Source organism: Strix aluco, chromosome 4 (assembly GCF_031877795.1).
Source record: "Strix aluco isolate bStrAlu1 chromosome 4, bStrAlu1.hap1, whole genome shotgun sequence".
Taxonomy (NCBI): domain Eukaryota; kingdom Metazoa; phylum Chordata; class Aves; order Strigiformes; family Strigidae; genus Strix; species Strix aluco.
This window is the reverse complement of record NC_133934.1, coordinates 50193463-50323913: the sequence shown is the minus strand read 5'-3', so window position 1 is coordinate 50323913 and position 130451 is coordinate 50193463. Positions and strand designations below refer to the sequence as shown.

At 39.4% G+C, this 130451-nt stretch overlaps 1 protein-coding gene across 1 annotated transcript; it reads left to right on the top strand.

Annotated features, from left to right (window-relative positions):
• Window positions 1-25320: 25320 nt before the first annotated feature.
• On the top strand, window positions 25321-122001 carry FHIP1A (FHF complex subunit HOOK interacting protein 1A). Its single transcript, XM_074823031.1, has 14 exons — window positions 25321-25483; window positions 25808-25896; window positions 40723-40846; window positions 78328-78560; window positions 79942-80568; window positions 85363-85521; window positions 87603-87689; window positions 104932-105099; window positions 108792-108871; window positions 110376-110563; window positions 111069-112109; window positions 115766-115944; window positions 116213-116351; window positions 120776-122001. The coding sequence occupies exons 4-14, from the start codon at window positions 78459-78461 to the stop codon at window positions 121024-121026; spliced, it is 3021 nt and encodes a 1006-aa protein (XP_074679132.1). The 5' UTR covers window positions 25321-25483; window positions 25808-25896; window positions 40723-40846; window positions 78328-78458; the 3' UTR covers window positions 121027-122001.
• The last annotated feature ends 8450 nt before the right edge of the window (window positions 122002-130451 follow it).

Below are 130451 nucleotides of genomic sequence, written 5' to 3'. Positions count from 1 at the left end.
GAAGCACCTGTGTTCAGCTCCTGAACTCCACTAACCACAGAGAGTGACAAGGACCATCCATTTTCCACTTCCTGATTATCTCCTTTTTACACCATGTGTTTCACTGCTGCTGGGGGGATGGAAGGAAAGGAAGCTTGCTATCATGTTAAATTACCAAGGAAGGAAAAAGCAGAAATATACCATAGAACATAACACAAATTCAAAAAAATCCAGAAAATTGAATTAATCCTTTTGTGCTGTTGATGAAATTAACAAAGAGGCTTCCAAGCACAGAATACTGAAAAATATATTTGGAGAGATTTTAAGCTTAACAAAAACATGATGAACAGAGTAGTTCTAGCTATGACTAAGAAAACATTCCCCAAAATGTCAAATAAGAGTATGGAAAGATCATGCATATTTAATGTTGACAATTGTCAAGAGTTGCTTAGAGTTCACAGGGAAAGTCCTACTTAAAAATCAAATTGCAATACCTAAACTATATAAAGTGATGAACTCTCTGAAGCAACCACTTGACCATATACCAAGCTCTGCCAGTGGGAAATGCACTCGAGACAGGGACTGAGTTTTAGAGCTAGAGGAGCTGTTCAAGAAATGCCTGGAACTGGTAGAGAACAGATTTCACCAGAAGGAAAGAGATCAAACTATGACAAGACTCAGGTAGCAATAATTAACATACTACTGGAAACAGTTTCCAATCACTACTACTGGAAACAAGTAAAAGTTCCCAGCATTTAAACAAACTTAAAATGCAAGGCAGCATTGCATGAAATACTTGAATCATATTTCTGAAACATTTATTGCAAAAAACATTCAATAACGCACATTGCCTCCAAAAGAAGGTTGCTTACCAGCAGCAGCTAGAGTTCTTCAGAGTATGTCGTCTGTAGGTGTACTCACACTGCCAGGGTACAAACGCCACAAGCTTTCAAGCTTGGAGGTTGTTTTTAGGATTTAAATGCCCGTAGAACAAGTGTATGTAGGGTAATATACAGGAATGTGTAAGACAGTATGTTCATATACACTGTACTTCTCTCAGCTGCAAAATCTGCTAATATACAAGGACTCTGAGGGAGTAGAGATGGAGGGTGGATGTCTAGAGCTCCATTTCTTGCAAGTAATTCTTTTCTAGTGAGTACTTGCCACTTATCCATACTCTGACTGTGAGCTGTGCCGCACTTCTAGTTTATATTGGTATTTTCAAGTGATCAACAGCTTTAGGGTTGCTCTGTCAAATGCAGCATCACATCACTGGCTTGATACCTGATAAAAGTGTGTAATGGATGGAGGTACCTAGGAAGGAGATAGGCTTTAACAAGTCTGCAGGAGATAGATAGGCTCTGACGAAGTGCTCCTGAGCAGCAACGGCAGATCCACCTTAGCAGTCTTGGAACAAATCCTGACACAGCCCTTTGTCTGGGTAAGCAGTTTCTTGGGGGAGGAGAGAGCTGTGCTTCTGGGTCTCTAGACAGGCAACAAAACCAGCTGTTGAAATAATCAAAAGAGCCACAGTTGCTGGCTGGTCTAATAATAGCCTAGGCCAGACAGAGTAATTTGCAATAATTTGGCTCAGATTGGAACACAAAAGAAGACTTCTGCTGGGTTGCTGGGTCCAGGGGAGGAAGGAAACAAAGAGGAGGGGTGGGTGAATTGGACCCAACCATTTCAAGTGCAGCTGGAATTAAAGCCACATGGGAAATTCTCTCCAGAAAGTCAAGGAGCGAAGATCCTCTTTCACTTTGCAGCAAATAAACTGATAGAAATTATCAAAAAGAAATAAAAGGGGAAGAAAAAGTACATGTAGAAACAAATCGCAAAAATTGTATTAAAAAAAAAAAGAAGAAAGAAGCAGAGCGCTTGCTGTAGTCTCAGGTAGTTGAGAGGAACACATCAGCATGTGGTATATGCTGCTCTAAAGCCCTTCATGAAGTACAATGTATTTGTGTCTTGCAAACAGGGTGAGGGAAAAATAATTGCATTCTTGTACTTCAGTGAGAATCTCTGCTGTGTATATGTGCGTAGGAATAAGAAGACTTTTGTATATGTTCATAGCTGCACTTCTTCAAGAAAACAAACCTTACTGTCTCAAAAAGTCTGCAATTTGGATGTTAAAGTCCAGAAATTTCTCACTGAAATTCTACTTTATCATATGCATCTTTGCTGTAATGTACATACTTGGAATTTCACAATGGTAGAGTAAAAGAAGGAAACAACTGGGTAAATGGGTCTTTGTACTCTCTGCTGAATGCTTACACTTAGTTGCCTTGGCAGTTACTATTTTTTAAGTATGTTGTTCTGATTTGCATCCCTGGAATTGCCACTTTGTTTGGCCCTGCAAAAAGACACTGTTTTTCAACAAAAAATATCAGCTCTATAGAACTGCTTAATTGAAGTCGCCCGTGTAGCCTCAATGTCTATTCAGGTTCTGCAAAGCAGCTGAAGCCTGCGATGAATGTATCAGTGTTTGGCTGAGATACAGGAGCCTCAGACCACAAAAGAATGCAGACAAAGGATTTTTAAAAAATGCAAAGGATGAAAAAGAGTGTTTTCAAAAGGGAAAATGTAGCCTTTGGACATAACAACATTATTTTTGTTCTGAGTAAAAATAACACAGATCTCATTCAATAGACAACTGACATTGGCAATATAGCTGATATAAAAAGCTGACATTGCTGAGGGCCAAGATCTGATAATTTGATCTCCATTTGTGTTCAGCTGGTCCAATGGGTTTTAGTGTAGTTGGAGGATGACATATCAGGGAGCCTGCAGGCTTCCTGAAATGTCTCCAGCTAGGTGTGGGTTCTCCTTGCATTGTTACAACTGCTTGTGGCTCCCAGCATATTGGCGTGATAACAGCCTAAAGGTAAATGGTTTTATGATGAGTGAAGATGATTAAAATAGAAGATTATTGATTTCCTTGAATAAGGACCTTTCCTATTGAAAGACTGGGAAATTACCTTTACACAAAACTAGGGATTTTGAGACTCCTCTCAAAAAATGAGAAGGATCTCTGCATGAAAGCAAATCCAATCATTTCAAAAGACCAAAAATTGGCAGCCAAGTAGGAAAAACCTATTCAGACAGAGATTCTTACAGTTGTTAGTTTTTTAAATTAGTTTTATAAATAATTTTGGTTACTTTTGCTGTTTGACAACTTTTATGGACTAAAAGCACCCTTTCCTCTCCTGTCCTGTTAACAAATATCTCTTTAACAATACTTTTCTCCTTTATTAGTATTATCACTCACGGGGTAATAAATATATCTATTTCTACTGACTTCATGATTAAAGAGGATGAGGAAAAGAAATAGAAAAAATGTGAGGAAATACAGAAGGGGAAAGAGCTGGTTCAAAGGTAAATGCTTCTTAGAAAGAGAAGCTGTCAAGGCCAAATTGATTTGAGTCCTGAAGTATTAATGTTTACTCTATAACCACAGAGTTATCAGTGGACAGTGTTGATTTTGTGCTAAGTGAGCTGGCAGAAGCATGGTTTAAGAAGTATTATCACATTGGACACACGTGAGTCTAATACCTAAGAATATACAATGCTAGCCCCAGGATGAGAGTCCAGCTTTTCTGCTGTAGTTTGCACTTCAGTGCAAAGAGCTGACAAGGGAAAAACTTACAGAAGACAGCAAAGAGAGTCCTAAAGAATTTTCAAAAGGCGAAGTGAGGTCATAAATTTGTCCATTGCAGTAAATTTAGAAGTTTCTCACAGTACTGAAATTTGTTACAGATATGAGTAGCCCCGATTTTGTTTTCTTCTGTTCTTCTGCCATGAAATGCATATTAACTGCCTTTCATGGGAAATATATATGACATACAGGTGGATAATCTTCACAGTTCAATACCAAAATTTTCAGTCTCCTGGTTTTGGGTTTTTTTTGTTGTTGTTGTTGTTGTTTTTTTCCTCACAGTACCACCTGTGAGCAGTCAGGCATTCTGTCATGTTTTTCTTGTGCTGACCATCAACATAGTTCACACTTACTAGAAGTGTTCACAAATGTACATTAATATTCAGCAATAGAATAATTCTGCAATTAAATAATTGTATGATAATTACTGATTTGTGAGTTTGGTGCTGAAAAGTTTAATATTAATGAGGTTGTAACAGTCTAGTTACATTAATGCGTGTGGAAAAATGCTTTTCTAATGTGGCAGTTTTTCAAAAATTCAAAATAGACTATTACAAATAGAATATTACGAGTTTCAAACTTTTTAAAAAAATTATTTTGATCTGTTACAGACATTATCTTTCAGTCATACATTCAACAACACACAGCTTCTTAAAACAATTTGGTTTTTATAAAAGCTGAAGAATGGAAAAACAGTTTGATAGTTTTGATTGAGAACTTGGCTAGGACCCTTGACAAATTTGGGATGACACCTGCTTATTTTAAGCCATCAGCCAAACGTGATGCAAGATGTAGCAGTGTTTCTCAGACATTTATTTTTCAATTTATTGGATAAGAAGGAAGGACCTGCATACCTCAGTAGCAATTAAGGGAAAAATAAAAATAAACCTAGTATCAGTCCTGTCTTTTTCAATTTTATACCACAACCCTTACTCTAATCACCAAATATCAATAGAGGAATAGATGATGACAAACATCGTCATCATCAGGGTCTCCACACTGGCTTTAAAGAGGCTTAAGGCTTGACATCAACTAGGGGATTTATGTGTTTCACACTCATGCTTGCAAGAATCTATTTTGCCAGGCGTTTAGGAGTCCTGCACTCCAGTTATACATACTTATTTAAACAACTGTCATTTTGAGCTGACAGCTCGTGGGTAATCAAGGAGATACATACACTATTTAGAGAGATGAAAAATTGAGCTCCAGAACTATTCTTTTTTCTGACTTCCAGAAATAGTTTCATGTCATTCATACATTGCTACTACAAAGCAATCTGCTGTTTTTAGTGTCAATGACCTCTTGCTGAACACTTTGATGTTGAGTTTTGTTAGCATTATAGTCCAACAATGGAGGCCTTATCCTATTTATTTACGTCCTTATTGCTTTGCATATACATATGCACAGTCACTGGGTTCAGAATTTTTTTCCATATTCACCAAGTATAATCATTATTGCATCATTCAAAAGAAAAAGATTCATGTGATTAAAAAAATACAAAGTTAAAGTTTATAATGCGATGGCACGACAGTAACCAAATTTCCTCTGTTTTAGCTACATAAGTGAAAACCAAATGTCTGCCAAATGTCTGGAGCTCCCAGTGAGGTCTGGACTGATGAAGGTTAGCAGCATTTCTGCAAGATACTGTTGGCAAAATCCTGAGCTGGATGGACAGTTCTCACAGAAAACTTGCACCTTGCATCAGAGCTTTGCACTAGCCAGTTTCTGAGTGAGATCTGTACACAACGGTTCTCAGTTGAACACTGAAGCAACTTGGATTTTCCCTAAGGCATGATTTTCAAACCTTTTTTAGACTTCCCTCACATCTTGTTTTCTGTCACATTTTATGTCACCGTAGTCTCTCCTACTCTTCCCCAATGCGTATATATTGTAACTCCTCTAGCCAGCCCCAAACCTCTGCCTTCCTAAGCCTGCAGTTACTCATACTGTTTATTCTTCATAATGCTTATTCCTTTACCCAGAAAGAAATTGCACTCTTTCCTCACAGAGAAACAGCTCATTCAGTCCAAATCTTAGGCTGCTTTTTGCAACTTCATTAGCACAAAGGAAATGTCGTATTCTTCAAGGGGCTGCTGAGCAGAGAGCTTTAGGAGGTGGAAAGCATGAAAAGCAGAGAAAAGGCTGGATATAATTTCCTGGGGTTTTATACCATGGGAGGAGGGATGGGCTATTCCTCCTCTCTCCAAAAAGGGCCTTGCTTCAATTTACATGGGTTTTTGTTGTTTCCAAGGACAGGCAGTGGCATCCAGGAATTAGTAGGGCAAAAAGGATCCCAGACACACTCACCTGTGCTTTCTGGTTGTTCCCATTGACTAGTTAAATTGTCTTTATGGACAAAATCTCCTAAATGTTTATCTCTGGTTAACTTTATCAGTTTGGGAACTGCTTTGCAGAAAGACATTTTTTATATCTACTGTGAACTCCCTTCCTCCTGATGCTGTCTAAATGCCAGAAGTTGTTTAAAGGACCTCTACAGTGTTCAATTCCTGATCAGTAAGAGTTCAATGGTCTGGAAAATAAGGAAGAGAGTATCAGAATCAGTTTCTGGGATGCTTTCACAAAAGCCATGTGTTCAGCACTGTGTTGGAGCCAGGAACAACCTATCAGTCCTGAAGCAGCTCTCTCAGAGACAACTTTATTCCACAAAACCTTCAGGGTTGTAACACAGCCTTTATATTCTGAAAATCTATGGATGTGGTCATGCCCTGAATTTGTATCTGGACAACAATTTCAGACTTACTTCAAGTTGAGAGAAAACAAGTGAGATGTTCTGATTTAATTGAAAATATAAGTAAAACACTTTTAATTCAGCTACATTTTAATACAGTACACCCCCCTTTTGTCCAGATTGGAGGGGTGCATATAAAGGAGGTGGGTTTGAGTTACTTTCTTCTCTGCATTTCATCTGTGCAGAAACATACGAAATTTTCTAGTGTTGATAGCTCTGGAGTACACAATTATTATTGGCAAAGGAAGGATTTAAGACTGAGAAAGGAATGCAAAAATTTGCAAAAGGAGAATGTAAAATATGCAGATAAAACCTTGGTCCCATCTCACACAATTACAGGAAATACAGCATTCCAGGAGGATTAATATGGGTTTATCATCCAGTCCCAGGGCAAGACATTAGAAATATTTATAGCAAAAGGAAAACACATACTGAGAATTTCTGAAGTAAATTGTCTCTTGTTTTACTCTGGTGCTTACACTGACTGAATGTTGATATACTGCTGCAGCAGTAGGACTCATCCTTCTTTGGATTAGCACTAAAGAAAATGTAGTAGTTTGACTGTTGTAGTAAATGAGCCTCGAGCTTTTTCTTTTTTTATTCACGGCTGGTTAGGTGTGCAGGTCACGTTCCAGCCTCATTAGTGAATGGTGGCAACTTAAGTCTGGTTATTAATTCTCCAGCTTGCAAGATGTTAGCAACTGAAGCCCAATAATACTGACATAATGTTGGCTGAACCAGAGATTTCTTAGTCTAGCAGGACTTTTATTTTTGTTTCTTGATGAAAAATGTCTTGTTGAAAAAAAATTAACTGCTCAGTGCAGTTCACATGCGCTAAGATTACACCTGGTGTGTTAACAACTGGGAAAGTGGCATGCTTGAATGTTTCTATTCTGATTCTTATTTTGGTATTTGTTGAAGCCTTCCAAAAATTTACAGGCCTGATTTTTCTCTAGTTTAAAAACAGATTTAGTGAATGAAAACACTTAAATTACACTTCCCGTTGTCCCCAGGAAGTGATTTTTTGCGTGAGTGCAATGGTTCCTGCTACCTTAAAATACAAAAAATATCTTGTATTTGCAAGATGTAATGTTCATCTTATTTAGTCTGAAATACTTCCACATACTTAGTCTTCTGCTAGCAGAAGAATCATATTCATTCTGCATCATTACCAGGTCAAAACTTTAAGTTTTCATGATTTCCTAATGTATAATAAAAATTATATTCAAAGGGGGCATGAGAGATGGAAAATCATCACTGTTGAGATATTTCTAAAGTGCTCATGATCACAATACCCTGGCACATTATTTAAATTAACTGAAGCCTAATTCAATTCATAGACTTTTTTCATCCTTCTAATTACAATAGCACAACTTTTATTTGCCACGCATTTGCATGCATTTGTGTATACATGATCATTCCCATTTCTGTCAGTAGTGAAGACACAATTCATAGAAATAAGCTAAAACTGACTTTTGACCCTAGTAATACAATTCAAGCTCAGAACTAGATGAAGTAAAACATTATGTTGCATGACAGGACAGCATTTATTGTCTCCTGTAATTACTACTAAAATGTAAAGGGAATTTTGTATGCTATTTTCCAGTCTCTTTATTATCTTACAAATGCTATTCATACATTTTTTTTTTAATCCTAAAATTTGACCTCTCCTTTTCAAAACTCCTGTAAAATTAGCATTGTGGCTTACCTTTCAATTTAAAATTTAATTCTTGGAAAATCCAGTGAAATTAATCTCAGGCTATTCATGGTTACACATGTTGCTTTTCTTGCTGTGACTGTACTCTGAACTGTTGAGCTGAAGGAATATTGAAATGTCAGCATGCTTGTTGCCTATAAATAAAGAACAGGCACGTAGAGTGAGTGGTGTCAAGAGGGGAATGACAAATCATGTCCACATATAACCCTATATTTCTTGTGTATATCCCCCATACAGCTCTATCCAATATTGACATGTAATTTCTGCAGTGTAATCCAAATCACGTACAAAGGATGGACAATTTTTATTACCATTCATCCTTGTCAGGATCACTTGAACAGCATGTGTAACTAAACTCTCCAAGAGGCAATCTTTTTCTGTGCGAAGTGATATCAGAATACAAACAGTGAGCCAAGAAGAAATAGGAAAAACAGAAGTTCACGGCACTCCAGAGAAAGAAAACCAAACAGATTCTATTGAACCAAGTAAAAACGTTTAAAAATTATGCCCGTTGGACTTAATTTTTGATTTGTCTAACATCTTGTTTCCAGAGTCCTGTCACATGAATCTTTTTATATTGAAAATACTCATTAAAAGGCCTCCCAGTTCTCATACTATGCTGCCTTCAGTCAACCTGGCTAATACACACACGCTACTTGGAAGCTTACTTCAAGCAGGAAATTCTGAGGCTGCCAGAAGTATCACTTTTATTAAAGGCTAGTGAGAAATCAGGAGAAATGGTAGAATCAGAAACCATCTAGAGGGACTATGTTTTAAGACTTTTAATTGGTGAAGGACTGTGACATGATCACTAATGAAGACAAGCAGTTTTAAGGAACAGCGAGGTGGAAGCAAAAATGCCAGGAAGCAAGGGGTAGCAGTAGAAAAGGGAGGGTCAGGACAAACTTGCTATATATTCTAGTTTATTTCTGGCTTCTAAATGCCCCAAACACCCCCCAGTCATTAATGTCTTAATCCAGGAAATACAAAGAATGAAAAGACACACTGAGATGTTTGTTATTTCACTGAAATTCTGGCCTTACAGTTCTTATGTTTGTGCCGTCAACTACACAATTGATTAATTCCTCACTTTTCTCCCAGTTACATTACTCTTTTCATGGCTACAGTAAAAAGTTGTGTTTATATATTTATTCTTTGTATACTAATATTCTAGCACATTTATGATGAGCCCATATAGTCCACACTGATCCAGACTGATCACAAGGAAGTTTTGCATAGGTTTCACCACAGCCTCAGGTGTCATGTCTTCTGCATTTCTCCTGTTATTTTTGGGAGCAAGTTCAGTGATGAACTGGAACAGTGATGACAGAGCTGTATCAGCACGGTGCTTCCTGGTAAGTGAGCCTCATAAAAATTGCTTAGGACATCTCAATAAAAGTGAAACAGTTCTTGTGCACTTTAAATGTCTTCAAATGTGCTCTATCCCCTTCATGCCCACTAAGATAGTTAGAGTGTTCTGCAGTTGGTGGAGTCCTTGTTGGTGGCGGTATAAAGGTTTAAAGAGTATAAAGGATGCTTATTCAAAAGCCTCTTGCAAAACATGGCAAATGGGAGCTGTCAGAGCCAGAACTTCAGCACTAGTTGGAAGCCAGTTCAAACCACTGAGCAACCCAGAACTGGAGGAGTACACAGACACTTTAAAGCTAGTCTTGCTTACGCTCCTCTAAGGCTGTGAATTCAGTCCTCCTGCTTCTAGACATGCAGTGTAAAAATTCTCCTGTAGTCCTGCTGCATTGTTTACTTAATTTGGCAGGCTCCCTTCTACATCAGGATTGGGTTTCTTCATTTAAAAAACCATCAGAAATATGAGTGCTTTCTGTGTGTTGTAAGCAGGAACAGGCACAGGAGCTTGGCACAGGTATTTCTGTATGCCTGTTTTAATCTGTGTCAGTAGATGAAGCCACATACTCAAAAAAATTACAATCAAAACAATGGAGTCTTTCTGCCAACTTCAGCTGGTTTTGGATCAGGCATGTAAGTCCTCACATTATCCACAAAACAGTGTTGAAGCAATCCAATGGAAGAACTATGAATTTTCCAGACCTGCAGATTGATTCGATGAGATCACATTCATGGGGCAATAATGCCATTCCATTTCAGTCCTTTGCCTCTCTTCTAACAAACAACAGTGTTGCCAGTTTCTGCCAGCTGTGGGAAATTCTGAGATGTGAATATTTATCCATTAGGATGTGAACAGAAAATATTAAAGAATGAAGTTTCAAAAAGCTGTGTTTTGAAGAGAAAGAAAAGAACATAATTTCACAGCAATTTGTTAAATATAAGACCAAAGGGAAATCAAGCCAGCTTCCTGGAGCTGATACTGTGAAAGTGGCTAGCTTTTTGAGCCTTAGATTTAATATACTGCTCACAGAATTTATCACATTCAATTCTTTTATGACAGACAGTATAACTTCATGTTTGTGTGTGATTGAGAGCTATACCAAAATGTGTTCCTGAAGTGTTGCATTGTATTGAGCAATTTTTCTCTTCACACTTCAATAAATTTACTACTGTGTGTATAGTGTCCACAAAATATCTTTTATAAATAGCAGTATTGGAGATTCACCACTGCCTGAAGGTTTTTTAGATTCCATGAATATTCAGGATAAGACTTTTGCAGTCAAGCCAACAGGAAAAGAAATGGTAGCTTAATAGACATAACATGAAAAGAAATAGTACAAACAGTACAGATAATTAAACAAAGCAGGCAAATCAAGACAGGAGATTATTTCAATGCAAAACTTGATCTGAGGTGAGAGGGGACAGAGCACTGGGTAGTTGAAGGGGATACTAACTTCAGTATCTCTGAAGTTCTTGTCCTTAATTGGATCTGACCATGACCTCCACTGTTTTGCAAGGGTGGTAGCAGGTGTCCTGCTCCTTCTAATCTGCTTGTCCCTGCTAAAACAGAGTATTAATTGAGGAAGAAATGCCGTGAGGAACAACATCTAGTGAAATAAAGTGATAAAGTGAGCTAGAGAATCTGGGCTAAAGAATTTATTAGCATGATTATACTGACACAAGGAGCTTCCAACTTGGGTTGGGTCCTTTAGATGCACTGTTCCTACACTGAAGAGCTTACTGTCAGAACAAATATGGAAAAAACTCAACATAAACCAAAGCAACACCACCAAAAAAAAAAAAAAAAAAGACAAGAGGAAGGAAATACAATGCTTATAGAAACTGAAATACGGAAAAGTGAAATGGTATTTCACCAGGGATGGCAGAAGCAGGTAATTAACTCTGCCTCTCTAGGGCTCTAACCTTGCTAGTTCAACAATGCTACCCAACGTCTTTAGTGGCAAGGGGCAGGAAAACTGGGAAAACTACATTTGGGTCCTCTAGGCACTTTCTGTTTTGGCACAGCAGGATTCTGGATATAATTAAATCACCTGGGCACTATGATAAACTAAATACACAGACTCTGTTTGACTGACTAATTTCTAGTAAACAGAACAAGAGGAAAGGAAGATAAGATAAGATAAAAGCAGTTATTTATATTTCCATGTCTTGACACTAAGGTTGATTTGGTTTTATAGGCCATTTCCCCTTGTGAATAATTGAGATGCACAAGGAAGAAAAGGTCTCTTTCTCAGGATCGGGATCACTTGGTAGTATTAAGATGTTTTTACATTTCAAAATCATTGAGGGCATGTTATTTTGTTTTAAAAAACATATCAGTTTTGGACACTTACTGTCTCATAAACAGAGCCAGACCAGACAGGTGATAAATACAGGCCTGTTATATAATGCCACTGTGAAAACAAAGAAACAGAGGCATTTTGAGAATAGCCACGGATCATATTTGGAATTCAGTAGCATAAATAATCTTCTATACAGCCCTGTTGCAGCCATATCTGGAATAGAGTGCACTGGTATTTCCAATTATTTAGGAAGAATGCAGGAGAAAAATATGGGTAAACGGCAAAGAAGTCATGCAAAAGTTTCAGGGGAAAAAATACAACAGTGTAAAAAATGGACATTTTTAGTATCACCATGTGAAGGAAATAATTCAGTTTATTACAGCAACTCAAAACCCGTATTGACTGTTACAGAATCTGGTTTGGTTTGCAGTTCAATTCACCATCTTGAAACAACAGTTAAATTAATTATTGCAAACTACAGCTAACCTAGCTTTTGCTAGCTATATGCCTCTGCATAGTTTGCTTGTGTGTATACCTGACACACTGCCACCCAACAGAAAATTTGTTGATGTTTTCTCATCATCTACTGCTCTAAATCTCACTCTTTAGCCTTGTTGGTAGACTTGAGTGTTTCAGCTGCATGTGTTAGGTGTCAAAGACTGCTGCACTGCAGCACTTGCTAGGTTTGTACACGGCACCAGTTGGTACTCAGGGGACCTTGGTGCTTCTGCTACAACAAAAAAGCTACAGAGGAGGATCTAGCGCTGCCTGCATCATGCTTCAGGCAGCCTCGCTTTCTTTTGCATTCCAGCCTTTAGCTATTTGGACATCATCCCTGTTTTTAAAAATACTTTTATTATATTTCAATATTGTCACTTGCAACTTCAGCATATGGTTTTAAGCCACACCTCTTATGTTACTCTTGCTTGCACTGACTGCCTGTAGAAATACTTCAGAAAATGAGGTAATTTTTAATCTCATTTTATACTGGTTTAGTTCCCATACCCAAGCTGTTTCTCATCCAGCTTCTTTCTGAGATCCTGCTTTATATTGTTTTATGATCTCCCTTTCTTTCTCAATCTCCTGTTCATAGTAAATTTTACTTGTAATATTCCTAAATGGGGGCATATAACTGCAGCATTCAGAGCCTCCTAATATATATTACAGTTTGGTTTATAGGTCACAGGGACTGTTACCTTCTCGGCAGAACTAATTAGCACTTTTAACAGTGGGTTCTGTTTAGAAACCAAAGGTGCCTTATAGACAAACATCCTGGAAAACACTATTCTTGTTATAATATTAATCTACATTAACACAAAATATTAAAATGCTGTAGAGATTCTCTGGAACAATGTTACTAACATGGCAAAAGATCAGCACCTGTTTTAGTTTAAATCAATGATGACTGTACAATGGATTTTTATTTTAGTAAGAGCAAGCTGTTTAATTTTTAACAATCCTCCTTCCCCTCTGCCCTCCAGCAAACCCAGGAGTGCATACAGGAGAATATTCAAAGGAAAACACATAGTAAAAATTTTGAGCTTGTTTGCAAGCTACTGGGCTTCTTTGGCCAATAAGACATCTTTTATTCACCTGAATGAATGAATTTCCTTTGCTTTGGACTTTTAATTTTTCAGACTGCTTTCAAACAGTAGGTATTGTTTATACAGAAAATAGTATAATTTTGAAGCCCTTACAATATTTTATGTAGGAACCGATGGCCACTGACAGTACATCAACCGAGGGCTGTGTTCTTTAAAAGTTAACATCTACGTCAACCTCAGAGTTTTCCTCTTAGCTTGGGTGTGCTAAAAATGAAGGCAGGAACCCATCTCAAGCTTGCTCTTATTCCACTTTCTGAATGGAAACATGCAAAATTGCCCAAGGATGAGGAATAATTTTTATATATATATAGTGCCATTCCCACCCTCTTCAATGTGAGTTTTGGCTGTGAAAGGTCTTGACACTGTAGAACTCAAGCAGAGGTGCTTACAGGCAGACAAATCTACAGCTTGCTCACAGTACTCCAGAAGGCAGATCTGCTAAATTTCAATCCTCCCCATTTTCAGAAGCAGATGTGAAAGTAGAGCTTTATATAATAACTTACTAGGCAGCATATTCTAATCTTGCATAAGTGAAAATATTATCAATAAAAGTTTAGATGCCCCTTTAACCTATTTGTAAACCACTGTGTATGGCTACATATAAGCCTCTACATTTAAAACACAGTTTGATTCACTTCCATGATTAGTTATTGCATAGATTCAAAAGCATCAAAACTTCATACTTATGAAGGACATGAGGCATCTATCAGTCTAAGCATCTACCCGATTTCCTAACCAGGCTATTTTGAAAGCATATCCTTTTTTCTTTCTGGCATAAATGACTGAATATTCTCTCATTTGAAAATCAAAATCAAAATAGCATTATTTTGGACAACCAGGGCAAGCAGCATAGTGGTAATTTACATGTTAGGGTACTACAGTATGAACAGTATTAATGATCACAAACATAGTCTGTAATGTATTTAAGGTATCAGGCTGTGCCTACAGGTGAAATGGTCGTCTTTTTCTTCGTTCTCTTTAAGGTAATCATACTGTCGTTGTAGACCATGAAGCCCAGCTGTTCTATCCCCCATTCCCACAAACTCCTCCAATAGAGTTTACTTCAGTGGAACTAAAACTGTAGTTTATGCGTACGGCCATAGAGTGGCAGCCTAGTAATAAAAAAAATAAAGGTTTACTTGGTGTTCCACAAAGTGGGTATTTCCTAATGGTTTAACATTGCAACGGGGTTTTTAAACACCAGAGAGAAAAAATGAATGAGGCATGACTAGTCCCTGGAGGAAAAAAAAAAATTTTGGCCTTGATAAAAGCTCAATACTAAGGGTGGGAGAGGTAAAATGTTGAAAATTAGATGGTGAAGGGGGTCAGATTATGTGCCCGCCTAAGCAAAGCTGATCAAAGAGTAAGAAAAGAAGGACTTGATTTATGTCTTAAAAATCAAATGCTTTTTCTTCCCTTTGATACAGGCAGTTAGTACTTCCAACATCTATGGAAGCTAGTGGACAGGATTACATTAATACAAGCTAATTTTTAGTTATGTGGTTTCACAGACTTTCATTGATAAAAATACAGCTTGAAAAGCCTCTGAATGTTCAACCAGTATTGCAAATCTAAAATGTCAAAGAACAGTATATAATTGTTCTGTTGTTTCCATAGAGGTTCATGTGTGAAATAAGAACAATTAGTTCTCTCTGTATTAAGCTTTATTTTTATGTGGAATTAAGTGGGTTTAGCAGTTCCAAGCACACTTGAAACAGTATGTAAAAAGTCACTGAGGCTGAGCTTTCTTTGCATTTATGTAAATGAAAATCAGGATTAACTCCATTAACGCTGGTGGAGTTTTAATAGCATGAAATTAGTATGAAAAAAGCATTAGCCACAGCAACTTTTAAAAAAGTTAGTTCCCAGTGCTACTAAATTATATAGCTCATTATCCTTAAAAACAGAATAATTTTATATGAACCATTTATCGTTTTTCTTCAAATAGCTGCAGTTATGAAATTTAGTTATTACACAATAAATAGCTTTATGCTGCAATCCTGATTTCTGTATCTGTGATGTCCACATATTACTGATATTCCTTACAGACAAGGAGTAATACAAAATTGAGGAGTGGAGAGATAAATGCTAACCAATTAGTAATCAAATATAGGCTGCACTATACTTTCATGTGAACAACTTTCCCTGCAGCAAGCCTGAAAATTACCTATCAGACTGAGATATAATTTGAAAACTGAAAAGCACCCTCACACAAAGTCGAAGAAGCCTTTGCTGGCATACTCATGTTCCTTCAAATTACCACATATCCCTTTTACACACACATATCCATCTGACTGACTTGGCTGACATTCAGCGCTTAAAGTAGAGGGAACTGGTAAATATAATTCTTCCCAGAGCTGTAACAATTACTCTAAATAGTCCATATTCTGCTCCTTTCTTTTCTGCACCTGCTGCTTGCAATAAATTGATGTTTTTAAAGGATGAAAAAGAAAATGGGAACCTCCAACCTTCTCAGCTTCTCCTGAATATCAGAACAAAGTCAACATCTTATTTCCTTCAACTTCTACCTCACTACTACTTAGCCTGTTGATACTTTCATGTTTTTAATGTGAAAAGAGATGGAAGTCAAGTACTCTATAACGGCTCACACAGATGGTCTGTCCAGCCTGATACCCCATCTTCTGCAATACCTAATAGTACATACGTACAGGAAGAGGATGAAAATACCTTAATTAACCTCTCTCTCCAGCAATAAGCAGTTCAGAAACCTCCTGAGCCAAAGGAAGCACCAGAAGTACTTTTCCCAATATAAATTATAATCAGTGGGACTTGTCCTCCATTTTATTTACTCCCATTTGAACCCATTTTAACTGTTACCTGACAAACCACTGTGTTGCAATGATCAGTGACCTAGCAAGGCATTCTGACACTTCCTAGGCGTCAGTTACTATCCCTCACACTACCACCACCTCCTTGCTTACTCACCACTTTAAACCCACAACCAGATCACTTCACTGACGGCCCTCTAGTGCCTATGTTAGGAGAATAATGATGCCACAATCATCTTCAGAAGAAGCCTGTAAACTTCAATTTTGTTTTCCTTACAATTTTAATATGTATTTATTAGTATGTATTTCTGGTTATGGTTGCAACCCCTATAAGCAACTTCCATTTGAGTTTCTGGATTCCATTAAAGGAAGTGAAACATTCTGGTTCATTTTGTCCCTTTTTTTCCTACAGTTATATACCACTTACCCCGATTATTTTCATGGAATTGGCAAGTTACATGCATCTGGTTAAGAATTTATTTTGCATCTTCTTAAAAATTGTAACAGAGCATTCATTAACTTATCAGGTAGGAATACCAGCATAGGAATACTTGCATAGGAATACCTACTTTGTGACTGCTCTCCCAGGTTTATGGAGACATTCATGGAGCTTGAATCCTGAGCCATTATTAGATCACCTTGTCTTACTTTCTATGCATCACAGCTATCCAATAAGTTTCTTGCTTAGTTTATCAAAACAAGACAGGGAGGTGGCTTGACTACAGCATATAAGGTCATATGTGTGTTACCCAGTCCCACTCACACACACTAAGAATTATGTGTATATTCATAAATGTATATATATACACACATTTATACTATTCATATACATATATAGAGTAAGGTATCCTGAAACCATGAAAAATGAACTAAAAAAAAACCCCTACAGGCTTAGGTTCTCAACTACACCACAGATTTTCTGTTTAATAAGATAGATACTGATACCATATTAGCTCTTTGAATATCATGGGATTCCTACTTATATCAATAATACAGAATAGATGCTAGAGGACTTCTTTGGCAGGTGAGATTCTTCCCACAGGTCATACAATTCTACATATTTATTCCTAGTGATTCCACTAATCTCTGCTCTGGAAAGCCGAGCTCCAGTACTACAGCCTCTCCTCCCACCCGATGCAGATAACTCCAGCAATAAGCCTCTAGTGACTGGAACAGATGTTGCTGTTTATTTAATTTATTTATTTTACTAATGCACAGCTGCCAGGGCCAACAAATGAAAAACACTGAATTCCATCAGGATTGCAATTTCCCACATGTTAAAGGACAGAGTCCCTAAAAATGATATTTTTTTCAAACGAGGGTGTCAAGCTTGAACTTGAACAAAAAATTTCTTATGATAAAGAATCTCAAGACACTAGTATGTAGCAGTTTACATTCTGTAAATATACAAGTTCTTGGGTATGCAAACTATAACTGATTTCTCAGAGACAAGTGTGTACAACTCATGCTGTACAGTTAGGTCATATTTCTTGAAATGTAACCGTCTAAATGAGTAAGATTTCATTATATAATCCAGTCTATTTAGGATACTAACTACGCATTGTTTTCTCTTCCTTTATACAGGTAGATGGCAACCGTATGCAAGTTTCCCTTAATGCAAGTAAAATACTACAGAATCTCATTTTGGGGAGAGAAATACAAGGAAAAATAGGAAAAGCAAAACACCCTAAAAAAGGCAGCTGAAAGACAAATTCCCTTAAATTATAATTCTGATTATTTCTGATTCTCTGTTTTGCCTTCAGCAAGACAGTTAATGGCCAGATTTCCAACAGTAGTGGCACTGCCTAACTTTCAGATGCTAGCATGAAATTCATACCTGCTTTACAGGTCCTTCATGGAGTGCAAGGGGAGAACTAAGCCCCTTACAGAGGCCATCCAAGAAGTCTCCACTGAGCAGGGAGCTGCTTACAGCTAGTTAAAGGGCTGTGCAATACAGAAGAGTGTAACTGCAATCCTCTCCTCTCTGGAGATTTGGTGTATGAATTAGGGCTACAAACAAAGATTTTTATAGTTAGCAACCAGAGTCTAGAAACTGCTCTTAGAAAGAACTGAAGGGAGCTGTCTTCAAAACACATCTGCTGAGGAGCTGCTGTTGGCCCTAGAAATAATTCACTAATAGATCATTTGCCTACAAAGTAAGAAAGCATGGATTAATTTTAACTCAGCCAAAGAAACTCAAACTCACCTTGCCTTCCTTGCCTCAATGTTTCTTACCATTGATTTATATAAAGTGAGAAACCGGAGAGTCTTTTGAAGCTGGGGTACTATGCTGCAAAGAGCACAAGCCTGGGAAGAGCAAGCGGAGAATAATTGTGCCAGCTGGCAGCTAGGAACTAGTTCTCAAAGGGAGAGAAAGTGACTTGGAGCCTGGTCTTTGATCCTAATGCTGTCTATGCATCTTACCCAATGATTTTTAAATGCAAAAGGTTCTGAGCACTTCTCACCTGCCAGATGCTTTTGAAAAAATCCCAACAGGATTTTTATTTCAAAGTATTTAGGCACCTACTAATGCTGTTATTTGACCCCAAATCTCCTAAAAAGCCACTGACTTCCAATTCAGCAAATTGCTGAGGATTTCAGTAAAACTTCCTATTGAATACCTTGCAGAACAAGGAGGGACCTTAAAATATGGGGCCTTATGTCTGTCATACTGGAGGTTTTGTCTTGACTATTCTCAGTCTCTTTCTGAGAGCCTCTCTCCAGCTACTCACTCTGAGAGTTTTAAGTAATTAATCTCACACAAAGATAGATCCCCAGCTTTTCTCTTGCACCAAGTATTTATTTGGCATGAGTAAAGTCATTATTGGCAAAAAATGAAAAACAGTTTTTCAAAAGATTAAGCAAAGACTTCTTTCAATTAACTACTTAATGCTTATGACTCTTAACAGCTAGCCATAAACTCTTAAGTTAGGCTACAATGTAAACCATTAAAACCAACTGAATTTCCAGGAAAAAAAACCCTTTTTCTGTAGTCATGTGCAAGAAATGCAAAGCGAAGCTCTTCTCCTTTGCAAGTGTTATTCCTCTCTCTTATTTTCTCTGTAGAAAGTAACACCTCCTGACTTCACAAAGTATCTGACAATGGTGAAGAATCACTTTATTCCAGACCTAAGTGAGGAACAAAAAAGCACATGCAGAAGAACAAAACACTACTAAGAATTGCTCTCTGATTCACTATAGATTTTTTGCCTAGCCGCTGAATGGTTCATCTCCTGTCTAGTACTGGTCCATTCATAGAGGCAATCAGTATCTATATACTCACACAAGAGTGCTGCTTAATAATATTTCGTTGTATTTTAAGTGGTGTAAGAGAGACATGCAGGCTGACATGATCTTTCATTGCCTGTCTTGTCTCTGTATCTTCCCAGGCATGCAACTGGACAGTAGTACTATTCAGAGATCAGTGGGCTCATACATATGAAATTTTCTTTTTCCCTCTCAGTAACAATTTCCAGCAGGTGCAAATTCATGTTAGTTCAGGAAAAAAAAAATAAAATTCCAGTATGTCTGATTTCACATCTGGAAGATAGGCTTTGTCCAATACAGACTGCAGGATTTTCCTGTATCACAGGTAACCTATTTCCCATTGACAGTATCTCGGTGATTAGAGAGTCTGCCAAAACCACGGTCTAGCAAGAGGACAAAGTGGAAGGTTTTATGAAAGCAGACAGAACTGTGACTTTGAGAGGGCAATATAATGGTGAAAACAGAGATGTTATGAAAACAGGGAGAATACTGTGTAGCTATTAATAAGCAAGTGCTTCTCTAAGGAATTTACATAGGTCACATTGTAATTAGCTGGGAGGAGACCTTGTATCTGAGCCACTGTTCAATAGTGTTATGTTGGTCTACTAGAATTTTCCCTACTGATGAACTGGTAATGGTCTGGTTTTTTAAAAAATCTGAGATAATGAAATTATTACATCCAGATTGTCAGAAGTGACTTTTGAGGAGGGAAGGATAGAAAATGTGGATGTTTTTCCACCATTGACTGTGATGTGACATGTGCGCAGGTTATAGGTTATGGGAGAGTAGCTTTGGTTCTGTTTGTTTAAATACCATGTTCACTATAATCACAGTCTGTATAACCAGAAAAGCAGAACAATGCCGATAACCTAATTTTCATTAAGAACTGTGTTATGTGGTTCTTGGCCAAAGCTCCCACTGGACCTTGGAGTATAACTCGTAATTAGAAAAGGAGGATGAGCCTTTAAAGAGTCTACTGCTACTCATCCTCTAGGGATATATTTTTGTTAAATATCCTTCAGCTGTATTCTTAAGGTAAGCAATTTGCTAGGGTTCAGACATAAATCTTCGCTGGCAGGGATGGTTTAGCAAATCCAAAAAAAATCTAGAAGACTGAAAAAATTTTCTGTCCTGCAACTACACTGCAACAATAGCAGCCGACAGAGAAGGAAGGAGGTTTTGTCTTGTTTCTGTGAGAGAAAGGAGGCTTTTTTTTCAAATTTCTTTTTTTTTAAAAAGTTATCAGTTGCCCTCCTCCTCCCCAAGTACACAGTTTGAAGGATTTACAGCACAAGTCTGGGGTTCAGCTTTGCATTTTCAAAGCATAAAGAGAAAAAGAGTATCTGAAGAGGACAAAGGCACGTTCTCAGATAATGTGGAGGATGTATTATAGCATGTGCTTTAGACACATACTCTCAAGCAAAAACCTCACAAAAAATAGGATAGAGGGCAATTGTTTCTAGATACCTATCAGTTAAAAGACATTTTTGGAATCATACTTTCAGCTTCACATATTCTTTACGCCAATTTATGGTGCCCCAGCTCATTCCTGCCCTCATGCTGCTCCCTCTCTTGTGCCAGGGTAAGGATTTATGTGGTGGCAGGTGAACCAGATCAAAGAACGTATCCATGTTAAAGTTAACCTTAAAAAAAGCATGTGTTAATTTTAATCTGGATCAGGGAACTGATCTCATTTATTAAACAGCTGCATAGATTTTCTTTGACTCCATCAGGGAATATGGAACTGTAGGGAGAGACAGAATGGGCGGAGGAAGGCAAGATTACTTCTTCTGATAGCAGTGCTGACCTGGACCATTTCACAGCATATGAGAAATTACAGACTATAAGTGAACTGACTTTTGGAGCAGAGTGAATGAACTTATTCTCAAAATTAGTGTCAGGCCCTTACAATGTATCATAGATAACCAAATCTGGTTTTAAAGAGGAAAAATAATTTTGTTAAAGGGGCAGTGAACTTATTTTGGTTTGTCTCATAAATCACTACTTTATAATGACCAAAGGTGAGTCTTTTTAACTAAATCATATTATATAACTTCCTTAACAAACTTTCTTTTGTTTAAAGAGTTGTCTTGAAACAAGTAAATCAACAAATACCTGTTAAGATAGATTACAAAATCTTTTAAGTTGTTTCTGTTTGTCAAAGTACAGACATTTCAGAATTCATGATCTCTTTTTCTTAGCAGTCTTAGGTTTCTTGTATTCATTGTATTGCTTAAGCTCTTGAAGGTAACATACTCATTTCCAATCTGTATAAGTATTTTTATTAGTTACCAGTCCAGCCAAGTGTTTGGATCCATGTAAATATAACATTTATCTTTCACATCCTAATGATTTTAAAATGGTACATTGTAAATTGTGCATTGAAGCAAAATATCTGCAAAATGATATCTCAAAAAAGCTTGGGGACATCTTTGTACATTAAAGGATAAGTGTGGTTTATATGTTCAGATGAAATACAATAGAGGTAGAAATAATGATATTTCATAAACATTTAAAGTACAGTTCTTTCTTACTATGAAGGTTTTGGGGTATGTACAGAGAAAATTCTTAGAGGACCTTTCTGAAGATTTAAAGCAGTTTTTCTTTTTTCCTATTGCTTACAGAAGGTGTGGAAGAAAGGCTGTGACATAGCATGTAACATGACTCAGAACACCTTCCTGTATTCCTCTTCATTCTTGAACAGGACATGTTTATCCTCTAATACCTTTCCTGGAAATCAGACCTCTTGTTAAGAAGCAAATGTAGTATAGGTTTGTTTTACTGAGATGATATCTAAATCACATCTAAGAAAAATCTGTCTTAAATGAAGTATCTCAAAAGTCACTTAATCTATAGTGAGCATTCTGGTTTGTTGACAGTGACTTGTTTTTTTTTTTTAAATGAAACTGTATCTTATGGATTTCCTCTTAGTAGTACACCTGCAACTTGTAATTGGAGAGTGTAGTTAAATTCTTAGCATAAAGCACACTTCTTAATCGACAAATGCTTATACAACATTAAAATATGTAAGATGAAAAAAACAGTATAGAAATTTATAGTAAAAGAGCTCTTTTTTACATATGTAGATACACTTGGTCATTTTTATCTGCAACGGTAGATTTTTTTTTTTTTTCTGATGCTGCAGGCATGCCCCTGGGTCACAAAGAGCAGAAATTTTCTGGAATTTCTTTAGAAAGCCTGAGCTTTCCATGGAGTAAAACTGGTGACCAAAAGTATGAGGATACCTGTTGTTACATTTCCTAACTCCTATAAATACAAACTTAGTTGTAATTATTGCTTAAACTTCACTAGAGGCGCTGCACAATTGTACTGATGACAGAACATTCAAGACTGGCAAATGCTGTTTGTTAAATCTTGTGTTAACTTCACTGCTTGCAACTATCCTGTCAGTCAATTGTGTCTGGGTTCAAGCATTATGCCTCTTATACCTGGGTGAAGTATTTCTTAGTAGCTAAGAACGCCTTCAGAACAAAGAGGGGCAGTAGGAGGATTAGTGGGAGCTTGTGGTAAGTCATCTTTGCACTTCCATCTCTTCTAATTCTGTGTGATAGAACAGCTTATCTAATGATTAAGAGATAGGGATGTAAAGGGACAGCTATCTCGGATTCAACCTAATTATCACAGGAAAAATAATTATGGAGTGTTTTTAAAATGCTTAGAGCAGCAATAGAAGGAAGTGAAACAGATTATATCAGCATCCATAACAGGCACTGTTTCAGAGGCTCCCTCCTTAATGATCCTTATGATGAGATGTTTCATACAAAGGGCATCTTTCATCTGTGTGCTGGCTGACAGTTCCCATGCTTCTGAGACAAAATAATTTAAACAGAAGTATCCTCTCTGTTTCTGCTAAAGTCCTCTAGACAATTTTATGAATTCCCAAGCTGGCTTCTATTCTGCCATCCTAGGCAGCCACCAAATGCCACCCACCTCCATACCCACGCTCTACAGCAGCACACAGAAGCTGCTTCCTGAACAAATGGTAAGAAATACCAGATCTAATGTAGGAATTCACATCTCCAACAAGAGACATGCACACCCAGACATCTAGGCAACAGAATCTGGATTCAGATTATGAGGGAAATGACATTAGTAGCTCTGCTGGGCCCTTCTACCATAGTATTTGCAATAAAGAATTATGTAGAACTAGTATTTCATCTTGCAGTTCTGAGAACAATAAACAACAGCATAAGAGGGAAGAATTATAGTCTCTCAAAATGGCAGCTCACCCCTCTCCTTAAAGCTTAGATTTACATTCAGTGTGTGTCAAGATACTTTATAAGAACCAATGATTCTTCTAGTCTTTCTAAGTGGAGGAACCTGACTCAAGTTAGATCAGTTTTATTTCTGACTAGATTTTTCAATGATTGGGAAATCTTAACTCTGGCATACCTAGGTGTGAGTTAGTTTGTGTGGATCTAGTTAGTTAGTAATCTTAATAAATTATTCTGTAATTACATAGAGCATCCGGAGAGAACACTTCCTGAGCTCATAGAGAACACCATTACACTTGGTAAATTATATTATACATTTATTTAAATGAGCTGTTACCCAAATAGGCCAACATCTATTCCTATTTTGAGTCATTAGCGAAATCAAAATCAGTACCCTGACAGTCTAATTAATTTATCTGAAGCCATTAAAAAAAGAAGACACAATAGCATAGCAAACCATGCTTAACTATTCACCACAGCAGTCTATCAAAGTTATAGTGAGGTATTTAAAACTACGAACTATATAGCTTGTATCATTAGGGAATTATCTCTAATTCTAACTTGTAATTATTTGAGAATGGTCAGTGTTAGGTTAATGGTTGGACTGGATGATCTTCAAGGTCTTTTCCAACCTAGACGATTCTGTGATTCTGTAAGTAATATCACAGAATGGTTTGGGTTGGAAGGGACCTTAAAGATCATCTAGTTCCAACGCACCTGCCATGAGCTCTTGGCCTTGAACACTTCCAGGGAGGGGGCATCCACAGCTTCTCTGGGCGACGTGTTCCAGTGCTGTGGGCTAGATTTAAAACGGTACTTTTTGGGTTTTCCACATAGGAGGAATCAATGGCAAGAAGCTTTTGTAGTTATTCACAGGGGCTACATGAGTAACCCTCCAAGAGAGTCTAGGCAAATGGCGGGCAGGTGGTTCCCTCCACCTCTACACCTTCAACAAAGCAAGCAGGCCCCAAAAGCCAGTGTGCAGCTCACCGAGGAAAGAGGACTTGAAATGCTCCTGCTTGCAGAGAAACATGCCCCAAGGAGCACCTGCATTTTCCACTGAGAGGGAACAACACTCATGCACTGCAGTATTGTCTAAAGAAAAAAAAAATTAGAATTAAAAATTAAAAAGGGTCGTGTATAATAGTGCCACCTAGTGACTCGCATAACTGGGGCCACCTTCCTACTGTGGCATCGCTTCTAAAATACAGTGCCTATCCACCACACTTTTTTTTTTAAGCATAGATTTTAATTTTTATATTTTTTATTTCTCGAGGAGTGTGTTTCTTTCCGGGCCAAGACCCCCTCACCTGCTAACCACAACTATTCCCTCAAAAGGCGGCACCGACCGACGCCCTCCTCTTCCGCGGCCGCTCTTGCCTAGGCGGGCGGAGACCGGGCCCTCTCCCCCGGCCGAGGCAGGAGCGGCCGCCGTCGGCCGGGCCTCACCCTGCCGGGTCGCGGCTCCTCCCCGCCCCTCTGACTCAGCGGCCCGGCCTCCCGCTTATACAAACTCCGCGGCTGGTGCTGAGTTGGGGCTGCCCGCTCTGTGTGTGAGGGGAGGGGAGGGTGGGGGAAGATGCCCGCCCTGAGGGGACGGAGCCTCCGGGGCGCTCGATGAGGGCGGGCTTGAGGGGGATCCCTCCCTCCTGAGGGAGTAGCGCCAGCCCCGGCTGCCCCGTTGCTGACGGCGACTTACCTGGGCGGCCGCCTCCCTCCCCTCTTCTCCCTCCCTTCCTCCCGGAGCCGGTCGCTTCGGCAGAGAGGGAGCGCAGCCCGCCTCGCCCCTTCCAGGGGAAACTTTCCGCCACCGCCCGCGCCAGGTAGGGGCTGAGCCCCCCGGGGCGGGAGCTGTGAGGGGGCGGCGGCGGTTGGGGACGGGCCTCGGCCCTGGCGGCGGGGCCTCCGCGCTGGGCGCAGTCGCTCCCGCCCGCCTTTGGGCAGCAGTGCCCGGGCGCCGAGTTCAGGAGGCGTCTCACCGCCGTTTCGCCTCGTCGGCGGTGTGGGGCGGCGGGCTGGTTTCCCCCGCAGCCGAGCAGCTGCTGTCCGCTTTAGGGCGGCTGAGGGGAGTATATAGGTCACTGGAAGTAATGCCTGCCTAATCCCCTTTATCTTTCTGGCTCGGCTTTTCCGCCGCTGGTTTGTAGGGCGACCTGGGCAGCGTTGGTTGCAATCTTCTGGGAGAGGACCCGGGCTTCGCGCAGGGCTGTGAGCCGGGGAACGGGCAAGTGGCGAGGTGAGAGCGTGGGATGCGCGCTTTTATGTCAAAGAAGGCTTTTTCTTCACAAGTGTGACGCTTTACGTCATGCCAGGTATTTGTAGGTATGTCTGTTAGCCGTGTGACCCTGTCCGTGGGTTGTCAATTTGGGTTCTGGCTTCTGGTTTAACAGGCCAGTAACGTTGATTTGGTTTTTTTCTTCAGTACACTTATTGCATCACTCACCAAATCACTGAAGGCGATTTTGATGTTTTCTTGGGATGCCAAAGGAAAGTAGAGGTCTCGGCAACTTCAGTCCTGGTAACTGGAGAAGGTGGTGTGGTCTGATAAAGTGATTGCTGTGTTACTCTCTCTGATCTTTGAGGCAGTGAGGAGCTATTAGCAAGGTCATGTGAACGTGTTCTGTCACCCAAGGTTATTGCATGATTTTGAATTACTCCGTGTGGACAAATCTGTAGGTGCAGGCAGATACACAGTGTCTGTTAGGAGGTTGTGCGTAGGGCCAACCTGCCAGTATAGGACAGTTTGCCGGGTTGGGGCATGTGGTTTCTTTTAACTGAGAAACGCTAAGGCATGCTTGGTACTATTTGGTGATTTTTGTTTCAGTCTGATTTCCTCCTCCTCCCTGGGGTGTGTGATTGGTTTTACAATTAGCATTAACACATATCATGTGATGATAAGAAGAAAAATGCCTAAAAATGAGTGTGCTATTTTATATGCTGCCGTACTACTTCTGGTTGAACTGAAAAGACTTCAGAATCTGCAAGTGCCCTCTCTCTCTGCCTAGATGTTTTCTGTTGAACAGTGTGAGACTCTGATGCTGTGCGAGAGTTTATAGTTGTACTTTTCATCTGTACAACAGTGTTTTTATTCCTCTTCATAGCTGTAAGAAGGATTCAGGGCCTCATCTCGTTAGTGTGAAGCATGATGCTTTTATCTTGTTTCATTTTCAGAGAGAAGAGGGAGTGGTGATAAACTGTCCATTCAAAGAGATCTCTCTCACACCAACATGGTAATAGTGTTATGCCATACAGTACAGACCTATATTTCTGGCCTGTGCTGTTTTTATATTGTAATTTCTAGAAGTAAACCTTTTAGAAAAAATGGTGATGGGAAGGGTTTATAATACCCGAAGGACTAAAGTTGGATTAGGGTTTTCACGTTATTCGTGTTCCCTTACTTCTGCTGGGCTGTGTATAAAGAGTCCACCTGATCTGAAACTAATCTAAGAATTAGGACCTAATGCTGTAATTCGTTTCTTCCCCTCTGGCTCTGCTTTAATGAACATGGAAGGTCAGAGAGACAGAAAAGACGGAAGAACTTACAATCTACTTTGTAAAGTATAAATAATTGCAAAGGGCAAGATTGTACTAGTGAGATATTGGTGTGAGGATGGCAATTGTGAAGCTCATGGAACATCCAGATGCCTTTTTCTGTTACCCATCTCAATCAAGACAAATGTGTTCCGTTGATTTCTGCTAACAGCTATTTTAATCTATTTGTTGAGCCATGGTGATTGATGATATGTACTTTGAAAAATAAGTGAATTCTATTAAAATGATGAAAAATGTGTTGCCAAAGCCCAGGGAAGAAACATAACTTCGGTTACATCTTTTTCTGTGGTGTTTTTTTTTGTTTTTCTTTTTAAACTTTACTGTATCCATGTTGTGTCTAAACTATATGGTGGTGATGGTAAAAACTGGATTATCATCTGTGAGGGTTATTTTGGTTTGGTTTTTTCCCCTAAATGAGATACAAAACTTTATAGAATCCAAAACTAAGAGAACCAAAATTGGAGAAACTGCTGCTGGTTTGGTTTTATTTGATCCTGGCATGAAACTGAATTTTAGAAATCTATAGATGTATTTTCTTTTCAAAAGATTATACTAATGCATTGATGCCTGTTAAGCTTCAGTGTTCAGATTTACATACTCAGTACCATCTGAAGCATTAGTTTCTGCTAAACTCTTCATTGAAGGGTTATCAAAATTATTTTGATGTATATCAAGCTTTAAGGTTTTTTTGAAACTTATTCACAAATGCTGCTGTTCCACCCTTGCATATATTTATTTATTAGTATACAAATGCTGCTTTTTGATGCTTGCAGGTTTCATTGCAAGGGCTTTTCAAATTTTAGTTTGGCTTATGGAAATGTTGTTTAGTTCCTTAATGTTTGAGATGTATACTTGAGTTTTAAAAAATGCAGGTCTCCACCTTCTGATATAATGTTATTGTGACTAGTAGTTTCTCTCAAATATTTGAGGGAGATGTTCTCTCTCTCTGTGCTCTACAGCACGTCCAGAGTAGTTGGTATGTTAGTGGTGTTCATCATGTGCTGCTGAGAACAGGGCTTTTGTGACCTCTTGTTCCGGTCATCCTTTTCTGTAACAGTTTTATAACTGTATTTTGGTTTACAGACACTTAAACTCTAAGACTCTTGTACTCAAACATGCTGACTTGACATTGCTAGCTTGCTTGTGGTCTCTTCTCAGCCTAAGGAGGTAGTTATTTAGTGTAAGACTGACCTACAACCCAGGAAAAATTGTATATGCTATCCCCATTGGAGGAAGTCCCCAGGAAAGGGGCATCGAGGAAGGCTGTTGGCAAAATAGTGATTTTTTTGTCCTGCTTTTGGGTGTTTCAGGTAATGTATTACACAACAGCGGATGCCTATAGTTTAGATATGTTATGGATGCACTTTTCATGCTCTGATAGTGTTGAGTCAAGACAAGCAACCTCAGGGTGCTTCCAGAAGAGACTACAAAGGCCTGCACTGCTCAAAAGCTGAGGCACTAGTGATCTGGAAGCTCTGAATTTTTTTCAGTCCTTTTTTCAGTACAGCACAGTGGCCAAATAAAGGCTTGTAAGTAGCTGCTGGTATGGCTGTTCTGTAAGAATTTCATGCAGACAGCCTCCAAGAAACAGTGCCTTTTCCTGATGGGATTAATCCATTTGAAAAGTAGACCTAGGAATTCGCTGTGTCATGGGGAGCAGGGCAGTTAGATGTGGATCAGGTCTGAAGACTGACTGGGCTGAATTGAAAGAACAGTTTTGAATGCACTTGTGAATGCATATAGCTATAAGTGGTTCTGGCATAATTACTCCTGTGTAATATATATACACACACCACTACATTTTAAAGTGTTAAGTTTGGAGATGCTGTGATGGTAGCAAAGCATTCACAGCTAAAGTTAGTGTTACAAAGAATGAGGAGCTTTTGGGAATGCATCTTGTCTTACTTTCTGTCTTAGGCATTGATCATAAGACTTCCTATTATAGTATATAGGTATCTTTCAGTAAATGACTCGATGGCATGATAAGAATGCTTTCCATTTTAAACCATGTGGCTAAAAAATTCTTGTCAAAGGTGATCCTGAAGGGCATGTCCAGGTGAGGCAATTCTGTGTGGCACAGCAAGTAAAGTAAGAGCAGTTGACAGTGGTGGTAGAGGCTCAAGGTACTTGAAGACACGATCTAGGAATGTGTTACTTCTGATATCTAGTGGGATTACCTTCAATTAAGAGAGAAAAATTTGGAAACATGACACAAATATAGCTATCTGCATGCAGGAGTCCTGAAACCTTAGCTCCATATATACATGTAATAATATTTTTCCTCCAAAATCAACTGCCACCTGAAAAGGAGGAATGAGATCCTGAGTTAGTTTGTGTAAGATGTACTTGGGGCTTCAACTCATGCTCTCTCTGAACTAAATGAAGCACATTTTCATAGCAGTTGCAGAATTTGTCCTGAAATTTATTCTGTTTCAAACTGTGGTGGTTTCCCATGGGTAATAAGTTATTGGGAAATCAATGACTTTTTTTCTTTTTGTTTTCTTTTTAAGATGAAAAAGGTTGAATTGTGAGGTAATACTGAATTGCCTATCTTCACAGTGACAATAGAGCACGACAGTTAATTGTGGTCTAACCATAATTAGCACTGCAGAAGGCATGTTATCTGCTTCTTTGTGGCGAAATACATAGCTGGATTAGTGCTAAAAGTATTGGGCAAATTCTTATTACGTAACTTCTGCCGTTTAACTGTAGAAGTGTAGTCAAATGTGATCTTCTCCCCTTGTACCTCTATTGTAGTCTCCAAACAGTATGACAGACACAGTTTTGTCTATTTAAACAGTTGTATGCCTTAGAAGAATTTGTCTGGTTTGGTTAAAAAAAAAAAAAAAAAAAAGGCAAAAAAGTTGTGTGGTAATAAAAACGTTCTAGGTTCTTTGCATAAATAACTATTGCTGAAAGACACTTGTGCTCTTTGTCCTAGTTCATTTTTTACAAGTTGTTTGTATGGTATATTGGTGGAGGGTAGGATTTATTTCTGTGAAAACTTTTTATATAAATAGGCCTAAGGTGGTGACTATTCCAGTAGCAGTTTAGTTTGCCTGGGGAACTGATAAAGTGATGCTAGTGAAAGAGCTCACATCTAGAAGGATTTCCTAATGTATGTAAAAAAACCCCCAAAACCCTTTCAGCTATTGACAAGACCTATATGCCAGTACACTTTTGAATTGTAACTTGAGTTTAATTGTTGGCTGTTTCTATTGCACTGTGCTGATGGTTGAAGAGTTGAACTGCTGAAGAATCAATCCCACTTGCATTCACAAAATGTTTTGTAAAACCTCAGGTACCCCTGAGCAGTAGGGAAGAGAATTTTGTATTTTGGAGTTAGTCTTATTAACATTTAACAGTTAGTATATTTGTATTAACTAAACATTTTTCAGATGTTTTTCTGACACACCAGCCAGAGCAACTGAAAAATTGCTGTTGTGCAGCCAGCTCCAAAAAGTAGTGTGGGTTTTTACTAATTTATGTTAACTCTTTTTGATGTGGCAGGCTCCTGCCCTGATGCAACAAACCTGCGAGGGAGACGTAATTTGGCTTGCTGCTTCACTGGCATTACATTAAGAGTAGTGTTTCTGTAAGCATGGATCTTGAACATATAAGGGAAGAAGGGAGCCTGTATAGGGAGGTGTTACTTTTGTAATTACAAGTTGAAGTTGAAACATCTGTGACTTGTTACACTAGACCCATGTGCTTTATTAATCATAGCTACGCTGTTTCCTCCTTGCACATTTCTGACACTTTTTAAAACTTTGTCAGTACAATAAATGTGTTTTAGAACAGTGTCATACATTCAGTATTCCTGTAAGAAGACCTATGGAGGACAAAAGCTTATCTTGCTTTTTGAGGAACTCCCTCGATTTTCAGTGCTGGACTTTGCAGGAAGTGTATCCTCCCAAACACAGCGAGATGTGGATTGTTTCAGATGTGAGGGCTGTGTTCCTCTCTGAATGTGACTTAGAATTATGCTGGGTTATCTCTCCTGTGAGCCTGACATGTACAGCGATGATAGGTGCTAAGCAGCCAAAGATTTTTCTGCAAACCATTAATGTCTTCAAAAAAGGGTGTGTTGCTCCTTGTTTTGCTCTGATATTATCAAACCACCCATCTGTCTTTGGAATGCCTGTGGCGTGGACTGGGAATATCAGTCATACTGGGACTTGCGATTCTGAGTTTCAAAGATTCAGCTAGTCTGTTACTTTGAGATGGTCTTGCCTTTTTTCTTTTTTCCCCTTTTTTTTTTTTTTCTTTTCTAATTGGTCATTTTGCCATTCAGTACAGGGAATCACAGAACACATAGTCAGCAATAGGTGTAACAGGATAATTTCCTTTCTGAATTACTGACTTGCATTAAGATTAATTATGATTGCCTGCTTGGAGTGGTTTCAGGTAAACAATTAGAAAGTTCTTTATCAGCTCCTTGAAACATTTTCATAGGATAAGGAGCATGTGAAATGGAAGTACATTTTCTTAAAAGTGGATTAAAAAAAAAAAAAGGAATAAACATGGAGGGCAGAAACTGATTTGCCCTCACAACGATTTCTGTTCTTAATGTTTTGGTTTCAGCAATGTGAACAACACTGTGAGACTTCAGTGTGAACTGGCTGCAACATAACACAGAGGTTTTATGGATGTCAGTGGTTACATCTGCCTTCAGCAGTATTTTGCTGGCATGATTTTTACAGTGGTGATCTTTGCCATCAACAGCCCAGTGCTTAGGGTTCCTGACTTGCTAGTGTTGATACAGCAGAATACACGGTAGTATTGAGATGGTTTTGCAGAGTTTCCTTGGGCTAAATAGAGCTGGGTTTGTTTTGCTTGGATGCCAGTGGAGTCCTTGTACTTGGAAAACTTTTCTTTTCACAAGAACCTTTATTGCTGAAAAAAAAGTAATATTCAGAGGGAAACAACTAAGGCAGTTTAGCAAACACTGCGTTTATGATACATGCTACTTGCAAGTTATATCTTTTGTTAGTAGTGCTGTTTTTAGCAAGTTGTTAGTAAAATGGGTAAATCGGAAATAGTAAATTGCATCCACCACCCAACGTTAAAGATGTAGGGACAGAGGTCAATGGAAGTGATAATGCTTTTTGTTAGCTCAACTTCTGTAGCTGAGGGAAGAGAGGAAGTTCTGGGCACACAAGACCTTGGTTCTGCTGACATTCAAGTCAGCTCGGTTACAATGACTGAATTATTTGACTTTTGGTGTATATAGAAGCTATCTGAACACTTTTCCAGGTATTTAATGTTCCTTTCAGTCTTTCCTTTTACAAGGAAAAAAATTGTTAGCAGAGTTTGTGGCTTGTATTTGCATGAACTTTTCACATCAGCCTTCAGTGAAATTCAACAGCATTTGAATTACTTGTCTGCAGATACATTTTAAAAAGTTAAATGAATTAAAGATGAATGAAATGTTATCTGATTCTTCCTCTTGACAATTTAAAATTCTAAATTGATAGTAATGCCTCCTATTTCCTGGATGTTGTATTAGTTTAGGAAATTATAAACTATGCACAGCTTAAATTCAGTACTTGCTGTGCATTGTATTGTTACCATAGCAGGTACATGTGCAATGATTCAGTAGGTGAAAAGTTACTGTTTGATTTTAAAGTAGCAACAAGTGTGGGGGATAAAATTTTGTTGTATTTGCAGCAAGGCCTATTCCATTACTAGTGGTAACATTCATACAGAGTTTTGGCAAACATTAAAAGTAACAACAGTTAAGGTTTAAAAGAGGTATCAACTCAACAGCAACATTTCAGGAGCACTCAGCATTGGGCTCAGTGACAGGAGATAATATGATCTAAGCAGTTATCATTCCAAAGTACATTCAAATATTCCAAGATAAAAATATTATTTATTCAAGTACAGGAATATTGGGGTCTGCGGCATAAGGGAGTTGAAAAAGCAGTTGATGGCAGAATAAATACACTTCTCTATTCTAAACAATTCTACTAAAAGTTTGTGTGAATAAAAAGGAAAAGAATATTGTCTTGGTAGAGGTGACTGAAGGCTGCCAAATTGGGGAGATTTTCTGGATGAGGATGTTTGTGGACACCAAGAAGAAATCATCCAGATCGCAGGATTTTAATTACCTAGGAGCGTTGGTTAGAGAGTATGGTGGAATGCAGGTTCCTAGTAAATTCTTGGAGGACCTTGGTAAAGCTTTCTGGGTGCTAAATATGAAGAAAGCAACCACAGGATATGCTTTTCCAAGCTTTATTACAACCAGAATATAAGTAATGTGTGTGAGAGTGAGCAAATGAGAGTCTGTGAAGGAGGACTTGTTGCAAAATAAAACAATGGATTTTTAGAAAGGTAAACTTCAGGTAAGTCTGGTTAACATGAATCTTATCCACTAGTGCTGTCTGTTAAGAGAAAAAAAAAAAAATTAAGAGAGAGATTGTTCCTTCCAGAAATTTTGTTAATGACAGAAATTGAAACTATTCTTCCACAGAGGAAAATATGAAAAGTAGTGAGAGGCTGGCTTGTGTATTAGTGAGCTCTTTAACAACAACACAACAAGGAGGGAAAGGCAACCCAGGCTGGATTGCCAAGGACAAGTGTAAAAATAAAGCACAAGCACATGTAATTAAAATGTAACATTCAGAATGGCCAACTCAAAAAGAGTAACAAGAAATCATTATAGAAATATAATGTTAGTAAAAAGAAAGACAGGGAAGGTTTGCTGCTGTTTGAAGAGTGGAGCTGTGGACAGATAATGGAAAGCAGACTGAGGTTTTTTGTGGTGTTTTTTTTTTTTTTTTTTTTTTTTCCACCTCATCTTTAGTTAGAGTGACTGGGACTTGGAGGTGAGCAGGGTGTTCAAGGCAAGTGCTAAAACACTAAACTGGTGTGAGGAAGGAACAAGTTATAGAGCATTTAGATAAGTTTAAATTTGAAGTATTTAAAAAATGCTATTGAAAGGGTAAGAGCTGGCTGATGTAATCCCTGAGCTGCTGCAGTTACTTAACTCATGGAGGATGCGTGTAATACTGTGACATTGAGAAGAGCGTTTATAGTGTCTGCTTTTATGGGTGTTGGGGGGAAGTGGAAGTGAGCAGTTGTAGAGTAGTTGTTTAACTTTGATTGTTTGTTCCAGTATTTTTCCTGGGAATTAAACCCTCCTAAAGCAGTAAAAGATGACAAAGAAATGAGCAGTAGCCCATAGGATTTTATTTTTAAGATTAAACCATGTTAGACTAATGCAATTTCTTCCTCCAAAATACTAACAGGAGAGGAGTGGTTGATCTCTGAAAGCTTGACTCTTCATCATAGAAAATGTCACAATTGTTGTTAAAGAATATCTGGATGAACTGACTGTGGGTAAGTGCGAAACCTCTTGAAAATGATTGTTTTCTCTAGGAATGGACTCATGAGATAGTGTTTTGGCTTTTGGGTGGGTTTTTTTGTTTTGTTTTTCATATACATATATATATATGAAGGATTTAGGTATTATCGTGGATGACAAGAATAATGAGTCAACATTGTTATGTAAGTGTAAAATTAGAGAATATCATACCAAGATATTGTCACAGAATTATTGAATTCTGCCCTTAGAAAAGGGTTTTTTTCAATAGGGTTTGTTCTCAGGTTGGGGCTGAGATTTGCATAGCAAAAGTATGAGCCCCACAGCCCAGTTCCTTACTTCAAACACAGTGAGTCTTCTTTAAAGTAATTGCTGCCTCCTGGTTGACTGGAGCAATCAGAGAAGGCCAGAAGGACCAAATGCTTCTCCCTGAGGCTTCCTTCAGTAAACCTTTAGGACCTTTCTAGTTCTTACTGTGATGTCCTGTGACTGCATCACATATGTGAGAATAGAAGTGTATTCTGCAAGTTAAATGAAGTAATCTTGCTAGCCAGTGTTGAGGTAGTATCCAGTTTTGAATACAGAATTTATTTTTAAAAAAAGAAAAAAGGAGGTGATATGAACCCATTGCAAGGAGTCTGGAGAGGAGCTGTAAGAATACCCAGCTATCTGGAGGAATGACTGAATGAACCAGGAGCTGTTGTTATAGCTTCAAAGAAGGGAAAGAGGTAGTGGAGAAATGAGAGTGAGGGTTAGTCTAAGTATGTGAAATATACACGTTTCTCATAATGATCTGTTTTCTTCCTTCGGTTGGTAAGACACTGCTGCTTTGGAATATATTATCAGGAAAAGTTTTGAATAATTTTAAGCATGGGTGATGCAAGCATCTGGGAATTGTGACAGAAACATAATGGGTATTACCATGGCACACGGGGAAGAACTGGATGACTTTGAGGTGATTTTTGATCCTTTGACTGGTAAATAGATTGTTACTGTGGTGCAGCACAATCTGTACAATCCAGGGAGAGCGCAGTACTGAGAATTACTTTTCTCCCTACCTCTACTCTTATGTCTCATCTGATGGGGAGGATACAGAAGATACTAAAACATTATGCCTCTTTTTCTTTTTTTTTTTGTTTGTTTTCTTTCTTTTCACCTGGATGGAGTAAATGTAGATGGAGCGAGATGTAGAACTTCTCATCACTGTGGCTGTTGAAAAGTAGCTCAACTCCCTGTTATAAAACAACAACATGAAAGAAGGACTGTGGGCATGCCTATACCCACACTGGCTCTGCAGAAGCAGATCCTAGAACAGGGAGTGCTAGGAAATGTGGTGTGAAGATGCCTACATTAGCTTCAAAAGCAGTTTTGTCATATTTGTATGGCATTGAATCCAAGCCACTGTGGTTTTACTGCTTCCAGACCTGTGCTAATGTTTGCTGTCTGCCATGCAGACTTAATCAGCTTGTGTTAGTGACAATTTGGCAAACTCTTCTGTGTAATCCACTGTATGTTGTAAACAACCCTCTATTGTACTGCCCTTGAAGCCCATGTTTATTTGGGTGCACTAACTCTTTTCCTTTAATTAATTGTACAGTAACAGCACAGAACAGAGATGCCTCTTCACTGCGTGAGATTTCTTGTCTGAATGATAGGGATAACAACAGTGACATTAAACAAAGGTTTTAATTTCAGTTGGATGCTATTGTACACAGCTGTGAAGAAAAACAAAGATCTGAGGAAGTCCTGCAGTGTCAACTGATCTTTAAATCAAAAGCAAATAAGCACAATTTTATGTAAAATTAACAGGTTAGGAGACTTTTTTAACTCACAGGGGGAAGTTTCCCAGGGTGTATCGCTTCTATGATGTGTTCTTTCTCTTAATTACCATCATGCATGTATGAAACAGAGCTAATTTTTAACCTACCTTCCTTTTAATATTTTAAAGTCCATCTGCTGTTTTTGTGAGATTTTGAATGGCATGTATTGCTACTGGGAGTGTTTGTATTGATTCATAAATCTGTGGACTGTGGTTTCTGGGGTTATTTTCTTGGGCTTTCATATGAAGGGGAAAGATAAGGAAAGCAATTTAAATTTCCCAAAGCACAAGGCTATGCATCTTTCATAGTATCTAGCCTGGGTAGTGGTATAGGTTACGATACATGGGATGCGATACAGTCTCTAAGGACAACTTTCATCTCAAATATTAAGTGCAGTATAATCCTGAGCTCAAAATTAATTGTGTAGAAGAGGATGGCTAGTTCTTGGCTACTCACTTACAAATTCTTGAAAAGGCTTTTGCTGTTCTGAGGATGTCCTGTAACCTGCCTATTAAATGAAGGTTTGACAGGCTGCTCTGCTGTGGGTTGAAGAAACATTGGAAACTGCCTTCTGTTATGATGTTGATGATATAAAAATATAAACCAGAGCATCTTAATTCATGAAGGTTACTACTGTGCATTGACTATTTTTATGTTCTAAAACTTTTTAATATACTTCTCACATCCATTTTAGGACAGAATTTCAGGCTATCCAAGCAATGTAAGCTTATATCTATATATCTATCTCGTATGAATACCAGAAAATATATATATTTTCTTTTTTGTCTGGTTCCAATTTTTTTGAGTAGTTCCTCTACCGTGTCATCTTTTTCCTCATTGGTCTCAGTTTTCAGAAATGAGAGAGCAGAAACTTTTTGTGTTCTCTCTTTCCCTCCCTCTGCCCTTCTCCCCCCAACACCACCCCACCCCCATTTAGGATACGAAATGCAGATGTGTATTATTTTTTACTTGGTGTGTGGTATTGCTTGAGTGCTTTTACAAAGCTGTGTATTTGATGCAAAAGCAAAGTACTTGCTCTTCCAAAAATACGTTACATAAGGCAAGACTGTGCTTGGCAATAATGGTTTATCAGTCTCTAGAAAGAGATCCAAGTGTCAGTGCTCTCTGGAGATGAGGATGCATTATTTTCTACGTGACAGTACTGAATTTTGTCTGGAGGTGAATGAGAGCTGGTGACAAGTACGTGCTGGCAACACTCTGTGATTAATATGAATCTCCTGGGCCACAAGTACAAGAAGCTCCCTGTTTAATTATAACTGTGCTTCTTTAATTAAATTATAGCTTTTTAAATGAAAAAAAAAAGCTGATTGGAAATTGGAATTTCTTTAGATTATTCAAATTCTTGTGATTTTGTATACTAGACTGAGTCTTCTTTTGTCCTCTAACCGAAGGTGTGTATTTGGTGGTTTTTTTGGTTTTGTTTGTTTTTTAAATGAGTTGGCAAGCTAAAGGCACTTAGGTTCTAGAAAGTTACCATAGCTTGATGTTAAGGTTTCAGATCCAGATTTTTTTTTAAGTGTGTGTGATCAGAAAACCTTTCTATGTTCTGAATGCCTTTTCTTTAAAACCTGCACGTTAACTGCATAGCATAGAGAAATCATGCTTTTGTAGACTACAAAAGATCAGACCTTTGTGGTTTTCTTTATTGCCTCAGTAGTTGTAACAAAGATTCACTGAGTCAGTCTTGCAGTACTCTGAAGCTGAAACAATGAATATGTTAGGATAATACGGCACCGCTCTTAAATATGTTTAATACTTTATTAAGCATATAAAGGAAAACATGTGCTAGCCAGTTCAGAAATGGGATTGTTCTTCATACAACTCGGTTCTTCATTGGCTATGGGTTTCAGTCTCTTGCACTGATTTTCAGTTTCAGGCTTGTGATGCTAGATAAGAAATGTTCTTCAGGTTGAAGCATGCTGCAATCTTTAAAACAAATGTGCTAAGAGGCCAGTTCCCCACCCACCCCCGCTTAATTCTGATCACTTGAGGCCCCTCCATGGGTGCTTCTTGAATACTCTTTTCCCACATCTGCTGGAAGCAATGATTTCTAGAGAGGCTTGGGGTTACTGTCTGTGTTAGACTTTAGTTCTGACTGTGGGTAGGGGCTATTTATCTCTACCCCCCCCCCCCCACCCCACCCTTCTTCTTTTCTGTTCCCTGTGATGGAGTATTGCATATGTAGCGAAAAGGAAAGAAAAATGCTGGGTTGATCAGCTTGTAAACCTCAGTCATGAGGACTTCATTTAGACTATACCTTTTTTATTATGTGTATGACAGTAGTTTTTAAGCTATGCTGCAAATTAAAGAAGGTAAATCCAAGGGAGAAAAACATTATTTAAGCTAAAAGACAGCTTGGTCAAGAACACAATTATAGGCTTCACTTATAAATTTACGCAGAAAAGTGATAGAGCAAAACAAAACCAGAAAGACTGTATTTAACAAATCAAACTTATAATCTTATTTCTATGACCAGACATAATGGATGTATGAAGCAGACAGGAGGGGAGTTGGTCTTAATTACTAATTATGGAAAAATCTCTTTCCTTTAGAGCCCCCACTCAGAATTATTTTGACTAATAAGAAAATATATTAAACATATCATGGTTCAGTGAGCTAGCATTTTGTGAACCATATTTTACTATTTCAGTGATGCTACACACATCCTCAGGTTGTGGAAGCCAGCTAGTAGTAACAAAGGCCATACGGAATGTCGGCAGATAAAAGCATGTGGAGAAGTTGTGAGCCTCTTAAGAATTTCTATTTCTAGTGAGCTATGCAAAGTAATACCTTTCTGAACTGGGGTCAAAGAAAAAAAAAACCCAACAAACTTTTTTCCTCATGTAGAATTTAGAAATAAAATCCACATGTACTCTTTAAAGGGTACTTTAACAAAAACCTCCCAACCCTTAACTGATAATATTTTCTGGATTAATCTGGTTCCATGTTGGTGTTAGGTATATATTTTGTTTTCTGTTATTTAGAGGCACAAGCTGGAGTAGGACTGTGTTAAAGGCACTGGCAGGAAGTGTTTTAGTGATGATCTGGAGGATAGAGAGATTCATCCTGGTATCATTTCACGTGAGAAAATGGCTGGTTTTTAGGACTACCTCTTTGTTTTAATAGAGGGGAAAAATGATGCTAAAAGACTGTTATGAGATTTCAGCACTGTGGAGGAACCTGATATAATCATCCCTAAAATTCAAGAGCATAAAATGGCAGGGGGTCTCTTGGATCATCTAGTCTAGCCTGTACTGAAACCATGTTGTATTTGTGATCTGTAAACCAATAGTGTCTTCCCATAAGCTCTTAATTTTGGGGTGTTTTTGTTCATACTACTTTGATGGGAAAGCTGTTTAAGAATCTGGTTTAAACTATGAGTTCTTGGCCAAAAATTATGTTTATGCAAAATAACTATTTTCTCCTTTTTTAACTTTTTCATGATTCCTTTCAGCATGCTGAAAACTATTTTAGAATTCGACCTCCTTGCTTATAAAACAGAAAATCTGACAGCCTCCCTATTTTGAATTAATTTGTGTAGTCTGGAGGAATTTCTGCCAGACAGGTTTACAGGATGTCTGTAAAATCAATTTTGAATGCTAAGCACTGTGTAAATGAATAGACACCCTTTTCATACTTGCATTTTTTGTATGTGTGCGGCCTTGTTACGTGTCAAATATAAATTTAATATAAATGACTCTGGTGTTGAAAGAAAGGTGTGGATTTCTCCTTCTCCTTTACCTTTGCATGTGTTTAGCCTGTTTAACAAGATGATGCATTTCCTGTCTGAAAAGTGCGTTTTGACATCAGCTTTCTGGCAGCATAGCCAGCTTTAGCATTCAGTGTCACACCATTTTTTCTGCTTTTGCATTTTATTACTTATTTTTTCCCCCAGTGGTTACTTTTTAGCCAGAACAGTTTCTTAATTCTCCCAAACATATTTGGTGTGTTTTTGAGGTGCAGCATGGATGCAAATGTTTTTGGGTCGTAGCAGTGAACAGAAGGCAGCAAGGAAGGGAAATGTGTATTGCTTCTGCAGTGGTGTGAGCTCGTAGCTGATGATGGCCTTGGTGTTTTCAAGGGTTTCTCACGAAGGTAATGGTGGAAGGCCTGAAGGCACTGATCTTGTCTGTGTGGACCTGACATGCTGTGAAATACATTTTGTTACTGCTTCTCTAGTATACTTGAGATTTTATCATCTTGTTCTCTTTAAGTTTGTTTGGTTTTTCTTTCCCCCAGTTATTAAGCTGCCAAATTTCATTCAACTATTGGGCAGTTACTTTCTATTAATAGAGAATGATAATTTTTCTTTCCTCCTTTCTCTGTCTTTCCTTATCTGTAGTGGAAAGCTGAATGCTGCTGAAAGGTGTCAGCTGAAGAAACTTTAGATCTAGATTGTCCACCAAATGGAACAGCTGCCAGAGCAAGTTTTTCCTTGCTGACCTGTTGACATGCTTTAACTACAGGTAAAGTAAGTGTGTGTGTATGTGTGTGTAATAGGTTTGTTGAACCATGAGCTCTCTATTTGGAATGCTGGGTTTCACGATCGGTTATTACTGTATGGACAGCTGTGCTCTAAAAAGTGGGTTTAAGTCTTCAGTCTTATTTAAAATGTCAAATAGAGGCTCTAGTAGCACTGAGCTGCATTTAGATAATGTGGGCTCTGGAGCATCCTTTCAATGTTTGGTGTTTCAGTTCTCTGTGTTCACACATACAGTATACTCCACAGAGGATGACAGTTGCATAATATTCCTGTGGCAACCACAGTAATTGCTTACATGTGAAATGAATATATGGCAATTATCAAATGCACTTTAGCTGTCTCTTATTGTCCTGTAACTTCTGGAGAACAATACTATGTGACCTACATACCCTATAAGTCAGTTATAGATTAGGAGTGGCACACTGATGAGGACCCCAACAGATTGTACACCAGGATTTTCTTGAGTTGGCAAGACTCCTCTTTATTTGTTTCAGAATATCTCCATGTCATTTGGAGTATGGGATATGAAATAGTTGAAAAGCCAGTCGTGTGAAGAACGTACATTTTCGTTTTTTCCTGTAACTCTTAACTGTAGGATACAGAAAGAGGTGAAGGAGGAAAGACTCATCTTCCCTATCTGTGCTTAAAAAATGAGCAAAGAAACTAGAAATCCTTTTTTAATCCTTTTAGCTCCTAGACTTTGGTTTGTCATTGGATCATCTTACTTCATCTTACTCTGCAGTGAAACCAGTCAGCTGACAGATGAAAATTCAGATAAATCTCTTCCCTGACCTGATCTACAAGCATGAGTATTATTTGGTTCTTGATGCAATATCATACGTGTGCCTTTTTTTATTAGATAAACTGTTCTACAAGGTGAAAAGGACTGAACACTTACGAGTTTCCTTCCCAAGAGAAGCTTATTCTCAGGTTGCAAAAGGGGCTGATGAAAGAGCACGAAGGGGGGTGTGGTCTTCATAGCTTGAATGTTTCATAGAAGAGTTGGCATCATTTGGGGAGGAGATGTGGATGTTAATTGCAAGATTGACATAAGGAAGTTGTGTGCATAAGAGAAGTCCAAGCTAGCTAGTAGGAGGGAGCCTGGTGTGTGGGTGTGAAATGAGACTGGGATTAGTTCAGACAAGCTTGAAATCTGACAGTATGTTTGGTTTCCAGAGTTGTGTTGGTTACATCACATAGGCCATTCATACCAGTCAAATAACATTAAAAAGGGGAACAAATATGAAATGATTAAAATAATCACTAGTTCCTGGTTTTTTATATACCCAGGTTTTCTTTGAAACTGATTAGAAAAAATATGAATAGCTGGTAGATGTTAACTAAATATTAGCTATCTGGTACACTCTTGTGCCTTGTTTGTTATTTTTGAAACTCCAAACACTTGCTTTATGAAAATTAACACCATCTTTCAGCAGCCTTTCATGTAGCATGTGTCTGGTCTTATCCCCTCCTGTAATGCTACATATTCATTCTTCTGCCTCTTTCCTGATGCAGTTTGTTGCAGTTCTTGATGCTGGCCTGTGAATGGGAGACTTCTGTTTTGCTGAGTCGGAAGTGAGGATATTCCCATACTAACCTGTGCTGCTCTGTAGTGGTTAGGGAGGTGTCTGGTTTCTCTGTAACACATTGTACAAGTTCCCAAAGTACCACATCAAAGTATCTTTAGGAAACTGAGGGGCTGGAGATACACTGATGCTTGACAAGTTAAGTATTTAATATGTTATTGTTTCCACTGTCTGAAGGAATTAATTGACAGCTCTGACAGTGTTGTAAACCTGTTTTATTAAATACAAATTATTAAAATACTTCTGAATGTCAAGCCCTGTCTAGAAGCTCAGCTAGCAGGGTGTTTGTCCAGTAGAACTACCAGTTCCTGAGACAGATGGCACTATATCCAAGATTGAATGTGTATCGGCTTTTGTATGTACTGACCTACAGGTAACCCATAGTTCTGTGCCTGTGTGGAAGCAGCTTTGATTGCCAAAGTGGTTATTTCTCAATCAGTTGCTGTAGGTAAGAGTTGTTCTTCAGATGCTTTGTAGTGTTAGAGTTTAGTATCTTACGCAATAAAGGCAAGTCTATTTCTTTCTCCTGATAGAAAACAAAGAACAACTGTTAGTTTAAACTATAATCCAGTCTCATTCTGTAACTTTGTTCATAGCAGTGTACAACTTTCAGTTAGTTGTTTCTTCTGTCCCTGACTTAGAATCTAGCTATGCTAATGGAAAGGTAATACAGTCATCGGTGGTGGGAAGTGACATGAACTAACACAGTGATGTGAAGTCTTTCTCTAGTTCCCACTAGTTCCTATTCCATGTTAGTTCAAGTTATCAATTATACTAGTATGTTTGAGTTCCCCTTAGTTTAGCTAACAATAGTAATGAAAAAAACCCCCAAATTTCTTAACATAAGAGCTTGAGTATCTAGTTTAAGTTTATTAAGTTTATCTGTGATTAAGGCTTTAATACCGGTTGGGCTAGAGCTGATAATGTTTTTTATCAGAAAATATTAATGCATTTGAAATAAGCATGTTCCCATATATTTTTGTTTTCCATTAAACTTTTCTAAGGAAAGCTTTCCTAGATTCAGGTTGGAATTTCAGAATGAAAAAAGAACAAAATAGATAAATGCACTTTTGTTATTTAGTTTGTATGCAGGATCTTCGGATCATGCTTCCTTTCAGTTGTATTCTTCCTGTTTTTGTTTTGGGTTTTGGGGGTTTTTTTGGTTTCTTTTCTGATGGCAGGTTCGTAGGGTTTTGAGTTTGTTCTGATTTTTTTTTTTTTAAAAAAAGGTAAAAATCGTGAAGACTCAGACTTGTGGGGAGGGAAGCGTCTTTCAGCAGTGAGTTTGATCTTAGGAGCAACCCAGTAAAAACTTCGTTACTATCAGTTATCTGAAATGAATATTATAGAGGAAGATCCTGTTCTACTGATGTAGGTAGTGTTTAAACTGCCTTGAGCTTCACAAAATGTTAGTATTAATGTTAGAAATAGAATAGGATTGAAAGAGTAAAATCTAAACTCTTTATATTCTAAACTCTTTTCTAATCTAAAATCTAAACTGTTTTCAATAGGAAATGTTTTAGATTTTACTCTTTCATAGGATTTCTTGGGCCAGTTGCAGGCTAATTGGCATGGCCTTCTTTAGGAGACAGTGATGTTCTATAAATAATTAAAATAATTCTTATTTCTAATCTTTCAGTACTGTATACTAGCATACGAATTTGCTCTCACTATGATGCTGAGGGAGAGGTCCATAAAGGACACATCTGCCTGGCAGTTTGGAGAAATATAAAGGTGTATACATTGCTTTAGTAATGCATAAGGCACTTGCTCTTTCTCAGCCAAGACAAACAAAGAAAGAAGTTGTGTATCTATCGCATAATGTGGGTTATTCATTGCAAAGTTTCAAGGTATGTCATAAAGAATGTTTTGTCCAACCATCTTGACTTATTTGTCATTGTTTATGTCTTGAGTCTAAATAAGTACATATTTTTGCCCTGAAGAATTAAACACAGTGCAGGGAAGGTTAGCAGTGTGTAATGGTAGATAGGAGAGGCCACTGGCATGGTGAAATAGAAAAGTAAGACTAGTTTTCTGATAATAGTGACAGCTGTTTTTCTCAACTTTGGTCCCACTGAAATAAAAATAGTAAGTAGCTATCTTTCCAGAACTGGCTTCACCCTAGTGCTAAATTAGTGTAAATTGTGCTTGGTAGCAGCCCTATGAAACCTAAGGGAATTTGTGACCATTCTGAATAAAGCAGATTTAGTAAGTTCAATGTTAGAAATTAAGAGATTTTATGAGTCTTAAAAAAAACAAAAAACAAACCAGAAAAATAAAAATGCTTATGTTTTTTGTAATGAAAGTGAGCATTATCAACATAGTGATTTTATGTTTATTTTGGAGCAGTAACCACCATTGTGATGGCAGCAAACTTATAAAGTCATGCTAATACAAAATAAAACTGCAGAACAAATCTAAGGATCAAATTCTCAGTTGACAGGATGTTTTCCCATGTATCATTGTTCTTTATATCCCAATGTTTTTCAGAACAAAGAGGGTTTTCAGGTAAAGCTAACTTAATTTTTCCAAGTGTGGATTCATTAAATTGTTTTAAAGTGTGCATTACTCTTTCAAAATATAAACTTGGAGTAAATGAGAGGAGTACGATATACTGTTAATATATAGGTCTGCAAGAATTGATTGAATTGGAAGGCTAAATGAGAACTCGTTCATTAGATGTTGATTTTTTGTTTCTGCAGTCCTAGAATTTGTTGCACTGGACAGAAAAACACCAGAGAAACCTTTCTGTAGCTGTTGCCAGACAAGCTTCTTGTTAATCAGACAAGCAATGGAAATAACAACGTTTGATTCATTTGTTGTATATGGAGCAGTGGAGATCAGTGAGGGTTTTCAAGTTGAACGGTCCTTACAGCAGGAGATGATGGGTTTATGGCCCTTCAGAGAAGGGGGCAAGAGCCTGGTGGAAGTTGTGCTGCCCAGGCACAGAAGCTGAGGTTCCTGGTGGCCATGTCTCAGAAATGCTGTTTTGATTTAAAACCGGAGAGGGCCTCACATGACATTCAGCACATTTTCCTGTTGGTTGGATTTGGGTTCCATCCTAATGGCTGCACTGACACCTGCAACTGAAATGAGAGCTTAAGAGCATCTGTGCTGGCCGGGGTCAAAGATCAGCTCAGCACAGTGGTGTTTGCAGTGGTAGCTGCATAGGGCAAAATATGTGCATAGTCCAAGCCTGTGGTAGTATCTCTGGCCATGTGCAGTCCATGGGCTTATTTAATTGTCTTTCTGTTCTGTAAGTTTGGTGTTTTTTTTCTTTCATGAATTGGACTAACTGCTTTTAAAAATCATGTATACTTTTGGTACCTGCTGTGGCCTGTGACAATGAGTTCCATAGTTTGTCACAAATTAACACTTGTGCAGGACAGAGATGGGCAAAGGAAATATCCAAAGGGAGGAGAATGCAGGATCAAAGTTGTAGTTTAAATCATCTATCATACACACCTTTACATTTTTTTAAAGGACTCTGTGTCTCTGCTTTAGTCTGTGTTTCAGGGCTATGAATGTACATTGTCCTTTATCTCCCTGGATTCTGGAGAAGTTTTTTTAAACTTTTGTTTGCTAGAAACAGAATTGGATTAATGAAAAAGTAATCTGTCACTTACTTCAAGTGTTGGGCTTTTTAAAGCAGTGTTTATGGCCTTAGTTTCATATTAAGTTGAATGTTGTAGAATTTACATTGAATATTATTTTTGTTGGAAGTCTTTTAAAACAAAGTTTTAGACACTGTAAGTATAACATTATTGAGAAGGAATTTCAGAGGAACTTTTTTACTGCCCAGATTAGACTAATGAGATTTGCTGGCAGTGATTGAGGTTCAAAGTGAAGAAATTGACTGGGTAGTAAATTAATTGATTCCATTGCCACGTGTGTCCTCAAGTTTACAAAACGCAGGCTAAGCAGAATACTTCTTTCACTTGTAGCTCTATTAACTGAAATGAACTGTAGCTTATCTTAACCAAGAGAAGGTGGAAGTGATTAGATAAGTATGATACATTCCTGAAGGGCATTGGTTGCTAGCATGTCGTTTGCATAATGATTTATTGTAATATTCTTTTTATGTCCATTCAATTTGAAAGCTTCATCTTTCTACCAGTAAAGTGCAATGGTGTGCAGCTGACTACTTCAGTCCCAGGTTTTGAAGCTTTTTTTTTTTTTAAAATTTGCACAGAAACTCTTTTATGAAACACATGGGTTTCTTGCCTCTCTTCTAATAGGAACATTATAATCAAGAGTCAGGGAAAGTCTTTCACTGCATTCTAGCTGTGGCACAGAGGCAGTGTGTGACAATATGCAAATGTCTTTTTTGATTGAATCTTTTGCTAATGGGGAAATCTTTGACTACCCTACCACAGAAGAAGGCTAATCTGAAACAATATTGAAACTTTGACGCAAAGTCTGTGTTCTCCTAGGTAAAATAACTGTAACCTGTTGACTTGATTGGTACTACTCTGGGATTTACTTTAGCAACATCTGAACTGATGCTTGAAATGTATAAATATTTTGTTTCAGTGCAGAACAGTTGGTGTTTGTCAGTTTAATCACTGTACAATTAGAATCTGATTGCTTTCTAAAGCTGTTTGGGATTCTTCAGATATAAAAAGGGATACTATAAAATAACTTAGTAAGTACCACTTAATATTGATTTCTTCAATAGCATTTCTCTCACTTCATAGCTGTTCTTCACACTTAATGGCTACCCAGTTATACTGAGAAGACATATAACAACATTATTAAAAAAATCCAACCCCATAACTCTATCTCAGGATGTTGATATTTAATCATTCCTAGTTTTGCTGGTTGTTTTTCAGTCCTAATGAGCTTTGCTTGAATTGAGAGTTTGTTCTCCCTGTGTGCTGAAATTATGTTACTGATCTGTAAAATGTTGTAGATTCTCAAGTGGCCTATGCAAAATACACTTTCTACACACCAGCAGCAGAGTATTAGTGTTGTATCATGTTCTGGAGAGGAGCCTTCATTTTAGCCTCATGAAGTAATGGTTTAGGTATACCCTTAACCAGCTGCAATTGAAAAAATGAAATTTTTGAAGATGCTGTGGTAATGAAGCTTTTACATGTGAATTCAGTAACTTTAGAATTTATCTTTACAGTACAGTCTTTAAAGATCTAATTACTTATCTTCTCATTTAAAAACCAGACTCATAAAACACTCTGACAGTTATGTGATTCTGTGGGTGATTCTAGTGAGTAAGTAGGCTACAATACGATACTGGGAAAAAAATGGGTGGACTGATATTTTACTGCTTTGGAAATGTCATAGTATCTTCAGTGAATGTAAGAGAACATTAAAAAGCTGGAGCTTGATCAGTTTATGAAGTATTATAAATTATGATAGCAGACGAGGAGGACTTGATAACCAAGGAAATCTTTCAGTTCTAAGCCCTACGAAGGGCATGACATAGGGAAAAATATTTCAAAAGCCAAAGTAATTGAAATACTTCTCTTCTAAAAACAGCTTAGAAACTTCAGCGTAACTTTTTGCTACTCATGAATAGCAAGACAGAAAGAAACTTTATTTTGCAGTGATTAAGAAAGTAATGGTAGGTGTCAGCCCAAGAGCAGTTCAAAAAAGTATTTTGCTGGAGAGGAACAGCTTACTTTTCTGCTTCTCTTCTTATTTTAAGGTTGTAACATTATCAGTCTGTTTTCCCTTTCAAAACTGTCAGCTGCATAGCAAAGTGTGTTTTAAGGTGAGTACTTACAGTCTTTTCACTGGAGTCATGGTAGATATGTTCTGGAATTGGTTCCCTCCCTACCAAAGATCTTTGAGGGTGGGATAGAACAGATGACGAAGTTGCAGTATCCTCTATTACTTTTCTTTGTGGCCAGGTAGGGAGAGGCACAGTCTTACTTTTGGTTGCTGGGGTGGATGAGATGCAAAGGAATCTGCTGGCCTTCAAAGGTCGTGTTCAGCTTGGAATGGCCATTGGCCAAATATGGATTTGGAGAAATAAAACAAGAAAGCAATCTTTGAGAAACCAGAATTCTTTCAGTTCCAGAGGAGGAAAGGATGTGAAAGGTTTATTTTAAGAAAGTAAGGAATATTTATGAATTTATTTGCAAAAAGAGATTAATTTCTGGGAATGTTTTGACTAGTGAACATGTTCAGTATATCTAATGAACTTTTGTTCACTTCTGGTAGTGTTTTATGTTTCTGTACATCTCCTTTACCAGCTTGTGTCCCTTACCAGGGGCACAGTGGCTGTCAGGCCAGGGAATATTTCTCTTGCATTTTTGTGTTCAGAATAAGGTGAGACTGGGGACCCAGTGTTTTCTGACATTTTGAACATTTTGAAATGTTTACTGCTAATAAGTTTGATTTCTTGTAACTTTATTTCAGAAGAACTAACATATCATTAATTACTGGCTCAGTAACAAGCAATTGGGTGTAAATCAGAATTTGACCTGTTGGCTCTAAATATACAGCTGTGGTAATAAAAATTGGGGAGTAATTCCAGGAGCAGCAAAGCTGATATAGTCTGTCAAAGACAGAAGCTGCACATCGCTCCCCCTCTGCCCGCTCCCCCTCTGCCCGCTCCCCCTCTGCCCGCTCCCCCTCTGCCCGCTCCCCCTCTGCCCGCTCCCCCTCTGCCCGCTCCCCCTCTGCCCGCTCCCCCTCTGCCCGCTCCCCCTCTGCCCGCTCCCCCTCTGCCTTCAGCTTCTGCCTCCATTCCCAGCTTGCAGTGATGTGGACTTAATCCCTTCTGTTCTGACTCTTATTAGAGCTGTTGTTGAACTGACTTGCTTTATGAACAGAATGGGAAGCACAAAATAAATGTGCTAGGGATGGGGGACAAGGGACGGGACCTTGTTCTCTTGGGAACTATGAACTCTTACCATCTTTTGGAGCTATGCTTTTAGTAAAAACCATATCAGGAACTCTCTAAATAACTGTTTTGTCCTAGAAGGATAGAACTGAGATTAAGATGTATTAAAATTCATAGCCTAGAAAGCTTTGTTGTCTCTTAAATCTTAAGGCTGTGTGATTGGATTCTGTTTTCCTTTCATTGGTGTAAATCTACCTTAATTTCACTGAAAGTCGACCTAGCATGCAGCTGGAAAGAAAAATTCAGACTATTTAATGAGACACAGTTGAAGAAATCCAGTGAGACAAACTAAGATGAATGAACATGTGGAAAGCTGCTACACTTGAAGAGAATAATATGCTGCATTTTGAGAAATATAAACAAGTAGGAGGGTAGTAATAAAGTGCTTACACAGAGTAAGCCAATTGCCTAGAGCTGGATGCCCAATAATAGTTAATTTGAGAGATGAATATATTGTCCCATTACATTGCTTTCTGAAAAGAAACGAGAAAAACTGGTCTGGCACTTTTGAAAGGCAAGGCAGCAGCTGAATCAGTATCATGAATGACCCTGTTCAGAATTTCTGACTTCTCCTGAAACTGGAAGGGGGGGAAAAAACCAAACAAGAAAATAACCTGACAAACCCTGAGCAGAGTCACTGATCCTCTTTTATAAATGCTTTGTTTTTTTCTCTTACAATGGAAACTTTTTGTTTGCATGATTATCTTACAAACATGTAGTCCAGAAAATTGCCTGTACTGGTATAGGGCAGTGTATCTTATATCTGTGTCTTCTAAAATGCAAACTGGGGAGGTCATGTAAGTGAATCTGTTCTCCATTTTAAAAGTATGTGTTCTTCTTTTTCAAAATGTATTGACTAGCATGTTACTAATAATACGATAACTGAGCTTGTATGTACTCTGTCAGCATGTGTCATTTACCATGTCATCATTAGCTTCCAAAAATGTTCTTAAATGTTCTGAAACAATGTGGGCTTTGAATCTAATTGAGACAAGCCCAGTGCTGGATACTTCTGGAGGAGGATATAGCCCCCCAAACCCCTTCTTCTATCAAGCTACAGAACATGTGATCTTTCTTCTACATCTTTTTTTTATTAAACTGCATGGTATACCTTCTTTCTTGAGCCTCTTAATAAAGAGTCCTGTAGTAGCATACAAAAGCAGTAAGCATCTCATGATGTAGAATAACTGTTTCAAAATTACCTGTGGGGGATTAGCTGGAACAACTGATCCCTGTGAGTGGGATTCCCACTTACCTAAGTCAGGAGTGAGATGTCACAATCTTCCCTTCCCTCAGCATGCTCACAGACTGAGCAGAGTGTGTAAGGATAGGATGTTATTTGTGCAGGTGGCCAGGTGACAACTTCTGTGCCTCCAAATTGATGCCCAGGTGAATGTTCAACATTTTATACAAAGAGTAGCCCAATCTTTGATCTTCCAATCGCCCCCTTTTTACAGGAGATCAGTATGCGTCAGTATCCATCTCCTAGACTGTTTAAGCAAGCATCAATTACAGGCCTATATGTTAAGAAGTTTTGAAAGCCCTCTTCTGTGTGAGTCAGGACAGTAAAGTGCACATATACCGTGGTTAAATTTTTTATTTACCGCAAGTTTGACTCAGCATCCTTCCCCAACCCTGACTCCCGCAGAGTTAATAGCAAGAGGGTGTTCACAGATAAAGAATCTGTCTGTGGGGAATGTGCTGTGCTTGTCTGCTGGCATATAGATTATTTTCTTGCTTAAACACTTATGTTTATACTCGAAGTACTCTTTAAAGCTTCTTGTACTTCTGGGTGTCACTGTTTTTAATCTATCACCATTCTATTGCCATTCATCTATCAGCATCTGTCTTCATGATGCATAGCATGGAGATGTGATAAAAAGATTGAAAATACATCTTGGGCTTACAGAAAGAAGAAATTTTGTTTCCAGTATGATAAAAATAACTTCTGACTTACTATGCTTATACTAATGTCTATGTATATTTAGATTTTTATTTTGGTTTTTTTTTACTTATTTATCAGTTATGGTGACAAAAATCACTCACAGCACATCCCATCTGTATCTGAGATTCAAGGGCTTGTGCACTTTACTTTTCATTAAACTGCATATATGATTCTGACTTGTGGATGATAGAAAATGAAAGGTGAAATGAAATGGCTACAGAGTTTTTAGAACTGAATAATTCCCCAACCAAGTTATGCAGTTACTTCAAGTGAAAAATTAACAACCTACTGTGCTTGGCATTTTAATAATGCATAGTAAGGTGGGCTCATGTCTGGGGTTTTTTTTGTTTGTTTTTTATTCTGAATTTTTTTTGGTGTGTGTTTTGGCACATAAAGGATCAAGGAAATAAATGGCATAAGTTTATTTAATGCATATGTAATTATTCAGGGTTTTTTTTAATAGCAAGATATCTGCATCTGAAACTGTCATTTTTATGTTCAAGTTGTAGATATTGAGGGCTTCATAAGCTTTAGGTATGGCACTTGTGGGGTTTGAACATGAATTGAGAAATACCTGTTCAGTAAATATTAAGTATGCAGCAGCTCAACTCCTAACAGCAACGTGTATTGACTTGTATATGTATTGGTATGTGTGTGCATGGGTGGTGGTGGTGGCAGGGTTTTTTAACACTGCTGTACAGTACAGAAGAGGTTGATTAGTGTTTTAATGCAAATCATATCAATCTACCTTTTGCTTTCTATTTTTGTTTTTCTTTATTTCTTCCCACCCCTTTTTGTCTGGAAAAAAAAAGCTTGGTTTTGTTTCCTTCAGTTCTGCTATTTCTGTCTCCCTCCATTTACTCTGCTCTGATAAACCAAATGCTGTTCTGCAGGAATGATACCAGAACTGGAGGGAGAGAGGACAGACTCCAGCCTGTTAAGTGGCCCTTGCTTATCTGCATCTAACCTTTTTCTCTGCACTTCTCTCTAATTTTTCTTCCCTCTTGCTTTGTTGTCACATTTATTTCTGTAGCTCTTCTTCCTCTGTCAGCGGTGGGAGATCGTGCTTTGTACTTCTAATTCTTTTGAATTGGGCGGTGACAACAACTAAAAGCAAAAGGATGGTAGCAATTACTTCACCGTCTTCATTCTGCACTGCCTGGATCACCTGTGAGAAGTGTCAATGAGAGCACAGCAGGCATCTAAATTGAGCAGCTTGGCACAAAACAATGATTATAATTTTTGCTTTTCTGATGTTTCTAGGCAGAGAGAAGTTGAAGCTCTATGTAAGTGTGATCAGAAAATGGGAGACTGAAAGCTTAAAACTTCTTAAGATCATTTTAAGTGGCAAAGTCAACTTTACTTTGCACTATGAAATGGCAGCAAAAAGCTAGTCCTGTGTCAGACCTGCCCTGGATCATGCATTTTCTCTGGATATTTAAGTTCATTAGAAAATTATTTTACTAGAGCAAAGACAGCTTTAAGGACTAGGGTTAGCAAAGAAGAAAGCTGATAGGAGTTTTGCACTATGTAAGTACTGACTATGAGAAAACAGTGTAGTAAACTTGATAAAACCATGTTTAAAATAGTTGTCTTAATAATCTAATTTTGGAGTTAAGAGGAGCCTTGTGCGTCTGCCTCCCTGCTTCGAATACTTGTTCTACCTTCTCAGGTAAAATAGATGAGGTGGAAGGGAAATTGGGGTCAATGGCACAGATACTTTTTTATAAGAGTTAGGAGGTAGGGTCTAGGTAAATGTTATGTGAGTTAGGCAATCTGTTCAGGTCCTTATGGATTTATCCACCCAATTTCTGCTTGCCTTTGTTAAATCAGAGGCATTGTGCTGGTCTTCTGCTCTTGGTTGACTTCTGTTGTACCAAAACTTGTATGAACTCTGTATTTATTGAATTCATGTAAGACTTTCTGTTGATGGTGCTTGGTTATCTGTGGTGAGAGGGCCTCTCTTGTTCTAACTGAAAAATTTTAGATACTTGCTGCCCCTTACTTTGCTGAGCTCTCTGGTATTGTTCTATCCCAGTGCCACTGGTGCCAACTGACCTTAGTCATGGAACTTGAAATGTTTGTGGGGTTCTTGAGGGCGGGTGGTGGTGCAGGGAGGAGGAGCTGAAAAAAACTTTGATTACTTCTGCCTGGTCTGTTCCTTTATACACCTCTTTTGATTTTACCCACTTTATTTTTATCACTCACACAATACCTTCAGCAATATGTGAGAGATCAGATGACACCAAATGATTGAACAATTAAAAACATTATTCTAGATATACAGGAATTACTACAAGAAAATTGCCCTGATCATTGTTATAGGTGGTTTTGAAAGAGTGGGAGAAATGCATAGATACAAGTAAATCATGACTTAAAAGAGTTCAGCTATGTGCAGAGTATATCTGCATTGATCCTGTTTGGTGAGTCCAGGCTGGAGTTTCTGTCAGTTAGAAAACATAGCAAAGATACTTCTTCATTGTGGGGGCAGGATGGAAGGGGAAAAGGGCATACTTCATTACACCGGGGAGTTGTTTGAGTTGTTGTGGTATGCAAAGTGGGAAAAGACTTTATTTCTTTTAAAGTCCTTGGCTTGAGCCAATAATGCTAAGCTGTGCTCTGCCTCTTCAGTCTCCCTGCTATGTATAAAAGCAGCTGCCAGCATGAGAGAGGCTGCTTGCTGGCTAAGCTAACCCTGACAAAGAGCTCTGTTCCCATCCTGGCTGAGAAGGAGAGCAGAATGTGGAAGGAGTTTTTCTGGGTTAGTAAAAATAAAAGCAGCTCCCACTCCCCAGCTATAACTACAGATTCTTTGCTCTGATTGTTTCATGTGGATTTTGATGAGTCATTTGAACACTTAGGATGTTCTTGCAAGTTGTATTTAGCCAGATACTGCAACACCTCAAAACCAAACAAAAACTACTTAACTCTGTTTTGTCTGAAGTTATTTGGTTCTTTGGCTCTGCAGAACTAGGATTTTGGTACTTTCATTAAAATTAAGTGGCTGGAGGACTAATATATAGGAATGAGGATGAGATATACTTGAGTTTTGTAGTCTTCTCTGCCTGTTGACTCCTCACCTCTTGGATTCTGAACCACTAAGCAAAATGTCTTTGGAGCTCCTCACGTTCAAAGACCTTTTTGAGCCTGCTTTGGCTCAAACCAATTACAGTTTGACCGAATATAGGCCAACCCTGTGCCAGTTAATGCTCTTTTATACCATATGGGAGGCCTGGATTTGATTCTTCTTTCCAGACTTCTTGTTCTTTTGGGGTTTAGTCCTGCAAAGTGTGAGTTGGCCTTGATCCAGCAAGGCATTTAAATGTGTTCACTTCTGCAAGAATGGAGGTTCTAATCAGCTTGATGACTGTGTTAAGCATGTGCTGGTCTTTTCTTTGTTGCCTTGTCAGGTTGCAGGGCTTTGAAGCAGTTAGAGTGTGTCTGTTGAAAAACTGGGTTTAAAGGGGGAGCCTGGAAGGAAAGGCAATAGTAACAACTAATAATAAAAATGAACCTTTTCTGAGGTTTTTTTATTTCACTTGAAGAAAGGGGAATCACGTTTCCATTAAACTGAACAGGACACATCACACTGCATGAGACCAAGCCTCGTATCAGAATAATGCATGAGAAAGTAACAAAATGAATCCCAGGATTCTTGAATATGTTAAAAGTAAAAACATTGATGTAAGATATTCTATATGTACAGCCACTGATACTTCAGTGTTAACAAAACACCCCTGAAATAGCAACTGTAGCACTGGAGATTAGATGTGCTGCTGTTGCCTTTAATGCCAATTATGTCCTTGACAGCTAGCCTACTTGCTGCTTGTTAACCTTAATATGTGAAACTGCAGTAGAGCTGCCATTCAGTTCCTATACCTGCTTTAGTCTGACTTTTAAATTTAACTGAGGCAGTGAAATGGTGTATTTTGACTCTTTTGTTCTTATTCTCAGGATACTTTCTGCGCTGTCCAAACGTGCTGCAGTTAGCACGTGTGCACATGCATGCATATACAACTGTAGTAGAGGACTACCCCATAATGCACTGCAGGCTTAAATTTGCCTTGCTGACACAGAACAGGTTTGGTCATCCAGAAATGGAAATTGGGTACACATACGAGTTTTTAGCTATCCAGCTTAATTTACCTGTGGATGTGAATAATAGGTCTATTTACAATCTGGATGCTAAAACCCTTATAAGTGAGTCAGATTTTTGTTGTATATACAGTGTAAAAAAAGATTCTGATTTGAGTAATCTTTTATACAATAAAAGCATTTTGCTGTAAAGTCTTCTTTTAAAGGTAAGCGATACTGAAATTTCATACATTGCTTTTCTTCTGAACATGCTACTCTGTGTACTGGTTAAGGGAGTTCAAGCAGCAGTTATATTTGATCACTGGGAAAGCCTAAAAGAAATTTTGCTTGTTGTGCAGTATGGTTTATGTCTGGTTATATAATTTTATAATTTATATGGTGCAGAATTTTTGTGATCCATATTGTCTACGCATGTTTAATGTCAACTCACAATTATATGTCACCAGATTATCTGGACTGTAGACTAACCATGCTGTAGATCCAAAAATAGTTTAGGTATGTTGGAGTTGGCATGGCATGGCACAGCACTACAGAAAATCTGGCTTTAATGTTTCCGAAGTCAGTGTGTCTCTGGTAATGATGCAACCAGCTTTGCCTGACATAGAACCAAAATTAATAAACGGTTGTTGTACAGAACCACCTTGGACGTGTGTTCCTGGAATAGGAAGCACTGGGAGGCTCAGCACAGGGGCATCCATTCTGCCAGATGTCAGCTTAGCTTCATCTGCAGTCGTTATTGGTTCTCATTCGGCTGTATGTAGGCTGGTACGTAAAGCCTCCTTAATATTAGGTTTTGAGAAGATTTGTTGTAGCATGATATAGCACCATGCAAAAATGTGGACTTGGTTTGGGAGTAGTACCTTATCTATTATCTAAACACTCCTGGTGGAGTTAAGTGTTTTGCGTTACTGTTACTTGAATTGTTCTGCAGGAGACAGTTTGGATCCAGTAATAGTGGTGCTGAGGCAAAGCTAATAAAATTAAGACAGTATTCGTGTGGACTGTTGTTACTTTTTGGGTTCATCTACTCACTGTTAGCTTGAAAAAAAAAATACAGATTTTTGTGTTTCCAATTAATTGTGGTTTATGTAGCAGGATGGATTTTTCTAGTGCTTTCAGTTATAAGCTTGAAAGATGGAAGTTGCAGTAGAAAATTAAACCTAGGTGGAATTTGAGGTTAGTGATTGGATACCTTTCTTAATTGCTTAGTGTTTCGTATCTAGAATTGTCAAAGGCTTATCTCAGCTGCTTTAGCTGGGTGCTCAATTGTCATAGAAACATTTCAAGTATTAGTGCACATTTTAAATTATTCCAGTGAATGGAGCAGGTACCCGCACTGGCTCCCTTGCAAATGTGCTTAAAGATGCTGAATATTTGAAGGTGACTTCCTATTTCCAGCTTGCACTTTATCAGCAAAGTGATTTGTAACATGTAATTGATACCTCTGCCTGGAATTCAAAGGCTTTGCATAATTCTTTTCCTTGCTGCTAATTAGTTCACTAGTCAGTTGCTTCTCATCTGATCAATTTATATTTCGACAGTCCTCTCAGCAGTATTCATCTTTCACAGACTAAGATATTTCTCTAAAACTAGCAGACTGTTAAACTCATGATCTCAAGTGGGATAGTGAGTGGAGACTCTGTGTAAGAGAATTTGGAAGATTTTGGAAGATGACCTGACTTCTGTTAGTGGTCAAATTTTTGGCATTCTTCACCACACCTGTGCTCCCTGGTACCAGTATTTGAGGTACCCCTCTCTAGTCTGAACATTGGGAAACTCTCTGTATAGTCATGGCTCAGTATGGCTTTTTATGGATACTTTTGTCTTTCTGTAGTACTGTGCATAGCTTTCAGAACTCTGTTTTGATCCTGCGTTACACTTCTATAATACTGCTTCAGAGGAATGGACAGAACACAGAGGTAGAGATACCAAATTCCTGCATTGTTTCCATCATAGAAAACTGTCAGCTCATGCTTGTCTTTTTTTTTTTTTTTTTTTAAATTGTAATTTCTCTTACTTCAAATCATTCAGCCCCCTTGATACCTCTTGTCTGACTATGGCTATCTTGCAACTTAAGCTCCTGCAGTAGATGTAGGATAGCAGGTAGTTTGGCTAAGATTACTAGTAACAGTAATGCTGATGTTCTAGTTAGCATTGGAAGATGCTTTAGTTAAATCTTGCGTTCTCAGCTGTAAGAATTGTCAGGATGTTAGGAAAATTGTAAGCATAGATTGGTCCAGATTGATATGCCACTAGCTATAGTTCTGTCTATTTCTTGGATACAAGGAGTTACTAAATAACTGCATGAATTGTTTATATTGCCTAAGGAAAAAATGTATATTTCTAGAAGTGGTTCATATAGCAGATTCCAGGAGGAGACAGGATCTTTGAGATGAGAAGCAGAATGAAGCTGATTGTCAACAGCATGTTTCAAAATAGTGATTTTATTAGTGTCATCTTCTAAAGATAACGGAATGAAAAATTTCTGGCATTTCAGTGTAGTAGGTAGTAAGAGGAGGTCTCAGTATTACTTTGGTTTGAGTACTCTATCTCAGAAAGATTCAGCTGGTGAATGGAGGGAAAGATTGAGGCTATACAGATGGAATGTTTAGGGAGGATTTCATTCACATGACAGTGAGGTATGCAGTGTCACTCATTGTTTGAATGAGTTAAAAACAATAATTTATGCATGTCATATTGTCTTACAGTATGGAATATATTCCAAAGATCTAAAATACTTAGTAGAGAGTGGAAGGTAATCTGGATTTCATCGATAGGTCCCACAAGGCTACTTCCTAAATCTGTTTTCAAACTATGGTGCTGTTCTCCATACTTTCCTGACGTTCTCCTGTGGAGGATCAAGTCAATTCTTGAATAATTCTTAATTAAAATAACTTGCTTAAGAAAAGCAGACTCCTGTTATTTAAGCAGTATTCTCTGAAGAACAGCATGGCCCAAATGCTTCAGTATTTTGAAAAGCTTGTCTTTCAAGCTCAAATTCTACATAAGTCTCTGTTATGGTAACCTATTTGTTTTGAGTTTGAATTTGATTATTGCCAGTACTATAAAAAATGTCTTTAAGTAAGACTTTGTGGCATTTCCATGCAAGTGAATAATAATACAAACATGAGAGTGGAGAAGGGTGTATGCCAGACTTATTTTACATAAAAATTTTGTAGAAAAAATTATTTAAAGCTTTCTCTTGCATTGAAATTCTGTAAATTGAGCCTATGAAGAATTAAAAATATTAGAGAGAACAGGAGTTGGTTAGAGCTGGACTGAGTTAGTTTTGTGCCTGGACCTTTGTGCTATGACTCTTAGGTTTCCTCTTGGTTGTTTTGAGTTCAAAGAGAGATGTAAAAAACCACATTTGTGCCCACAAAAGAAGGGGCTACAGCTGCCAAAAATTAGGAGGAAATCCATCTGGTTGCAAGAGCTGACCTGAGCTGTCCCTTTGTTTTCTTGACCTGTCATTGATTCTGCCATTGCACATGATGAGGGGAAAATATCCATAGTGCAGGAAGTGCTTGAGGTTTCCAGACTGCTTTAACTCAGGTTGAGGATAGCAATTTACACAAGCCGCTCAGATCCCTGCTGTCATCTACCACTTGGGGGATGTGGCAGACTGTCACCCAGAATATTGCACTTCTCTCCTAACTGTAAATATGTTGACTGTTGAAGAACTACAGATTTCTGAGAAAGTGTCATAGTTACTTCTGAATATTTCATGTGCACTAGCTTTTATAATCCCACAATGTAGAATACTATTTTTGGGAATGTAAGATGCATGTTAAACAAATTTAACTACTATCCCAAAAATGTACTAGGGGAAGTAACTAATATCTTAGTTTGTTCTGGCCACAGCAGGTCAGCCTTATGTCCCATAAGTGAGATTATAGTTTGTGTTGCTTTGCACAGGGGTGGGGATGTGGACATGTTTTTTAAATGGAACTTTTCAAGGCACGTAGTTCTGCTGCATATTGTAACCTTCCTCTGTGCTTCTCTGCTTATTTTTCTATACTGGTGCTGTTGGTTTTTTTCATGGCAATAAATATAGCTGTCTAACATTCAGTTTTTCAGCACATACTCTGCTCTTAATGAATGTGATCATTTACACAGTGTCACTGTAGTATTGGCATGTTAAATAATTTAGTGAGCTGTGGCAGGTAGATAGCTCTGTGATGTCTATGTTACTATGGCAATACATTTGCTTAATGTAAATATTAGTCATTCTGACCATATGAATCTCGGGGCTTCTGACATTATTAGCTCTGTTTGGGAGGTGGGAATTTGTGTATCTGAAAGAAAAGTTGTTCTGGAAATATTAATAGTTTAAAGATTACTTTCTTTTTTCATAATTTCTTCTGCTTTCTGACTGAGCTACATAATCTATTGATTGTAATGAACAGAGCAGAACATTTCTCCCATTTCTTTATCATTGTTGTAATGCAGCTCTATTATAAAGAAATATATAACTGTATTCTGATCCTCTGCAAATTCAGCTGACTGAAATGAAAGGAAATAGGATCTTGAGGTCCATCAACTTTGTTCTCGGTCACAGAGTCAAGGCAGTTCTAGAAGCACAAGAAATAAAATCAGACTTGGAAGAAAAATTCTGGGGTATCAGATCAAATTCCATGGCTTGAAAATGAAGCTAAGCGTGAGAGGCTCTTCTGTCCCTTTTATGGGTACCACCAGGTATAGAATTACTTAAGAAACCCCTCATTTGTCAGAAAATTAATGCACAAGCAATATGTTAATGAAGTTTGTTTCTTAAATGTTTATGTAGATGGCTTTCTAGTCCCTTTTTGTGGACCATTTCCAGGGAAAAGGAACTACCTTCTGCAAAGTCTTGTCTCAAAGGCCAGCTTATTCCTGATTGTATGAGCTATTCTTTGCCTGTTATGATCTGCTGGCACTTTTAAGTCAACAAATAGAAGTGGTAAAAGAATTAGATCACTCACCTTTTCTAAGTATGATATGGCATCACAATTCATCAGTTGATAGTCTATATAAAAGTTCAGTCACTTCAAACCACAAATATTGAATGTACACCAGTACCATTCGTAACATTTTATGGACTGACTTGTTAAACTGCTAAACTTAAGATCAGTGTTGAAAAGAAGATTTGGCTGGAATGTGCTCCCCTCCTTCCCCATGTGTAGAATTGTCCCCAGCCTTCCTGCTAAACATCTGTAATGTATGAGAAAAAAGCATAGTAAGTAGTGAACAATGTCTTTAATTATTTGTAGGGTAGATGATACTGGAGGGTTTTGTGTGCTGCAGTCTGGCTCAGTGCTCAGCACCTATCTGTGTTTGGCCCGTTAACTGTCAAAGGAAATAATAGAAAATACAGTAGTAGTCAAGCACAGACTTCAGAATTCTTTGTATTTCACGGAAGAGTCTTTGCTGGACTTGTATAAGTGTTCTTTATTTTTCCTGTCTCTGAGATGATAAAACTTCTGCTGACAGTGCTTGCATGTAAGGTAAAGCTCCTTACTGAACAGGAATACAAACTAGAGTTGTTAGTTGCCTTTCCATGGCACTGTTGCTCACAAATGCTAGTCTGGAATTCAAGTTAACCTAGGAAAATTAATTATTTACCACTTATATCTTTTCCTGACAAGGCTGCCTGTGGGAATACTGTGCTGCTGGCTGCCTCACTTTAAAATATAGTATGCTTTAGTAGCATCTGTTGTTTCTAGATGCAGGGAAGTATCGAAGCATTTAGATTCAGAATACCTACCAAGTATTAGCATAGTTGAAAGAGTAATTGGAGCAGCTTCTCTGATTATTCTTTTAGTAAACAAACCGTACTCATAAAATGGCTTGGGAAAAGCCACATCTATTGCGATATATTGAAGGAAAAAGACTGCAGAGCTACTTTCTCGTCTGTAGGAAGAACCTGTGTGGAGAGAGGAACTCCAGTGGGATCAGGCTGACAGGATTTTCCCTTAGGGAAAGAGGCTTGATTTTTCTGCTTTTCCAAAATCACAAGTATCCATTTTCAAGACAGATTGTTGGGAGGGAGCCTCTGAGCACTCCACAAACACTCCTTTCCAGGTTTGGCTTCAGGACCCAATGTGTGCCATAGGAACCAAGCAAAGAGCATGGGAGTTCTTTCGACATAATTCATGCTACCGGTAGCTGAAAGGGTCTGGTGGAGCTCATCTGGCTTGGTGGTTTTCTGGCACTAGAACCTACCACTGAAGTGGACTGCTCTCATTTTTTTGGGGACCTGGCTACAGCGTGGGCTTGGGGATACCAGTGTATCCCCATGGATTCTTACAACCAGAGATGCAGTGGAATTCTTCACGTCAAGCCATACACCAAATCTTCTGTTTCTGAGCTCCACTGTGTTTCTTTGCTTCTACTGCTGAAATATGACATGTCTGTATTTTAAAGCTGGGCTGAAGAAAGTGGAGTGGATTGTATTACAAGCAGAATGTTTAAATTGGGTGATAAATTGAAAGGAACAAAAGCGCGTTCCGAAAAAAGCAGTTGCATTTAATGCTTCACACATGATTTGCTCAGCTAGTTTCTTTCATTGTCATACTGTAAGTGCCTTTTCACTTTTCCCCATACAAGAAAAAATTCTGGTAGTTCTGCAGTGCCTTTTTTATGTGCATAATGAATGTTTGCTTTTGAGTATTAACTTACAAATGAGAAGTGGAGGGTTTTTTATCTGTAGTGTTTTTATGCGTTTTGTTGTCATTCTTTTTGTATATTTTACTTGGAAAAGATAATGATGACTGCTGTGCAGTCCTGTACCCTCCATGGCTCTCCTCATGGAAGGAGAGCTGGTGTGGCTCTGGTGTTGGGATGGGGAGCTCCCAGAGGAGCATCTCAAGCTTGTGCTTACTAGAAATTCTTTTTGTACTGACACATGTGAGTCCTGACACTGGTTACTGTTGATCCATGGGTAGCTGGCACTTAATTATCCCGTCTTGTCTTTTTTCCATTTCTGTCACAGGACAGATATATTGCGGAGATTAAAATGGTGAGAATGTTATGGCCCTTGTTCTCTTATGTTATCCTTAGTATGATCACTGTCCATTTAAGTGCTCACATTAGATACACATGGCATAAAAACATCCAGGATAGTGTAAGGCTGAAATTATCTTTCAGTATCCTTTCCAGTGAATGGTGTTTTACAGTAATATGTGTAGTTTTGATGGTGAAAAAGGTGAGTAAAACCAAACAAATATGGTCTCCAAGTTTTTGTTGTTAATTTTGTGAGTACCTCAGTGCTTTTTTTGTTAGGGATTAGAAAGTATATGCCAAGTGTAATGTAATATGTTGTAGACACAAAAATACTTGTCACTTAATCCTTACTGTTGCTGCAATAAGACAGACAGACACTGTTGATATCGTAGTAATGAGCAATGTTTACCTGCCTGTTGTGTTGTTAGAACATGGCTTTGGGCTTTCAGAAGGGTCAGGAAAAAGGTGCAGAAGGCTAGTGCTTGAGCATGAGCTCGACAGGTGTTTATTTCCAGGTGCAGAACACTTAACTTCAGAGCTACACTAATACTAAAGGATGTGGTTCTAACATGCTGCTTGGTTATTATAGTTTAATGCTACTCAGCATTATAATTAGCTTTACTAGACATTAATAAGTGGGTTTAATATTCAAACCATGGTGTTGGAGTTAAATGTGCCAATGAACCTTATCAGTGGAGCAAAATGTAAATTTTAACTCGTTTATCTCATTAGCCTTTAATAAGGCTGTGCTTAGCAAATCATGGCTGCATCATCTGCTGATTATATCTTCTCATCTGCTAAGCAAAATAGCACTCTAAGCCATACATTGCATTAAATCCTCCCACCGGTGTTCTGAAACACTTAGTGTATTTTTTTCTTCATTTAGAGGGCCTTGATTGTGTCTTGTCTTTTCTGTGCAATGCCAAAATATAGAAATGAAGGTAAGATGAGAATTCATTACTTGTAGGCCCTGGATTTAGAAATGTTTTGCCAAGTAGGAGTTTCAGATGTAGACCATAAGTCTAAGTGTGTTGTTTGAGTGTGGTGTGTAGGGACTCAGAGTTTTCTGGGCAGCTAATACAGCCAGACTGTCAACTGAATAATGATGACTTGCTGCTTTAATAATAATCAGAGCTTTCCAAAAGAAGTCTGTTTCGCTCATCTTATGGGAGAAACTGAGCTGAGTGATTTGCCTTAGGCTCATGTAAAAGGGAAGAGAATTGGAAGAGAATGTTGTCTCCTGGCTTGAACCCTTGCATGTAGGCAGTTACCACTGCAGCTTGTGATGATGATTGTGTCCCCACCATGCTATTCAGAGCAAGTAAGAGGGGATTTAATAGATTTGAGGGAATTCTTCTGTCAAGTCCAGTCAATACTTTTTTCCAGCATATTGCTCATACAATCTTGTTTAAGTCCAAAGAAACTTGTTCAATCAAACTTCCAAGCTCTGAAGGTCTCCCAATAAATATTTGTAAGATTCAGTGATTGTGAATTAACACAGTTGGTTCCAGTGTCTGAGGGGACAAAACTCAATCACTCCCCTTGTAAGCTGATTTGGTTCAGGTTTGCTTCCATGTGGTCTTCATTTTGAAAAATTTACACTAATCTTCTCAGGTTGAGTTCTTTAATGATAGCACCTCTTTCTAGACCAATGTTAAAATAGTACTTTAGATATCTCTGAAATTGTCTATCATGAGAGAACCTGTTGTTTAAATGGTTGCTAGAGCTGTAAGGTGAATCTCTTTTCTTACCATCCTGTGTTAAATTTATACTTAAAACCCTTTGTAATACTCTGAGGGATGTGAGATGGGCCAGCTGCTGTAGCGCTGTATTTTAATAGCAGTATCTACAGCCCTCATGGGTCCACAGAGCCCATTGGCTGCTTCTGCTGGTAGGTTTACTGTGCTAGTAGTCATCCATCACAGAACTGTGTTTTATTTTTTGCATTGATCTTATTGATGGTCGAGTTGGTAGATAGATACACTGTCACAGGGAAAACTCAGTTTTTCCCTTGTCAGAGAAAAGCACGGATCTTGGCTCCCAGTCCTGCTGATATAGAGGTTGGAGAAGCATTGCCACAACCCCATCTGTGCATGTTGAATCTAGCAGGTTTGAATTTCCAAGTGTTAGCAACTTTGGGGACTGGTTCTTTCCAATGAGGTTGATTGTTATGATATGCGTAATTGCAGGTGGATGTGCTTTTGATACTGGCACTCCTAAAGAGAGGTTTTCTACCATCCCTCATTAATTTGCCATTAGTCATATATGTTTGGTTTAGTCCTGACTTACTAACAACACCATTTATTTTCAGTTAGTTTTTCAGCACAGATGCTTGATTGTATGCAAATTCTTCCATAAAGTCAGTGAAGGGCCTCCTGAGACATTCTGTGACTCTCAGCACTGGAGGTTAATGTCCTTCAGAGCACAAGTATGCTTGAGAACAGTAGGTATCTGAACACTGACTAGCAGAGAGATGACATATTCTGAAACAGCGTTGAAGGGCTTTATTATTGGAGCACCCATGGCATGAATTACGATGCGAGTAAAATGGTGTCTGTGGGGAGAGGTGGACTTGAAGCTAAAACAGAGTAAAATGTGGAAAAACATATAACAGAGTACAGAGATAGCAATATATGTGGTGACAGTAGATATACTGTAAGTTTTATTTCGGCAGAGGAATAACTGGTAAATGAGCTAATACTCTTGCGTGTCCTAAAGTACTTTTATAACTGATATATCAAAACAAAAAATTGATTTGGCATATGCTTTCTAATTCTTATAGCCTATTTCCCCTTTTAATTGAGAGGTTGGAAAAAAAATCATAAATCTGTAGTTCAGTGTCAAGAACCATGTCCTCAGGTCTTGGAGGTCTTCCTTCCTAACATGCTGTGGTTACAGCTGAATAACATTCAAAGCCTGTGCATACAGACTTTCTCATTCTTCCTCAGACTGTTCCTGCCTTCAGCTTGTGCTTCTCCTTTGGAGCTCTCTGAGGACTGGTATGTTGTATGCGACTTTCCATAAGGCTCCGTTTGCAATGTTGGGTAGCACATCTATTGCCAATTTTCAAGAATATCGTAAAGGTGAATTGAAAAATTTGGGATGACGGAAAATGGGAGAGGAGAGGTGCTGGATTTCAGGCATGGGAGATAACAGTACACCTCAGCTACCTTTTTTTTTTTTTTTAAAAAAAAAAAAAAGAAGTATTGGCATACTGTAGTTTCTGCAGCTCTGACAGCTTCAGATGGAAGAACAGTGGTAGAGGTGAGCAGCAGCAGGGTTCCCAAAGACATACACAGACACTCCCTGCTTCTAGAGGTGTGCAGGCAGGAATAAGAATAACCTGTTGATGGGTGGAACCTGTGCTTTCCCACGCCTGTAGAAGTCTCCTTGGGTGTTACAAAATTAGATGGGAGAGGTTGTGCTTTGACTTTCGGTGATCTGTACCAGGAAGCATTCCTGTGAGGGTTGACATCCAACTGTCTGCTTTACTAGGCTTTCAGTATTGATCATTCCAAGTGTTAAAAAAGTTAAATAGTAATTAAATTTTATTTTTACTAGCTCCTGATATTTACCCCATCTTTTAGTAGATATTGTTCTCCTGCAACATTTGTGAGGCTCCCAGCACTCCCTTTGTAAGATGTATAGTCTTCATTTGCAATTCAGAAGAGGCTATTATTTACCTTCTTTTACCCTCCAGGGTGTGACAGTTGCTAGTTTATCTTCATTCCTCTCTGGACTAGAAAGACACCTGTAGTTCTATTCGTGTTTTCCCAAAGGTTCAAAGGCAAGACTGAAAAAATTTATACAGAATTGTTATGAAAGTGTCAGATTACCTGGATCTTTTTTTTTTTTTTTTAAAAAATATGTTCCCTTGATTATTTAGCAGTTTCTCTTTCTGCATGCTGGCAACATATCTGAGACAAGTGTTGTATAGACTCTATATGGGGTTTTTTGCCAGTGCATTCATATGTCATTCATATACAGACAAAGGTAGTCACAAGAATGGAAGATGCTATAATGTCATTCCATCGCCAGTTGCAGAAAATGAGGCAGTGTAAGACTGTAACATATTTTCATAGTAGAGTAGACTTGTGTTATGAGATCAGAGATGAAGAATTAATTTCTTCTCTGCATAATGGACAACATAACACTGTTTACATGACACAAATAATTTTATTCCCAGAAAAGCTGGAGAAGCTTGGAGGGAAAAACATCTACCACCTGTATAAAATGCAATGAAACTAAATAGAAATGGAAATATAACTAACATGGATTTTTCTTTGATTTGGCTTTTTACACACTAAGGATCATAAAAATGCCAACAATCCACTTTGGATTTTGCTGTTTACTACCATATATATTAAAAGCAAAAAATTCTGTGTACATATAGAAAGTCATAATCTGTCAAAATCCACTCAACTTGTGAATCTGTACTAATATTTTTAAATAAGGGTATCACTGCAGGAGGAGAGGTTGGTTTTTCATGGATCTATGTTCACAGATGAGGGAAGTGTTATTTTATTGCTGTTTTTGCCTTTGCAATAGGATTAATATAAAATTAATATAAAATGAATCTTCAGCTTCTGTTTGCTCTGAGTTGAAATAGAAAGAGAGAGGGAGAGCAGCATTTCTGCAGAGTTTCCTGTGAGACCAGATACCTGGGGTTTTGTGCGTTATGGGAGCAGGGAACTGAAAGGATGGATAGGATTTTGTAAGGAGTGCTTGTTTTGCCTTTTTTTTTTTCGCCCTTCTTCCTCATCCTTGTTCTTCCGTGAACAGTATGCTTCAGGGATTTGTGGTCTCATCTTAAACAGTAATGTTCAGTGGTTTTCCTCAAATTTGACAATTGATAGTCATAAAAAGGAAATGAAAAAGGATTTTGCAAGTGCTTTTTTCTTTGCCAAGCCTGGAACATAATTTAGGACAAAGGGAGTTCACTATCTTCTGGAACTTTCTCCAAGCTAAATTGCAAATGTCTGATGCAAACAATGTTGGGTCACACAGTGTTCTGTTCTTTTTTATTTTTTAAAAGAAGAAAAAAAGGACTGCAAAAGTACGTTTGCTCAGAAGTGTCAATCCACTAAATATAACATTTTATCACAACCTCCTACCTAATGTCAGGCGACTCATAGTACATAGGGCAGAATATGAAAACAACCTTTCAGGTTTTAGTAGCTCATTAAGTTTGCTAGGTTTGAGGAGTAATTTGTGATGAGCTTCTGCCATCCTACAGTGCAATGAAACAGTTGTCCTGAAGCTCTGTAACAATATGCTATTGCTCGTTCTCTTTGTTTATAAGTTCATCATGTCACTAGTAGGTTATCACTTCAGAGTGTAGGAAATAATGTTGACTTGGTGGATAAGTATTTTGGGGTGATAATTGTCTCTAAAATTAGTAGTTTCAGTTAACCACGTATAGAAAGATAATGACAGATTCAAGTCATCTAGTCAATTATTATAGTCCATGTACTATAATGAAAATCTTAAGTAGTATGAGAGGGTTTTGTTGTGTTACAGTTAGCTACCTAAATATAGATAGATTTTTTTCCCTGAGAAAAAAAGAACTTTGGATTGTGAATGAAGCCCTGGGAGGAGAAATAAATATGCTTCTAGACTCAGTATTATGTTAACAGCTATGCAATATCCATTCTATACCTAACAGTTTTGATTTTATGGCATATTCTGTCCCTTTCCAGAGTTTTTAATTTGAGACACATAAGGAGAAGTAACATGGGCATATGGACAAGAGAGAGGAATTCCATCTGCAAAGTGGAAATTCTTTTCTCAGTGAAAACTTGGTGACAATCCCCTGGGGAAGATTGTTGGTTGTTTTGTTGTTTTATTGATCAAGTAATCAGGATAATCTTAATGGTGTTTTACTACTGATTCTTGTGCTTGAACTATATTTAGAACCTACAGAATCATCTGAGAGTTTGGAAATAATAAAAAAATATGTTTATGGCTGCTTTATCATGAAATGTGGAAAGCTTAGAATATATGTGTATTTGCATTTTATTGTGGATTAGTGCTGAAAGCATACATGTCACTTTGTAGACCTGAGAACATTATTCTTGGACTTCTTACGCCTATTATAATGAGTAGTTTGACATGTTATACAAATCTCTTGAAAAATTGTCTTACATAGTATTGCTGTAGCCATAAAATATATAGCTTAATCTTGTTTCCTGTAATCTAAATATGATAATTACAGGTATATTGATAACTCTTTTTCTAGACCATCGTTCTCTTGGGAAGGTAGTGTTTCCTATTCTGTATGCTAGTGTTCTGAAAAGAGTTCTAAATCTTCAGAGTATAGAGTCTTCTACTGCTTTGCTGGTCTCATTCATCTTCCCGTCAGGAAGAATTTCTAGGCAGGCAACTTAATAATTTCCTATGAATTTATTTTATACTTTTAGCTATAGACACTGGTTTACCTTTATCAAAAAAAGCTTTAAAAAAGAAAAGAAGTTCCATGCACTTCAGCATCACAACTTCAAGAAGCATGTGGTTTTTCTAAATTATGGGTGTGTTGGGGCAAAGTTTGTATGTCACACAGATGTCAGAATTATCTTGGAAAGCAAAGTCGATGTTGCAGATTACATGGGTCATTTTGATTTCTTTCTTTCACTAACATAAATGGTTTTATGCTGGTTTTGTAAATGTCTGCTTTCTGATGCGTTGCTCCCTTCCGCTCCTGAAGAGTGATGAATTTTGAAATAAACCCTGTACAAATTCTCAGGAGAGGTTGGCAACAACTATTTTTTTCCCCCAATAATTCACTTCAATTATGACTAAATGAAACTACTAGTGTAAACACAGCAGCTGATATCTTCAATTTTCCTATAAATCAAGGAGTGGAAGGTAGCTTTCATTCAGTGACATGTGCTTTGCCCTTTGGGGTGGTTCTTTTTCTCTTTTGAAACTTGGTATCAAAGCATATTCATAGAATCATAGAACGGTTTGGGTTGGAAGGGACTTTGAAGATCATCTAGTTCCAACCCCCCTACCATGGGCAGGGACACCTTCCACTAGATGAGGTTCCTCAAAGCCCCATCCAACCTGGCCTTGAACACTTCCAGGGAGGGGGCAGCCACAGCTTCTCTGGGCAACCTGTTCCAGTGCCTCACCACCCTCACAGTAAAGAATTTCTTCCTTATATCTAATCTAAATCTACCCTCTTTCAGTTTAAAACTGTTACCCCCTCATCCTATCCATACACTCCCTGATAGAAAGTCCCTCCCCATTTTTCCTGTAGGCCCCCTTTAAGTACTGGAAGGCCGCTATAAGGTCTCCTGGAGCCTTCTCTTCTCCAGGCTGAACAACCCCAACTCTCTCAGCCTGTCCTCACAGGGGAGGTGCTCCAGTCCCCTGATTATCTTCGTGGCCTCCTCTGGGATCCATGTCCTCCTTATGCTGGGGGCCCCAGAGCTGGATACCGTATTCCAGTGGGGTCTCAGAAGAGCAGACAGGGAGAATCCCCTCCCTCTTCCTGCTGGCCACACTGCACTTGATGCAGCCCAGAATGTGGTTGGCTTTCTGGGCTGTGAGCGCACATTGCTGGCTCATAGTCAGTTTTCCATCCACTGATACTCCCAAGTCCTTCTCCACAGGGCTGCTCTCAATCCACTCATCACCCAGCCTGTATTTGTTTTTGGGATTGCCCTGACCCATGTGCAGGACCTTGCACTGGGCCTTGTTGAACTTCATGAGGTTTGCATGGGCCCATCTCTTGAACCTGTCAGGATCCTTCTGGATGGCACATCCCTCCCTCCAGCGTGTTGACCGCACCACACAGCTTGGTGTCATTGGCATCTTAGTGAGGGTGCACTCAATCCCACTGTCCATGTCATTGACAGAGATGTTAAACAGCTCTGGTCCCAACACTGACCCCTGAGGAACACCACTTGTCACTGCTCTACACTTGGACATTGAGCCGTTGACTGCAACTCTTTGAGTGTGAGCATCCAGCCAATTCCTTACCCACTGAGTGGTCCACCCATCACATCTGTGTCTCTCCAATTTAAATACAAGGATGTTGTGCAGGACAGTGTCAGATGCTTTGCACAAGTCCAGGTAGATGATGTCAGTTGCTCTTCCCTTATCCACCAACGCTGTAACCCCATCATAGCTGGCCACCAAATCTGTCAGACATGATTTGCCCTTAGTGAAGCCATGTCAGCTGTCACCAATCACCTCCTTATTTTCCGTGTGGCCTAGCATAGTTTCCATGAGGATCTGCTCCATGATCTTGCTGGACACAGAGATGAGACTGACTGGCCTGTAGTTCCCTAGGTCTTCCTCCTTTCCCTTTTTAAAAATGGGTGTTATATTTCCCCTTTTCCAGTCAGTGGGAACTTCACTGAACTGCCATGACTTCTCAAATATGATGAATAGTGGCTTAGCCACTTCATTTGTCAGTTCCCTTAGGACCCGTGGATGCATCTCATCTCATGTACAAAGTTATAAACTGTTTTGCTTGTAATACCTGTCTTGCACAGTACAACACCAAACACTTTGGTCTGTGGGCCTCTGACCTTTTAATGACTTGGTTTGCTACAGAAACATGCTTTTCTTGGATCAGAAATTTTGGTGGTGATTTGGGAATGAATCAGTGGAGTTAAAGTCTCTGAATTTATTTCGATTCGATGACATCTGCCTTCTTCAGTATGTAGGTAGAAATGAACTTTTCTGAGCTGCTATTTTTAAATATTTTTTTTTCAGTTTAGTTTAAGGTTTTTAACATTAGTTTTGCAGCAGTTGTCTGCTGGTAGCAGACAAGATACCTCAGTCATACTGTGCCTGAGTGCTACTAAGAATAGAGAGATATCTATCTTGGATTTTAAGAACCCTAGTTGCTCTTTTATTCTTAAGTTTTTAACCAATGTAATCTGTGTTTTGATCCACTAATTGTTGCTGAATTGTTGCCTTTCTATAGTAGGCCAGATGTGAGGAGATCAAATACAACAGAGAATCAGGTTTATTATATTCCTTATTTGTCTCTAAAAGGAATAAGTCATACCACTAGAATTGCAACTTTTTTTCCCTCCCACCAGCTTCATATTTATGACCTAGGGATATGAATGTGTAGTTCATTCCTCTTGGGACTTTGCAAGAGTAACTTCAGTGATTGTATGCTCTTGAGTTCCAGCGAAATTGCCCATGTGCAAATGCGTGTGGTAGATGAACATGCCCTGTGGTGTATCAAGTAAATAGAGCCCTCCTTGAGGCAGTCAAGGTCTCTGTCAAGTATTCTGTTTTGTTTAATTACTGTTTTCTTGAGCAATCACTTCCATTTTTCTAGTTTTGGTAATATGACCTTTGATGTCTTTGCTGGTTGGCTGTATAGACCCACTGTGTATAATTTTATTCTAACCCATGAATGCATTTTGTACCGTACTACCTAATTGGCCTCTCTGTTCTTTTGTTTTGGTGACCCATGCAGCAGAAGTCTCTGATGGCTTGGGATTTGGCTTAGCCTGTGTCCCAGTGCGTAGGCTGCCAGTGCGAGTTGATCCCATTGATCACCCTTGAAGCGTGCACGTTTATGCCATTGCAGTGCTGCTGAACTAGGGCTGTGAGGTGGGCCTCGTGCCTGTCACTGTTGCTGTACTTACCGTGGGGGAATTGCCTGTTCATGTGTCTGGAGAACCATGTATTTATTTAATGTTGTAACCTGGTTCCCTGAACATACAATACCATAGGATTACATAGATCACATTAAGAGGTTAGTGGTACCCCAATTAGTTGTCTGAACTAATGTGAATCTACAAGAAACATGAGTCGTGTAGCTCCCTGGAGATTTGAGAAAAGATGAACTGTGGTTTTTTTAACTACAGCAGACTGACTGTAGATGGGACGTTAAGATTTTTGTCTCATTATAAAACATACTGTGTGTAGTTTCTCTCATGAGATATATCTTGTTAGGCAGTCTGTGGGGACAAGTCACAAGACATTCTTACTTTCATGTTAGCAGGTTGGATTAAATTGTGCTTGATGAGAACAGATTGATACTTTGATTAACTACATTGCTTTACAATTTGTGGTGACTTGTTCTCTGTTAGGCTTTTAAGCAGATAGCTTTATCAATGTAAAACATATCTTCTCCCACCCACACATGGAGGGCATAGTGCCTTTGCAGATACTGGGTAGAAAAGATATATTGGAGAAAGCTGACTAAATGAGAAATGTTTGCTTGAGCTAGACAAAGGACAAGACAATCAGTGGACTGCAGCATTGAAATGTGAAAGAACAAATGAAGGAGGAGGATAGTTGTTCATGTAGCTTGAACTGTTCCTCTAGTAATCTGCTGCAGCTTTCTTGCTAGTAGAGCTTCTGAAGGTGAGTAGTACTTAACCAAAAAGAGGATCCTCTGATGGCAGTGGTTTTAACCACTCACATTTTCCCAGTTGCTTACCACAGACTTGCTGCTCTCCAGTGACTGAGCTGTAATCCTCCTGCATTCTGGTGGTGAATATGTAGGATCATTATGGGTGGGGATGTGGCTGTTCTCTATAGGCTTTGCTTTTGTAGCAAAATGTACCAGAAGCGGGATGAATCCTTTCCTTTCAAAGGATTGATGTCTTCCTTTGAAACGCTCTTGTTAATAAAATTTAAACCCTTTCCCTGATCACAGTACCTAAAGAAAAGCTGACAAATTTATGCAGAAGGCTTTCTTTTCAATCAAAAATAAACAAACCCTGAACAATGTCCCTTTTAAGTTGGAACAAAGTTGAGGCATGCTAAAATTTGCCACTCATTTTTTCTCCAACCCTCCCTCGTACACTTATCAGAGACTACAGAGACATGATTGCATAGCTATGCATAAGACCATATAATTTCCCTCTGCTTCTTTGAAGTTGTCTAATTTCAAGCCCCTTTATGATATACTGATCCATGAAAATGTTTTGATATATGCTGTTTCTTTCTCTGCCATCGAGGCTTCTTATCCATCTCTCAGTTGTCTCTTGTGTACCTGGACTGACAGGGTGGCAAGCTCTGGCCAGTAGAGCAAAAGCATGCAGTATCTGATAACAGAGGTACACTTTTGTTTGAGAACTGTTGGAGAACACAGCATTTTAGCATTTCAAGAGAAGATGAGATGCAGAGCCTTGCAGCCTATTTTGTGTCTACCTTACTGTATTAGGCAGCGTATCTTTTGCCTGCATGTTGTGCATTGCCTGGGAAGCCCCAACCCTGCAAGCTTCTGTGCTATTTTTTTAATTCAAAAGTGAAACTTCTGAAAAGAGACAAGCCAGTGGGAGCAGACTTCACAAGGGATTCTCTGCTAGGCTGTTCTTCCAGTGTACTTTGCAGTAAAGTAAGTACTTCTGTTGATTGGGGAGTTCAGCCCTGCAATCAGCTGTGTAAAAGTTGTTGATGATTTACAGACTTCTGAACGAAAACTGAAAGCAGATATCCTCCACGAGTCCAATGACTGGGACTCAATCTCATAATTCATCTAAAGCTACCCAGCACAGTTGTAGACTGCTGATTTTTTTTTTTTTTTTTTTTTTTTTTTAAAATGGAAATAGGCTGAATTGTGCTAAAGTTTTCTGCTCTCTTCCTCCCATCCTCTTCACTGAAGAGAGATGGTTATAGACCTATGTATGTGACTGTATAACTTACTCTGCTGCTGCTTAGGGAGAGACAGGTTCTTGTCCAGTTGACCAGATTTGCAGGGGAAAAAAACCCCAACCAGCTAACCAAGCCCACATTGAAAGGTATTTAATATGAAACCAACAAAGTTTATGTAGGTGAAAATTAGTTGCCTAATTTCAAAAGCTGTTGTCCAGTTACATAGAGAATATAGGAAGATCTTAGCAGAGATAGTGACTTGTCTCCCTGAACCTCAGTTGCTCATGTGTGTGATGTGTACGCTGGTGCTTCTTGTTCCCCGTGGGGTTTGTTAAATATATAAACCCTTGGTGGTAGGGCCAGGTACCTCGTGTAGGAGAGGAGGGATGTGAGACAGAAGTGTTGTGAGTATAGACAATTGAAATGGCTCTGGAAGGCATATGTAAGTGGACTTGGCCTTGTAATAGGGTTAAATGACTGATAGATAACATGGGGTTGAATTACGGAAAGATTTACCTGCTAAGAAGGTTCTGTTATTGTGTGGCAGGGTCAAAGTATTAAACAGAGCAGTGTTTTTTTGGAAGTAGAATTTTGAATGGACTGGAGGAGATGTGTGTCTGCACTTGGCAGAACTATCACATGGTGGAGTTACACCTTGATCAGGATTTAGCATAGAGGAAAGGTTAAATTGTAAAATTTTAGCTATGAGCCGATTAAAATAAATGGTTAGTTTTGTTCTTAGTGTCACCCAAGTTCACTTCTACCCCTTTCTCCATGGATCAGTGTTTTATAAATTAATTTATTTTCTCACATTTGGACTCAATACGGTCAGGTTATTTGTCCTGTTTAATTGGAGTTAGTTTTACTTCACAGGGAATAATGTGATGTTGCAGTTACTGTGGCATGTTTAGTCTTGCAAAATAATCAAGAAAACCTACTGATCTAGTAACAAAATCTGCTTACCACAAATATAATGAATGTATTCGTTCTACTACTGCTATAACTGGAGCATGCTAACTGTAGATTGATATGTATCTTAAAAGATAGTATCTCTTCCAATTCAATTACTTTCCTTTTTCAAATAGGTATGCTGTTTTTAGAATCTACTCTGTGACCACTTAAGTTGTCAAAAGCTTTGTATACTTATTGAAACACTACTACAGAGTTTGAAGTCTTTGAAGCCTACACAATCTATTAGTGTTTTGTATTACTAAGGAAATCCCAGCATCCCAAGATGCTTTCCAAGCTGGAAATATTTGCTTCCTTAAGGGAATTGATTTGATCTTAGAAATATTATTGCATGGTCTGCTTGTTGCCCTCTCGTTACTTTTAAATTAGAGTTGAATAAAAAGCCATGGTATTGGCCACTGTGAGGATAATGTCTGTGCTCTTTTACTACTCTTAGATTTCTGATCTGATAGCTGGGCTAGATGCAAGTGAACTTAGCCCTTGGCAACTTAATGTTTGCTGCAGACAAGTTGTTTTCAGCTAATAATTTAAATCTGGTATTTTTTATTCTTCATATGATGCTTTGTACAGTGTGTTTATGATGACTTTGTGCAGTAGGAGTGAATATTCAGAAAGAACTGTTAGACTGAATTTTACTGAGATGTTACTGTCTGTCACCAAGGGACAAATGATTTTTTTAGTGATTCTTTGTTACTAAAGATGTGAGTGGCTTTAATCTTGTGATTGTTTGTACGTGCAGTATACTGTTAGGTGCAGGTTTTAGAGTACATAAATGCTGGAGATGAATTTGCTATTTTACAGTTTGTCAATCACATACTTCCAAAGCTCTTATCAAGAAATGGGGTAATGTTTGCGCCTGTAGTAACAAATATAGTAAATGGACCAGGCAGGATGCATGCAACACCAGCTAGAGGAAACCTTCCTGAAAGTTTTCTGTGGTTGGTAGCATAGACCTTTCTAGAGGTAGCAACACTGGAAGCCCTTGCTCTTCTGATCTAGTGTCATCTAACTCTGAAAAAGATCTGATTTGAATCAAGATGCTAGCAGTTTTTAATGACCTGTTTATCTGAGAACTCCCAGTGTTGTAATTTGAGTGTGCCCAAATCAGAACTTGGAAAGAGCAAGAAGCTCTTAAATATCTTGCACAGATAGGACCTTAGGGGACTTTATGCAGGAGTTGAGGGGACACCTACTTGTCTCTAAGCCTTCTTTCACAGGGGCTATATCTGTTCTTTATATATGGTGGCTAAACTTAGGATATCCTTGTGTGGGAAAAGATGTCCATACAACAAGTGCAGACTGTAGCAGGCATCTGCTTAGACAGTAAGCTGTTAACAGAGGCAGGACTTGAGTGTTCAGTAACATAGTGGTGGTTATAAATTCTTACACAAATGTCAATAACTAGCTAGCACTTTTGTGGAAAGTGAGATTTCCAGCTGGACACACAAATGTAACAGTGGCTCTGTCGCTGGATCTCTTGGCATCTTGCTGTATTTTGAATGTGTGGTGGGAGATATACCATTTCTGTTTACTGTAGGTCTTTTCATAGCTTCAGAGAAGTAGAGCAATATTTCAGGAATCTGTAATGACTGAAGCACCAGTATGGAACCTCTACTCCACAAAAGTATGTTTAGAGAGCTACAAGATAGAAGTAGTTATTTAAAGAAGGGTCTGTCTGATGCAGAGGGAATGAGTGTTGTCTTGAAGTTTGTGGAGTAGAGTCTGAGGCTGGGATAGGAAAGATGCATGAGGAAAAAAGGAAATTGCAAAGGCTAGGGAGGACAGAGAATTAGAATGGATTAGAGGAAAAGAGAGGGTAAGGGGTTAAATAGTTTCGGATTGCCTGTGTGTGGTACATCCTAGAGCTCTGCATGCATCTCAAGAGTCTTACCTCACTGATCTTTGATTTTTATCAGCATTCTTGAAGAAAGTCATAATCTCCCTTATTGTTGTTTACTAGTTTAAATAATGGAACAGGCTGATCTGCAGTTTCTGATTCTACTCTTGGTATCATACTGCTGTACTGCTGACTGAATTTGTCGTGTGATATCTAGATGTGTAATATCAATTTCATTTATTTAAATTCTTAAATAACATGCAAAGTCTACACTGAAACAACCTCTAAGTTGTAAAGTCAAGCAACTCTTAAATTCTGGAATTGAGCTTGCCTCTGCTTTGTGTTAATTAAGTTCTCTTGCTGCACCTTATGATACCATCTTTAATTACCCGATCACATTAGTTTTTCCAAAGCTGCTTGCTTCACTTCATGCACAGGACAGATCTGCTCAAAGGGTGAATCAAGGCCATGCAGTGAAGGACACTTTTGCCTGGAAGAGTCTGTTAAACTTTTACCGAAATTGGAAGATTTTTGTTTGAAGAAGAGGGCTGACAAAGAGGGAACTGTCAGGAAGTAGACATGTGATGTGAAGAATAGGTCAATTAAATATTCCTTTGGATTATTAGGTATGGTATTAGTCAAACTACTTGGAGCAGGCTTTTTCTAAATGGTCTCTAAGCATACATCTTGTTTTCTGAGTGGTTTTTGGTGGAAATGTTGAGCTCTCAGAGCTGTAAGCAAAAGTCACCAGAAGCTGTGCACTTAACATACAGTGGTAACTACTTAAGTTGGTAATGATAAAAAAACTTAGATATCGGTGCTTGAGGGTATAATATGTTCATTTAAGCCTCACAACTATCTGGAAGCTATCTGTCTTTGTTTCATTTTAACGTTGCCCTGCAGGTGTGTGCAAGTACTTTGATACTCAGATATCTAGGATATTAAATAATGGATGAAAAGCATGTTTCAATGTTTGGTCTTATTTTCATAGTCCTTTAGTCCTTGAATATGACATCTCAATTTATTTGGCTTTGGATTTTTCTGTTGTTTTATCTGTTGTGCTGTTTGGTTTTGGTTACTTTGTTACTGATACAGGTACATCCTTCTGCTCCCATATGGTGTTCTACAGCTGTTTTCAACTGTTTATGATATGCTTTCTGGCAGAAAACTTTAAGTATTTGTAGTTATATCTATTCATGGAAAAGTTGTTTTTAAAAAAATAGAGAAATAACCTGTGCTTTCTTCACCTGTATAGTCTATACAATGTTAGTTACTGAGTAACACTGAAGAGAGACATGGTCAGATGGCAAAAACGTCATAACGAAAAACTAACAATGTTTATTGCATGAGCTTCTGTTAACGCTTGTTTCAGTAGCACCTTAATTCTGTCACTGATGTCAAAAGCTTGAGCACTAGAAACTATTATCATGAGGAAAAGTTTGAGAAGATGGTCCCATATAGCATGCTTTAAAAAATTCTATCCTCAAACTGAATTAAAAGAAAAAAGATTTTAGTGTTCTCTTTAAGTATGTTCTTTTTTGTTATACACTATAACTTGATGTGCATAGGTATATGTGTGGTTTTTGTTTTGTTTTTTAAACAGATTTCTGTGGATACCAAAGCTCAAAACACAGTGTCAATCTCATCATGATGCTTGAACATCTATAACTAACTACAGGATTTAAAAAAGAAATCCATCATGGCTTAGTTGGCTTGACGTTTGGAAAATTTATAATGTCCTCTGGAACCAGTATCAGCAAAAATCGGCAGGCTCCGAGCCTGCAGGGTGTTGACCCAGAAACATGCATGATAGTGTTTAGAACACACTGGGCACAGGTAATGTTAATTAGTTGTATTGATTTGAAGTAGGCTGCATTAATAGGAGTTCGCTTCATTCTTTCTATTGAGATAATCCTGAATTGCTCAGGAACAAATGTCTTTCATGGAGCACGTAGTAGATAACACTGAAGTGTTTTTAAAACGCAAAGGTAATTGACCTTTCAAGGTATGGTTAGGCTTTACTAATCACACTTTGAACTCCAGATTTGCATCTAAATGGGAAGCGGTGGAGCATGGTAATATCTTATGGAAGGCCTAGATCTTCTAAGTGGCTTTCCTAGTGATTCACTGTGACTTGTACCCTGTTGCAAACATCTGTGCTTTCTTTCCTTGTGCAGGGTAAGGCTTGCTTATCTTTTGTGAAGAATATTAGACACATGGTGCAAAGGTGTATGCAGCATTGTTTATTATGGATAGATGTAGATTATGTACTTGAGCATATTCTAAAAATTGTTTACATGTCATCAGAATTATAATTGCTTTTAGGCAAAGATGTTTTGCTCTGAGCACTGTAATATAAGGTCTTATTTGCTGCAGTAATACGAATAACTAACTGTTTATGTGAAATTGATTTCTGTGCTGCTACTTTTGCTGTTATTTAGCTATTCCGAGAAGCAAGCCAGACAAATGGTGGTGTTCCTGAGATGTTTCCAGAGTCAGAGGAGCCATTGCTCAAGAGTCACCTTTTCTCACTTAACTCTAGTGATGCTGTTGTGTTAGGGGACCTGCTGCTCCTTTGTACTTTTGTGGCAATTATTCTCCACAAAAAGGCTAAAGCCAATGGTTGTTTCACAATGAGCTTCATTCATTGTGTGCAGAACGGAATTTAATCCCGGGGTATAAGGGCTGGGATGACAACTGTTACTCAATCCTAAATCTGTATTGAATGTTGCAAGGGTATGTGGGCATCAGTGGCCATTTGGTATCATATAAGCAAGGAAAGGTCAACTCTGTGGGCTTCTGCTAGTCTTACTGCAAATCATCTCATGATCTTGATACTCCTGAGCACAGTTACTCTGGCTGTAGAGCATGCCTTTTGATTTCGGTCCTCTGTGACAGACTTATTTCAATCATTGAAACTCACTTTCTGAAGACTAAGGGAATCTAGTTTATCCATACTTCAGAGAACCCCAAGTTTTCAGCAATAGGACAAGGGGCTAATCTAGATGCTTATGAAAAAAAAAAGTGAACGAAAGCATTACGTTTTGGCCTTGTACATGCCAAATATTTTAAATTTAGAAAGTTTGACAGACAAAAACTAAAAGCATAAAAAGAGTTTGCATTTATTCTGTTCAGCAATTTTGATGTCTTTTTCCATATAGGGGTAAGTGCATATTTTTAAAAAATGCATTCAAATAACTGATCTGCCTTTGTTTAGGTTCTGAAGATCTTAGAGAAGCATGATCCTTTGAAAAACACTCAGGCAAAGTACGGAGCAATTTCACCTGATGAGGCCAGCACTGTTCAGAATTATGTGGAGCACATGCTGTTCTTATTAATTGAGGAGCAAGCAAAGGATGCCTCAATGGGGCCTATTCTGGAATTTGTGGTCTCAGAAAACATCATGGAGAAGCTTTTTCTTTGGAGCTTACGGCGAGAGTTCACCGATGAAACAAAAATTGAGCAACTCAAAATGTATGAAATGCTAGTTACTCAGTCTCATCAGCCTTTGCTGCATCACAAGCCCATCTTGAAGCCTTTGATGATGTTACTGAGTTCCTGCTCAGGAACAGCCACTTCAACAGTGGAAACAGAGTTGGTCATCCTCTTGAACCAGCTCTGCTCTATAATAGCCAAAGATCCCTCCATTTTAGAACTGTTCTTCCATACCAGCGAGGACCAAGGAGCTGCCAATTTTCTCATATTTTCATTGCTGATTCCCTTCATCCACCGAGAAGGAACAGTAGGCCAACAGGCCCGTGATGCACTGCTTTTCATAATGTCTCTGTCTGCAGAAAACAACGTTGTTGCAAACCACATAGCAGAAAACACCTATTTTTGTCCAGTAAGTTGTTCTTGTTTTGATTGATCTTCAATGCTAAACTGTCTCCCCTGTATTCTTCTCATCCTTTTCTGTCGTTGATGTGTTGTAAGACATTTGTTTCTGCTAACAGCGATTTCACAAACTGTAATACCGCTTAAACCAGCCCTACTACCAAACATGGTCTTGCTCCTTGTTTCTATACCAATGTCTTGTGCTTTTGGGCCGGGCCAGCACAAGTGTTTTTACAGTCACACAGTGAATTGAATTGGGAAACTGATGGAAGTTATAGCAGAACTTGGTGGGCGGGAAACCTGTGCTGTCTCACTGTGAGGCCTCTATGAGATTCTGAGGGTGGCGGGAGTGAGAAATGGGGACAGGGTGTTCTGATATTGTTTCTGGTGGCAGCGCTACCTGAACTGGGCTGTGCTTGCCACGTTATAACATCAGTTCAACAGTTCAAAAAATAAGTGTGCAAATAATGTATTTATAAAAATGCAGTATTTTTGCAAGATAAAAGGGAGACTTGCTCTTTGTCACAGAATTGGATGTTTCTATGGCCACCTCAAGCAAACCACCATCTTGCTGTGTTGTACTCTGTAACAAAACTTGGTAGTAGTGTTGTGTCTGGAAAATCTGTCTTACTACATGAATAGAAAACCTTTGCTGTTAAACAAATAAATAATCTAATTTAACAAAGCAAGTTGCCCTACTGCAGTTTTAAAGCTGAAGCAGAATGGACAACGCCTGCTTCTTCATGCCTTACCACAAAAACCGGTTTGAGATCTGCAATGGATGGGTTCGAAACAGAATATCATCTGTAGAAAAGTTGTTCTTGTGTGCCAGTTTTTGGACTGATATTTTTATCTTCTGTGTGGCTTGCATTTTAGTTTAATAAATTCCAGAACAAATGAAGTGAAGGGGAGCCTTACACACAGCTACTACAGCAGAGAGCTTCAGAGCAGAGAACACTAGAATCCCTGCCTTAAGCATTAGTGCATGACAGCTATTCCAGCCATAGGTTTCTATTTACTCTGAGATTGCTACATCCTTTGAGCAGTAGGGCAGAGCCAGGTTTGCAGGCTGGAGGAGGCCTACAAGTTCCAAAACAAAATTTCTAAATGGTTTCCTCTGTCAGTTGTAAATACTGCATCGAATTGCTTATGCTGAGAGACTCCACTTGACCTTGTTTAATAGATGCTGCTAAAGAATATGAACTTGATTCTCAAACTGTCCCTGAGACAGATACCATTATTGGATTCATGCTATAACTTCCATAATTACATCTTCCAATTAATTAAAAAAAAAAAGCACCCTTTTTACACTGAAGATAAAAGCCAGCTATATTAACCTTCGAACAGCAGGGAGCCATGATTGACAATCACTCTAATTAGGAAGACTTCTTGTCAAAATGTGCCAAAATCAGACTTTTCTGAACAGTAATGAGACTGGCCTAAGTCTAGAATAAAACTTTAATGCAATGCCATAGAATTAGCTCACTCGCAAAACATTTTCTGAATTTGAGTGTGATGAGCTGAACGAACATGTTTTGTTCTGGGGGAAGACGGCAGGTGTCAGTGACATTGCTGTATAAAACTCAAATCAGTGCAGATGTGGCCTCAGCTACCCTGCAAAACACCTAGTGCAGTCCTGTGCTGATAGGAGTGGCGTTTGGATAGCGTTGATGCTATCTCTGGTTCTGGGACTGAGTTGGTTGGTAGTGTATTGGGTTTTCTTCACTGTGCCTTATTGCGTGGTATAGACATGTTCTGGGATGGGGTCTGGCCATAAATCTCTGCTGCTTCATACATCTGAATCAGTGTTGGATCTGTGCCAAAGTGAACCTGAGGGCTTTCTTGATACTGGTTTTTGAGGTAACTTTTGTTGGCAGCTTTTTAAACCTAGGTTGTCCATAGTATTCAGAACTGTAGGTGAATAAACTATAAAGAAGGAAGGGGACAGACTGCAGTAAGATACATCACTGACAAATGTTTTAACGCAGAATGTATAGACAAACCATTGGGCAAAGTTTTCTGATTTTACAGAGATTTTTCTGCCATATCATTTTTTTCATGTTTTGACCTGAAAGTTTTCTGAATCTGATAGAAGATATTGTCTGTTCAGCATTATAATAAGAAAAAAAAATGTTTCTAACGAATTTTGGGCAGGATAGCATCTTAAAGTCTCTCCATAAAACTTTGTAAGTGCTGCACAGTTTAGGAAAGCAAGTATTAAAGTAGGAGGAGTTGTATGGCTCTGCAATGTCCTTGAAAAGTTGAGGCTGCACAGAGATAGAAAGACTATAGATGTGGGAGGAAAGGGAATTATTAAAGGGAATTGATTATATATTAACAACACATTTTAATCATATAATGAGTCTGAGATTAAATCACGTAGTCAGTGTCTTCCGTGAGTCAAAGTAAATAAATCAAGGAGATTGGTTTGCAGAGAGACTCATGAGTCTCTGGTGAGAAAGAAACTGCTGGAGATGCTTGTAAAAGTAGATGAGCATGAGGGTTGACATGACAAATGTTGGGAGAAGTTTAAAAGGACACTGCTCTGGGTAAAACAAAAAATAAAACCAATTTTGCCATTCCAGGATGTGAACTCATTCATTTTCTTCCCTTTCAGGTTTTTTATTAATGTTTATAATTTTACTGATTAAAACTCCATAATGTAGTCTGTATATGTGCATTGTTTCATATGCCTACTTATAGAATGTAAAGAGCTCTGTTAGTAACTTCAAATGGTAATACTGTTTGTACCATATATTTCTATGAAAATTTTCAAAGGTTGTTTTCCTAAAGAGATGAAAGTGCTTCCAGTGGCTACTCTCTGTCTCAGTGCTTTAGAAACTTAATTTCATAGAGCCATTTGTGTTGTACTTTGCAGCAAAAATAACAGCTTTTTAAACTGTACAGACTTTAGCAACTACATCTGTCACTACTTACTTCTGTAAGTCAGACAAACTAAAGAATTCGTCACTTCAAGACATTGACTGATTGTGAGTTCACTGCTCCTTTTAGTGGAGAGTAGTATGTTTTGTTCAAGGTCGGTTCCTTGTGCTTAAGGACTAAACTTCTATATGATGGAGAAATGTGGATAGTACACAGCTCTGAAAATCACCTTGCTTTCTGAGAGGGTAAGTGTGTGTTTATGAATAACAATTAAATTTTAAGCGGACAATGGAAAATCAAGTATGCATTAATTAACAGGTTGCAACACAAAAGAAACTCAAGTTCTCACTTCAGAATTTTTTCCTTCCTAGAGTCATCTGAAGCCTGAGTTTGTGAGTGTAAGTGTGTGTGTGGGTTACGTATAGGTAGTTCTATAGGCCTTGTAAGATCTTCCTAACTTTTTGCTTTGAGCTCTTCTACCATGAGAGAGAGAAAAAGCAAAAAAGATTCTGGTTATAGAAGAATGTCATTGTACAAATAAAGCTTTGCTCAATGGCTTTAGCTTCTTAGTTTTTTAACGTATCTCTGGCACCTTTCTTTATATAGCTACTTGTACAGCACAGTGTGCTAAAGCAGTGAATCTTCCACAGTATTTCCCCCTGCTCCTTAATATTCGGCTTAATTATGTACGGCAGAATAAATCCATCTTTGAAAATTATGTGATTTATGAATGGAGAGCATTCAGAAAGATAGTCTTTGTCTGACTGGATGGGTTAGCAATTATAATTGTTTACGCTTGCGTATGATCAAAACCTGAATCCCCTTCTGTGAACCCTTGGTCTTTGACCTGCACATTGTCAACTGTTTTCTAATAGATAAAACAGTTCTGTTTCATCAGAGCTTTGACGGTCTATCCCTGTAGATGCCAAGTGGCTCTTTTTAGAAAGAGGAAAAATTCTTACAAAAGCCTGTTGAATGAAAATTCAAAAGATTTCCATCAGGCTGAGTCTTAATGTTCCCATTAAAATGAGGATCATCTTAAAAATTATCCTGAAGTCATATAAAATCATATCAGAAGGATGAGTTGTAAATAATATTTAGAAAATTTCCAGCTTCAAATAATTTTAATAATTAAAAACTTGGTCTGAAACTACCAATATTCCAGATATATTCAGTAAAATTTAAAAAACCCTTTTGGAAATATACTTCTAAAATTGTAACTAAAAATACAACCTTATGCTTCAGTGATATATTCCACATAAACCATCTGTAAGCCTTAATATCACTGGAAACAATGCCTATACAGTAGCTTATTTCAGGCATTTTATTTCTTCCCTTCCCTCTTTCAAATAAATAAGAAAGTAAAATGAGAAATTATGAACAGTTGGAATTTTTTTTAAGTGGATTCAGCTCAGTTCAAGTGCCTAGGAAAGAAAGTCAACACTATCTGCGGTCTACATGAGGCTGAACTTCATTTTTGTTGATGGAGCACTCATATTTCTGAGTGAAATCACTTTGTATAGGCATGTGTAAGCAGTAACATTCAAATCGCCAACGAAAGACAAGCTGTAGATATGACAGTGATGGCTGCTTCTGGAAAGGGACTGGAGGAAAGTGTAAAATGATTTTAGAAGTATTTAAAAAGTAATTAGAACTTTGTATTAAAAAAAATACAAGACAACCTGATTTTCTCCATCACTTTCTCCTAAATACCAGCTCTTGAAAGAAGGATATTGTATGGAAGGCTCTTTAAAATATTCATGTCTTTCTGCCACAGGACTCCTTCGATAGGAAATGAAATTAATCTCGACTCTGTCTTATGTTACTAAAACTAGTAAGAGAAACCATTTGTGGCATTGTCATTCAAGAAGATGGACAGTTGGAAAGTTTAACTTATTTCTCTCCTGTTTTTGAAATACAGGTGCTAGCAACAGGACTCAGTGGCCTCTATTCATCTTTGCCTACAAAGCTGGAAGAAAAAGGAGAAGAGTGGCACTGTCTGCTGAAAGATGACTGGCTCTTGTCACCAGCCCTTGTACAATTCATGAATTCCCTTGAATTTTGCAATGCTGTGATACAGGTAATGGAGCAGAGTTGGCCTCTCCTTTTGAAGTAGTAGTTTTTTATATATTCTGCAGAATTTTGTAAACTATAGAGTTTATGTACTTTTATTAATGCATGGACTTTTAAAATTACGCTGAAATAAGTTGCTTATAAAACAAATGTTTTGTGCTGTTTGTCCTGGTGATAAGGCTGAATTAATGGTTTTGGTTTTCAGGTGACAAACGTTTCAAATGAAAGCAATAGGTTTGTGTGGCGGCTTGACATTTCATTGTGTAATTGGGAGGATTTTCTGTTTTTTAAAAAAAAAAGTTTATTGCATTTTAATAGTACTGTTGATACTAAAAGTAAATTGAATGCCTTTACATGTGGGAAAATGCAGTCTTTATATATTTAAGCACTGAAAAACATTCTGTGTTTGTCTAAGCTCTCATAATAGCGTACAAAAGAAAATAGTCTCTTTTGCCTGTTGGCGAATACTGCGTAAAGAAAGCCTCCCAAGCAGAATTTAGGTATCTTCCTAGAAACATAAATTAATTTTAAACTGGCCTGTTCTGAATCCACTCTCTGTTCTTAATGATTATTTCTTGATTACAATTTTTTTTCTGTCCTTGATCCCTTAAATTCTACAGAAACTGTGGATTTATGTGTTACTTGAAGAAATGTGCTGAATAGGATTGAAAATTTAGTCACATTTACTGTTAAATAAAAGATATGTTTTAGTGAGATATGTGCGAAATACAGTAAAGCAACTGATTGACTTAAAGCATTGAACAAGTGAAAATAATAGTAGCTGTCATTCTTTAAATGCAATATACAAGATTTTTAACGTACATGTTTAAATGTGAAGAGGAGACAACATTCATTTTGGTGTCTAAGCAGAATTTTTGTACAGATCTACAGTTGCAGGAGGTCGTATTTGATACCTTCTAAAAAATGATACAAAGGTCACAGCAGATAAATTAAAAGAACAACATATTATTTTAAAACCATTTTTCAAATAAACTCAAAATAGTTAAGGATCTCCAGCTGACATGCAGAAAGAGCAGTTTCTGACTGCTCCTTGATGGTGTCTTTATAGTCTTTCTTCAGCTGAATTGAAAGCTCAGTTACTGCAGGAATTCTTGCTCTGTGCATGGAATGGCCTTCATGGTGTGACTTGTTCTATGTTGACACACAAACTTTGGCCAGAGATTAGAAAGGCACAGTATGGCCAAGAGCTCTTGCTATTTACTACTTTTTCCCTGGATCACAGCATAGGAAGGGCAACCCTTTTTCTTCCCCTTTCCAAAGTAAGGGTTACAAATTAAAGGAAGTCTGGAAAGAAATGCAAGTGGGAGAATGTATTTGTGGCCACATGTAGGCTGTGACATTCCAGTCTCTATCTGAACTTCAAACAGAATATATTAACTTAGAATGCTTCTGAATGGAATTTCTTTTTTGTATTTATCAAATTTCTTTTAAATGCATGAATTGATATGTTTTCTTTGTGAAAACAAAAGGAATGCTTCATTATAAAAGTAAGGTTTTGGCTTCTAATAACAGTTCATGTTTTAAAGCTCCTAACCAACCTATTGAATGAATAATGTAGGTTTTGTTTGCATTTCTGTTTTACAGTGGTTGGGAGAAGGGCATGTGAACAGTATGTTCTTGTCCCATAGCTAGAGAGTGCTTTGGTTTACCTACTCTTAAACGATAGGAAAACAGCTGTTCTGCTTGTAAAAGGACAAATTAACAATGGCAAATCTACCTTCAAATGACCCTGACAAGGTTGCAGGAGCTAAATTTAGAATCTCAAATCTTCCTCTGATGCATGGGTATACACACTATTCTGTCCATTCATCTTTGTCAGCATGCAGGGAGATTGAAAAGCCCTGTTCTCTAAATGTGGCAGGTTTACTGTAATTAAACATAGTTTGCGTACTTATTTGAGAAAGGAAAAATCTTTGAGAACCTGAATCATAGCAAATGCTGGTGAGAAGGGCAAATGTCTTGTTAAATGGGAAAGGGTTTTGGTAGTGGATAATAGTCGTCTGTGCCCTGCCTTGTTTTAAATCTCACTGGAACTGTTCTGTGTCTTTCTCTCCCCCACCCTCTTAGGTGGCACATCCCTTGATACGTAACCAGCTTGTGAATTACATTTACAATGGATTTTTGGTGCCAGTAATGGCTCCTGCACTCCATAAGGTCAGTGATGTATGCAAGCATGACACAAAATAGTAACGGGCAAAAGCATTATGGATGGTCTCTGTGTAAAGATACTATTAAATGTACTGTCAGTAGTAACTCCATATAATTGAGTAAGTTTCTAGGCTAACTTTCCATCTTTTCATTCCATACTTTCTATTTACATTATGCAGATTATTAAGCAAGAAATAGGTATTTCTGAAAATTCTTGAAATTCTTAAGTGAAATGAAGAACCAAAATATTTTTGTTGTGCTAGGCTGACATATCATCAAAAAAGCAGTGACCTTTTAGGCAACATTTCATCATGGCAGACATGTTTCTATGAGGATTTTTTTTTTCCAAATGGAAAATTCCCATAAGGAAAACATTCAGTCAAAAATACTACACTAATTTTAGCAAAGTTGATATTGTTTTGTAGCTCCTTGTTGCTGTTGGTAGAGCTATTTTCATAAAGTGGAGAAGAAATGGAGTTTGATATCAATTCTATAATGTATTAGGGTGCAATTTATGTTGCTTTGAAGAAAAAAATACATTTTTCTTTGAATTTTAGGGGTTATCCTTTGCAAAATATGTCATTGATGTTGGTGAATTTTTTTTTTTTTTTTGGTAGGCTGTAGGAAGCTACATTTTCAAGTGTTGCAGAATATGTGAATTAACAGTCTTCATTGCCCTGTAAAAAGAACACCTTTTTTGAGGAGAAAAAAATAGGAAATGCTGAGAATAAAAGTCCACCAAAAGCTGCCAGGAGAGGACTAATAAATTACTTTTTGAAGGTCTACTAATTTTTACTGAGCCTGCCAAGCAGAAAGCACTGCACCTGTTCCATTTTCTGAGAGGCCGGTAAAACACTGTACCCTGCTTTCTAGTTGAGGACTTGTCTTGGCAGTGCACACAATTCTTCATGGTAAATAGTCACTTACCAAGAAAGTAATAAGCAGTATAGAATCTTCTTCAGTGATTCAGCAGACCTCAAGCATTTGGGGACTTGGTGAAGGATGAAATAAAATTTGGCTGCGATACAGATCAAGGCTGTAGTCTGTCACGGAGATAGTTCACCTCCTTACCTGACAGTAATTTTTTCTATCTCTGTATCTTGACTTAATCCCTTACCAGGACTGGGAATTGGAATCAGAAATGAAAAGCTAACCAGCTTTAGGTCAAGGTTATAGGTAACAAGGGAGATATCAGAATATAGCTATGGGATTCTATTCTTAGCGGGTACTGTTTTTACCTCTGAAGTACTTAAGACGGATTTTAGGTTGTTTTGAATACCATCATGCTGCTGAATGCCATTCTTATTTGTCAGTAAATCTGCTTAAGCCCCTATTGGATTGATTATTTCCCTGATGATGTTACTTGAATAACTTAAAGCATGCTGTTCTGATTACTTGTTTTTTTTCATGTGATAAAAATTTTGTTGAACCTCATTTATAAAATTGGGTGAAATCATATTTCTCTGAAAAATGGAAATGTTGGCTGCTAAAATATGTGAATTTCAAGCCTAGATCTTCCTTAACCCCAGCATTCTCTTTGGTACCTTGTTCTTCCAGTAATAAACCTTTCCTTGATTAGCCGGCTAAGTTTGACTTTTTCCTCTTTAAAAATTAAGTACTTATGTGTATAAACTTCAAACACATTTAATGGAGAAGATGGATTGCACCATCTAGTGGATCTGATATAAGGCTCTCACATATGTGAGACCAAAGCCCCGTAACAAAAGGAAAGAAGTAAGTGGAGACACATTTGACCTCTTCAGTCTTTCTGTGCTGTACCCCACATTAACTTAACAGAAAATAAATATTTTATCTTTGGTTTTGGGACAGATGTCTATACGCTAGGACAGATAATTATGCTGTAACAGCTCTTTCATATATTAAAATGATTTCTAGTTGCCATTAAAAACATTCATGCAAAGTTGAGGAGTAGGCTTTGAAAAGTGCATCACCCATTTGGGGACTTAAGTGTTGTAACTGACCTTTAGGTTAAGAAAAAATTGTGAAGGACCAAAATGAGAGAAAGGCCTGATGTACCACGATGGTTTTTAAAACAGAAGTTCTTTCACTGAACACAATACCAAATGGATCTTGATTTTTATTTTAAACTCAATGAAGTCTACTTGTGGCTGAAAATTTTAGTTTTTATCTAGTCATTCAGTGTGGGTTGTTTTGACTCATTCTTGCTTATGAGTTCAAATGCAATGGAGCGTGGTATAAATACCTGATTAGGAGGACAGATCTGTGGAAGGTTAAAGGGAGGGATGGTAAGAAGAGATGATAATTATTGGTACATCTTCCTAAGGTGTTCCTATAAATCTTATTTCTAGAATTTAACTGGTATGGAACAGCTGCTTCTGGTAACTCTTGGTGATAGACATGGAAGGAAGAAAGGGAGTCCAGACCTTGTGTGGCATTTAAGCCTTAACATCCAATCTGGCACTCATGGTTTTACCTCAGTGTGAAAATTGAAAGGGAGATGAGCTTCTGGGTCTGCTCTTGAATGGCTATTGGGTAGCCACACTACTTCAGACCTGTTCTCTCTGTACTATATGTTTTGAGGAAAAAATTGCTCTGCAGCAAGACACAGACTTGGATTTATTTTTTTGCAGACAGCTCCAGTCAAGAATGTAGACATCTAGGAAAGAAGTCTTCAATATTTTCTGTTCTCATTGGGATAGAACTTGCTTTCTGTCTAAAACAACAGCAGCAACATTAACATGATTTGTTTGTGACTTACTGTCTGATCACCAAATCAAATTTAGTTGATTCAAGTATGTAAAATAAAATAAGCCAAACAAGCACTATTAGATAAATTGTGTAGCTAATAGTCTTATTAGCTTTTAATCCCTCATGAAGTAACAACATCATCAGTTTACCTTTGCAACTGATGTATCCAGGTATGAGCAAAATGTCTGGTATGAGGAGGGTTACTCACTTTTGGCTTAAAACTAAGCCTACATTGTAGTTGATAGTTCCTGCCTAGTCTCTTCCTTCTTCCTGTCTCTTCACAGAATCACAGAATGGCCGAGACTGGCAGGTACCTCTGGAGATGGTACTGTTGAACTCACTCACCTGCTCAGAGCAGGGTCAGCTAGAGCAGGTTGCTCAGGGACGTGTCCAGTTGGATGACTATCTCCAAAGCTGGAGATGGCGCACCCTCTCTGAGCAACACTATTCCAGTGTTTGACCACCCATAGAGTAGAAAAGTGTATGGTCTTTGTTTGCCTTTTTTTTTTTTTTTAATGATGTCCAGTTGGAACGTCCTGGATTTCAATTTGTGACCCATTGCTTCTTGTCCTTTCATTGGGCACCATTTGGAAGAGTTTGGCTCCATCTTCTTTGCTGCTTCTCAGTAGCTGTTTGCACGCATGGATAAGATCCTGCCTGAGGCTTCTCTTTAGGTTGAACAGTCCCAGCTCTCTCAGCCTCTTCTCATATGATAGATGCTCCCATCCTGTAATCATCTTTGTGGGCCTTTGCTGGACTTGCTCCAGTATGTCAGTGTGTTTCTTGTACCAGGGAGCCCAGCACTCTAGATGCATCTTACCAGTAGTGAGTAAAGGGGAAGGATACCCCCACACCAACCTGCTAGCAATACTGTTCTTAATGTAGCCCAGGAGGCTGTGGGTCATCTTCATCACAAGGGCATATTGCTGTCTCATGGTCAGTTTTTTGTTCACAAGGACTGTCAGGTTCTTTCCTGCAAAGCTGCTTTCCAGCCAGTCAGTCCCCAGTGTGCACTTGTGCCTGGGGTTATTCCCCTCCAGGCACAGGGTGTTACATTTGTTATTGAACTTCATGAGGTTCCTGTTTGCCTTTCTCTTCAGGCTGTCAAGATCGCTCTGAATGGCAGCACAGTCTATCAGCTACTCCCAATTTTGTACCATCCACGAACTTGCATGAGGATGCATTCCATCTCATAATCTAGGTCGTTAATGAAAATATTAAACAGTATTGGTCACACATCACTGGCCTCGGACTGGACTTTGCATTGCTGATCACAATGCTTTGAGCCCAGCATTTTAACTAGTTTTTGGTCCACCTCACTGTTCGCTTATCCAGTGCGTTCTTCATAATTTTGAAGATAATTTTGAGAGTCTGTGAGGATGTTGTACAAGAGACAGTGTCAAAAGCCTTGCAAGATAAATAATAACTGCTTTCCATTTATCCATCGAGCCAGTCATCTTATTGTAGAAGGCTTGATTTCCCCTTCATAAATTCATGCTGACTCTTCCCAGTCACCACTTTCTCCTTAATATCACAGAATCACAGAATCATCTAGGTTGGAAAGGACCTTGAAGATCATCCAGTCCAACCATTAACCTAACACTGCCAGTTCCCAACTACACCAGATCTCTCAGCGCTATGTCAACCCGACTCTTAAACACCTCCAGGGATGGGGACTCCACCACCTCCCTGGGCAGCCCATTCCAACGCCTAACAACCCGTTCTGTAAAGAAATGCTTCCTAATATCCAGTCTAAACCTTCCTGAGTGCAACTTGAGGCCATTACATCTTGTCCTATCGCTTGTTACTTGGTTAAAGAGACTCATCCTCAGTTCTCTGCAACCTCCTCTCAGGTAGTTGTAGAGGGCGATGAGGTCTCCCCTCAGCCTCCTCTTCTCCAGACTAAACAACCCCAGTTCCCTCAGCCGCTCCTCGTACGACATGTGCTCCAGACCCTTCACCAGCTTCGTTGCCCTTCTCTGGACACGCTCGAGTAATTCAATGTCCTTTTTGTAGTGAGGGGCCCAAAACTGAACACAGTCATCGAGGTGCGGCCTCACCAGTGCCGAGTCCAGGGGTAAGATCCCTTCCCTGTCCCTGCTGGCCACGCTATTTCTGATACAAGCCAGGATACCACTGGCCTTCTTGGCCACCTGGGCACACTGCTGGCTCATGTTCAGCTGGCTGTCAGTCAACACCCCCAGGTCCCTCTCTGACTGGCAGCTCTCCAGCCACTCCTCCCCAAGCCTGTAGCGCTGCTGGGGGTTGTTGTGGCCCAAGTGCAGCACCCGGCATTTGGCCTTATTGAAACTCCTACAGTTGGCCTTAGCCCATCGCTCCAGCCTGTCCAGATCTCTCTGCAGAGCCTCCCTACCCTCGAGCAGATCAACATTCCCACCCAGCTTGGTGTCATCTGCAAACTTACTGAGGGTGCATTTGATCCCCTCATCTAGATCATCAATAAAGATGTTAAACAGGAGTGGCCCCAAAACTGAGCCCTGGGGGACACCACTCGTGACCGGCCGCCAACTGGATTTAATTCCGTTCACCACAACTCTTTGGGCCCGGCCATCCAGCCAGTTTTTACCCAGCAAAGCGTGCGATCATCTAAGCCTTGAGCAGCCAGTTTTGCCAGGAGAACGCTGTGGGAAACGGTGTCAAAGGCCTTACTAAAGTCAAGGTAAACAACATCCACAGCCTTTCCCTCATCCAATAAGCAGGTGGCCCTGTGGTAGAAGGAGATCAGGTTTGTCAAGCAGGACCTGCCTTTCATAAACCCATGCTGCCTGGGCCTGATCCCCTGGTTGTCCCGCATGTGTTGTAAGATGGTACTCAGGATGAGCTGCTCCATCAGCTTCCCGGGTACCGAAGTCAAGCTGACAGGCCTGTAATTTCCCGGATCATCCTTCCGACCCTTCTTATAGATGGGTGTCACATTGGCCAATTTCCAATCTGTCGGGACCTCCCCGGTCAGCCAGGACTGCTGGTAAATGATGGAAAGCGGCTTGGCGAGCACCCCAGCCAGCTCCTTCAGCACCCTCGGGTGTATCCCATCCGGTCCCATAGACTTGTGTGTGTCTGTGTGATGCAGTAGGTCACTGACTCTCTCCTGGATTGTGGTGGGGTCGTTCTCCCAGTCTCTATCATCTGGCTGAGGAGGCTGGATTCCCTCAATACAACTAGTGTTGTTATTAAAGACTGGGGCAAAGAAGGCATTAAGCCCCTCAGCCTTTTCCTCATCACTTGCTACCAAGTTTCCTTCAGCATCTAGCAGGGGATGGAGGCTCTCCCTGGTCTTTCTTTTGCTACTGACATACTTACAGAAACATTTCTTGTTGTCCCTGATTGCTGAAGCCAGATTAATTTCCAGCCGGGCTTTAGACCTCCTGATTTCTGCCCTGCATAGCCTCACAGCCTCTTTGTAATCACTGTGAGTGGCTAGACCCTTCTTCCAAAGGCTGTAAACTCTCCTTTTCTCCTTGAGTTGCAGCCAAAGCTCCCTGTTCAGCCAGGGTGGTCTTCTCTGCCGCCTGCTCCTCTTAGAGCACCTGCGGACTGCCTGCTCCTGAGCCATAAACACTTCCTTCTTAAAGAGCGCCCAGCCTTCCTGGACCCCTATACCCTTCAGGACCGTCTCCCAAGGGATCCTGTCAAGCTGGTGCCTAAACAAGACAAAGTCAGCCCTATGGAAGTCCAGGATGTCAGTCCTTCTTAGCCCTTTCCTGGCCTTTCTAAGAATAGAGAACTCTATTATTTCATGATCGCTGTGCCCTAGTCGTCCTCCAACCACCACATCATCCACCAGTCCTTCTCTGTTCACAAGGAGGAGATCCAGCAGGGCACCTTCTCTGGTTGGTTCTCTCACCAGCTGTGTTAGGAAGTTGTCCCCCACACATTCCAGGAATCTTCGGGACTGGTCACGCTCTGCTGTGTTGTATTTCCAGCAGATGTCTGGGAAGTTGAAGTCCCCCACAAGAACAAGGGCAAGCGATCGTGAGATTTCACCCAAGTGCCTATAGAATATTTCATCCACCTCTCTGTCCTGGGTGGGTGGCCTATAGTAGACTCCAACATCTGCCCTGTTGGCTTTCCCCCTGATTCTAACACAAAGACACTCCACCCTGTCTTCACTGCACTTGTATTCAAGTCAATCATAACAGTCCCTAACATACAGTGCTACCCCACCGCCTCTCCTACCTTGTCTATCCCTTCTAAAGAGCTTGTAACCATCAACTGGTGCACTCCAGTATGGGAGGCATCCCACCATGTTTCTGTGATAGCCACAACATCATAATTTTCCTGTTTCATCACGGCTTCAAGCTCCTCCTGTTTGTTACCCATGCTGTGTGCATTGGTATACATGCACTTCAGATGGGCTGGTGTTTTGCCCCCTTCCCCCTTCAAATTTAGTTTAAAGGTCTGTCAATGAGCCCAGCTAACTCCTGCCCCAAGATCCTCTTCCCCTTCTGGGACAAGTGCATCCCATCTAACGCCCAGAGGTCTGGTGCCCTGTATACCAACCCATGATCGAAAAAACTAAAGCCCTGACGGTGACACCAGTCTTGAAGCCACGAATTCATCTGCTGTGTTCTTCGGTGTTCATCCTCATCCATCCCCGCAACTGAAGGGATGGAGGAGAACACAACCTGTGCCCCCGACCCCTTGATCAGTTTCCCCAAGGCCCTGAAATATCTCTTCATTGATTTAATACTTCTCCTGCTAATGTCGTCGCTACCTACCTGAAAAACCAGAAGAGGGTAGTAGTCCTTGGGTTTGACTAGAGAGGGGAGTCTTCTTGTGAGGTCCTTGACACGGGCCCCAGGGAGGCAGCAGACTTCCCTATGATGCGGGTCTGGTCTGCATATGGGGCCTTCGACACCCCGCAGAATGGAGTCCCCCACTACAATGACTCTTCTGGGGTTCCTTTCAGAGCTGGTTTTAATACCATTTCTAGAGTGACCTGGCCTTGGTGGTCCTTGGTCTTCCTCATTGTTTGTCTCATTCTCTTCTTCCATGTCTTCATTCAAAAGTTCTAGGGCCCCGAATCTATTGTGAAGGGGCACCATGGAGGGTGAGGGAGGTTAGGAGAGAATTTTCTTGCCTCCCTGAGCAGGGACCTGTTTCCAGTCTCCCTCATCTCTTGGTCCCCTCCTTCTGCCTGGTAGCATGAGGGTGAGGGATCACCTGCCTTGCCTGGACCCTCTATTTGGAGCCTCTATATGTTTGGAAGTGGCCTCCAGGAGGTTTTACTCCATCCCCTTGCCAGGGATCAGTGTGAGACTGACCAGCTTGTAGTTCCCTGGCTCATCCTTCTTGAAGACTGGAGTGACGTGCTTACTTCTGGCCATCAGGAGCTTCTTCTAGTAGCCATAACCTTTCAAAAAACAAGAGTAGCCTTGACAGTCGGAGATGCAACCGATCAGGCCCTACGGACTCATGTATGCTCAGTTTGTTTAAATGTTCCCTAACCTGATCCCCCTTCCTCTAAGGATAAGTCTTCCTTGCTCCAGACTTCCAGTTTCTTCTTAAGGATATGGGATTACTGAAGGCAAATCTTGCCAGTAAAGATCAAGACAAGGAAGGCATTGAGTACTGTAGCTTTTTTTGATGTATTTTGTCACCAGGTCCCTTTCCCCATTCAGCAGTGGGCACACATTTTTCATAGTCTTCTTTTTGCTGTTGAAGCCCTTCTTCAACTCCAGCTGGGCTTTGGCTTTTCTAATCCATTCGCTGCACACTCAGGCAGTTTTTCCAGATTCCTCCTGGGTCACCTGTCCCTGCTTCTGTCTCTTCATGTTTCAGTTTTGTTAGGAGCTCCTAGTTCATCCATGCAGACTTTCTGTCTCCTTTTCTTGACTTCCTTCTCTTCTCCCAACTTAAAACATTGGACTATCAAACAAGACTTTTGGTAAAAGTAACATCAGAATTTCAGTAAGTAGAATTTTGGTAAAAGTAGTTCAGAATTTCAGCATGTGGTCCAAAGCTTTGAGATATGTATATGTGTGATCTTGAAATGTCTGTAACATTTATGGAACTATGTAGTAAGCTCTGCCTTTTTTTAATTTTTGCAGATTGTCTCCCTGTACATACTTACTATGTACACAGTTCACTGTGTGAATTAAACAGTACAAGAGTGTTGAGGATAGAGATGTGTTTCTATGAAAAAGTCAGGGGGTGGGGAGACCAACATATTTTGCTTGGTGTGATTTTTATGATTTTATCTCAGAAAGCTAGTATGGAGTTGAAAAAATAATTCACTAGTTCATTTTTTTCCAGTTAAGGAAGTTTCAAATTGATTGGGCTAGCTAGCTAGCTTGAAATAACCTGTTTTTCACAGTGAGCTCTGTTAAGGTTATTTATGTAGCAGATTAACTGCAGTGTGCTTAAATAACCCAAACATTCTCAAGTTTATGACTCCCTAACTCCATTTCTCAAAGCTGAGTATCCTAAATATGTCACATTCTTGTAGCCTAATTTATACCTGGTCTGTACTAGTCTTGTCACTTTGTGTGGGTTATCCCACCTACACGTGTAATGAGTGATTGACAAATATGTTCGTATTTGAGAAGTTGCATATTGCTGAATGGGTAGACAGAGCCCAGATTTGTATTCAGTAGTTAGGGATATGCATTACCTGGCAGTGCTTTGGTTGTCTGGATTTTATTCACAGAATCATCTAGGTTGGAAAAGACCTTGAAGATCATCCAGTCCAACCATTAACCTAACACTGACAGTTCCCAACTACACCAGATCCCTCAGCGCTATGTCGACCCGACTCTTAAACACCTCCAGGGATGGGGACTCCACCACCTCCCTGGGCAGCCCATTCCAACACCTAACAACCCGTTCTGTAAAGAAATGCTTCCTAATATCCAGTCTAAACCTTCCCTGGTGCAACTTGAGGCCATTCCCTCTTGTCCTATCGCTTGTTACTTGGTTAAAGAGACTCATCCCCAGCTCTCTGCAACCTCCTTTCAGGTAGTTGTAGAGGGCGATGAGGTCTCCCCTCAGCCTCCTCTTCTCCAGACTAAACAACCCCAGTTCCCTCAGCCGCTCCTCGTACGACATGTGCTCCAGACCCTTCACCAGCTTTGTTGCCCTTCTCTGGACACGCTCGAGTAATTCAATGTCCTTTTTGTAGTGAGGGGCCCAAAACTGAACACAGTCATCGAGGTGCGGCCTCACCAGTGCTGAGTCCAGGGGTAAGATCACTTCCCTGTCCCTGCTGGCCACGCTATTTCTGATACAAGCCAGGATGCCATTGGCCTTCTTGGCCACCTAGGCACACTGCTGGCTCATGTTCAGCCGGCTGTCAATCAACACCCCCAGGTCCCTCTCTGACTGGCAGCTCTTCAGCCACTCCTCCCCAAGCCTGTAGCGCTGCTGGGGGTTGTTGTGGCCCAAGTGCAGAACCCGGCATTTGGCCTTATTGAACCTCATACAGTTGGCCTTAGCCCATCGCTCCAGCCTGTCCAGATCTCTCTGCAGAGCCTCCCTACCCTCGAGCAGATCAACACTCCCACCCAACTTGGTGTCATCTGCAAACTTACTGAGGGTGCATTTGACCCCCTCATCTAGATCATCAATAAAGATGTTAAACAGGAGTGGCCCCAAAACCGAGCCCTGGGTTGTACTTTTTACAAAAGCTACTTTCCTTACTTCCGACATCTGAGTTTCTTGAGGTATGAAAAAAAGGTGTTTCAATTACATTGTTCAGGGAGGTTTATCTCTATGCAAGATCACAAATTCCCTATTTCTGTACGAAGTCAGTTAAAACCAGAGGAATAAAATATTTTGTCGTAAAGATATAGAACTAAAGAAAAGGTTAATTTGATAGTTTTCTTTTTGTAGTTACAATCCATGATGTAAATTTTTGTCCAAACCATCTTTTAGTCTTTCTGGTGTAAGTGTCTGGGATTTAAGAAAATTAAGGCTATCTGGCAGAAGCTGTTCTCAATTTAAGACTGGTATTTTTTGATGGCATGTCAATTACAACTTGAAATTATGCAGTTCTGTATGTTCTTCCCTAGGTTTTGGTACTTAGGAAAAAAATACTTGTGAGAAGGTATAACTCTGCTCAGGCACAGAGCCATATCGTTAAATTTCCATGACACATTTCATTGGCTATTTCTTGCATTACATTCGAAACTAACATTTTGGAGCTCTATCAAAAAAATACAAGGTCTTTTGGGGCCAAATTGTACAAGGGTCCAAGTAATCAAATAAGACTGATTTTTCTCTTCAGTTAAAACCTAATTGAAATCCGAAAGTGAATCTAGAATAATCCTATCAAAGTCTGTTTTACTGGTTCTGCTAGAGGCCATATTGCCATGTTTTACTCTTTAATATATTTGGTAGTAGAAAGTGCTTATTTACCTTATTCTTCTAGGTAGTTGCAGCACTATTGTAGAAATCTGAGTGAAATCCTTTTCAGAAGATCTGTAATACATATATATTTTGTAGTCAAAACTATGTGCTGGATTAATAGGAGCCACACTGTGGTATATATAAATATTATGCTATCTTTGATACAACTCAAATTGTTTGTATACATCTCTTTACTGTAAGTGCATGTGATTTAATTTTAATTTGGCATTCAGAGAATTTGGGTGACAAAGATAGTTGTTTGGAACATCTTGAGTGTTTATGCAATTTGTGTTATTTGAATTTATTGAAGATAGTGCTAAAAATTTGACAAATTATATGATAAAAGCAAATTTTTATTGTCTTAGCATTTACTACTTTACTAATGGCATTTAATTGCTAACTATGTTATAATTATTTTTCTACTTGGAAGGCTTGTTTTAATCTGAATAATGGAAAATTGTATCAGCTTTTTAGTGTAAAATGTTGCTGTTGGGCCAAGTGAACAGAGCTGCTTTGCGGAAGCGCTGGCACGGACCTGTCAGATAAGCTCTGTCAAATGGACCTCAATTCTATTGTGCACTAACCCATCTAAACGAAAGCCTCTAACACAGTATGCTACTGTGATAATTCAATAATACTTGCTTGATGATTACACAGCTCAGCTAGGGGGAAATGACCTGTAAATTATACTGTACAGATTAGAAGGAGCATCTTTATAAATATCCTACAAGACTGTCAGTTCCCATTTAGAAATAATACCATCTTTCACCTTACTGAAAAGCATTTGGACAGCTGCTGTAAAAAGGTGTAAGCCAAGTGTTACTGGAAAACTTCGAATAGTCTCATGCTGTGGAGAAGCCCATTAATAGCTACAAAACTCAGTTTTACTGGCTACGGAGTGGATATATGTTAAAGATATCTTTCACTTTTTGCATCAAACACTGCAGCTGAGTTGAATTTTACCCCGGTATAAACTGGAGCATTTTGTAAACATAGCCTGAGGGAAGTTGAAGCAGTTCTGGTTTTCTGGTTCCTGCAATGTGCAAACTTCCTCTGTCCCTAATCCTGCTTGCCCCCCTCTCTTTTGCCAGGACAAATGTTAATATGAGAAACTGATTGAGGTTAAAACACACCTTTATTTCCTGGATAGTTTTAACCTGAATCAATTCCCTCAGTCAATTCACTGTGCAGTGAAGAGAAGCATGAACCCTTCTGCTAGTATAAGCAGGGGGCAAGAAGTTGAAAATGAATAGGAAGGAGAAAAGAGTGAGAATGGTTGGACCTTTTTTTATCAGTGAGGTAGGCTTATTCAGGTTTAAACTGCTTGTGAATCTAGAGGATAAGTTCTAGTAAGAACATTCATGGTCTCTTCATGGGCAGTATGAAATCTTTATAGGAAGGGAAATGTGAAGGAAAGGAGGAATCATGATAGCCATATTCCTGTAAGAGGGCATGAAGCTGTAAATTAGAAAATATATTGTGAGGATCCCAAGGGAAAATAGACAGTAATAAAGAATCAGTGCAACTGGTCTAACACAGTGAGTGTAATATATTAAACTGAACTCACAATGACAGTAATTTCTGGCTCTTTGCTATTACTTGGCACAGTGACTTGTAGAAGCTGGATCTCTTTACAGTGTTCTGTCTCACCATCTAATCAGTCATCAGAGGAGGCAAGAAAAGATTTGCTAAAAATTGTTACATAATTAGAGAAGGGTATTAAGGCTAAAAGTGGCTTTCTCTTTTCAATAATCTCTAATCAAATACCCGTCTGGCTACGAAGGCTCTTGGGTAGTCCCTTTTGTAGCAGATTACATCATAAAAAATATCTGTAACAACTGATTGTTGTATAGAAAAACATGTGGATGAGTTTTTTTAAATGGCGTCTTTAGATAGACACTTCAAATCTATATATGTATTGAAGAAGAAAAATCCCAGCAACTATTAATTGTTACAACTGTGGATAATGAAAACAAAAATGTAGAACACTGGTCTGATTAATACAATGGATATGGATTTTTCTCGGTTTTAATTTTCAATCCTACAATTTTATCCTAGGACCAGAGATATATGGTCTTTACCATTAGTAGAAAGGATCTAACGCAAGGGCTGCTGCTGGTGGGTTTTAATTTATGCTGTTGTGGCAGTGGTGGATTTTAACATTGCTGAAATACCTTTATCAAAAACATAGCTTGAAGTTTACTTAACAAAGGGCTTTTCTAGGAAACAACTAGGTCTTAATTTTATTCATCTCCCTTTGTTATAGTATTTTTCTTGATACTTGAATTATCAGAGGTGAAGAATTTTCAAATTAAATATCAGATTTGTGGATGTGTGTAAGTTTTGACTTGCTTTTTATCATCCTTTCAAAGATGTTCAATTCTGAGAGCTAGCTAAAAGCTTACTTGGACAAATTATACTGTAATCAATGTTTACAACGATAGGAAGTTTTTGTAAGCTGCCTCGGGATTTGACAGTAGTGGTCATGCTTGACATGGATAGTAAATGTTTTGTTCTCTGGGAATATTTGTTCTTTGGTTGTTTACATAAGTACCAATTTGAATTTATTAGAAAACATTTCCCTACTTTCCTCAAATCTGTCTCATGAGACATTAGTTTAAGAAGAGATAACCAGCAGGTAGTCTGAATGAAGCTTAATAGCATGACTTTGGTGTCGTAGAAAACAGAGATCTTTCATAATAACTGCACAAATTGAACGAGTTTCAATTGCAACACTCAATGTATTATGTGTAATGCAATCTGTAGAAAAGGTGTACAGAGTTAAAAGGGTTTTTGCCAAGGCTGGGTAACCAGAGTAACTGATTTCTCCAACGTCCTTCTCTAGTTAATTGCAAAAAAATGTGAGTTCTCTAGAGGCTCCTTCAGAGTAGGCTAATGTATCCTATCAAGTAAAAGGAAAATTAGCCTCATGGAGCTAAAATTAGCCTTTTTGAATACTTCTGAAGATTTGAGGTGCCTAGAGAAGTTATGCTTACCATGACATATGGTAAAAGGGAGAAGCAAACCCAGAATGCAAGATAGCAAAATAAGATAGAGTTGTAAAAGCACAGACGTCTGCTTGCCAGGTTAATTGATCTTTTTCCTAAGCTGCATACATGGTTTCTCTTTCAAATGCTGAAAAGCAGTATCTTTGTTTGATTTGCTCCTGCAAGGAAGTAGAAGAATGGTCTCTTTGCTGGTTTGTGTGGACAAGTTGCACGCAAAGGTGCGCTGAGAAAACACTGGAACTTCTAGAGCACAATAGCATTAAAATTGCTTATCCAGTGTTAACTTGCCTGCTTTGGGTGTTGCACAATGAGCTGCAAAATAGATCCTTGCTTCATATTGTGAAAGTTTGAAGGAGTGTTGTGGATAAGGCAGTGTGTTTTCACTGAAAAATGAAAAATTATTCTTACAAAGCTATTTAAATTTTGACAAAACTTAATCTTCTTCCCCCTTTCTCAGAAAATGGTTAAGCAGATTTAGCAACTTCTTTCCCAAGAAGGACTAAAAATTAAGTGTAATGTGGTATGCTGCACAAAAACCTCAATTCAAACAATCAAGATTTAACAGGGTTATAAGTAACTCATTTGTGAACTATTTGGACTTCATTAATCATTGGTTAGTTCTTCTAGCTCTGTTCAGTGGTACCAGTGAAATGTTGGCTATGGTAAACATGATTTCTTTTTTTGTCTAGTCCCCAAACTGTTAGGAGCACTGAACGTGCTCTCAGAATTGAACATTTCTTTTCTAAAGTAGTCTCTAGCTGCCTTTCTTCTGCTCTTTGTTTCATTCATGATACGTACTCTGAAAAGCATATGAGTTTCTCTCACTGATATGAATGTAGGATGAGTTGTCCGAAGAGCATCAGTTTCAGAAAAAGGTCACTGCCCTTGTGAATCTGCTGGCTTTTCTTTCTTTCATTTACAGCTTTGGTATTTTATACATATACATAGGCCCATTCCTCTGCTGTCAGCAAGCATCTGTGAAACCTGCAGGCCAAGAACGTGCAGCTTTTTCCCCATAAAGGATGAGGGAGAAGTGACACAGAGACATAACGATGTATTACTTCTGTGTGACCTTTCCTTGGCAGAGGGTTTAAACTCTTCGATGAACTGTATGCTATCATAATGATGTCACATGATGGATTTCTTGGGCTTTGGTTTTTACAGCTTGCTGCTATAAAAAGACAAACCAAAAAAGCCAGTTCTCAGGGCAACAGTCAACAGTTTTCGTCAGAAAGCTATTATTTTATACCCCACAAGTCCCCACACCTTTTGGCTGTTGAAAAAAGAAGGAAGAATCTCTGCTCCAACCAGAAACCATTTCGTTTGTTTCACAATGCTGGCTCATTTTCTGAGCAGGTTTTTTGGTGGTTGAAGTGTGGCAGTAGTCCTATGGAAAAGTGTATGTATGCACATAAGCATGTTTGGTTTATCGTATTTACAGTAACACAGAATTTGAGTTAGGGCTGTTGCCACAGTGTTAATTCTGGCAATTTTTAACTTTGGGGTGCTTAACCTACTAATTTTTTTTTTTTTCAGTTGATGCTTGTGGGGGAAGGAGGAGGAATTAATTCATTAGCAGTATTCCGAGTTGGAGTATATGTTAATAGATATTTTGTGAAAGAACTATATTCCCATTTGTGGTTTTGATAGCACTGAACATAGAACTACAGATCAGGAAAGTATGTCTAGCTGTACTTTATTTAGCCTTACAAAGTTCACAGATTGTGAGAAAGCCTGCCTCATTCCTTTCCTTTCACTGTTACAATGTAATGCTTGATTTTGACCAACATTACTGCAATAAACCAAGAAGGTGAACTTATTTAACTGTTGCTACTTCACTGGTGCTTAGTTTCTAATGCCAAAATGAGCTAGTAGCCCACTGTATTAAGAATGGTGTAGCTGAGTATTAGAATAAAGGCTCAGAATGAGAGTGAATCAGTGGCCTTAACTTAAGAGCTTCTCTCTGCTCTCCTCATTGGTGCCCCCTCTCCATAAGGTCTGCAGGCCACATACAGCATGCCTATGTTCTGTGTAACCAGCCAGAAGCAGCTTGTGATCTTAAATGCTTTGAAGAGAGCGTTTGCAGCGTGACGTTACTGTGTACATGGCCAACATACAGCATAATGGAACAGGGATTTTAATATTTACAGTATGTTACGTAAATGTTGCCCTTCTGAGTATTTTCTAAATCCTCTTAGCCTTAAGTGACGGGTTTGGTTCTTTCTTTTTTAATAAAATCAGTCTTTTCATTTGTCCAGCTAAGTTTGGTAAACAAAAGATGTTTAATACTTCCTTTCATATAGGCAGATTCTTGTATTTAAGGGTTTAACTTTGTGCATTTAAGCTTATTAGGTTCCTGGGTAACTATTTTTAAAAAGCTGACTTTGCAACAGCAGTACATGGTGCAGAAGTGGCCTTTGGAATTTTCTATGCTTTGCCAGTGTATACGGTGAATAGATAAGCTCCAAAGGATTGCAATAAGCAGAGCAGTGTGGGTTATGGTATGCAAACGTTGCATGGATATTTGAATTGTATTTTGATATACAAATAGTCAGTAGTGAAGATTTTGGAGTTTGGTTTGTGTGTGTATGTATATACATACTCCTTTTAAAAATTGAGTAAAATGAGGAATTATGCTGTGGAAAAGTAAAAAGAAGGAAAATTGTGGCAAAATTCTGGATAGCTATGGGGATTTTTTCTTTAAATCTCTGGAACCATCAGTTTGTACTGTGCTTTGACATTTAATTTTAATAAAGTGGTAGATGCAGGTATTCACAACACCAGAAAATGCTTCTGAAGGATGACAGAAGAGTGATGCAAAAGAGCTGACATGGGCAGAAAAGCGGTGGGGAGCTTCTAGCATGATTTGGTCCTTTGTATTTCAGCGTGTGTGAGATTTGGGCTGTCAGTTTGGGGGAGGGTTTCTTTTCCTGGGGAAGCAAGACAGATCAGAAATGGGTTCAAAATGCTTGTGAGTCATTCAGAAGCATGTTCTTTGCAAACTTAAAAGCAAAGACCTCAATGTTTTTGTGGCAGTGTTCTGTATGGAGAGCTTAGAGTGTTTGCCAGCTATACAGTTGCAGAGGATGGATGTATATTTTGTGTGTGTAGTATGTTTGCATTTACATTATTTTTGCTTGTAGGCGACTGTGGAAGAAGTGATGACTACTACTGCATACCTGGATCTCTTTTTGCGTAGTGTTTCAGAGCCAGCCCTCCTCAAGATTTTTCTCCATTTTATTTTGTTGCACCGACATGAGAATGTGCATATCCTAGATACCCTTACTAGCCGAATCAACACACCATTCCGGGTAAGACAAGCAGGAAGGAAGTTCAGGTAGTCAGCATGGATGCAGGTTAAATATTTAAATGGGAGATTCCATATATTCAGTGGGTATCTGTTTAACTAGGAATTCTCTCCCCCCACCCAAATGTGTGATTTCTCCACCCCCTCAATTTTTTTTGTGTGTGATGACATTTAGCTACCAGTATACTAAGTTGATAAATGTGTGAGGTGCTTTCACACATACAGGAAATGGGATAGAGGGAGATGAGGGCTTCTGGAAGTCTGGATTCTGTTAGAACATTAAAGGTAAAATTGGAAGCATTTTTATTCTGAATACTGCTGAATTAGTGCTGCCATAGATAACTCACCCTGGGACTTACAAATATACTTGTGGTGAGGAGCATTTTTGATCTTTGAAGTTTTGCCAAGCAACAAACATTTTCAAATAGCCCTTCTGGGAGCCCTGTAAGGATGTCTCCAAATAGATCCAAGTTGTGAATTGCAGTATTGCCAGTAGATTTCTCAAGAATCAAGTCTGTATTACTGAGCATGTTTACTTAACTGTGTTGTTACCTGCTTTGTTCTTTGATTAAAAGAAGGCACTTTCTTGCTCAAGTGATAAGATTGCTGCTTCCTTTTCTTTGCCTTCGTTCCCTTGTGTAGTAAGGTTTATCTGAAATTTGCAGTGAGCCCCTCCTCAGCCTAGGCACAATACACCACAGTGGCTGGAGAGCTAGCTGACAGAGGTAGTAGTTACCTTCACTAGCAGTTGGATCTTCTGGCAAAGAAAATGACTACTTGTTGCACTGGACAACCCTTCTGAGCCTTGCTTGGCTGGCAGTCTTGGCTGAATCTTGTGTGGTGCACAGCTTCGTGGATGAAATAAAGAATAATGTTTTAGTGCAGGTACAAGAGAAGCCAGAACACCAGCATATGCATTAGATTTGTGTATTAGGGACAGTAGCTTCATCTGAAATTTTGTTTTGAACTGTGAGTGCATGCAAATACGGATATATGCTGCTGTTATGGCATCTCTAAGATGGTTTAACTATGAAACCTGAAACAGCTTCTGACAACAAAAATGCAAATTCTGTTTTCTCTGTTAATCATTAATTACTGTTCCATAGGCAAACGAGATGGGAATGTAAAGAATTCTGCAGCCCTGAGCAACTCGGGATCTCAGCCAAAATGGTTCTGTGATACTAAATGAGTTTTCTGCAGTATAGCTTGGCCAAGTGCAAAAGCCAGAACTGCAGCCTTCTGTGTGTTTCCGTAACACAAAAGCTGTGCACATTATTATTGATGAAAATACTTACTAATAATTCACAGGGTTAAACTTATGTACAGACGGGTGGCCAAAAGGACTTGTACAAATAGTATCTTCTTTGTCTCCTGAGTGTATTTTAAATCTTTCTTTTTACAAAATACAGAAACAGACTAGTTTTATTTATTCAGATGATTCCTGATTTGCAATATGTTTGCAAAGACAAATGAGTAATGTTTCCCTATAAACTGAACTTTCTGAAATATAGGAAAATTTAAGGCAGTAGCAATTTTCTTGAACTTTCACAATATGAAGAAAAGTTAGACTTGGCTCTCAGTAAATTCACCAGAGGAAATGAGATTTCCTGGTTTTCCCCCATGACCCCCAGCTAAAACGCACCTTTCATGCAAGAATCTGACTTACTCCAAAAGCTTGTTATGAAGCTCTTCAACTCTGCCCCCATGCTCCTATTAAGAACTCTAGTTCTGGTTATTCCTTCCTCTCTTGCCTTTTTACTTTCTCCATCTATTTCTGTAGGCATGAGTTCTTAGACTAACAGCTGGCTCCTAGGACAAGCACTGGCCAGTGGTGGCAGGGCAACAAGTTTCAGCTCTTCTTTGACACACTGCAGACCAGTTCATGAGCATTTCCCGTTTCTCTTCTCTCTGCTTATTCCCTTTCTTTTGTTCTTCTATTGGTGTTATTTCAATGACCAAATTAGGGAAGGCAGTCAAAGAAACTTTTACTTTTCAGAGGCTATCAAGTGAGGTTCACTTAAACTTTGCTATTTAGCTGTTTCACAGAGATACCTACCAAGTAAGGGAAAATACATGTATGTATATTTTTCAAGAAATCTATGCATTAATCTGGTCTTGGTCACCTTGGATCTCCCATCATATTGTAGGGGAGCTGAGTCACTCGTCTGAAAGAGAGAACTGGAAATGGTGAAACAAAGAGTCTTTAAGTTGACATTCTTGAGAAGGCACAGGCTGGAGAGAGAAACATAGCAATGTGCTGCTGCTGCATAGCTAGAACAGAGCATTTTAACAGTGGAAGTAAGGGGAGTGACTGCAGAGAAGAGGAGGAAGTTCCACAGTGTGGAAGAGAAGCCATGCCCAGGCAGGCTGCTGGATTTAATCCTGAATGAATTACTAAGGATGTTCAGTGACTGAAAAAATGAGGTAGAGAAATGTCTGTAGCTCTTTCCTTATTTTGTCTTAATCTGTTTCTTTTGTTAGCTACTGAAAAGTGCAATTAATTTCATATATTAATTATTTCAATTTACATAATTACTATAGGGAGAGGCAAGATTTAAACACCAACGTGAAACTTTGGGAAAGGGTCAACTTATACTAAATAATTCTCACAAGAGTCAACCTGGTCCTGGAGTCTAAGCCAGCTGTGAGATACTGTTTTGACGAGAGAGCAGCACAGGAGAATGTGCCCAAGGAAATATGCATTAAGAGGCAGGGAGATAATGGCACTGTGGTCTTTAAAAACCGGTGAAAGCTTACAGCTCATTCTTCTACCATTTTGGGCACAACTGCAGTCTAGCAAGAGTCTGGCAGGTAGAAATGTACTGTACGATAGCTCTGAAAGTGTTGTGTGTCTAATTAGTGACCAAAAAAGTCTGTAGAATCCACATTTCTAGTCTGTCCTAAAGCCACTGTGAAAGTGGGGTGCCTGTCGCAGAACGGGTATGGTTTTTGTCTCTGCTGAGTGTGACTACTGAAATACCTAGTTACAGGTATATTTGATCAGACCTCTGGCAAAAAGGCAAGCATGCAATTCCAATGAGGAATCCTATTATTCTTTCCTTTCTCCTGGTCTCACAGAAAGGACCTTCATGCCTTGCTATAGTTTCCAGCTGTTCAAGTGACCTGTAATGGAGGGGTTGTGAACACTCCATATGAAGTAGATTCTGACAAAAATTACTTGTTTAGTCCTGGTCTGTGTCAGTACATTAAGCTATATTTACAGAAGCATTCAGCTTCTTAATATGCAGAACACTAATCATTCCTTATACTTAAGGTAACAGAAACTTGAGGTTGTTTATAACGTCTCTTTCAGAAAAGACCTTTAGTTGGTTCAAACTCTGTCAGAGGTAAAAGCTAACACACTGCCTTGGAAGTTACAGGGTTCCGTTCATGCCGAGTTAAATTAAATTAATAAATTTGGATAATATTAAAGACTGATAAATTACCTCTTTGTTTTCATAGCTTATTTGAATGAAGATTCTGAATTGTATTTTGTTAAAATACAACATGTTATGTGCATAGCTCTAGACAACTTTAAAAAAACCCCCATGGGTTGTTGACAAAATGAAATACCATACTAACAGTGTCTTACAAAACATGATGTTCTGGCAGAGCCATTTTGTGATATAGTACGCAGGGAAGATTGAAAAGGTATGATTTCCAGATCAAAAACTGACAACGTTTATCATTTTCCAGCTCTGTGTGGTCTCCTTGGCATTGTTCAGAACACTCATTGGCTTGCATTGTGAAGATGTGATGTTACAGCTAGTTTTAAGGTAAAGCTCAAACTGCTTTTTCCACTCTTCATCCTAATTCTGGGACATACAGTCTCTGCCTGTGGATGCAGAGCTGGATGAGAGTTCTTCAAGAGAGCAGAAATACAAGCAACTACATAGATAAGAATATTTATGATCCTGACAAAAGTCTACCAGACCTGAAGAAGTATGATTTACGTCCTGTGATCTTCAGGAGCAAGAGATTTTTCTTGTGATTTATTTTTATAAAAGTGAGAGAAGAGAAGCTAAGAATATATTTATCACCTCCGAACTCCTTATTCCCTGTTTCTAAATGTATAATTCTTCTCTCCTGCATGTTTTCTCAAGTGTATTACACACTGTGTTACAGAGCTATATACTTGTTTGCAGCTTCCACCTTCTTTCTTGTTGTTTTCCACCTCTTTGATTCCTCTCTCACTGCGAATACTTCAGGTTCCTGAACTGTTGTAGGTAGATTGTTATGTAATGTACTAAATACATGGATTATTTTTGGTTTTAACTGATGATTCTATGCATTGCTTCAGAATACTCACTTATAATTTTGGTGTGTGTATTAGATGAGAATTGGTTATTTATTTGGAAATGTTGGTGTATCTAAATTGGGCTTTTAGCACTGCAGATCACATGAGAGTTTCAGATACTGTCTGTCCCTCGACCCACAGGCATTAAGGTGAGATTTCCTATAGCTCTGGCTGTTGTGCCTGGGAATGCTGTTAGGACCTCTGTGAACTCACATGTGTCACAACTCTAAACAGCAGCAGTGCTGTATTTAATCTTCTTTTTGTTTATTTAGGGAATCCTTTAGAATTTGTTTGCATTTTAAATGGTAGAAGATCAGTCCAGCTAACACCTGAGGCTTTTTAAAAAGTTGACACTCAGTTTACACCAAGGCTCTTAATAAAGGCTCTTAAAAAGTTGAACAAAAGTGCTCTAAAGAAGTTCAACATGAGACTGTGCTTCCTCTATTCCTTGTACTCCCTATAGCTTATTCCCTCCTCTGCCTGAGAGCTCAGTCTTGATCTACTGCACTAAAACACCTTGATGACCCTTCCCTCATTTTTGCTGGCTGCTTGCCTGGCACGTGTAAACTGGCTCTCTCTGGATTTCCCAGGAAAATAAATGAATTAAGGATTCCAAGACAGAACTCATTCATAGTGGGACGAAACCACCCTGCTGGCCTTTGACATCTGCCCATCCCACACTTCCTTCATCCCTTCTCGCAGCAAGTTTGCTCTGACCTGCAAAGGATTGTTCACTTCCCTGTTGTGATGCAGTTGATCTTCTATCTCCGCTTGTCTTGACAGTTCCTCATCAAACTGTACCTTCATGATCTAAAGAGTCAGGGTTTCATGCTCTTGAGAGGTTTAGAATATGGATCACTGTCAAGATTATTAATGTTTCTTTTAATGTGGAGAGGGGAGGAAGGTGGGAAGGGGATTTTGTGTGTTGTTGCTTTCTCTGACATGAAAGGACGATGAAGTAATGCTAGACACTGCTGTCTCAGGTATTTGATCCCATGCAACCACATGATGTTGAGCCAGCGGTGGGCTGTGAAAGAAAGAGACTGTTATTCTGTATCTGCTGCAAAACTGCTGGCCCTGACACCAGTCTGCTGCTCCACTGGGATCACCTTGACACTCGAAAGCCAAGGAAAAGATTATATTCTATGGACAAAAGCAGCACAAACTAAAGGTAATTGGTGCTCAGGGGAAGAGCAGATCATGAACTGAGTTTGATTTGGTAGCAGCTCATGGAAGGAGATGGGGAAGATGGGAGGAAGAGGAAATGTGATGGACAACAATAACCTGGGCAAACCTGGACTGGAAAGCTTATTTAATTCCTTCCATGTGTCCAGGTCTATTGAAACGTTATTTTAACAGCTATCCAACTTGAATATGCATTCATGAAAATAACATCCAGATGCATGACAGCAACTCTTGCTGCTTCAGAGTCATCATTGTTGTTTTAAGGTTTGAATGTGGGCTGGTCTCTCAGAAACCTTAAATTACAGCTCGCTCTTGACAATAGGAACAAGTCATGTATGTTTATGAGCAAATCTCTTAATCTTTATGCTTTGGTCTTCCTGCCTTATTGGATGGTTGGGGCTAAAGGCTCTACCTGCCATGTCTTAGTGGATGCCTTGCTAGAGAACTCTTAGTGATTACTCATACCATGAGTAATATTTCTTTACTTTCAGATTCTGGTAGACGCTCTTCTGAATCTACTTGCATTGTGGAATATGGAAAAGCTGTGGACATCAGCTACTTGCAGTACCTGGGGGAAGCTCAAGAAGCGATCCTTCAGTGCCTGAAAGATTGTAAGGTTTGGTCTGCCTTGTATGATGGAGTAAACCCTGATCCAGACACCTTTATCCAAACGCTTGCTGAGGAGAACAGTATGGATGTGGAACATCCCATGTTTCGCCTCCAGCAAAGGACACCTAGCATGTGTAGCTCCTCTCAAGTAACTCCGTTTGGTGAGAAGATGCAGTTGGAACTAGAATGGGATGATAGCTATGACACAGGGATTTCTCCTGGTTCTGATGTGAGCTTGCCACAACCATATGATGATCTGGGAAGCACAGAGATGCAGCCACCTGCACAGCCACCAAAACACATTCAAGAAATGAAAAAAAGTGCCATCATGCTCATTAAAGGATCTTACATAGAGGAATCTGACTTTCAGGATGATGTTATGGTTTACAGGTTATGTGCCCAGAAGGATACTCAGGATGATGATAACACTAAGGAGAAAACTTTCAATGCAGCCAGAGAACATGAGGTCCAAAGCCAGACTGTAGTCAATGGGCCTCTTGCAAAGAGCCAGCTGGAAATGGACTTGGATGAGCACAGTAAGAGAAATTCAAGCTCGACTCAAGGTGTAATGAAAGAGCAAATAAACCAGAAAATGACTGAGATTGATCCACAGCCAGACTTAGAGTTGAAGCTTTCTTCTCAGGAGGCAGATCGTAACTTAAGTGTAAGACTGCTGAGCACAGATGGTGAGGATTTCATTGCACAGTATGATAAAATTATTAAGGAATTGGATCCAAACAGTGCAAGCTTGGAGGAGCAGAAGTTGGATACTCCCGTCCCTGTCTCTCCTGCAGAAGAGGAGGAAGACTTTGAGAATTTCTCAGCAGACACCCCTTCTGCAGAGAGCATGTCATCTCCCTTTGGACTGAAGGAGGATATCTCTCCCAAGCATGCTGCAAGGAGCCAGAGTGCTCCATTTACAGGTGGAATGTTCTGTTAATTACATATGTAACAATTACAGGAAGGCATGGTGATAAAAGGTGGCCAAATGAGATCACACTGTGCGGCGCACAGCACAAGCATAGAGCAAGGAACAGTCCTGGCACTAAAGAGGGTACAGCACAAATAGCTGAGACCAGTCCAAGGAGAGTGAGAGATCCAACGTGAAAGTAGAGCAGAGCAATCAGTGTGGTGACAGCAAATGGTTGGCTGCTCAGGGGTTTCTTTGGCTGCTTTTTTTTGGTAATTGTTTAAAATCTTGAGCAGGGGTTATGTTGTTTGTATGTGAGAGCTCCCTCATTCTAGAGAAAGTTTTTGCAGTTGAAAGGGGATTAGAGTAGCTGTTTTAATATACAGAGCCCAGGTAAATAATTTCTTTTTCTGGTGGCTTTCATTTCTGATGCTATGGATGTGGTATCATGTTGCCATTTTTTTCCTCTCTGCTATTTGACGTTTTAGCACGAGGTGGCAGCACTGGTGCCATGTCCGTACGTGCCTGTCTCCATGCTCTGTCCTGGCATCCTGTTCCTCCAATGTCAGGTCTGCCCTCTCGGTTGGTATGCTTTTCTGTCTTGTGCCAGGCAGCTTGGTCTCCGGAGACTCTCCAAGTCATTCAGGAATGACAGTGCTACCAGAGGTTAAAATGGATTTTTGATCTGTATTTGTACAGCTCCTTGCACTGCAGGCTTCTGATCTTTAAGTAGGTAAACTAGATACCACAATAATTCAAATAATAAAAAATAATGTATCTAAGTTTCCTCATCCAAAATAAAACCTCTGTAAGATGGCTTCTTGTTTATTTGAAAGAAGGGAGAAAACATTGTGTCCATTGAAATGGAGCCCTTTCTGGTCAGCTGTGGCTGACCGACACGCCTGGCACTGTTACTTAATTGAAAAATTCAGCCTGTTTTTCAATCAATTTTCTATTTTTGCTGTAGTGGCAATTTTCTTATACCAGATGCTAATCACATTCAAACCTTTCTGTTTCACATTATCTGCTGTCAAATGTAGCTCAGAAATGTTGTTCTTGTCTTCCATTCTTCATTGAGTCCCTCCCTCCATTTCTTCCTTTCCAGAAAACTCACACCAAAACCAACCCCCCTGCCAAACCCACAAAAAACCCACAACCAAGCAAAACAAAGAAAAACAAAAAACAGAATATGAAAAGCCTTGCTGTTTGCTTCCCATCCACAACATGTTTTAGGCTGTTTACCTTGCTTGAATGGAGATCTTAGTGACTGCATGTAAGGAGGTGCTTATAATACCTCAGAAATGCTGAGATTGCAGTATCTTTCAAATATAATAATATACTTAATTTGGAATGGTATTTTGTAGGGGTGTGTGATAAGGAGTTTTGGTTGCTTTCACTGTTTTGGGATGCTGTCATGGGATGGGGCTTCTCTCGGCAGAATTGAATAACCAGACAGAGGTTCCCCCACCCAGTTAGCGTCAGCAGTGCAAAGATGCTCTCTTCAGGCCTATGGATCTATGAAGAAAATGTCCTATTGGTGTCTATGTCCAATTTAAAAGCATAAACACTATCATCCCTATTTTCCCCTGAGCAAGAAAGAATGTGGTGTTCAGGAACAGGAATTTATATTCCGCTTTCCCCATGCCCCCGCCCCCCATCAGTGCTTGACTTCATGGCCACATAGAGATGCACAGTCAGGAAGGGAATAATTTTTTGACTTTTCATCTCTTTACCCTGTGTCTTACAAGGCTTTCAAACTCTGTTTAGTTCCTCTGATTCTCATTCCAATGGTTTCTTGGGGGGAAAAAGTCACACTACCACTGAGAAATTTTTAAATATACATTGATAACCTCTCTTGCAGTGGCATACAGCACTTGTTACAAGTATCTAGCTTCAGCTTTACCTACTTAGCTTTGAAGTCTGACCTAGAGGAGAGAAATAGTGATATATCTCAACTCCTTCTCCTGCCATCCCTTTTGATACAGTAGAGCTCCCACTTCACTGTGGTCCTCCGGAACTCTGTGAAAATGTCTCCATGAATGTGAGAGGGGAAGCAGTAGGTTGTGTTGGAACAGGAGAAACTGTATCTCGACAAAAGGGCTGCTCCACAGGGTACCCTGTAGGGGATTTCCTGCAGGATGTCATACCAACTTTCACTCTGGTGGCTGCCATAGTGGTTGAAAGGTAGCAGCCACATAAAGCCTTGTCAACACTGGCCCTCCTACCTTTCCTTTTGTGAGGGGAGCTGTGCCAGCATTAGCCATGATAGATGAGGCTCGAGGGAGTGCTTGCTTTGTACTCACAGTTGCTATAAAACATGATAGACTTCAACCTTTAGTGAAGCTCTGTGAGGTGAAGTGGCAGCGTAGGCACTTCTGATTTGATGCCTACCATTGTGCTGGCTCAGAACTGCTTTAGCCTCTGCTGTAGGCGGGCTAAACGATTCCCCCGTTCCTCAAACGGCAGCCATTTGCTAGCTGAGGGGAGCTGGAATGGGGTTGGATTGTGGCCACCTGCTTGACCCTAGAAATGCCCGTGGCATGCATCTTGTGCCGGGGACTAGGGTGAGATATTCAGAGTGAGCAGTGCTGTAACTGCATTGCTCAGGGATTCTTCTGTGTGGTTTCCCTAGCATTTACGCAATCAGAATAGTGTGGTGGGTGTGGGTGTAGGTGTGGGACAAGGGACACTTCTGAGACTTTCCTTGTGGCTAGGTCACTTGTACAGACTGCTTCAAGCATCTCACTAGCTGTATCATCTAACAATATGTAGTATTTGGTTAAAGTCATGCTCAGCCTTGCAAAGGTTTCTTAAGCTTGAGTGCTAAGGGTTTATGTACTTTCATGGTAAGTGCTTCTGTATTTCAGTGGTTATCCTGCAGCATGAATACACAAACTAAAGCTATTATTTATTTTTGACATTTATATGATAAAGCCTACATCTACCAATAATTTTGCTTATAAATCTATTTTAATGTCTTCCCTGCTTTGTGTGACTCTTTGCAGTACTGAAAATGCCTTTTTTGTGATTTGATATCACAGATCTTGGCTTTTGTTTAGAGTAGCATTTTTTTATTTTCTTCAGAACACCACGGTTTTTTTGAGACGACAAGAAATCTAGCTATAACTTACTTTGCCTAGTCCTTATGTAGAAATAAGGCACAACAAGAGTAAAAAGGGCAGCTTCTGTTTGCATTGAAACTAGTGGTACATAGCGCTGAGGGATATGGTGTAGTTGGGATCTGTCAGTGCTAGGTTAACGGTTGGACTGGATGATCTTCAAGGTCCTTTCCAACCTAGATGATTCTGTGCTTCTGTTCTGATTAACTTAAAGGGGAATAGGACAGTAGACCATAATGTCCTAGGCTAAATCCTTATTGGCACATGTAAAGTAGAATAGTTATGCATGTTAAATATACCATTAATGTAAACTGATTGGCTAGCTAGCAACAGTGCTTCTAATCACGAAAGCTTTTAACACTTCTGTTAAGTCTATTTTGTCTGTTCAGATACAGTTTGGTTTTTCTCCCTGCTGGCTTTAATTAGCACGTGGGAGGTCTAATTTGGTTGGTTATGATGATCAAAATTCCTTTTAAATGCCTGTTTCCTGGATCTGAAGATTTTTCTTCTGTGAAAACAAAAGCATTGGTTCCTCCTTCTTTTCTTTCAGGTCCTTTCATCAGCGTAGTGTTGTCGAAGCTGGAGAACATGCTGGAGAATTCCTTGCATGTAAATTTGCTGCTTATTGGGATTATTACTCAGCTGGCAAGTTATCCACAGCCTCTTCTTCGCTCCTTTCTGCTCAACACCAACATGGTGTTTCAGCCTAGTGTGCGGTCACTTTATCAGGTACTTGAGCGCAAGCATTAGTCGTGCCTATTGGAACAGTATTTTTGGTGTCTCGTTAAACCTTATGTAAGCTCTTTTCAGTTTCACCTGTTGCTTCCCACCTGTCTGAGAGCCTCCCATCTCATTTAGGTGTTTTAATTACATTTGTGCAAAGAACTGGAAATTCTATATGACCATAACTTTTGTCATAACTCTATTTTAGAGTATTCGGTCTGTGGCTGCACTGGGAGCAAGGGAGGAAGAGGTAATTGTTATGTTGTTTTGGCAGGTGCTGGCATCTGTGAAAAACAAAATTGAACATTTTGCTTCCATGGAAAAAGACTTCCCAGGTCTTCTCCTGGAGGCCCAACAGTACTTGCTTTTTCGTGTGGACATGTCTGATGACGCAGAAGAATTGCTAACCAAAGGTAAATGTTAACCATGCTTGGAGGAGTGCTGGGTGGAATGACTCACCAGTTACCTCTCTCCTTTTCTACAGAATGATTAAAAGTAGGTGTGGTGTGGTGTTGTCCTGGTTTAACCAGGATAGGGTTAAGTTTCCCCAGCAGTGGGGGGGAGCTCTAGCCGGGTTATTCAGATACCATGCCAACGTCACATCCTGGCAGGTCACATTTTCCTGGCGGGAGCGCGGTGCACGCGTGGTTTTGTACATCGTGCTTCTCACTGCTGTATTTGGTAGCTATTTTGCTCTGTTCATTGCTATCACTATTACTGTTATTGTTATTGTTGTTGTTGGTTGTGTTGCTGTTGCATTGTTGTATTAAACCTTTCCTTATTTCAGTCTTGGGGCTTTGTATTTCACTCCCTTTGTGGGGGAGGGGCAGCGGCCGCGTGGTCTCAGACCCCGGCAGGGGCTAAACCATCACAGGTGTGAATATCATTAACCAGATGTATCTTTCTGACTTTAAACTGATGATGATCAGTAAGCCACAGTATATGGATCTATTTGGATATTCTTTGCTCTCTAGAAGCTTTTATTTGCTACAGAAAATGTCTGCTTAAAGGAGTAACAAAATCAGCTCTTGGCTTGCTGTCAGTTTGGCCGTAAACAAACTTGCTTTCAAGGCATGAGGTGAGATGGCATATGTGCATGGTTTCATTTTATTTTTAGCCTGACCTTCAGCTAGTCATTGGTTCTTTTTTGATAGATGTTAGGGAGGACAGAAGTCCAGAATGAATTGGTTTCTGCAACAATTGAATAAGGCTTTGTATCATGGTTTGGGTTACTACTGAAGGAGATAGATTATTAGCCAGAAAACTTTGAATGTGCTTTCTTGAATGGAAAACAAAAAAGGGCCGAGTGGGTGTAAAAGCCAGGGCACTTCGAGAGCAGTGGGAAGTTAAACAGGTATCCCAACAAGCCAGCATTCTAGGGGACTTCTGTAATACCTGCTGCTTCTCAAGCACAGTACACGCTACACCTGTCTTCACAGTTACCAGTATTTACACTGCCATGGGGGAAGCCAATAAAAATAAGGAAAATGAAGAATCTTTGTCACTAAGAACTTTCCAGACACAGCCAGGCAACTGGTAGAGTTGGGGCCCTGCCTTGAGAACGTGCTTGTTCTCAGCTTGCTGCTAAGCAGGCAGTGTTGGGTGCAGGTTTCCCTTAAAAGCCAACTTCCCAAGTGATGGGAATGAGTCAGATTTGGTGAGAGCCATGACTGCAGTGATTAAGAGCTGACTCAACAGCAGGGTTCCAGAGAGGCTGCATTTATGGCTGTGTGCTTACTCATTGTTGGGAGTCATCAGTAATCACCCACTCCGCCTATACCTCTGTGAAGATGTTGATGCTTTTCTTGGATTTCCAGAGGTCTGGAAAGTGGGACTTTTAATGTGCCATTTTAATTGTATTTTCGTTTTTCAAGGCTCTGAATAACAATTTACCTAGTTTCTAGTCAACATAGTATGTGTTTCTAAGGTTTGCAGTACATCTAGTCTGTAAAATTATGATCTTGCTAAGGCTGCTTCTTGAAGAATTAGTCTGTGGAAGGTGCCTGCTGTAAAGGAGCTGTGTATTGCAAACGTCAGTAGCATTTGGGGCTCTGTATTCTGGTGCCATAGATTAGAAAGTCTTACAATTAGATGGTATTGTAGCTAGCATGTGGGAAATGAGATTAGGAGGCAACATTTAGAATCTTTTTTTCAGGTGCTGGCAATAAGAACATTTATATAAAGCATTCCCAATGGCATTTATTTATACTTCCTATCTTACGTCAGTTTTCTTCTGTGGGCTTCAGAATTTGCCAGGTTGACTCATGCTGGTCATTATTTAGGAATTTGAAACAAGGCTGCTTAGTCACCCTCTTGGTACATTTTCTTCTGTGTTGTGGCAACTCCTGCAAAGAAGGCAACTCTTGACAAATAGATAGAGAGTAAATAAATGTCTGGATAACTGCAGACTTGGTTCCCAACAAGACTGGTAATGCAAGTAATCGAACTGTAATTCTTGGGGCAAGTTGGCTCAGTAGTCCATCAACCCACAGTAGTTCATTATATTGATTAAGAAGGGCAAGGTAGGAACTGCTACACTAATAGTAAATGACAAAAAAAAATAAAATTAGGAACTCCTGTAGGATTTCTTTGCATTAGCTTGAATGCCACCTTTGAGTGTCATGCACATTTGCTGTTCTCTGAGGGCTTCTTCCCTAAAGGGAAATGGCGAATAACTCAAGTTTTCTCTACTGGTCTGAGCATAACTGGCCTCCTATGGAATTCACATCTGAAAAACAGAAGCCAGGCTTAGTGGGGAACACAAATGTAAGACCAAAATATTCCAGAGCATTTCCTTTCTCCTGACAGTGATGGTTTCTGAAGATGTTCGAGCAGAAATGGGTGATTTGCTATGTTCTGCTTGCAGTGTAGTATGTGGTTTCCTTACACAGTAGCTTGGGTTCTGGTTAGATATGTAGAGCTGTCATCATGTAGATTTCATATGAAATGCTGCCCTTCCTTCAGTGCACTGGTAGCAATATCTCCAGAGTACTCATGTTCTCAGTTTCTCAATTGTATGAATCAGTATGCATCCTGACCCTAGAAAGAAGTGGACAATCCTGGTCAAAGAAAAAGAAAAAAATCTCAGGTCCCTAGACCGGCTTTCTGTGCTTTTCTCTTTTCTTTTTTTTTTTTTTTTTTTTTTTCTTAAGGAAGCAGTTAAATCTAAATCAAAATGATTTTTAGGGAAATATATCAATTTCAATGCTTTTTGAAGGGAAGAGTTTAAAAAAAAAAAAAAAGAAAAGCTTTGACAGTATACTAGCATTCTGGTTATATTGGTTAAACTATTTTAAAAACTATGAAACATTTTGACATTAGAAAATCTAAACAAAAAATATCTTCAAGGAAGCTTAAAACTTTATCTTTTCATTGTAATTCATAATTTAAGTTGTTTTTTCTCCCAGAGACAGAACTTTCCACAGAACTGAAATTCCTGTACTGTCTCTAGTAGATAGAAATTTGTAGAATAACAATATGAATGATTGATAAGTCTGGAGTTGGAAAGGTTTTTGAAACTCAAGAAAAGTACAACTCTAAGATGATTAAGGTGAAAATTTCTTTTGAGTATTTGGAAGTGTACAGTAATTCCACAGTGCCTTAGGAGAACTACAGGAAAGGAAGAAAAGCGCAGAGCAGTTGAGCCGAGGGACTGCCCTGCTGCATCGGGTGAGGCATTCGCCTACGGGTCCCCATGTTAGTTACGTGAAGAGGTTTCAGAAAAAGGGTGGTGTAACCTGAGACTGACTGAGGAGCTTTAACATAAACTGCATGCACTTGAAGGGAAACCTCTTCTTAATGCAGCAATGTAGCGTTTGGCTTATCTGCAGTATGTGAGTTAACGTGACAGTCCTTTATTTTTTTGTAATGATACACAGCTCATGAGAACATCCACTTCTAAGTTAGACAGGATTTCACCTGTCTCCACTTCTGGCGTCAATGACATCTTGTGGCAGTGAGTTCTGCAGGTTAATTTTCCTTTGTAAAGTATTTATTTCCATCAGTGTTAAATTTTGTCACCTTTTTAGTTTCACTAAATTAATTATCATCTAATTAAAGTGCACTTCTGCTTCAGGTTGAAACAAGGAGCAATTGATTGAAATTTAAGTGCTGCTGTCACTGTAATTCCATGCGTTCTGATGCCTGAGCCCTGATCCTCTGAACTCTGTCAGCAGAGATCATATAGCAGGGCACACAGTGGTTTTCACTTGCTCTTTTTTTAATGTTTAGTTGCTTTACAGGGCGTTAAAGGTAAGTGTAGTTAGTAGGGCCTACAGCTGCAGAAAAATCACATTTTCAAATGTTTTTTTCCCTGAGTTTCTAGCTTGCTTCAGACTCCCATGGGGATGTGCTAGCTCGGCCTCAAACCCATTTACACGATGATTCATGGGGAGAGGACGGAGAAAGAGAGAGAAGTAAAGTCCAAACGATATGTGATCTGGGGGAGGGCTAGAGCACAGTATCATTTAAATTGAGACATCCATGCTGGGTCTAGATGGGTAGATATTATCTGCTATTTTATAAGGTAAATCCATATTACTGTTTCCCCTGACTCCTCTTCTGCCCACGTATTTCTCTCATCAGAGCTGGAACTGAATAATATATAACCTGGGGAAAGATAGCTAATAAAAAATGCAAGAGAATCAGGCCAGAACTTTAAAGTGTTGGATTAGTGGAGTATCTCCCTGTACGGTCTGGGTACTGCAGACTACAGCTCTGAACACAGTCCTTGTAAACTGGGTTTGGACACTGTACAAATACTGTGTGTGCTTAATATACTGAGTCTTTTTCTTTTCTTTTTTTCCTTTCCTCTCCTCTACTTTCTTCTTGGCTTTAGGTAATGTCCAGCACAGCAGCAACACAGGGAAAGGAAGGAACCTCTCTGAAGCTTACCCAGCTGTACTCCAGCCTTTCCTGGGACAAAAAGGAAAGAAAGGCCTGGCTCATCCTGGTCTTCCTGTGCACGTGAGGAATGCCGTACTCGCAGCTGCCCTTTTCCCGGAGTTCCTGAAGGAGCTGGCAGCTCTTGCCCAGGAACATTCCATTTTATGTTACAAAATACTGGGGGATTTTGAGGATTATTATTAGTAGGTTTTTCTAATGTGTTTTAAGAAAGCTTTTGGTGTTTAAACAGATTTTTAATGCAAAGCTGCTTACAAAAGAAGGTTGTACTTCAGTATCTCCTGAAAATACTTGATTTGGAGGGGGAAGGAGGAGGCAAAACGTTATTCCACATTACCTTATATTAGGCCTTATAATCTCCCTCTGTGCTGCATAACTTATTTGAGAGATTTCTGATACTGCTCTTACTGCAGCTTCCTACTTCACCTCCTCCTCTTTACACAGCCACCTTTCTTTAGTGTCGCTGATTTCCTGTTGAATTTCTGCAATAGACACTTGTAGGTTGGCTAAGAGAGACGAACTTTTTAACTTTTTCTGTTCCAGAAATACTCTTCTGGATAACTTGTTAGAAGAAAATTTGTTTGGAAAAATGTTGCCCCATGGGGACAGTTCAGGGTATAAAAATACACGCAAAATCTGCACAAAACCCCTTTATGTGAAGGGTTGTGCTTCTTCATGTCTTTGTCCTCTTCCACCCTTCCCTTCCTTTTCCTTGAAACGGGGTTCTCACCAACCCACATCTGAACCCTCTTTTTAACTAGCGGCTCAGGTTTTTTGAATTCAAGTGATCTTATGTGTATTAAACCCATGACTAGCTGAAAGCAGGTGCTGGACCCTACACATACCATATTGCCTTATGTTGCAGGCAGATCTGCAGCTATCAGCTGTTGGTCTTTGAAGTCAAATGAACTGTGTAAGTGGATGTGGATTGCAGACTGCCTGGAATTTTCCTTGCAGTTTCTCAGCATTCTTTGACAACTACTGCATTGCTACCTAAACTCTCAAGCATGCCTTATTTAGTAAGATTTGCACAAAGTACAAAAGAAAATGTTTCTATGCAAGCTGTAGTTAGTATGCAGTTTGTTTTTATGCTTATTTTAATAAGCTAAAGAAAGGTATTCAATATCTTTCAGTAGTATTAAAAGGACAGCAGGCTGTTTTTGTCTTACTGTGTGTTTGTTTTTAATGAAAAAGGTTGGCTTGCTCTTGAAAACTTTTATTGTTAATATTTTTGGTTAAGGGAAAGTTAAATACTGTTTGTTTACTTTTAATTTAGGTGTTGACTTTTCCTAAAATTGCACTTTTGGAATGGTGAGGGGAGGACCAGGCTATTCACCAGCTGTAGAAAAGGAAGGAGTAACAGGGAAAGCTGTCTGCTGGTGACTAACTGCTTGAGAAAATTCTCTTCTGTGAGTAATGGGCTTCATTAGAAGAACCCAAACATGATGAATTGGTGCATCACCACTGCATTTCATCTTATCTTAGTAGCATAATTGTGCTTCCAGTGTGCTGTAGTTGGCTACATAAAGAGGGGCTTAGTTCAAGAAAGCCTTAAATCCCTTTGTCCAAGAAAGAAACTAACAGTGACTCCAGGAAATCTGAAGAAATGGAAATCAGAAAGAACACTTGCATACGTTAGTTCTCCTGCTCATTGCAGTTCCGTAATGTGGGATGCTCCAGTTAATCGCATCCTGATTTTGAAACACACTTTCTCAGAGATTGCAAGGGAAAAGAACACTTGAACAACAAAAACCAAATACACTCCAAAAGAGTCTAATTAATTACGTGTCAAATTCCTGTGGAATTTGCAGTGCAATTTAAGCTCCTAAATCATTTAGATGCTTCTGAAAAGTTGTACCTTTAATCTACAAGCTGTGAGATGCATTCATCCTGTCAGAGTGCTGTAGGCTATTCCAAGGGGAAAAAAAAAAAACATCCCAAGGTATACCTCCTAACAAAATCACCTCAAGAACTTCTCTGGGTCTGTCTTCACTTGTTTGCTGTAGTCTTCACTTCCACGATGGCTGGGGGTCATGTTGCTTCTGAGCTGACTTTTGTTTGCTTTCACTTCTAACTTGTTGATTCTTTTAGGCACCATTGCATCACCATCCTGTAAATCACCTACTGACCTCCACATGGCCCTTCTTCACCTCATACACTTCCTTGGAAGCTGAAGCCAAGGTTGTGGTTTTTTTTCTTAAATCTTACTTATCGAGGTTTGAGAGCTCTTTCTTTTTCTTTTTTTCCACTGCATTGTTGTTGTAAATGGGCGATGAGCAAATTAAGATTTTGTTTTGTTGTTTTGTTTTTTTAAAACTTGTCCTAGGACATAGTGGGTTCTTTCCTCGCTCCCCCACTCCCGCTCACACTGTTACCAGTAGTGCTGTCTTTCATGCTGTACTCGTAGGCCTGGCATGAAGGGGTTCAGTAGTGGTGTGTGTGTAAAGTGTTTTAGCATTGTGGGTGCAGGGTCAGTGCTTGCTCTGCTCCTCACCTCTTCTGGTAGGAACTTTGTGAGCAAAAGAAAAAGTACCAAATGAGTGTGATCAGCTAACTTTTAGTGGTACAGAAACAAGTGCTAAATTGCAGAAGTGATCCAATCCTTTTTCTGAAGGACTTTTTAAAAAGGAACGAAAAATAATTATAATTTTTTAAAAATAAAGAATTCTGTACACCAGTGCGCAAGGCAGTAAGGTTACTATGTGAGCACTCCCATCCCATATTTTTATTCTAAAATAAGGATCTTTATTTGCTAGATAGAAGGGATTTCTTTTGAGATTGTTAATTTTCAATTTGTTTTCAACAAATGCACAAAGTCATGGCACTTTCATCTCAGCAGGTCTATTAAGCTACACAGGGATTTTAAAATGTAGACTGCTCAAAAAGCATCTGTAAATTTGAGGAAGGGGAGGGATTTATCTCATAAGCTGTAGTAGAGCTTATGCTCTACATCCAGTAGGATAAATTCAGCCTTTGAAATCTGGAGTCGTGTGGAAGGCTTCTTGCTGAAAGGTCAGAACTGTGTGTGTGCGCGCAGTGTCCCCTTGTAAATGGGAAATCTGTCTGCCAGCTCCCCAAAAGGAAGAGGTGGACGAGTGCAGTGACCCCAGCTCAGGACTGTAAAAATGGCGATCATATATGTAACTTTATATTACTTGGTTCCTGAGCAGGATCAGACTTGCAGCTATGTCTTAGTTGTGATAATAGCACAATGTCCAGCACCCAACAAAAAAAAAAATAATTGGCAGGACTTGCATCTCCCTGTCTTCAAAATGCAGAACCTGTGATTTAGCTTGAAAATCTTGATCTTTTGAGATTAATCACCTCTGTGTGTGTAAGTTCTTCAGCCAAATGCTTGTTTAATTAAGCTTCTTCCCTCCAGTTAGATAATGTGTTATCCCATCTCTCACCAATGATACATCTTTTTCCAAAACCCCCCAGATGGCTGTGGTCCCCACACTTTGTGTGTGTGTGTGTGTGTGTGTGTGACTAGAGCTTGTCCCCTCTTTGGTGCATTGTCTCAACATCAGTCACAAATGAAATGTCCTGGGGTTTGCAGATCTATTCCAAAACCTGCAGGTGGTGGCTCAGTGATACCAAAGTTAATTTCCAGTCTCCTGCTAGATGTTTCAAACTGTGAATGCCACATTTCCAATGACGTAGCCTTTGAGTGTGTTTTTAAGCTGTTCTGCTGTAGCAAGGAATCTTTCCGGCAATTTCAACCTGCTATTTTTTTTGTTTTGTTTGCAACATACCTATAGAGTGAACACTTTGTCTTAAACAGTTGTAGTCATTCTTTTTTACCGTTTTTGAATGCCCTGTGGGTTAGTCTCAGCGTGCGCACACACATGGCTTGTATTAATTGGGCTCACGCACTTGGTAACTTTCATTCAAAACAGCATCACTCTTTGCACATGCTGGTCTTTGAACATGTATGGTCGGTTGCAATTCACGTGCTGTGTTGTTGGCCCCACTTCCTGCCTTTTTATTATTGTATTCTAGGCATTTTTCTTAAATTTGATCTTTTCCGTGTGTGGCCTAAAGGAAAATACAGGATTTCAAATGAGATCAAGTTGTTGGTGTTGCAGTTTTAGATGTGAAGGATGCACTGCCACCTTTATCCTGGTAACTTCTGACCTTGGTTTGGAAGAACAGAAATGAGAGCTGCTGTTCTCAGCTGTATTCCGTGGAGGTGAGAAAATTCCCAGTAGCGGGCACAGGTTGTCCCTCCCACCGGCACACCCAGATCCATCCTTCAGAGCATCCAGTTCGTAAAGTGCTGATTTCCTCTTTCATTGGGGTTTGTCACTTTGTAAAAAGTCTGAATTCAGCAATGTCGTGCTGCTGTACCTGCTTAGTGCATTTGCCTTTCAGATGCGATTTAATAATTTCCTAGAACGGGAGAAAAATTTCCTCAGTAAATTTCCTAGAATGGGAGAAAACACGGGGTATGATTGGGATGAACCTCGGACATGGGCAGGGGCCGTGCTTTGGGATGGGAACAGGACTGGAGAGACAGCCTGAACAGCGTTTCTGCCACCAGCACCATTCTAATTGCTCTTTGGCCTGGGCACAATGCCTAAGTGGTCTGTTCACTCCTTCAGAGAAAAACATTTGCAAACAAACTTACTGCATCCCGCAGAGTCCAAGGGCTTGAGTTCAAGAGGTTAAGTTCTATTTACCAAGAGAAGTACACTGTCTAGCACAGCGCGTACACATTCACTACCCTTTTGTGCACTCTGCTCATGCCTCACAGAAGGATTCGTGCTTCAGGGATGTTTTTTTAGCTCCTCTAAGAAGCTCTAAGATCTTAGAGTTGGGAAGAAAAGGATGAGAGTGGTGTGATTTGGTGCAGTTAAATTATGTCATTGTGTCATTTGAATTTGTAGCGACAGCTTCTGTTTGAGGGCAGCTTGATTTAATAAGCAATTTACTGTGCTGTATTTACTGAAATTGCTATGTCATGCCTGCAGTTTTTACGACGGTTCCTATTACATTTTTAACATTTAAACTGCATCTGCGGTTATGAGTAGAATACTGGGATTTCCCTCTTTCTTTTCTTTTAGCGTGGATAGCTCTGGCACAGTACAGTAATGTTGTTGCTGTATCCAGATCCGATTTAGATAATTACAGTATGTTCTTCCTTGCACCTTTTGAGTATTATCAGCAGAAACGGAGGGTACGTGAGACTCAGGCTCCTTAAGTTAATGAGCAAACCAAAGGTAAAACACCACAGATTAGCAGGGAGCACCTGCCTCTGTGAAACGCAGAAAGAATTTACATTTGTGTTGCTCTGATTTACCGGGGACCAGAAAGAAAAAGCTCAGAGCAAACCTGAAAAATTGACAGCGTCTTATGGTAACTACCCAAGTGGATAACACTGATATGTTTCGGGCCAGAACTGTGTGAAGGGAGGTAAAACTGCTCCTTGTTAAGGTGGTGTCAGACTTGCATTAAATAGGTATTCAGATATGACAGCAGTGCCAGCTGTCCAACCGCAGGCAGCCACAGAATGCAATGCTATTTCAGTGACTTCGTTGGCAGTGAAAGCTCAGCTCTGATTAAATGTACTTTATTTTTTCTAGGGGCCCCCAGCTTTTCTAAATACGTTGTGGCCCAGCATCAATGTACTTCATTTGTTATATGCCCAGTTGGAAGCCTTTTATTTATGAATAGGAGCATTACTTGGATTTGCAAATATGTAGGTACTTAAAGTGGCATTTTGTTGCTGACTGTGCAAATCTTCTTTTTGTTCATTGATTATAATGGTTCTTGTGTGGCAGCTGGATTAAATTAAGACTGAAGTCTCTGGGCTAAAAGCCCTGATGGAACTTTTGTGCAAAGGCTGCATTTCTCAACCAAATAACTTTCTTTGGTGCTTCAGCAGACTGCCCAGGTACAACTACCTATTGTGGACTAAATACCTGCAAACTCACATTTCTGACGAAGCCAATTCCACAGCAGCTGTATTTTATTGCAGTCTACTTGAAAAATAACCAGCTTGGATTTAAACCAAAAAATAACATGGATGAGTCAAATCCAAGACAGCTAGACTGTGTCTAGCTTAGTGCTGCTGTGTCAGTTTGGCCAGAGCTCAGACAAAATGCCATCTTGTCCTCAAAAGGAGAGGGAGTGGCTGTGGGTCTCGGTATCCCTTGCTGCAGCTTGGGCCAAGGACTTGTGTCTCTCGAGGTCTCTACCGAGTGCAGCTTGGTGTTGGAAACTCTGACCAGTGTCTATTGTAAAACTCCAGAGTTGTAACATCACTTTTTGAGCTTCAGTGTGAAAAACCTCTCAGCCTCTTAGACCAGTCTGAAAATGTGGCCTCTCAAGCTTTAGGAATGAGAAGGTAAAATATAACTTACTGATGGTTATGCCTGCTTAGTGGGTGTAAATGCTTTAGATAATTAAAGCTGCGGCTGATGTGACCATATGTCAGGAGAACTTTTGCTTCATGCTTACACAAAATGCCTGTGCGTGGAGGGAGCATTCCCTTCAGTGAAACTGTTGGCCTTGAGTGCTCTTGTTAGGATTAGCTCATGGTAGTACCACCTCTGCAGCTCTGAATACTGAACCCAGCTCTAGGCTTTTCTCCAAAGGTTGTGATGACAAGGCAGTGGATGTGGCATGAAATAATTGGCTGCCTGTGTATGTGTTGGGGTGACATGGGGTCTGGCACAGCTGTCACCAGTCTTTTTTGGGGGAAGAGCCAGCAGGTGAGATGGAGTCATTTGCAGGGTCACGAGTTGGACCTGACACACAGATAAAGGGGAGGAACAGCAAAGGTCAGGGTCCCTCCCCATCTGTAGGTACAGCCGGTCAGCAAATGCTGCAGACAGTTGTGAAATGCCTGTACACCCTGTGGGAGATCTTAAGGGTCTGGGGCTAGGATAGTCCTAGAGGGAAGACTCAGTCAGTACTTGTTAGGACCATGCCCAGCTGCGTCGCTCACTAAACTCTACCTTCTTTTGCATCTTCGTTGCCTCATGGCAGCACCTGAGCATTTCTGTAGGTTTGCTTTATTGCAGATAAAATTCAGGCTGTATGGCTGGATGTGGGGTGTGTGTTGGAGCACAGGCAGAAGCATTCCTGGTGGTTTTGTGTTCCCGCAACAGTCATCCCTAATTACAGATCTGGCTTGGCCCAGGGGCTCTTCTAGGTGGAGTTTAAATTTGCCATTGCCATGGGCAGAAAAAGGTGCAGCAAATTACAGGTCATGACAACTTAGGATCTAGTATTTTGTTGCCTTCCTCACACTTTAGCAATAGAATTCTCTCTCTGTGTATTACCTGAAAGACTGCAGCTTCTGAGGGGACAGGGATGGCTTGTTCTCAACAGCCAACCCAGTGCAGGTAAGCTTCTAAGCATTTGGGTCAATAAATCTTGACCTCCTGTCTGCTGTAACTTGGTTTTATATGGCCATTACTTGAAGCAGAATCCAATGAACTTTGGAGTATTTGTAAACAGCATTGCAAGGAAGATGCAGGCAACAAGGGCAAAAAGCCCAGCAGCATGCTATTCCATCTTCTCCCTCACACAGTTTGAGAAGAGAGTTGAGTGAAAACCCAATTTGTTTTTCTTTATGTGAAAAAAACACTCTACATTTTGAGCATACACACGAGGCCATAAATCACTGCAAAGGTGCTGCTGAGGTCAGCGGTTGTGAAAGTGTGTAGGTAGAGGGGTGCTCAGAACAGAAATGAGAACATTACAGTACACTGACACCATGCCACAGAAGTGGAGTGGAAAGGGGCTGCAGTGGAATTGCAGCGTGAATAGCTGTAAATTTTTTAGTTAAGGTTCCTATCATATGCTTCTATTTTTAACACAGTTAAAATTAAACTCTGCAGCCAAGGCTGAGCGCTAGAAATTCTTTCTTCGTTACTTCAGCATTGCCAGCATCTTTTTAGACAACTTTCTTCTGTTCTGCAGCCTCAGATATGGGATACTTCAGCTCTACAGGATAGTGAGTATCATCTCTCCACCCTCAGAAGTGACCTCCTAAAGGACTTCAGCAATGAGTAGATGAGGTTGTTGTGACAGGGTCTGGTGTCAGCTTTTAATTTGTGAGCATTTTCCTTGGCCCTCTCTTTGTGGACGGTTACTGCTGAAAATCTGCATGAAACTGTCCTTAATTCACCCCGCCTAATGCTGTTGCACAGATGGCATCTGCAATCAGTAGATCAGGGAGCCCTGTTGTAGCTAAATATGACTTGCAAGTTGGGGTCAAAGCCTCAGTCTTAATTCTTCAGTTCCTAGCTTCGATACAACCACACTTAAAACAGCCTCCTGGTCCGCAGAATGTTCTGACATGGAAAAATATATAGGCTCTGCCTTTTATCTTGCAGACCCACCTGTGCTCTTTTTTTTTTTTTTTAATTTGTCTTTACGATAGCAGATATTAAACTTCTTGAGGCTGCAGCTTCTGTCGTACAGTTGCATCCGTCTTCCTTGCTCCATCGACTACCAAGCAAAAATAAACCAAAGCTGTTTTGCACAGTACAGAAGTCACTTGCAGAGTATTTAGACTTTGCCTTTAGCTCCATATAGGACACAGAGGAAGGCGGTGGTTCTGTTTTGGCTGCTGTATCAGGCCCTTGGCAGGCCAAAAAGGATCTGGTCATTTGATTGTATTGGTTTGATCAAAATGGTGGAAGGTGACCGATGAGCCCCTTACTGCAGGCTGCCGTAGCGGGAGCAGCATTCGCTGCCCTGCCGAGCCATCTCAGCGCTGCCAGCCAGGTCCTAGCACAGGTCCTGGCACTGCCAGCTGCCACTGCTTTGAAGTTGGTAGCTGATATCTCCACAAATGTTAAAAAGATTCATCATCTTGATCTCATTTTGACTCAAACCACTTTTTTCTATCAGAAAGAAATTTACATTTTGTGTGCGTCTGCAAAAGATTTCTTTAAAAATTTTAGAAGTGACTGTTTCATAATACACTGCAAAATTATAGACTATAGCTGCTCTTTCCCTTCCCTGGAAGGGGAAGAATATTACAATTACTCCTTTTTAATCTTTCTTGTTATCCATTCTGCCTGGTAGGTGGAGGTGAAAATAGATTGAGATTTACAGTAAATCACAGAATGGTTTGGGTTGGAAGGCACCTTAAAGAGCATCTAGTTTCAACCCCCCTGCCATGGGCAGGGACACCTTACACTAGACCAGGTTGCTCAAAGCCCCGTCCAACCTGGCCTTGAACACTTCCAGGGAGGGGGCAGCCACAGCTTCTCTGGGCAACCTGTGCCAGTGTCTCACCACCCTCACAGTGAAGAATTTCTTCCTTATATCTAATCTAAATCTACCCTCTTTCAGTTTAAAACTGTTACCCCCTCATCCTATCCCTACACACCCTGATAGAATCCCTCCCCATTTTTCCTGTAGGCCCCCTTTAAGTACTGGAAGGCCGCTATAAGGTCTCCTGGAGCCTTCTCTTCTCCAGGCTGAACAACCCCAACTCTCTCAGCCTGTCCTCACAGGGGAGGTGCTCCAGCCCCCTGATCATCTTCGTGACCTCCTCTGGGGTCCATGTCCTTCTTATGCTGGGGGCCCCAGAGCTGGACACAGTATTCCAGTGGGGTCTCAGAAGAGCAGACAGGGAGAATCCCCTC

Bases quoted from the DNA above. Each gene is read 5' to 3' on its own strand.
- FHIP1A (XM_074823031.1), top strand. From the start codon at position 78,459: ATGTCCTCTGGAACCAGTATCAGCAAAAATCGGCAGGCTCCGAGCCTG. The intron at 87,690-104,931 runs GTCAGTGATGTA...TTTTGCTTGTAG, and splicing joins TGGCTCCTGCACTCCATAAG to GCGACTGTGGAAGAAGTGAT. The intron at 115,945-116,212 runs GTACTTGAGCGC...TTGTTTTGGCAG, and splicing joins GTGTGCGGTCACTTTATCAG to GTGCTGGCATCTGTGAAAAA.